Source organism: Coregonus lavaretus (assembly GCF_964263955.1).
Source record: "Coregonus lavaretus genome assembly, chromosome: 24".
Classification (NCBI taxonomy): domain Eukaryota; kingdom Metazoa; phylum Chordata; class Actinopteri; order Salmoniformes; family Salmonidae; genus Coregonus; species Coregonus lavaretus.
The window spans coordinates 6,869,448-7,013,626 of NC_140011.1; the positions used below are offsets into that span (position 1 = coordinate 6,869,448).

Consider the following 144,179-nt stretch of genomic DNA (forward strand, 5'->3'; position numbering starts at 1 on the left):
GGCATTCTCTCAACCAGCTTCATGAGGTAGTCACCTGGAATGCATTTAAATTAACAGGTGTGCCTTGTTAAAAGTTAATTTGTGGAATTTCTTTCCTTCTTAATGCGTTTGAGCCAATCAGTTTGGTTGTGACAAGGTAGGGTTGGTATACAGAAGATAGCCCTATTTGGTAAAAGACCAAGTCCATATTATGGCAAGAACAGCTCAAATAAGCAAAGAGAAATGACAGTCCATCATTACTTTAAGACATGAAGGTCAGTCAATACGGAACATTTCAAGAATTTTGAAAGTTTCTTCAAGGCAGTCGCAAAATCCATCAAGTGCTATGATGAAACTGGCTCTCACAGGAAAGAAAGACCCAGAGTTACCTCTGCTGCAGAGGATAAGTTCATTAGAGTTAACTGCACCTCAGATTGCAGCCCATATAAATGCTTCACAGAGTTCAAGTAACAGACACATCTCAACATCAACTGTTCAGAGGGGACTGTGTGAATCAGGCCTTCATTTTTATTTTACCTTTATTTAACTAGGCAAGTCAGTTAAGAACAAATTCTTATTTACAATGACGGCCTACACCGGCCAAACCCGGACGACGCTGGGCCAATTGTGCGCCGCCCTATGGGACTCCCAATCACGGCCGGTTGTGATACAGCCTGGAATCGAACCAGGGGGTCTGTCGTGACGCCTCAAGCACTGAGATGCAGTGCCTTAGACCGCTGTGCCACTCAGGAATTGCTGCAAAGAAACCACTACTAAAGGACACCAATAATAAGAAGAGACTTGCTTGGGCCAGGAAACACGAGCAATGGACATTAGACCGGTGGAAATCTGTCCTTTGGTCTGATGAGTCCAAATTTGAGATTTTTGGTTCCAACCGCCGTGTCTTTGTGAGACGCAGAGTAGGTGAACGGATGATCTCCGCATGTGTGGTTCCCACAGTGAAGCACGGAGGAGGACGTTTAATGGTGTGGGGGTGCTTTGCTGGTGACACTGTCTGTGATTTATTTAGAATTCAAGGCACTTAACCAGCATGGCTACCACAGCATTCTGCAGTGATACGCAATCCCATCTGGTTTTGGCTTAGTGGGACTATCATTTGTTTTTCAACAGGACATTGACCCAACACACCTCCAGGCTGTGTAAGGGCTATTTTTTACCAAGAAGGAGAGTGATGAGTGCTGCATCAGATGACCTGGCCTCCAAAATTCCCCAACCTCAACGCAATTGGGATGGTTTGGGACGAGTCGGACCGCAGAGTGAATGAAAAGCAGCCAACAGGTGCTCAGCATATGTGGGAACTCCTTCAAGACTGTTAGAAAAGCATTCCTCATGAAGCTGGTTGACAGAATGCCAAGAGTGTGCAAAGCTGTCATCAAGGCAAAGGGTGGCTACTTTGAAGAATATAAAATCTAAAATATTTGTTGGTGTGTCCAAACTTTTGACTATGTGTGTGTGTGTATATATATATACACACAGTACCAGTCAAAAGTTTGGACACACCTTCTCATTCAAGGGTTTTTCTATATTTGTACTATTTTCTACATTGTAGAATAATAGTGAAGACATCAAAACTATGAAATAACACATATGGAATCATGTAGTAACCAAATAAGTGTTAAACAAATGAAGATATGTTATATTTTAGAGTCTTCAAAGTAGCCACCCTTTGCCTTGATGATAGCTTTGCACACTCTTGGCATTCTCTCAACCAGCTTCATCTGGAATGCTTTTCCAACAGTCATGAAGGAGTTCCCACATATGCTGAGGGTCACTGTCCTGTTGAAAAACAAATGATAGTCCCACTAAGCCAAAACCAGACAGGGTGGCGTATCGCTGCAGAATGCTGTGGTAGCCATGCTGGTTAAGTGTGCCTTAAATTCTAAATAAATCACAGACAGTGTCACCAGCAAAGCACCCCCACACCATAACACCTCCTCCTCCATGCTTTACAGTGGGAACTACACATGCGGAGATCATCCGTTCACCCACACCGCGTCCCACAAAGACACGGCGGTTGGAACCAAAAATCTCAAATTTGGACTCCAGACCAAAGGACAAATTTCCACCGGTCTAATGCCCATTGCTCATGTTTCTTGGCCCAAGCAGGCCTCTTCTTATTATTGGTGTCCTTTACTACTGGTTTCTTTGCAGCAATTCGACCATGAAGGCCTGATTCACCGGGACCACCCATACACAAAAAATGTATGCATGCTTTGGATAAAAGCGTCTGCTAAATGGCATATTATTATTATTATTATTATTCACACAGTCCCCTCTGAACAGTTGATGTTGAGATGTGTCTGTGACTAACTTTGTGAAGCATATATTTGGGCTGCAATTTCTGAGGCTGGTAACTCTAATTAACTTATCCTCTGCAGCAGAGGTAACTCTGGGTCTTCCATTCCTGTGGCGGTCCTCATGAGAGCCAGTTTCATCATAGCGCTTGATGGTTTTTGCGACCGCACTTGAAGAAAAAAAAGTTTTTTAAATGTCCCGTATTGACTGACCTTCATGTCTTAAAGTACTGATGGACTGTCGTTTCTCGTTGCTTATTTGAGCTGGTCTTTTACCAACTACGGCTATCTTCTGTATACCCCCCTACCTTGTCACAACACAACTGATTGGCTCAAACGCATTAAGAAGGAAAGAAATTCCACAAATTAACTTTTAACAAGGCACACCTGTTAATTGAAATGCATTCCAGGTGACTACCTCATGAAGTTGGTTGAGAGAATGCCAAGAGTGTGCAAAACTGTCATCAAGGCGAAGGGTGGCTATTTGAAGAATCTCAAATATAAAACATATTTAGATTTGTTTAACACTTTTTTGGTTACTACATAATTCCATATGTGTTATTCAATAGTTGATGTCTTATTATTCTACAATGTAGAACATTGTAAAAATAAAGAAAAACCCTTAAATGAGTAGGTGTGTCCAAACTTTTGACTGGTAGTATATATATATATATATATATATATATATATATATATATATATATATATATATATACATATATACACACACACACAGGTAACTGCCAAAATAAAGGAAACACAAATATAAAGGATTTTTTAATAGGGCGTTGGGTCACCACGAGCCGCCAGAAACGCTTTCATGTGCCTTGGCATAGATTCTACAAGCCTGGAACTCTATTGGAGGGATGTGACACCATTCTTCCACAAGAAATTCCATCATTTGGTGTTTTGTTGATGATGGTGGAAAACGTTGTCTCAAGTGCCGGCCCAGAATCTCCCATAAGTTTTCAATTGGATTGAGATCTGGTGACTGACATACTGACTGACTTTACACCCCCTATGCTCCTTTGACACCCTTCTTTCAAAGTCAATCTCTTCTTCTAACCATGGTAGCCAAAATAATGGGCAACTGGGCATTTTTATACATGACCCTCAGCATGATGGGATGTGAATTACTTAATTAACTCAGGAACCACACGTGTGGAAGAACCTGCTTTCAATATACTTTGTATCCGTCATTTACTCAAGCGTAAAGTTTAGTTTGGCAGTTACCTGTATTTATGACACACAGCAAACACACCTCATACACCTAACCCACTGCTCATGAGGGAGGGAACAAAAGGCAGAAAAAGAAAGACAGAAAACGACTCCAAAGATACAAAAGACTAAAGCATGGTAGAGAGAGAGTGGCTGGGTGTGAGGGAGGGAGGTAGAGAGTGGGTGGGTGAGTGAGTGGGAGAGTGGGTGGGTGGGTGGGTGGGAGGGAGAGAGTGGGTGGGAGAGTGGGAGAGTGGGAGAGTGGGTGGGTGGGTGGGTGGGAGGGAGGGAGGTTGAGAGAGAGTGGCTGGGTGTGAGGGAGGGAGGTAGAGAGTGGGTGGGTGGGTGGGTGGGTGGGTGAGTGGGAGAGTGGGTGGGTGGGAGGGAGGGAGGTAGAGAGCGGGTGGGTGAGTGGGAGAGTGGGAGAGTGGGTGGGTGGGAGGGAGGGAGGGAGGATGTGGAGATGGACATGCCTTATTCATTAGAGGGGAGGGATGATAGCGAGGCAGTGGAGGAGAGGAAGAACACGAGAAGTGCAAAAGGGTAGGATGAGGAAGGGAGTGTGAGGGAGAGGAGCGAAGAAGAAGAGAGGAGAAAAGGTATAAATGTGGAGGAGGAGGTATAGAAGCGAGTGGTGGAGGGAGGAGAGGAAGAGGATACCTTGCTCCACTATCCCAGCGGTAGTTTCAGACACAGTAGTGATTGATGCAGGAGATGTAGACTGTCTACCAACTGATGCAGAGATAGAAATAGAGGAAGACAGAGAGCAAGTGAAAGCAAATAACAGAAAAGGGGAAAGGAGCGAGGGAGGAGAAGAGAGGAGTGTGTTAGTGTGAAGAGGAGGACAGATTGAAGTCACATTAGGTCCAAGGTAAGTCAAGCGTCTCAGAGTAGGAGTGCTGATCTAGGATCAGGTCCCCCCCTGTCCATTCATTATAATCTAAAAGGCAAAACGGATATCAGATCAGCACTCCTACTCTGAGACACTTAATGAATAAGGGCCAAGAGTCGAGTCACAAGTCTCACTCCCCTCTTACCTGGGTCGGCAAACACAGTGTGAGTGCAGAGGAAGTGACAAATGGAAAACATTTCTTATAGGGATAGTTCAACCAAATTACACATAGGTTTCCTTACCCTGTAAACAGTCTATGTACAAGGTATGACAGAAATCCATGCTTTGGTTTACTTTCCCTGGCAGTGGCTGGCACTCCTCTCTTCAAGTCAGAGACTGTTCTCTGACTTGAAGTCTAGAACCAACAGGACCTTGAACAGCTTCTACCCCCAAGCCATAAGACTGCTAAATAGTTAGTTAAATAGTTAACCAAATAGCTACCCAGACTATCTGCATTCAACCTTTTTGCACTAACTTTTTTGACTCATCACATACGTTGCTGCTACTGTTTACTATATGTCACTTTATTCCTAGTTATATGTACATATCTACACTATATGGCAAACAGTATATGAACATCTCATTCCACTCTTCTAGGAAGGCTTTTCACTAGATATTGGAACATTACTGCTGGAACTTGCTTCCATTCAGCCACAAGAGCATTAGTGAAGTCGGGCACTGATGTTGGGCGATTAGGCCTGGCTCGCAGTCGGCGTTCCAATTCATCCCAAAGGTGTTCATTGGGGTTGAGGTCAGGGCTCTGTGCAGGCCGGTCAAGTTCTTCCACACCGATCTCGACAAACGATTTCTGTATGGACCTCGCTTTGTGCATGGGGGCATTGTCATGCTGAAACAGGAAAGGGCCTTGCCACAAAGATGGAAGCAAAGAATCATCTAGAATGTCATTGAATACTATAGCATTAAGATTTCCCTTCACTGGAACTAAGGGGCCTAGACGAAGCATGAAAAACAGCCCCAGACCATTATTCCTCCTCCACCAAACTTTACAGTTGGCACTATGCATTTGGGCAGGTAGCGTTCTCCTGGCATCCGCCAAACCCAGATTCGTTCGTCGGACTGCCAGATTGTGAAGTGTGATTCATCTCTCTAGAGAACGTGTTTACACTGCTCCAGAGTCCAATGGTGGCGAGCCGAATCCACTAATTTGAAGTTGTGTCCACATACCTCAATTACCTCATACCCTTGCACATTGACTCGGTACTGGTACCCTTTTGTATATAGTAGCCAAGTTATCGTTACTCATTGTGTATCTATTATTACGTGTTTTACTTTTCTAATATTTCTCTATTTTCTTTCTCTCTGCATTGTTGGGAAGGGCCGGTAAGTAAGCATTTCACTGTTAGTCCACACCACAAATTTGATTTGTTTCTAAATGCTAACGTTTTATATTTGTGGAACAAATCCCACTCAAGTCATGGGACTGATATTAGCATTTCTCGCACATCATGGTCAAATAATCTATAAGTGACTTTGGTGAGCTTCACAATCAATTTTAGATACTTTCGGATTATTTCGACATAATGCGTAAAACATGCTAATATCCGTTCCATGAGTTGAATTGCATTTGTGCCACAAATGCTAAAATGTTAGCATTTGGAAACAGTGCCTGGGAAACTAAACCAAAACATGGATTGCTGTCATACCTTTTCCATAGACTGCTTACAGGGTAAGGAAACCACTATGTAATTTTGTAATTTGGGTGAACTATCCCTTTAAAGTTTAAACGGCCATAGGTTTTCTGTTAAAGCGAAAATAAACATTCCTAAAATTCCACAATTGCTATTGCGCTCAATTAACTTCTATTTACGACAGTCATAAAGTAGGCTTTCGTGTGAACTTGTCTAATGTCTGTTGTTGGGGGCCTGCGCTGCTGCCAGGATTTGTTTGGGTCTCACGGTGCGTCCCTTTCAGATAGTTAAGAATTGCACCTGTACTACCATTACTGTACTTCAATTCCACCACCTTCTCATTTAACTTCTTAAAGTATTGCCATGTAGGACTTCACTGCTGTCATTTGCCTTTCTCTGTCTTTTTTCCAACTGTTAACGACAATGACGTAGTGGTGGAGAGTCGACTCCAAAATAATAGATTCCCCGACTTCTTGCACATCGACTCCAGGTGTCAACTCCCATTTCTGAGTGACTCATCGACTCCTAAGATTCAGTGTTTTTGGAACGGAGGACACTGATTAGTTGCTGTACTTCCAAGAACACGAACACTTGCATAGCGAGCTAGCGATGGACGGAGAGAGGAGTATAGGCAGGTCGGCCACTAGGCAGACAGATTCAGAACTGTTCAATCGGTAATCAAAAGCTGTACCTTGCAATGGAATGCTGTATCTTGCAATGTCTGGCAACTTCAGTAAAGCAGGAACCATCTTCAATGAATAGGCTAGGATATTCTACACGCAACAGACCAAAGACTGAACACGAACGCGTATCATTAGCAAAGAGAAAAAGTAGGCGAGCCAACGTGAGGGAGAGAGAGGAGGGGGCAGGCAGAAAGAACTGTGCGCATTTGTTTTGGTAATCTGTATCTCGCAATGTCTTGTCTTGCAATGCCTCGCAAATTCACCAAAGTAACCTAAAGTTCGCCTTTTTGGTTTTATTTAAAATGGCACAACTTTCCCCAGGCCTTTATAGCCTATCGTCTAGTTAGGCTATAACACGGCAAAGAACATGTTTGGTGATAACTGCACTGTGATTTAAATTGTGTGGGGAAACATTTAATATTCACTTTAAAGATCCCTATTTCATTTAAACTTTTTAAAGTTTAAAAGTTCACACCCCTAAGTGGAAGAGCAACATGTAATGATCCATGCAGGTTACCATTGTAGTCAAACTTAGTAAATTGGAGGTGAAACTCAATTTGTGATAATGAGAAAGAGAGGGTGTTTGTGTGGGTGTGTGTGTGACTGTAGCATGCATGCATGCATGCGCAGTTTGACGTTTATTGTCATGAATCTTGCCCTGGAGGCAGAACTGAGCGATTTCCGCTAGATTGGCGAGCTACAAAGCAGAAATTGGCTATATTGTAAAGATTCATGAAAACTTAATTTAAGGTTAGGGTTAGGCATTAGGGTTAGCAGTGTGGTTGGGGTTAAGGTTAGGTTTAGAATCAGATTGTATGACTTTGTGGCTGTGCCAGCTAGTCACCACTCTGCAGAGATGCCTCCAGTACACGAGTCATCCCAATAAATGCCAACCTGCTGTGCATGCGTGGAAGTGTTAATGAAGACACACACATTTACCGGAGAAATTCCTCGTCACCAGCATAGCAGTCAGGACTGCTCCCTGTGGACAGAGAGAGGAAGAGGGATGGGGAGAGAGGAAGAGGGATGGGGGGAGAGAGAGAGCGAGACGGGAAGAGAGAGAGGAATAGAGAAATAAAGAGACTGGGTGAGTGGTAGGTTACTAAGTTAGTGAGAAGGCTTTCATATGTTTAAAGTGAAGCTATTCCTGTGGATTATGAGATTATTAAGAGAGAGCAGACCTTGAGTTTCCTCCTGGCGTTGAACTTCTTCAGGCACTCCACTGTCTCCTGTCTGTGCATCATGGACGCCACCGTGGAGCGTTGCTGGAGAGAGATAGAGAGAGAGATAGACAATGTCAAACAGAGAGGAAAAGTGTGTGTGTGTGTGTGTGTGTGTGTGTACTTACGGAGACCCATGGGTGTTTGAGGGCCTCCTGGGCAGTTATCCTCTTGGCAGGGTTAATAGTCAACATCTGGTTAATCAGGTTCTTGGCTTCTGGAGTCACCGAGTCCCACTCTGGAGATGGAAACTACATACACACAAACATACACATACACACACACACACACACACACATATGCAAAAACGCACACACAAACACAGACACACACACAAACACAGACACACACACACACACCCTCCCTTTTGTCAAAGAGATTGATAGACAGAGGTGACAGAGTGTGTGTGTGCTTGTGAGTGTGCGCTTGCATGTGAGTGTGTGTGTGTGTGTGTGTGTGTGTGTATGTAAAACTCACGTCATAGGCTCCTGCTTTGATTTGCTGGTAGAGTTTGTGTTGGTCCTCATCCCAAAATGGAGGATACCCCACTAGCAGGATGTACAGGATCACACCTATACATAAACACACACACACACACACGTTGAGTGGTGAGAGGGGCAGGAGATATTGAAGAGAGAGGGTGAGAGAGAGATGGAGAGAGGGATAAGACAGAGAGATAATAAAGTGATCTGTACTCACCACAGGCCCAAATGTCTACAGGTTTACCATAGGCCTCCTTCCTCAGTACCTCTGGAGATAGGTAGCCTGGGGTACCTGCAAAACCTACACACACACACCGACACGCACAGAGTCATTAAGCTGTATTTTACTTTAGTCGTGTGCTGTGGATGATGTATCACATGATGATTGAGGTAGTCGAACAGAGCAGACCAAATAACGCAACGAAACTGATTCCACTGTATGTCTTTTATTTTGTTGAAAACCGTAACCAAATACCATAATCAACAATGTAATTTTAAACTGAAATACATTTATTTAACTGGAATGGAAAGCTGAACTGGGAAGTCCTGCTGTACAAATGGTAGTTTTTGACAGGTTATTTGCTATTTATATGTAAGCTTAGGCCTACTGTGTTTGTGTATTTCTTTCTTTTTATATTTTGTATTTGCAATGTAAATCATGTTGTCTAACTGACTATGATGCAATAAAGAAAGTATTGTAATTGGATAGATTCTATTTGATCTAACATGACCTATGACATAACAAATGAGGGGGTTCCAGGAGTTCCAGGGGTTCCAGGAGTTCCAGGGGTTCTAGGGGTTCCAGGAGTTCCAGGAGTTCCAGGGGATCCAGGAGTTCTAGGGGTTCCAGGGGATCTAGGGGTTCCAGGAGTTCCAGGGGACTAGGGGTTCCAGGAGTTCTAGGGGTTCTAGGGGTTCTAGGGGTTCCAGGGGTTCCAGGAGTTCCAGGAGTTCCAGGAGATCTAGGGGTTCTAGGGGTTACAGGGGTTCCAGGAGTTCTAGGGGTTCCAGGGGATCCAGGGGTTCCAGGAGATCTAGGGGATCCAGGAGATCTAGGGGTTCCAGGGGTTCCAACACCTGACATTCTATCATCCTCCTGTCATTCTGTTCTCTTGAGCAACCATCGATCAGCAGCTAAAACATAAACTTTACAAGATTTGTAAAGAAAAAAAAGAAGGACTTGCAAACAAACCAACGTGAACACCACAAGAATGTATGCTCCGTCATACATGGCTCCCAGCGGGCCCAGAAACCCCAGGGTCTCCCTGTATGTTGGTGATCTCCACCAAGAGGTCACTAGCGCTGTCTTATTTTACAAGTTCAGGCCTATCGGGGATATACACTCCATCCCAGTGGAGGCTCCTCAGAGGAGGAAGGGGAGGACCATCCTCCTCAGTGAATTTAATAAAAATAAAAATAGTGAAACATAAAGAAAGTTATCCTTTTTAGATAAAACTATACTAAAATATATTCACATCACCAAATAATTAATTAAAACACACTGTTTTGCAATGAAGGTCTACAGTTGCCTCAACAGCACTCTGTAGTGTAGCACAATGGTGTAGCTGGAGGACAGCTAGTTTCCGTCCTCCTCTGGGTACACTGACTTCAATACAAAACCTAGTAGGCTCATGGTTCTCACCCCCTTTCACAGACTTACACAGTAATTATGACAACTTCCGGAGGACGTCCTCCAACCTATCAGAGCTCTTGCAGCATGAACTGACGTTGTCCACCCAATCAAAGGATCAGAGAATTAATCTAATACTGAAAGCATAATCTACAGGTAGCTAGCACTGCAGTACATAAAATGTGGTGAGTAGTTGACTCAAAGAGAGAGAAAGACAATAGATTTGATCAAATTTATTTATTTATAAATGAAGAAGGAGAAGCAAGAGAGAGAGAGAGCTAGCTAGCTATATTTGTAAACGTTTATTCATAGGCTAGGTTGTAGCAACCTCATGATGGGTATAGGGAAAATGAGAGTATCATGTAGTGGCTTAAAGCTATCATCTTAAATGGCACCAACCACAACTGCTCCATCCGGGTCGATCGGAACAAAATAATCCTTTGTTCACTCGTATACGGTTATGTCAAATATGTTATAATTAACCCAACCGATGCTGAGCGTGCCCTGAACACGATCAACTTTATAACCATCCATGGAAGCCCCATCCATGGAAGCCCTACCCACTTAAACAACACAATGTAACTCCAAGTCAATCACACTTCTGTGAAATCAAACTGTCCACTTAGGAAGCAACACTGATTGACAATAGATTTCACATGCTGTTGTGCAAATGGAATAGACAACAGGTGGAAATTATAGGCAATTAGCAAGACACCCCCAATAAAGAAGTGGTTCTGCTGGTGGTGACCACAGACCACTTCTCAGTTCCTATGCTTCCTGGCTGATGTTTTGGTCACTTTTGAATGCTGGCGGTGCTTTCACTCTAGTGGTAGCATGAGACGGAGTCTACAACCCACACAAGTGGCTCAGGTAGTGCAGCTCATCCAGGATGGCACATCAATGCGAGCTGTGGCAAGAAGGTTTGCTGTGTCTGTCAGCGTAGTATCCAGAGCATGGAGGCGCTACCAGGAGACAGGCCAGTACATCAGGAGACGTGGAGGAGGCCGTAGGAGGGCAACAACCCAGCAGCAGGACTGCTACCTCCGCCTTTGCGCAAGGAGGAGCAGGAGGAGCACTACCAGAGCCCTGCAAAATGACCTCCAGCAGGCCACAAATGTGCATGTGTCTGCTCAAATGGTCAGAAACAGACTCCATGAGGGTGGTATGAGGGCCCGACGTCCACAGGTGGGGGTTGTGCTTACAGCCCAACACCGTGCAGGACGTTTGGCATTTGCCAGAGAACACCAAGATTGGCAAATTCGCCACTGGCGCCCTGTGCTCTTCACAGATGAAAGCAGGTTCACACTGAGCACGTGACAGACGTGACAGAGTCTGGAGACGCCGTGGAGAATGTTCTGCTGCCTGCAACATCCTCCAGCATGACCGGTTTGGCGGTGGGTCAGTCATGGTGTGGGGTGGCATTTCTTTGGGGGGCCGCACAGCCCTCCATGTGCTCGCCAGAGGTAGCCTGACTGCCATTAGGCACCGAGATGAGATCCTCAGACCCCTTGTGAGACCATATGCTGGTGCGGTTGGCCCTGGGTTCCTCCTAATGCAAGACAATGCTAGACCTCATGTGGCTGGAGTGTGTCAGCAGTTCCTGCAAGAGGAAGGCATTGATGCTATGGACTGGCCCGCCTGTTCCCCAGACCTGAATCCAATTGAGCACAACTGGGACATCATGTCTCGCTCCATCCACCAACGCCACATTGCACCACAGACTGTCCAGGATGCTTTAGTCCAGGTCTGGGAGGAGATCCCTCAGGAGACCATCCGCCACCTCATCAGGAGCATGCCCAGGCGTTGTAGGGAGGTCATACAGGCACGTGGAGGCCACACACACTACTGAGCCTCATTTTGACTTGTTTTAAGGACATTACATCAAAGTTGGATCAGCCTGTAGTGTGGTTTTCCACTTTAATTTTGAGGGTGACTCCAAATCCAGACCTCCATGGGTTGATAAATTTGATTTCCATTGATAATTTTTGTGTGATTTTGTTGTCAGCACATTCAACTATGTAAAGAAAAAAGTATTTAATAAGATTATTACATTCATTCAGATCTAGGATGTGTTGTTTAAGTGTTCCCTTAATTTTTTTGAGCAGTGTATATAACAACTTTTGGAAAGCTCATATTCTGAGCTAGCCATTAAAAAAGTATGGTCCACAGATCTAATTGAATCTGAACCATGCTTAAACTGAAACAGAATATGGAAAAATATGACCTTGGTATCCCGTTGACCATTGCTATACAGCAATTTTCAAGTCTTGCCATAGATTTTCAAGCCAATTTAATTTTTAAACGGAATGCTCCTAGATAATTTTTGTGTGATTTTGTCGTCAGCACATTCAACTATGTAAAGAAAAAAGTATTTAATAAGATTATTTAATTCATTCAGATCTAGGATGTGTTGTTTAAGTGTTCCCTTAATTTTTTTGAGCAGTGTAGTTTAGTGGAACAACTTTCACCTAAGCAAAACAAAGCATTTACAATGCATTCGGAAAGTATTTAGACCACTTGACTTTTTCCACATTTTGTTACATTACAGCCTTATTCTAACATGGATTTAATTGTTTTTTCCCCTCACCAATCTACACACAATACCTCATAACGACAAAGCAAAAACAGGTTTTTAGAGATTTTAGCAAATGTATTAAAATATATATATTTTCAGGTCTCTCCAGAGATGTTCGATTGGGTTCAAGTCCGGGCTCTGGCTGGGCCACTTAAGGACATTCAGAGACTTGTCCCAAAGCCACTCCTGCATTGTCTTGGCTGTGTGCTTAGGGTCGTTGTCCTGTTGGAAGGTGAACCTTCACCCCAGTCCGAGGTCCTGAGCGCTCTGGAGCAGGTTTTCATCAAGGATCTCTCTGTACTTTGCTCTGTTCATCTTTCCCTCAGTCCTGACCAGACTCCCAGTCCCTGCCGCTGAAAAACATCCCCACAGCATGATGCTGCCACCACCATGCTTCACCGTAGGGATGGTGCCAGGTCTCCTCCAGACGTGATGCTTGGCATTCAGGCAAAAGAGTTCAATCTTAGTTTAATCAGATCAGAGAATCTGGTTTCTCATGGTCAGAGTCCTTTGGGTGTCATTTGGCAAACTCCAAGCAGGCTGTCGTGCCTTTTACTGAGGAATGGTTCCGTCTGGCCACTCTACCATAAAGGCCTGATTGGTGGAGTGCTGCAGAGATGGTTGTCCTTCTGGAAGGTTCTCCCATCTCCACAGAGGAACTCTGAAGCTCTGTCAGTGATCATTGGGATCTTGGTCACCTCCCTGACCAAGGCCCTTCTCCCCCGATTGCTCAGTTTGGCCGGGCGGCCAGCTCTAGGAAGAGTCTTGGTGGTTCCACACTTATTCCATTTAAGAATGATGGAGGCCACTGTGTTCTTGGGGACCTTCAATGCTGCAGATATGTTTCGATACCCTTCCTCAGATCTGTGCCTCTACACAATCCTGTCTCGTAGCTCTACGGACAATTCCTTTGACCTCATGGCTTGGTTTTTCTCTGACATGCACTGTCAACTGAGGGTCCTTATATAGACAGGTGTGTGCCTTTCCAAATCATGTCCAATCAATTGAATTAACCACAGGTGGACTCCAATGAAGTTGTAGAAACATCTTAAGGATGATCAATGGAAAAGGACGCACCTGAGCTCAATTTCGAGTCTCATAGAAAATGGTCTGAATACTTACATTTTTTTTATTTTTAATACATTTGCAAAAAAATCTAAAAACCTTTTTTCGCTTTGTCATTATGGGCTATTGTGTGTAGATTGAGGACGGAAAATGTTTATTTACTCAATTTTAGAATAAGGCTGTAAAGTAAGAACATTTGGAAAAAGTGGAAAAAGTGAAGGGTTCTGAATAGTTTGCGAATGCACTGTATACCTTTAAGATAAGGTTGATGAGCACTCTGGAGCAGGTTTTCATAAAAAATAAATTGAGGTTTAAAATGTGAATATGAAAAAATATTCTAACAAGAGAACAGCTAGTCTCTGGGACACCCACCCACCCAGCCAACCACCCACCCACCCACCCACACACACACACGTTCAAGCATGAATACAATGTGTGTGTGGACGTACCGAACCATGCCTGTTGGTCTCCCTGCACCTCGATGGCCAGTCCAAAGTCAGCCAACTTCACTGCAGCGTTCTTACACTTACTGGCCAGCAGCAAGTTCTCTGGCTACACAGGGGACAGATGGGACATGAAGTCAAACACTTCCCATGGGGTACTGGGCACAGAGATCCTATTAAATATATTCTAATATGTTATTCCATGGTGCTAGGCCTAAAATAATGTAGTAGTAACGCACTTACACATACACACACACAAACATACACAGAGACACACACACAAGCATGCACATACGCGCGCACACACAGATGGTCCCATCGTTAACAGACGTATCAGTTTTTAATTTATTTCATGTATTTGTTTATTTATTAGGAACCAATCTGTCTGTTAACAGCTGTGTTCTGCTACTGTGATTAGCCAGTGCTAACAGTCACACACACACATACACACAAACACACACAGTTAGTGAACCACTGCAGCATGTGGTGATTATTGAGAGTACCGGTAATTGATTTGTGGCATGCAGGGCAGAGGAGGGAAAGAGGAGGGGTGTGTGTGTGTGTGTGTGTGTGTGTGTGTGTGTGTGTATACAGTTGAAGTCGGAAGTTTACATTCACTTAGGTTTGAGTCATTAAAACTCGTTTTTCAACCACGCCACAAATTTCTTGTTAACAAACTATAGGTTTTGGCAAGTCGGTTAGGACATCTACTTTGTGCATGACACAGGTAATTTTTCCAACAATTGTTTACAGACAGATTATTTCACTTATAATGTATACATGTATCACAATTCCAGTGGGTCAGAAGTTTACATACACTAAGCTGACTGTGCCTTTAAACAGCTTGGAAAATTCCAGAAAATGATGTCATGGCTTTAGAAGCTTCTGATAGGCTAATGGACATAATTTGAGTCAATTGGAGGTGTACCTGTGGATGTATTTCAAGGCCTACCTTCAAACTCAGTGCCTCTTTGCTTAACATCAATGGAAAATCAAAAGAAATCAGCCAAATAAATTGTGGAACTCCACAAGTCTGGTTCATCCTTGGGAGCAATTTCCAAACGCCTGAAGGTACCACGTTCATCTGTACAAACAATCGCATGCAAGTATAAACACCATGTGACCACGCAGCTGTCATACCGCTCAGGAAGGAGACGCGTTCTGTCACCTAGAGATGAACGTACTTTGGTGCGAAAAGTGCAAATCAATCCCAGAACAACAGCAAAAGACCTTGTGAAGATACTGGAGGAAACAGGTATAAAATTATCTATATCCACAGTAAAACTAGTCCTATATCGACATAACCTGAAAGGCTGCTCAGCAAGGAAGAAGCCACTGCTCCAAAACCGCCATAAAAAAGCCAGACTTACGGTTTGCAACTGCACATGGGGACAAAGATCGTACTTTTTGGAGAAATGTCCTCTGGCCTGATGAAACAAAAATAGAACTGTTTGGCCATAATGACCATCATTATGTTTGGAGGAAAAAGGGGGTCGCTTGCAAACCGAAGAACACCATCCCAACCGTGAAGCACGGGGTGGCAGCATCATGATGTGGGGGTGCTTTGCTGCAGGAGGGACTGGTGCACTTCGTGAGGAAGGAAAATTATGTGGATATATTGAAGCAACATCTCAAGACATCAGTCAGGAAGTTAAAGCTTGGTCGCAAATGGGTCTTCCTAATGGACAATGACCCCAAGCATACTTCCAAAGTTGTGGCAAAATGGCTTAAGGACAACAAAGTCAAGGTATTGTAGTGGCCATCACAAAGCCCTGCCCTCAATCCTATAGAAATGTGTGGGCAGAACTGAAAAAGCGTGTGCGAGCAAGGAGGCCTACAAACCTGACTCAGTTACACCAACTCTGTCAGAAGGAATTTACCAAAATTCACCCAACTTATTGTGGGAAGCTTATGGAAGGCTACCCGAAGCGTTTGACCCAAGTTAAACAATTTAAAGTCAATGCTACCAAATATTAATTGAGTGTATGTAAACTTCTGACCAACTGGGAATGTGATGAAAGAAATAAAAGCTGAAATAAATAATTCTCTCTGCTTTTATTCTGACATTTCACATTCTTAAAATAAAGTGGTGATCCTAACTGACCAAAGATAGGGACTTTTTACTAGGATTAAATGTCAGGAATTGTGAAAAACTGAGTTTAAATGTATTTGGCTAAGGTGTATGTAAACTTCAGACTTCAACTGTAAAATCTGTACACACAGAGAGATACACACACTGTATCTCTCTGTATCTCTCTTTCCGTCCAGCAGACACCAAGATACACACACACACACGACAAACACAGAGAGACACACACACTCTCACACACAGTTACAGTTTTTCTTTATCGCTTTGGTGCAATTTTCACAAGTACGTGGTAAATGTTTACAACTCCTTGTACAAACCTCAAAACAGATAATCAAAAAGGCAGTTGTTTCAAATTCTAAACTCTAAGGACATCTTGAATTGACTAAGAACAACACACAAATTACTAAAATTGCATTGGCCAATACAGTACTGTAATATGGTAATACATGCATTTATGTAGCAGACACTTTTATCCAAAGTGACAACAACATTTTGGTATGTGACCCCAGTGGGAATAGAACCCACAACTCTGGGGTTGCTAGTGCCATGCGCTTATGAACTGAGCCACTTACAGGACCACTACAATACATAAGTACAATACAATACTGTAAAATACAATACACGATTACAATACAGGTGGAAGATGTATGATTGTCAACCCTCAATCTACACACAAAACCACATAATGACAGAGCAAAAACAGGTTTTTAGAAATAAATGTTTGCAAATGTAGGTATAAGTATTCAGACCCTTTACTCAGTACTTTGTTGAAGCACCTTTGGCAGCGATTATAGCCTCGAGTATGACGCTACAAGCTTGGCACACCTGTATTTGGGGAGTTTCTCCCATTCTTCTCTGCAGATCCTCTCAAGCTCTGTCAGGTTAGATTGGGAGCGTCGCTGCACAGTTATTTTCAGGTCTCTCCAGAGATGTTCGATTAAGTTCAAGTCCGGGCTCTGGCTGGGCCAGTCAAGGACATTCAGAGACTGTTCCCGAAGCCACTCCTGCGTTGTCTTGGCTGTGTGCTTAGGGTCGTTTAGAAGGTGAACCTTCTCCCCAGTCTGAGTTCCTGAGCGCTCTGGAGCAGGTTTTCATCAAGGATCTCTCTGTACTTTGCTCGGTTCAACTTTCCCTCGATCCTGACTAGTCTCCCAGTCCCTGCCGCTGAAAAACATCCCCACAGCATGATGCTGCCACCACCATGCTTCACCGTAGGGATGGTGCCAGGTTTCCTCCAGACGTGAAGCTTGGCATTCAGGGCAAAGAGTTCAATCTTGGTTTCCTCAGAACATCGGGTTCTTGGTCACCTCTCTGACCAAGGCCCTTCTCCCCAGATTGCCCAAACTTCTTCCATTTAAGAATGATGGAGGCCACTGTGTTCTTGAGGACCTTCAATGCTGCAGACATTTTTTGGTACCCTTCCCCAGATCTGTGCCTCGACACAATCCTGTCTCGGAGCTCTACGGAATATTCCTTCGACCTCATGGCTTGGTTTCTGCTCTGACATGCACTGTCAACTGTGGGACCTTATATAGACAGGTGTGTGCCTTTCCAAATCATGTGCAATCAATTTAATTTACCACAGGTGGACTCCAATCAAGTTGTAGAAACATCTCAAGGATGATCAATGGAAACAGGATGCACCTGAGCTCAATTTCGAGTCTCATAGCAAAGGGTCTGAATACCTATGTAAATAAAGTATTTATTTATTTTTAAATGTGCAAACATTTCTAGAAATCTTTTTTCGCTTTGTCATTATGGGGTATTGTGTGTAGATTGATGAGGAAAAAAATGATTTGAATCCATTTTAGAATAAGGCTGTAATGTAACAAAATGTGGAAAAAGTAAAGGGTTCTGAATTCTTTCCGAATGCACTGTATGTCAGGCTTGGATTCGCCATGCCAAAAGGTTTTTTCCCCAGGTGTATGAACAATGAGGATATTTACTGCGATTTCGATGGGAACCTATGTCCAAATGCTCAAGACAGGCTTGATGCAAACTAGTGCTGCTAAACATTGTTTCTTTAATTTATTTCATTTGATTACATTGTGAACGATGTCTTCAGTGATCACACCTTTGATATCACATAGAAATGATGGAAATGTGGTGTTCAGTCAATTTTAATGAGTAGTGCAAGTGTATTGCCTAATGTGAAAACAGTGGAATGTACTGTACTTTACAGTACTGTAGCATACTACAGGGCAATTATTAAACATGTATCTTACATTGTTAAAATATCTAAATTGAGAAGATATCAATATGTTGTGTTTTGATGATTACATTTCACAGTAAACTTATATTTTGGATCAATGGTTGTGTGGTGAAAGATGTCAAAAAACAAAATGAATACACAATGAAAGGTGTTGAATGTAAGACTGGCTGCGTTACTAGTGTTACCAGTTTGGAGTTTTATACAAATCGTTTAAAAATTCACAACATACTTGTGAAAATAGTGCCAAAGTGATTAAAAGAAACAGTAACTCACCTGAGGTCTCTGTGTACCACGCCTGACTGGTGACAGTGTAGCACGGCCTCCAGGATCTGCTGGATGCAGTGACTGTATAACAACACCAGGGGAGTCAGTTAGTCTCTACAGTGTACTGCATCTGATCTGTTTCTGTGTGGTGTATTGCAGTGCTTTTAAATTGTGCAAGACAAATGATGTTCTATTCTATTTTAGTCCCAAAAATGCAAACTCCAAGCTAAATCAAGCGCCCCTCAACTTTCAAGTATTTGAAGGTATTTGACACACGCACACTTGTACAGTGAAAGTGCATTAAAATGTCTATACACCCCCGCTCAAGTCCACCCCTGTGTCTTTCTGTCCTGTGTGATATTCTGTGTTATCACTGGACTACAAAGGAGTGGATGCTCTTAAATATCAGCACACCTAAAACACTCCACATTGACTGGAGAATAGTGTAACCTGTCACAGTGTGTGTGTGTGTGTGTGTGAGAGAGAGAGAGAGAGACGTGACAGTGTGTGTTTGTGTAGGAGAGGCTGTCTAACTTGGTGACTTTCTCAGGCTTATTTATTTAAAAACTGCACAAGTATCAAAGCACAAAATAGAAAATATACTTCACCAAATTATAACAATTATAATTTCAAAAGTGGGTGGACTTACTCCCAGTCTCTTTGACTGAGAAATACTTTCCCTCTAACTCTCTTTTCTCTCTGACTTTCACTATCTTTTGTTACCACGAGCAACATACAACCAGTCTTGGATAGGCAGACAGACGGACAGATAACACATGCATGCGGCAAAAATCTGAACACACACACACTCAGGGTAGGGCAATGTAGCAAATTTCACACACACCATGAAATATGTATGTGCACTTGCAATCTTTTCTCAATTCCTCTACCCCTCATACTCCCTCTATCCTTGCTATTTTCTAACTCACCTCTCCTCACTCTGTCCTCCTTCCCTTTCTCTCTCTCTCTCTCCACCCCCACACAACGCCTCCACTGTCAAATTGATTTAAGTCTCCCTCCTGAGGGGCAAGGCTGTGTGTCTGTCTGTGTGTGTGTCTGTCTGTGTCTGTGTGTGTGCAAGCTGAGAGTAACATTGAACAGGAGAGAGAGAAAGTTAAGAGTAAGAGTAAGAGAAAGAGAGAGAGAGAGAGAGAGAGAGAGAGAGAGAGAGAGAGAGAGAGAGAGAGAGAGAGAGAGAGAGAGAGAGAGAGAGAGAGAGATAGAGAGAGAGAAGAGAGAGAGAAACAGACAGAGGGAAGAGAGAAGAGGGAGAGAGAGAGAGAGAGAGAGAGAGAGAGAGAGAGAGAGAGAGAGAGAGAGAGAGAGAGAGAGAGAGTGAACAGGGACAGAGGGAGAGAGAGAGAGAGAGAGAGAGAGAGAGAGAGAGAGAGAGAGAGAGAGAGAGAGAGAGAGAGAGAGAGAGAGAGCACATGAGAAACAAGCTGATGAATAGATGGAAGAGGGTGAACTGTGTAAAAAGGTGTTTACCTGGCATCTGCTTCACTGTAGTACTCTCTGGCCACAATGTCCTCAAACAGCTCTCCACCTGTCACTCTACAACACAAAGAGACTAGTTTACACACACACGCACACAACCGTACAAAAAAAAAAACGTGGCAATGCAGTTTCACATGTGAAAATCGCATTTTCACATGTGAAATGGCTGTTTTCACATGTTGAGCTTAAATTTCATGCGTTAACACCCTTTTTTCACATGTGCAGAGAATTACATGTTCACCTCACAATTGAATTGCAAGTTCACATTTGAAAAACATGAATATGTGAAAATCACATTTGCAGTTTCACGTGTAATAATTCAAGTGCGTTAAAAATAATTATTTCTGAGCCATCCGCTCCATTATTATTGTAGTCCTCCATGGTGTTGCATTGATATACATGTATACTTCACGCTACCATTAGGGAGAGGCATCTCTCTCTCTCTCTGTTACTACTGCAGACATGCGCCTCTTTTCTTCGTACGTTGGTCCGTGACCGTTGGAAGAAGCCCAGTGAAAAGAACAGAAGCTAGCTCTCTGTGTCTCCTTTTTTTTAAATCCTGTTTTCTGGTTTGTATGCATCGTTATGTTTTTTCAAAATCTATAGATAACATGTTTAACTAAACTGTGTTGAGTTCTCTGTTCATTTTGATGTATATTTTAATTGTTTTGACCGAGTGAAAAACAAGTGAGATTTTTACCTTTTTTTTTTTTTTTTTTTACACACATTTACATGACTGTAGCCAAGCTAAGTAGCTAGCTAGCTGCTCCCTTTTGTATGCAAGTCAATGAGAACAAGATGGCGTTTGGGATGATTTCTTTTGTCTCTTAAAATGGTTTTATTTTTACAAACAATGGCTCCTATTGAGTGTATTTACATGTGTACACATGAATCATGCTAATTATATGTATTTTAGAAGGTTACTTTTTGTGAAATGCGAAACTAATGGTCGAATGCTAATTGCTAACTGCTAGCTAGCTTAGAGCTAGCTTAGTGATAGGTGATAGCTAGCCTTCCATTTCGTCCTAGCTAGCTATTTTTAGCTTCTGTTTTTGTTAGCTGTCCATTGTTTTTTGTTACATTTAATACACAGGCTTAAAAGGGATTTTAACATATTTGAAAATGTGTGAATGTGTTTGCTTTTGGAATGAATGTAAACAGATACTTTTCAACAAAGATATGATTTTGAATTAGGGCTGTCAGAGTTAGTCAGTTAACTCAAGTTAACTCGATTACATTTTGTTTGTTTGACAGCCCTATTTTGAATTGAACAGTCAATAGAACAGAAACTCAGTGTCGGCCCTCTTGGCCCTCTAATGGTCAAGACATTGGCTTCTCCCGTGGGAGACCTGGGTTCTAATCCTGCCGGTTACAAAAGCACACGTTAAACTTAGAATATCACATGTGAAATGTTGGGAAACCACTATCTTGTGTTCATGTGAAAAATGTACTTGAAAGATCCATGTGAAACTTCACATGTGTCTGAAAAACACTTGACATTTTTCACATGTGATTTGTTCATACATGTGTGTTCATACATGTGTCTTAAAACCACATGCTTTTTCTTACATATGTTTTTCCAGCTGATTTTTTTTATTTAATTTTTTGTAAGGACACACACACATATAGTGACATGCACAAATGTACGCAAGCACACACACAACCAAACATGTATGCACACACACACACACACACACCGGAGGGGGATGTCCTCATTAGGGGGAAACCCTCTGCTCTGCAGGAATCTCTCTGGCTGGGTTGCCATGGAGACAGGCTCACTGCGGGGCAGTGTGTGTGTATGTGTGCTTGAGTGTGTGTGTGCAAGGCTGAAGATCGTACTGAGTGTGTGCAAAGGGGGATGGTTACGTAATTGGGGGACATCTCCTTGGAAACGGGGAGAGAAGGACAGAAAAAGAGGAGCGAGAAGAAGAGATGAGGAAGAAGGAAGAGGAGAGGGAGATAAGAAGGAAGGGAAAGAGAACGGAGAGAGGAAAGATAGAAGGAGGAGGGAGGGATCAAATATAGAGAGAGGGATGTGAGCGCTGCCACTCACAGGTCAAACAGAAGGTAGTGGAAGCCCTCCTCTGATATACTGTCATGGAGACGAACTAGAGAGAGAGAGAGAGAGAGAGAGAGAGAGAGAGAGAGAGAGAGAGAGAGAGAGAGAGAGAGAGAGAGAGAGAGAGAGAGTAGGGTGGGTAGGGAGAACCGAGGGAGAGAGAGGAAGGTGAGGGGGGGGGGGGGGGGGGTAGAGAGAGAGAAGAGGAGGGAGAAAAGAGAGATGGGTTGAGAACGTCAGCAGAAAGCATTCTCTATTCTATTCCTGTGCAGCAGCAGACAGAGAGCTACAAAGTACTGACCGATATTGGAGTGTTTGAGCAATCTGCAGATCCTGGCTTCTCGTTCCAGCTTCTGGTGATCTGAGGAGAGAAGATGGAGATATAATCTTGGTACAATCATATCATAATATGATACAATATTATCTTTCATATTATCACAAGAGAAGGATATCAAATGTTTGCTGTAAGTGTATTCAACAGGAGGCGAGCAACATTGTGGAATATGAAGTCCCCATCAATATAAGTATGGGCACACACACACAGTGTTGTGCATACAGTAGATACCCTGAGAGTTGCATTTGCCCCATATTAACTCCCATTACCACAGTCAGATGATGGTGGGATTAATAAGGGATGGAGGGAGAGGGGGAGGAGTAGAACAAAGGAGACGAGAGGAGAGATACAGAATAGAGAGCAATGGAGAGATATTTCAGTTGAAATAAAAAGGAATCTATGTTGACACACACAACCAACTTTTTCCCCAGAGGGAAGTGTTGGTCTTTGTATGTAAATAACCCATACATATCCTAGATGTTAGGTTGTGTCAGAGATCAGGAGATAGAGGAGAGGGACATAGAATGGAAAGTTGCGCAGGCTGGGTTTGAACCCATGCCTCCAGGGGCAAAGTGTGGTCCGGGGGCGGAAGCACTACCACTAGACCAGCACTTAGCACTTCGACACATCTCAACTTAAACTTTTTTTACACAAAAGGTTGAGAAACACAGCTTCTAGCCTGTGTTTTCCCCTCTAGTCCAAGGTGTCCTCCTCCAGGCTCCTGCAGCACAGAGCTCTGCAGTATCTGACCTATTAAAAGTAGAACATTGTTGTACATGGTGGGTGCCAGTGATCTGCTGTGTCTGGTAACACTGTCAGGGAGTCCCACTGCAAACATAGTAATGGGTACTATAGCGCTGTACAATATAGTACAACCCAGCCTTATATCCTGTATAACAGCCAGTTCAGCTCAGCCCAGTTATACCAGAGGTTTGTTCAAGAGGGCGCAATGTTACGTAATGTTTAGAAAGAAATGTGTTATATAGAACATAATATGTACATGCAGATTAGGGAATGTCGTCAGCTCTTTTTATTACATTTGCAACATATCATTTGCAACATATCTGCAACATTGTGAACGTTTCACCTCACTGAATACACATTTTACATTTTAGTCATTTAGCAAACGCTCTTATCCAGAGCGACTTACAGTTAGTGAGTGCATACATTTTGATACTGGCCCCCCCGTGGGAAACGAACCCACAACCCTGGCGTTGCAAGCGCCATGCTCTGCCAACTGAGCTACAGGGGACTACACCCCAGGCTCTATCTATCTCTCTCTCTTCATAAGATATCTCCTATTGGCTAGCAACAGCTGAAAACCAGGTGCATCTAAATAGTTTAAGATGTCTTCCTCTTCTTGCCTCCTCTCCTTCATTTGTCCTCTGCACTGACGTGAAAGCAAATTCAGCTGTCCTGTTCTCTCACGTCAGTTCAGAGGGAGAGGAGATGAGGAGAGCAGGGGAATTTAGACTGTTGACTTGAAAAGCATGCTTGGTGTTGTTCAGTAGCCTCATGTGAGGGATGTGTGTGTGTGTGTGTGTGTATATATCTTACAGGTTTCTCGAGGAAACTGTTCATTGTTCATTTTTGAAATCCTATTATATGTATTATTTACATCCTGAGACTGGCCTCTGGGACTTCCTGTTCCTGTCCAGACAGGAAGCTGTCACCACAGATCATGCTGAGTTATACAGTACTCAGGGCTGAGCAACTATTACAGGGACTGCACACACAAACACGCACGCATGCAGGCATGCACGCACGCACATACACACAGCCTGAACCCTCTCTTTGAGGACATGGAGGGAGCAGCTTTGGATTCGTGACAAAACAGACCAAATCAGAGATGAAGAACTAGATCCCTCAGGCTGGGGGGGCATGCTGTCGTGTGTGTGTCCTCATTTCCTTGTGTCCTCTCCTTGCTTACTCTTTTCCTGTTCTTTCCATCCTCTGATCTAAGAATAGAATATGGAGGACCAGCTCCTTTAGATGTTCAGCTCTTTCAGATCAGTGCAAATGGCAGAGGAGATGAGGGAAGGTAGCAACTGTAGACTATTGAGATGCAGCCTTTGTCTCGAAATGAAGCGCTTCAGTGGTTATCGTGCCATATCTGTTGGCAGTAGAAATGGTTATCCTCTCTCGCCATCTCTCTTCCTTTCTGTCTATATCATGTGCTCTCTCTCTCTCTATATATATATCTATATATCATGTTCTCTCTCTATACAGTGGGGGAAAAAAGTATTTAGTCAGCCACCAATTGTGCAAGTTCTCCCACTTAAAAAGATGAGAGAGGCCTGTAATTTTCATCATAGGTACACGTCAACTATGACAGACAAATTGAGGAAAGAAAATCCAGAAAATCACATTGTAGGATTTTTAATGAATTTATTTGCAAATTATGGTGGAAAATAAGTATTTGGTCACCTACAAACAAGCAAGATTTCTGGCTCTCACAGACCTGTAACTTATTCTTTAAGAGGCTCCTCTGTCCTCCACTTGTTACCTGTATTAATGGCACCTGTTTGAACTTGTTATCAGTATAAAAGACACCTGTCCACAACTTCAAACAGTCACACTCCAAACTCCAATATGGCCAAGACCAAAGAGCTGTCAAAGGACACCAGAAACAAAATTGTAGACCTGCACCAGGCTGGGAAGACTGAATCTGCAATAGGTAAGCAGCTTGGTTTGAAGAAATCAACTGTGGGAGCAATTATTAGGAAATGGAAGACATACAAGACCACTGATAATCTCCCTCGATCTGGGGCTCCACGCAAGATCTCACCCCGTGGGGTCAAAATGATCACAAGAACGGTGAGCAAAAATCCCAGAACCACACGGGGGACCTAGTGAATGACCTGCAGAGAGCTGGGACCAAAGTAACAAAGCCTACCATCAGTAACACACTACGCCGCCAGGGACTCAAATCCTGCAGTGCCAGACGTGTCCCCCTGCTTAAGCCAGTACATGTCAAGGCCCGTCTGAAGTTTGCTAGAGTGCATTTGGATGATCCAGAAGAGGATTGGGAGAATGTCATATGGTCAGATGAAACCAAAATAGAACTTTTTGGTAAAAACTCAACTCGTCGTGTTTGGAGGACAAAGAATGCTGAGTTGCATCCAAAGAACACCATACCTACTGTGAAGCATGGGGGTGGACATCATGCTTTGGGGCTGTTTTTCTGCAAAGGGACCAGGACGACTGATCCGTGTAAAGGAAAGAATGAATGGGGCCATGTATCGTGAGATTTTGAGTGAAAACCTCCTTCCATCAGCAAGAGCATTGAAGATGAAACGTGGCTGGGTCTTTCAGCATGACAATGATCCCAAACACACCGCCCGGGCAACGAAGGAGTGGCTTCGTAAGAAGCATTTCAAGGTCCTGGAGTGGCCTAGCCAGTCTCCAGATCTCAACCCCATAGAAAATCTTTGATGGGAGTTGAAAGTCCGTGTTGCCCAGCGACAGCCCCAAAACATCACTGCTCTAGAGGAGATCTGCATGGAGGAATGGGCCAAAATACCAGCAACAGTGTGTGAAAACCTTGTGAAGACTTACAGAAAACGTTTGACTTGTGTCATTGCCAACAAAGGGTATATAACAAAGTATTGAGAAACTTTTGTTATTGACCAAATACTTATTTTCCACCATAATTTGCAAATAAATTCATTAAAAATCCTACAATGTGATTTTCTAGATTTTTTTTTCTCATTTTGTCTGTCTCATCTTTTTAAGTGGGAGAACTTGCACAATTGGTGGCTGACTAAATACTTTTTTCCCCCACTGTATATATCTCATGTTCTCTCTCTCTATATATATATATATCATGTTCTCTCTCTCTATATATATATATATATATCATTCTCTCTCTCTCTCACTATATATATATATCATGTTCTCTCTCTCTCTCGATATATATATATATATATATATATATATATATATATATCATGTTCTCTCTCTCTATATATATTCTCTCTCTCTCTCTCTCTCTCTCTCATCAAGCATGAGCTAAAATATGCTAATGTTCGCTTGCAGATCTGGGACAGCAGTAGCGCGCACACACACAGAGACACATGCTTGCATGCACATACACACTTAGAGGCAGTGTGAGGAGGAGGAACAATCAGCCAAACGCCTCTGCTTTCTCCTGTTAGCCTCAGCCACTGATGAGCAGACGTACCCATTTTCTCTCTCTCTTTCTCTCCATCCATCCCTCCTTCTCTCTCTCATACACACGTTGCATAAGGATGAGGACTAAGATAACGTTAGAGTTTCTAATTTAACCAGATACCACACAGTTTACCCACTGTGCAGATGGCACTCAGTTGTTGTGTGTGGGAGGGTGTATGTCTCACCTCTGGCTGAGAGCTTTTTGGTATTGATGATTTTGGCAGCGTACTCCTGGCCAGTGCAGAGTTTGACACAGCGGCGCACCACTGAAAACGCTCCCCTGGGAAACAAAGGAAGGTAAAAACAGGTGTTAAGACATCATATAGCACTGGCAGCATCTAAATATTCTAGAGTCAATTCCTTTACTGTCCATTGTCTCATTTCCTTCATTCCCACTGATCTGAAAGAACTGGACAGGTTGAAAGCATATCCTTGTCCACTACCCCTCTACTGCTTTCACCTAGTATCCTGTCATTTCACACCTGCCATTCATGAGTAAAGACATTTCTCCTGTATGGAGTAATTTGAGTGTGACACATGTGACACACCGCACAGCAGCACATCCTGCTTAGGATATATGCAAATGAGAAGACAAGAGAAAACAACAAAACTGTCTTTCAAGGATATCTCTTTGTGTGCTTGTGTGTGTGTGTATGCACATGTGTCTGTGTGTCCATTTTTGTGAGCGAGAGAGCGAGAGTGAGCGAGAGAGTGTGTGTGTACTGTAGCAGTGCTGATATTTTGGGGAGTGCTTGCATAACTAACTCAGCAGGGAAAAACAGCAGTAACCGTCTCTGTCGTTTCTCTGAGCTATATATAGACGTTACACAATAACACACTCTTACCCGTCCACTGTGTCTCACACACTCTCAGGCATACACTAGACCCCACGTCTCTCACACACACACTCGTAGATGCTATGACAGGTGAGGGTGTAAGGGTATCCACTGGGAATGCTCCGAGTCAGAGACAGTAGAGAAAGACAGAGAATGACATGTGAGATACACACAAAAAGATATATTGCACACCCACACATGCTCGCAAGTACACACACACACACACACACACACACACCAAAAAGGGACAAACTGCTGTCCTTACAGGAACTGTAGTGTAATGAAGGTCCTGTTATCTACTGGGCAACTGCTTCTACCACAGCATGGTTATTGTCTCTGGCTTATAACACAGGCCAGAACACACACATACACACACCAGCGACCCTGTGTACTACATGCTGTGCCCTAAAGGTCAAGACCTCTTGGTGGAACTCATAGTAGTAGGCTAAACTTCATGTTAATACATACAGCAAATGTGTGTTTGGTTCCTAATCTCTACAGTTGTGTTTGCATAAAGATGCATTATGATCTAGAAAATATGTTTCTCCTCCTGTTTGAGAATGAGGAGAAAACCTCCCCCTACCCAGCCCCACCCACGCACAGCCTGACATGCCTATCTTGCTGTGGCACATTAACTCTCTCTCTCTCTCTCTCTCAGGAGTTGGTGGCACCTTAATTGGGGAGGACAGGCTCTTGGTAAAGGCTGGAGCAGAATAGGTGGATTGGTATCAAACACATTTTCACATTTACATTTTAGTCATTTAGCAGATGCTCTTATCCACGTTTCCATTTGTTTGATGCCATTCCATTTACTCAGTTCCAGCCATTATTATGAGCCGTCCTCCCCTCAGCAGTCTCCCATTGCTCTAAAGACCCTAATTACAAAACAGCCCATCCCACTCTGCTCTTTGACAGCTCAAATTGTCACACTCTCTCTCTCCAGATCGCTACAGCGTGTCCCCAGTCCCCATCACTGCCGTTACAGACCATGCAGCAAGCGGATCAAATGTAGGCTATATTTTATCTTCACGTTTAAATCGGGTCGTCTCGGGGCTACACCTCAAAGCAGAGCGACAGCGTGCGTTTTGTTTAGAGGGCTGTGTGGCAGCGAACGTGACAGATCATCAGTAGAGATGAGCTCTGACCCCCATTCCGCCGCTCGAACAACCCACACACACACCTGCAGACATGCAACGATGCAAAGCAACCATAGAATAACAGGGTAAGAACGATACAGTGAAGGCTATGTTGTTTCCGCATCCGTGCCATAACGTAAAGCAATAATACAGCAAACCCTACTTTCCGAGTTCTTCATATAGTTGGAAATCGTCCGTAAAACGTGTACAGGTAATCACTGCCATGGTCCGTTTATTCGCGGGGTTGTGCGCCCGAAATAATCCCGTCCTCAAGTGAATTGAAATAGGATGTATCCGTTGAGTAGCCTAGTTATACTATGTAAAAAAATGCCGCGGTGTAATGCGTTTTCTGACCAGAGAGCACTAGGATCTACAGATATGTATTCGAGTGGAGGAGAGGCAGTGGTGCTACTCTCTCGCTCTCCTAAAGTGTGTCGTTCAATCGCCTTTCACGCCGCTACTACACCATCGAGCGCGCTGTAAATACAACACATATTTTTCTTACCACCAGGGGGCATTGCATCTGCTCGATAACACCTGAAGCCACAGCATCAGAGATTCTATAGACTGTACATTTACATTTTATTATAATTTAACAGGCTTTGGCAGTATCACCATCATCATGTGTTGCTGCTGGAACAGGTATAAGCCAGCCTACAGGCTATACAATTGATTGACGTCTTTTTGTTGTTCTAGCCTACCAAAAAAAAAATGGATTATGTTTTAGTGTGTCAAACTTTTAGACTGATACGTAAACTGGTATTTGTACAAATACAAATATGCAAACAAAAGTACATTTTAGTGGTTGCTTTAGGCCTACTTGGATTATGGTATTTTCAGGATGATCAACACCACCTACATCTCCAATTCAAAGCAAGGTCTGGTCCATTGGCAACATCAGTGCTTGAAGTGGGCCGGTGCTCAACGCTGTACCCCACATTTTCTCCTGAAATAACTGGCCCCTCTTATAGAATTGCCTCTGAAGTATGAATACTTTCACCTAAATAAAAAAAGTAGCCTACCGGCACCTATTTCAGTCCACTTGAAGTACTGGGTGAAGTCAAGTACCAGTGTAACTGACCCGGGAAGGAAGATATCTGCATAGTCATAGGCAACTACTGTCTATATTCCTGGCTTGTTCCTCTGCACTGTCACCACTAACAACTGTATTCTTAGGAACAAAGCATCTACACTTCAGATCTGAAAAAGACAGAGAATCCTTTTGAGCTTCAAAGACCTGTCTGCAAGTGATTTCTGTAAGCATCTGACTAGCTCTAGCTATATCAGTTCTGATATTCATCCTTATCTAGCTATTCATCTGATACAGCCATTCTCAAAGGGATATTATACTGCAGGAGAAACAGAAATCTTGTGATAGCGCCCTCCTGTGGCCCTACTGCTGAATCTCAAGTCGACCGCCAGCCTGGCACTCCTGTAGATCTAAAACCGCATAGGTTTTAGTGACACTCCACAGCACACAAACACCAGTGGAGGCTGCGGAGGGGAGGACGGCTCATAATAATGTCTGGAACGGAGCAAATGGAATGGCATCAAACACATAGAAACGATGTGTTTGATACCATTCGACTCATTCCGCTCCAGCCATTACCACAAGCCAGCACTCCCCAATTAAGGTGCCACCAACCTTCTGTGACAAAAACACAGTCTACACACAGAGAGAACACGTCAGTGCATATTTAAAGTTTTAATTTAATTTATTTCAGGCACACAAAAATATTGACACACCTTGGTAAAAGGAAAACGGCAGAGAGGTATTTAGCCCACTAATAAAAGTAATCTACATGTAAAACACCACTGAGACATATCTGGACCTGGAAGTTACCCCTAGACACTGATCTAAGGCCAGTTTTGCATCCTCCACCTCAATGGTGAAGGTTAGGATTTGGGAAGGTACGCTGATCATAGATCTGTGACTGTACAGCTATCTTCCAGGTCTGTTCAGTGGACAGATACATAAACAGGTAAGTTCAGGGTTGTGTTCATTAGGACCCACAACGGAAAACATTAAAAAAAATTTTGCAACAGAAAATGAAAATGAGCTTTCAGGGAGACCAGTTGATACCTCCCAGATTCAGTCTGTTCTTACATATAAGTCAGAACACAGAAACAAAGCTTCCAGAGGGTTTCTCTCCCTCCTATTCAAAGTTTGCACAAAAAAATAAAGAAAATTGTCTTAAAATACCAGCCTGTTTCCACTGAATAAACAGCCAACTCTCCTCAGTCTCAACACCAATTCCCAACATTGTGTGTTTGTGTTCACATCTGTACGGCGCTGGGGGGAATGTCGAACGGTGCTGGGGGGATGTCGAACGGTGCTGGGGGGGATGTCGAACGGCGCTGGGGGGGATTTCGAACAAGGAGGGATCAAACTGTTGTCCTTTAAAGGGAGAGCCCTCAGCATCCCAGCCCTTCTTCAGCATATCATGTACCTTCTACAGAGAGAGAGAGAGATGCAGGGGAGAGAGAAATAGAATGGAATGTCCACATACATACGTACATACAATCTAAATACAAAACTGCACAATTGGGCTTTCAATTTGTCTAACAATAACACTCTTGGGCTCAACATAGTTCAGCACCACAATCCTACACGTCCAGCCCATACACTATACCACTGTTTCTGCTGCACTCATTTAACTGTGGCGCTGCGCCACGGCAAAATCATTGCCATCACTGCCCCAAAAAATGAAACATTAAACAATAGGTATTTTGAGGCACACTTTGAAGATGCTAGAACAGTCCATATTTACTTTCCCTCTGAAAACAAAACAAGTAATGAATAGAAAAACGATTCTACTATGGGGTTGTCTGATTTGTCTACACTGAAAAAAATATAAAACGCAACATGTCAAGTGTTGGTCCCATGAGCTAAAATAAAAGATCCCAGAATTCGTCCATACACACAAAAAGCTTATTTCTCTCAAATTTTGCACACATTTGTTTACATCCCTGTTAGTGAGCATTTCTCCTTTGCCAAAATAATCCATCCACCTAACAGGTGTGGCATATCAAGAAGCAGATTAAACGGCATGATCATTACACAGGTGGACCTTGTGCTGGGGACAATAAATGGCCACTCTAAAATATGCAGTTTTGTCACAACACAATGCCACAGATGTCTCAAGTTTTGAGGGAGTGTGCATTTAGCATGCTGACTGCAGGAATGTCCACCAGAGCTGTTGCCTGATAATGTAATGTTAATTTCTCTACCATAAGCCGTCTCCAATGTCGTTTTAGAGAATTTGGCAGTACGTCCAACCGGCTTCACAACCGCAGACCACATGTATGTCGTCATGAGGGTGAGCAGTTTGCTGATGTCAACATTGTGAACAGAGTGCCCCATGGTGGTGGTGGGGTTATGGTATGGGCAGGCATAAGCTACGGACAACGGACACAATTGCATTTTAGCAATGACAATTTGAATGCACAGAGATACCGTGATGAGATGCTGAGGCCCTTTGTCGTGCCATTCATCCGTCGCCATCACCTCATGTTTCAGCATGATAATGCACAGCCCCATGTCACAAGGATCTGTACACAATTCCTGGAAGCTGAAAATGTCCCAGTTCTTCCATGGCCTGCATTCTCACCAGACATGTCACCCATTGAGCATGTTTGGGATGTTCTGGATTGACGTGTACGACAGCATGTTCCAGTTCCCGCCAATATCCAGCAACTTCGCACAGCCATTGAAGAGGAGTGGGACAACAATCCACAGGCCACTATAAACAGCCTGATCAACTCTATGCGAAGGAGATGTGTCGTGTCGCGCTGCATGAGGCAAATGGTGGTCACACCAGATACTGACTGGTTTTCTGATCCACACCCCTAACTTTTTTTAAAGGTATCTATGACCAAGAGATGCATATCTGTATTCATGTGAAATACATAGATTAGGGCCTAATGAATTTATTTCAATTAAATGATTTCCTTATATGAACTGTAACTCTGTAAAATCTTTGAAATGGTTGCATGTTGCGTTTATATTTTTGTTTAGTATCTTTACCTGAATCGGCTGCTTGTTGTGCGTTCTATGCGAGATAAATATTCCTCTAAGGGCGCATTCAAGTTACGAGTGCCATAGGGAGGGAAACCTGCATTCTGACAAGCAGTCAATGCACACACATTTTTGCAATCGTGGGGAAAACAGCAGTTTTAATGGCCTTTGTTAAAAAGAGGGGGTTCCCAGCTTTCCATTCCTACTTGATCTATTTCTCAACTAAAAAATATGCGCAAACTGCACCATTTTAAGCCTGGAGTTTTTAGGAGCGTCATGGTTAAGCATGTTCTGCAATTCCCTGTGAGTGCGTAGGGGAGAGTGCGGGTAAATTGTATGGTAACTTGTGTTAAAATGCCACCCTACCTAAAAATCATTTTTTTGGAGTGACTTAAATTGTGATGAGACAGATTACATTTTTAGTTGAGCAAGAGTAGTGGCAACCAGGGAAAGTGTTGGGGGAAAAAACTGTGACATGAAGTGGTCGCTGGTTCTAATCCCCGAGCCGACTAGGTGAAAAATCTGTCGATGTGCCCTTAAGCAAGGCACTTAACCCTAATTGCTCCTGTAAGTCGCTCTGGATAAGAGCGTCTGCTAAAATGACTAAAATGTAAATGTAAAATGTTTCTGTGAGAAGTACAGGTAAGGAGCGTGTTACCCCAAGTTACCAAAACTGGTAGGCCTATATTATATTCACTGTGTTTATGCAAGTTTTTTGGGACATAAAATTAAATCAACAGGATGCTAACTAGTTAAAATATTACATTTGGGATCTAGCTAATGATTAGCCCAATAGGGTAAATGCAGATAGCCAACCCCATGCTTCAGCATATTTATTTATAGCCGCTATGCTGCATCAGTTGGGCTACAGGTGATAATGTTTATTGCAAATAGCATAATTGATATGTTAAAATCATTTTAACAATTAATTTTACCAATATGTTATAGGGCTTAATTTTTGGAGGTGGAAATTATATTTTAGATGGTGTCAGCGTCATTTTATTTTCATTCATTTTCGAGTACAATGTCCGTTTTAAAAGGTCACCAGAACTGAGCTTCTCTACATAAAAATTATCTGGGGGGGGGACCCTTCAACCCCCCCCCCCCCACTGGTATATTTTTTTCCAGAGGAAACACTGTCCTATACACATGTACCCCTATACCCTTTTCAAGATCATGAGACTTGGTTCGTTTCTGGATGGTAGTGTATGTGTGTGTGCTTACGTATGTACGCGCGTCCGTGTGTGTGCCCGCTCGTGTGCTCGCTCGTGTGCTCTCACCATCTTGTGGCTCTGGGGCTTGCCCTGTAGTTTCTGGTGGTAGTCGAAGGTGAGTCTGTCCAGCACGGCGTGCTCCTCCTCGTCCACCGTGGCCATGGAGCGCTCCCTGTTGATCTGGTTCACATCAATCTCCTTCTCTCCCTTCAACACCGCACTCCACCACACCTCACCACTCTTAATGAGAGACAACTACAGACAAGAGAGAGAGAGGGAGAGTGTGTGTTAGAGTCTATTCATATTTGTAGGTGTGTGTCCGACTATCGGTGCATGTGCGTGTTAGGGATGGGCACGGTTATTTGAATATCTGAACGGACGCGAGTATTCTTATTTTTTATCAATTAAAAAGCTTTGTCTTAATTAAATTATCATTGTGACATTGTTACATACAAGGATATACCATGATATTTGAAATTCTTAATTTTAATAAAACAACAAACTTTTGAATGTCGCTTGAGCTACTGCTAGGCATTTAGCCCTCCAGTCAGCCCTGACAACAGTATGCTAACTTCCCCTCTTCATATAGCGATTACAGGTGCGCACCTAACGGAGGACATAACACAGATCAATGTATCTTGTATCATTTCTATCATGGCAAACATCAGACTTCTCGTTCACTGTTAGTAAAAGAAAAAGCAGCATGTCCGCTGTTACAGTTATCTAGTCAAGTCACTAAACCTCAAGTCCCTAGTGTTCAAGTCCATGTCCAAGTCCTTTATACTCAAGTCACAAGTCTCTCAGTAGTGCTAAAAGTAGCTGTCCAACCATTTTTAAGCTACATTTCATTAGTGTTGCACATTTGTGTAAGGCTAAGTAGATAATAGAGCTATTTAAAGGTGCAATATGCAGAAATCGCGCCACCATTTCCTGGTTGCTCAAATTCGAATAGTTCGCCTAACTTCAGTTTATGTGACAAAACAAGCAAGTATAGTGTAGAGAATCATATATTATATTTTTTAATTGTTTGAAGCTGGTGTACATAACCGAAAGTAAAAGACGCCAAAAACTAAACTCAAGAATGGGAAGGATAGAAATAGCGCATATAGAACATATCTACCACTTCTTAGACTTGCTTTCAATGAGAATGACAGATCTATAACACAGATTTCTATGCGGATTTGGCCCAAAAAGTCATATATTGCAGCTTTAACATCTGCTGTTGTAGCTAGTATGTTGAATTATGCAAAGGAGAGATCTCCTGACAACAAAGTCACCACAGGCCTAGTCACGGATTTCGCCCAAAAAGTCAAATATTGCAGCTTTAATATCTGCTGTTGTAGCTAGTATGTTGAATTATGCAAAGGAGAGATCTCCTGACAACAAAGTCACCGCTGGCCTAGTCACGAAAATGGTGATTTGAGTCCGATTCAAGTACTAGAACACTCCGCTATTGTACTGCCCTCAGCATTTGAGTCAATGGCAATTATTATTTTTATTTTTAGAATTACGACTATCCGGATATCCCAAAAAATTTAATGATATTATTTGAACAGTGAAATAATTTCAAATGCCCGTTCCTGATGTGTGTGTGTACTCACCACTACACAGTGTCCGGGCTCCAGGTTCCATAGTGAGTTCTCCTTCCATCAGGACCTTCTCTCCTGTTCCCTCCTTCAAACACACACGCACACTGCATGTTCACACACACCTGGACAGAACCACACACGCGCACACACAGAAATGAATAGGCCTATTCAATATAAACTGGGTTGTGCAGGGCTCTACGCTGACCTTTTTTACAAGGAGCACCGGTGCGGCTAAATTGAAAAATGTGGGCGCACACAAAGAAATGTAGGTGCACAATGAAAAATATTTCAGATAGTAAAGCTAGAATCCTTAATTTTTCTAGGCGCACTGGTGCTCCTAAATTAAAATTCCACGTCGCACAGCAAAATATTTGGCCGCATATGTGAGTATAATGGCCGCACTGTAGAGCCCTGTTTGGTTCAATTCAATGCCTATAGGGAGATTCTACCAAATTCTAATTTGTCAAAATGTATTTTGTAGGGCATTTGAGCAAATATGTAAAGCTATAGCATTAATCCTTCACATACATGTTTCAACTCCTGGAGAAATGTTTAACTCAGGAATCACATAAACTGGACACAGGAAATTCATCACAACACTGGCAGGTATGAACGGTTTGAAATATGTAGAAAGAGGAACCATGTGGTCGCCGTGGTTACCTGTCTGCCCTTGACAACGGTCTTGGGGGACGTTGACGCGGACCTCGACGTCAGTGTATTTTTTTTTTTTTTTTAACATTTTTAGTCATTTAGCAGACGCTCTTATCCAGAGCGACTTACAGGAGCAGTTAGGGTTAAGTGCCTTGCTCAAGGGCACATCGACAGATTTTTCACCTAGTCGGCTCGGGGATTAGAACCAGCGACCTTTCGGTTACTGGCACAACGCTCTTAACCACTAAGCTACCTGCAGTGTAGTCCAGAGACCAGCTGTAGGTGTCCCTTACCGCCCCGTTGTAACTGTCTGGACTGGCCTGGTGCACCACCTGACCACTGATAGACAGACACACACACACACACAAATGAATAGGCCTACTCAATACAAAAGGGTTGGGATCGATTCCATGCCAACAGAGAGATTCTACCAAATTCAAAACTGCCAACATCTATTTTGTAGGGCAATTGTGCAAATATGTAAAGCAAGTGTCCCATCTAGAACAGGTTACCACATATTACTTTGTGGACCCTTTCCTAAAGCTTTGAAGAAGCACTGAGAAACAACCAGTCCTATTGGTATGGCCAAGACAAGCAGTGCAATACTAACTCTGTAGAAGCTGATGGTCTAGAGTCTGAGCTGGCTGCTGCCTGGTCTTCCTGTGATGAATGCTGGGCTGCACTGCTGCTCTGGGGCTGTGGATTAGAGATTGAGGCTTGGCTGGAAGAGGTAGGCCTAGTACTAGAGGCTGTGCTGGGCTCTCCAGAACCCGAGGCAGAACTCTCTCTCTGGGCAGCAGGCTCTGTCCTGACTCCCCTGGGCTCCACCGGCTGCTCCAGGTGGCCTGTACCTCTAGCTCCTGCACCATGGGGGGCGCTACCTGGGCCTCCTGTCTCTGCTGCCTATCTCGGTCCTGCTCCACCACACGCTCAAACAGACGGATGGACTGTGCAGAAAACCCGAGACATGATGGGCCAAGTCCATAATCAACCCCTAATCACTTTTTGTGTACTTTAAAAGGGTAGAGTCTGCAAGATGAGGGGCCAATATTCAAACTAGTAAAATGAAATCAAATTTTATTGGTTGCGTACGCATATTTTGCAGATGTTATCGCGGGTGTAGCAAAATGCTTATGTTCCTAGCTCCAACAGTGCAGTAATACCGAACAATACAAAACAATACACGCAAATCCCTAAATTTAAATAAAGGAATGAAGAAACACAGAAATATTAGAATGAGCAATGTCAGTGTCCAGCATATAAACAAGTATTTGATACACTGCCGATTTTGCAGGTTTTCCTACTTACAAAGCATGTAGAGGTCTGTAATTTTTTTTCATTGGTACACTTCAACTGTGAGAGACGGAATCTAAAACAAAAATCCAGAAAATCACATTGTATGATTTTTAAGTAATTAATTTGCATTTTATTGCATGACATAAGTATTTGATCACCTACCAACCAGTAAGAATTCCAGCTCTCACAGACCTGTTAGTTTTGGAGGGAGCTGAAAGTCCATATTGCCCAGCGACAGCCCCGAAACCTGAAGGATCTGGAGAAGGTCTGTATGGAGGAGTGGGCCAAAATCCCTGCTGCAGTGTGTGCAAACCTGGTCAAGACCTACAGGAAACGTATGATCTCTGTAATTGCAAACAAAGGTTTCTGTACCAAATATTAAGTTCTGCTTTTCTGATGTATCAAATACTTATGTCATGCAATAAAATGCAAATTAATTACTTAAAAATCATACAATGTGATTTTCTGTATTTTTGTTTTAGATTCCGTCTCTCACAGTTGAAGTGTACCTATGATAAAAATTACAGACCTCTACATGCTTTGTAAGTTGGAAAACCTGCAAAATCGGCAGTGTATCAAATACTTGTTCTCCCCACTGTATATACAGTACCAGTCAAAAGTTTGGACACACCAACTCATTCAATGGTTCTCTTTATTTTTACTATTTTCTACATTGTAGAATAATAGTGAAGACATCAAAACTATGAAAAAACACATATGGAATCATGTAGTAACCAAAAAAAGTGTTTAACAAATCAAAATATATTTTATATTTGAGATTCTTCAAAGTAGCCACCCTTTGCCTTGATGACAGCTTTGCACACTCTTGGCATTCTCTCAACCAGCTTCACCTGGAATACTTTTCCAACAGTCTTGAAGGAGTTCCCACATATGCTGAGCACTTATTGGCTGCTTTTCCTTCACTCTGCGGTCCAAGTCATCCCAAACCATCTCAATTGGGTTGAGGTCGGGTGATTGTGGAGGCCAGGTCATCTGATGCTGCCTCCATCACTCCTTTTTGGTAAAATAGCCCTTACACAGCCTGGAGGTGTGTTTTGGGTCATTGTCCTGTTGAAAAACAAATGATAGTCTCCCTAAGCACAAACCAGATGGGATGGCGTATCGCTGCAGAATGCTGTGGAGGCCATGCTGGTCAAGTGTGCCTTGAATTCTGAATAAATCATGAGTGTCACCAGCAAAGCACCATCACACCTCCTCCATGCTTCATGGTGGAAACCACACATGCGGATATCATCCGTTCACCTACTCTGCGTCTCACAAAGACACGGCGGTTGGAACCAAAAATCTCATCAGACCAAAGGACAGATTTCCATCTGTCTAATGTCCATTGCTTGTGTTTCTTAGCCCAAGCAAGTCTCTTCTTATTATTGTTGTCCTTTAGTAGTGGTTTCTTTGCAGTAATTCAACCATGAAGGCCTGATTCAAGCAGTCTCCTCTGAACAGTTGATGTTGAGATGTGTCTGTTACTTGAACTCTGTTCAACTCTTTGAAATATTTTGCGTTTTAGCTAACCCTAACCCTTTTCCTAGCCTGCTACGTTAATTCTCCTAACCTGCTGCGAAAATTCTCCTAACCTGCTACGAAAAGTAAAATCGGACAAAATCTGTATCCCTTCTAGCCATGCCCAGGCCAACGGCCCTTCCCACAAACACTTTCGTCAGTCAAAATGGCTGCGTCCTTGAGCTGTCGGAGTGTGACGTTATCGGTGAGAATCATGTTTACATTTAGTCCATACTTTGACAACTGTTTGAGAATATTCTACATATCAACTTTAAAGTATTGTTACATTTTAACTTTGACCCGTTTTTGTGTTTCTGGCTGGCTAGCCAATGATGTAACTAACGTTAGCAGTTAACGTTAGCTAGCTCGCTGTCAATGTTACTTGTCTGTTGCTCAGTGTCTTTGCATTCATGTCTTTGCCTCATAGAACGCGCTTGCCAGAGTCGGCACTTCGATATGCATCAACTCTGGAACACGAACACTTCATGTCACTGCAATATGCTGCAAGGTATGTTTTATTCGAAGACTAACGTTACAGAATTTCCATCCTCCACAATGGACATTACCTAGTTACTCACTTGCTGCTGAGAAGACTGCTTCCAACTTCACATCTGTACTTTTCTTTTGTCATAGAATCGGGCAGCCCGTATCCGAGTGGGGAAAGGAGACCGACCACTGACCTATGAGCAAGCCCTCCATCCCCACCACATAGGCCACCGCAAGGGCTGGCTTTCCCAGCACACTAGTGCGTTTTTAGCTTACCTCTACATCATACACACTGAGCTATCTGACCATATATGTAAAAAGACAACCCCAACCTAATTAGTGAGGATGCTGCCCAAGGGGCTAGCCTTAAACTCATCAGTTATTAATGTAGCTAAATGAACTTGATAATTGTTGTCAAAGTATTCCTAACGTCTCCGTGTCTATTTCTCCCTCCATCCGCTGTCCTTCCCTCTCTTTATCTCCTAGGTAACTTACAGGGAGAGGGAGGAGCATCAGATCGTACAGTAGAGGACGTGTTCGTGCGGCGTTTCCTCTTTGGCACCTTCCATAACTGCCTGGCCAATGAGATTGTGATAAAGCGGCGAGGGAACATGCTGGTGGTGTGTGCCCTGATGCTGCAGAAACTCCCTCCTCAGAAGTTCTACTTCCTTATTGGCTACTCAGAGACGCTGCTCTCCTACTTCTACAAGTGTCCCGTCAAGATGCAGGTCCAGACCTTAGCGGACAAGGCTGTCTACAAGTACCTCTGAGGAGGAACAGGAACTGCGGACAGGAGACTGGTCATATAGGACTTTGTGGAAGGACTTAGACACAATAGTTACGATTGTTAAAGCTACATTCTGGGAACAGAAAAACAACAAAATGGCCACCCCACGGCTTGTTTTGGTATATAGCTGAGGGATGAGGTTAGGAAACTAACCCCTCTCAAATTCATAGATCACGCTCTAGATGCATGGACTGACTCACTGACAGTACATGACATCCACATAATAGTTTTAAACATATTGAGGGGTTTACGTTCTTGTTTGTAATCAATGAATAAAACCTTATATTTTGGATTACAATAGAGTATGTTGGGATAGGCTCATGAGGCTATATAAGTTATATTCTTCAAGAGTCAATGGGTAAGTGTCAAGACTTGAAATGACCATTTACCAGATTCCCAGATCCCAGACTGTAGCTTTAAAGTCATCCTGACTAAAAAACGTAAATATTTGAACTTAAATATTTGAATGTGAAAGCTCTTTTCACATGGAATGCCTTGCATTTATTTACTGTGTGTTAAACAACTGCCTCAGAGCTGGCTGTTCACAGAAGGAAGGAAAACACAGGTTAGCTGACAACGTCACGAAAACTATGCACGTGATTCAATGGGGCAGAAGTCTGTGATTCCGGATGAGCAGATGGCTTGCAACAATGACAATAAGATGCCATGTGGGGAATCGTCGCTGGCTAGTTTTATCTTGTTCTTTATACCATGTCTTGTTTTGACTGATGTCATGCCTATGCTAATATGGCTCAAATCTGCTAGTTAGCTAACCAACAACTGTAACAATGTATTTGAGAGATAAGTTGAGAGATAAGTGCTCATTGTGCAAATGTACTTATGTTTTCAATAAACATTGTAGATGAAATATAGGTCACATGTCAACAATCTAAGCCAACCCAGTCCGTTTTGCCCCATAGTTGCACACGCGTTGGTTTTGTTGCTAAACAACCAACCCGTCTATAGAGACAGGCCGTACCAGACGGTGTTATCATATGTATTCAGTCCGGTGAAACGTTCAGAACATTACAGATAAATGTAATGTATAGAAACGGACATGCTTCTCTGTTCTACATGGCAGACAATCATATCAGTCATTTATATTTTCTATGGTTCAAAACAATACATTTCTTTAAATACAAATTGAGTTAAAGGGCAACTCCATCACTTTTAAACTTCATTTCATTATCTCCAGCACAATACCAATGTGAACATATGTGAAAATTGGCCAAAAAAATATCAAGTTAAGTTCTACCCAATGACATCATTAAAACCAGTGATTTTCAAACACTGAGATTCGCAGTTACGTGGGGAGCAAGAAAATACCCTCTGGGCTAGAAACTCGTTGCAGGTTTTGAAAATCAAATTGTATTTGAAAATCAAATTGTATTGGTCACATGCACCAAATACAACAGGTGTAGACTTTACTGTGAAAAGCTTATTTACGAGCCCTTTCCCAACAATCAGAGTTAAAAAGTATGACAAAAAAATAACAAGACTATATACAAGGAGTACCGGTACTGAGTCAATGTGCAGGGGTACAAGGTAGTTGAGGTAATTATGTACATGTAGGTAGGGGGAAATCGTGACTAGGCATCATGATATAATAAACTGAGTAGCAGCAGTGTACTGTGTGTGAAAGTGTGTGTGTGAGGATATGTAGTCGTATGTTGGAGTGTCAGTGTAGTATGTGTGAGTGCGTTGGTAGAGTCCAGTGAGTGTGCAAAGAGCATGTGCTAGAGAGTCAGTGCAAATAAGGGAAGCCATTTGATGAAATGTTCAGCAGTCTTATGGCTTGGGGATAGAAGCTGTTCAGGAGCCTTTTTGGTCCCAGACTTGGAGCTCTGGTACCGCTTGCTGTGCGATAGCAGAGACAACAGTCTATGACTTTGGTGGCTCAAGTCTTTGACACATTTTAGGGCCTTCCTCTGACACTGCCTGGTATAGAAGTCCTGGATGGCAGGGAGCTCGGCCCCAGTGATGTACTGGGCTGTACGCACTACCCTATGTAGCGTCTTAGAGTCGGATGCCAAGCAGTTGCCATACCAGGCGGTGATGCAGACAGTCAAGATGCTCTCAATGGTGCAGCTGTAGAACGTTTTGAGGATCTGATGGCCCATGCCAAATCTTGTCAGCCTCCTCAGGGGAAAGAGGCGTTGTCGTGCCCTTTTCACGACTGTGTTGATGTGTTTGGACCATGATGGGTCTTCAGTGATGTGGACACCGAGGAACTTGAAGCTCTCGACCCGCTCCACTACATTGAGATGGCGCTGGAGGGAAAAGCAGCCATTTTACGGGCTCCTGACCATTTGTGCTATTTTTTGTGTTTTTTTGCGCTGATCTCAACTTTTCTTGTACTTCAATGAGTTGGAGGCCAATGACATACTGATCATCCCGGACCAGGCCCAAATCCCCAACACTTGAAGAAGAAAGAGGCGGCGGTATATAGACCGGCGTGCGGGATACCTGATGAGACTACGTCGGCGAGTGGATAAACCGCCTCTAACCTCTGTTCTATTGGCGAACGCGCAATCACTGGAGAATAAACTGGACGAGCTCCGTTTGAGACTATCCTATCAACGTAATATGAAGAACTGTAATATCCTACAGTTGAAGTCAGAAGTTTACATACACCTTACCCAAATATGTTTAAACTCAGTTTTTCACAATTCCTGACATTTAATCCTAGTAAATATTCCCTGTCTTACGTCAGTTAGGATCACCACTTTATTTTAAGAATGTGAAATGTCAGAATAATAGTAGAGAGAATGATTTATTTCAGCTTTTATTTATTTCATCACATTCCTAGTGGGTCAGAAGTTTACATACACTCAATTAGTATTTGGTAGCATTGACTTTAAATTGTTTAACTTGGGTCAAACGTTTCGGGTAGCCTTCCACATGCTTCCCACAATAAGTTGGGTGAAATTTGGCCCATTCCTCCTGACAGAGCTGGTGTAACTGAGTCAGGTTTGTAAGTCTCCTTGCACGCACACGCTTTTTCAGACTATTATTAACATTTCAACTAACTATCTACTAAACCTAGCCCTAAACTTCACCCTTAATCTAAACCTTACCCTGACCCTATCTTTTTTTTTTTTTTTGTCATTTAGCAGACGCTCTTATCCAGAGCGACTTACAGGAGCAATTAGGGTTAAGTGCCTTGCTCAAGGGCACATCGACAGATTTTTCACCTAGTCGGCTCGGGGATTAGAACCAGCGACCTTTTGGTTACTGGCACAACGCTCTTACCCACTAAGCTACCTGCCGCCCTGTCCTTAGATAGGGCTTCACCGAAGTCCGTCACCCTCACTCTGCTCAATGAACAGAGATTATTTTTAAACACACAGATAGTTTCCTCCTGCTAAGGCTTAAATGGAATCATTCACCCAACAGACAGCCGTACAACCCAAAAAGGAGACACACAGTTATCAGATTAACTTCAGTTCTTTACCAAATTGATGGGGTCACACACAGATACAAGTGGCGACTGTACTAATGATGTTCAATTTACATGTGAGGTTGTGCAACTATATCAAATTCATATATCAATTTACAATTTAGTCATTTAGCAGACGCTCTTATCCAGAGCGACTTACAGTTAGTGAGTGCATACATTTTCATGCTGGCCCCCCGTGGGAAACAAACCCACAACCCTGGCGTTGCAAGCGCCATGCTCTACCAACTGAGCTACAGGGGACCCCCATATATCAAATGCATCATCTCTGTTCACTCATTATCTCTCTGATTTGGTCCTGCCGTACATACCTACACGTACGCTACAGTCACAAGATGCAGGCCTGCTAATTGTTCCTAGAATCTCTAAGCAAACAGCGGGAGGCAGAGCTATCTCCTATAGAGCTATATTTTTATGGAATGGTCTGCAAATCCATGTAAGAGACGCAGACTCAGTCTCAACCTTTAAGTATTTACTGAAGACTCAACTCTTTAGTAGGTCCTATGATTGAGTGTAGTCTGGCCCAGGGGTGTGAACTACCCTTGCTGTCTTTGCCTTGCCATTCACCTCTCTCCACTGAGATTCTCTGCCTCTGACCCTATTACGGGGGCTGAGTCACTGGCTTGCTAGTGCTCTCCCATGCCGTCCCTAGGAGGGGTGCATCATATCTTGTCAGGCTTTTTCCGCTATACTCGACTTGAGTGGGTTGAGTCAATGATGTTAACTTCCTGTCTGGTCTTGCGCCCCCTCGGGCTCGTGTGGTGGGGGAGATCTTTGTGGGCTACACTCCGCCTTGTCTCAGGGTAGTAAGTTGGTGGTCTGTTGATATCCCTCTGTTGGTGTGAGGGCTGTGCTTTGGCAAAGTGGGTGGGGTTATATACTGCCTGGTTGGCCCTGTCTGGGGGTATCGTCGGACAGGGCCACAATGTCCCCCGACCCCTCCTGTTTCAGTCCCCAGTATCTATGCTGCAATAGTCATTTGCCGGGGGGCTAGTGTCAGTCCGTCCTATCTGGTGTATTTCTCCTGTCTTATCTGGTGTCCTGTGTGATCTTAAGTATGCTCTCTCTAATTCTCCCATCACTCTCTCTCAATCTCTCCCCTCCCAGAAGACCTGAGACCTAGGACCATGCCTCAGGACTACCTGGCCTGACGACTCCTGGCTGTCCACGTCCCCAGTCCACCTTGTCGTGCTGCTGATCCAGTTTCTGCTGTTCTGCCAGTGGCTATGGAACCCTGACCTGTTCACCAGACCTGCTACCTTATCCTGGTCCTGCTGTTTCGACCCTCTCTCTACTGCACCTGCTGTCTCGACCTCTGAATGCTTGGCTATGAAAAGCCAACTGACATTTGCCCCAGAGGTGCTGACCTGTTTCACCCTCTATAACCACTGTGATTATTAGTTGATCCTGCTGGTCATCTATGAGCATTTGAACATCTTGAAGAATGATTTCACCTTAATGGCCATACACTCTTATAATCTCCACCGGCACAGCCAGAAGAGGACTGGCCACCCCTCAGAGCCTGGTTCCTCTCTAGGTTTCTTCCTATGTTCCTGCCTTTATAGGTCGTTTTTCTTTGGGGTTTTAAGCTGGGTTTCTGTATTAGCACTTTGTGACATCTGCTGATGTAAAAAGGGCTTTATAAATACATTTGATTGATTGACATAATTCAAAATTAATAAGAAAAAGCACTCACCTCTTTTGTTACGTGTCCTCCGGTGATGAGAAGCCCACCCTGCTCGCAGTGCCAAATGTGAGGAATTGAAAACCAGTGAAGGTGTGGAGAAATCCTAGATGCAAAATATAAGGCGAACAATGTCTATATTTAAAGGTTTAATAGACAGACATAGACAGACATATGCATATGGGAAGATACTGTAGATATGTTCCTAAGAGGTTCGCAGCCAATCTCTCTCCTTCCAGAGGGGACGGCTGACCTAAATACTCTTGCTTTATCTGTTCGCTGTTTCACCCTTCCGTGCCAGGTGCCAAAGCATTAAATCAAGGTGGCGACCTTGGGGTAAAATAGACTACACATTTGAAACATCTTAATCGCTTAAGGACACCCATGTCCGATTTTATGGCTCAGGGGCCCAGATACCAGTTACGGAGACCTGCTTTCCGTTGACCTCTGGCCTTACAGAGGGTACCTAGAGGCCAAATTCCAATAGGGAATAATCATCAGAAAATAGCATTTTAACAATGCTTATTGATAACTGGAAGAAACAATTTCATAAATGCATCAAGTGCAGCGCCTTATATATGTTTATATCTTCAACATAGGTATCACTAGAAAACCTTCTGTATGATCTCTTATACACTATTTTAGGCCCAGCCTTTGGAACCTTTGCTTTTATGGATATAGCCACTATATTATGATCACTACATCCAATGGGTGTCGATACAGCTTTAGAACTAAGATCTGCAGCATTAGTAAAGATATGATCAATACACTTGGATGATGTAGTTCCTGTACTGTTTGTAAACACTCTGGTAGGTTGATTGATAACCTGACCCAGATTACAGGCATTGATTACAGTAAGCTTCCTCTTGAGTGGACAGCTTGATGAAAACCAGCTACAGTCTATGTTCAGGTCACCTAGAAAATAGACCTCTATGTTATCACACACAATCAAGCATTTCACACATATTATCCAGATACTGACTCTTAGCACTTGGTGTTCTATAGAAGCACCCCAAAAGAAGAGGCTTTAGATGAGGCAGGTGAACCGGCAGCCACAACACCTCAACAACATTAGACATGAGATCCTCTCTAAGCTTTACAGGAATATGGCTCTGAATATATGCAACAACACCTCCTCCATAGGCATTCCTGTCCCTTCTCTAGATCTTATATCCCTGTAGTGCTACTGCTGTATCATCAAATGTATTATCTAACTGAGTCTCAGAGATAACATTCACACACTGGCTATCTGATGTTAGCAAGTTACTGATTTCAATAACCTTATTTCTAAGCCTGCATATATTAATATGGGCTATTATTAGCCCTTTCCTGGGTAGCTTATCGGAGATCGACATAATAAGGAGAACAATTGTATTTATTTATTAAAAACGTTGTTCTGCTAATAGAGTCAGTCAAGCAGGCACTTGTGTGTATAAGTGTGCGGGTGTGATGTTGGGCTGAAACTACTGACCCGGAAGCTTGGCTCTCTCACTGCTCCCAGGCTTTTGGGAGGGATTGTGGACAATAAGCCTGTCGTAGCGGATGTAAACAATGTCCCCACGCTCTCTGGCAGCTTTCATAGCTGGGATAAGTTATTTCCGCCTCTGGTGCACAGCTTCAGAAAAGTCCTTGTAAAGGAAGATGTCCTCTCAAGTGTTCAACATTATCAAGTCAGATTAAAGATTACAACCAGATAAAGAAGTTAAGAAAACTTCCTTACACATTCTGTGTACAACCTGACCATTGCAACCAGTTTTTCACACTAGTTTTTTTATGCATCATCCCATCCCATCAGTATACTTACCGATGCGAGTGATGTCATCGCTGAACACACTTTTGTCCCAGGAGCTGACCTGAGACATCTGTGAACATGAATAGTGGATCTATTATCATGTATCCACTTAGATGATTGTTCCTAACCCCCACTCTCCCCTTAGCTAAAGAGGTGTTGGTTCAAAGGAGTGGTGTAAATAAAATGTAGACACTGTCAACATAGAGCAGGTTTGACTGAATCCCAGCCTTAGGCCCTGAACAGCTTTATCCTGTGACCGTAATCTATTCACTTTTCTTTCTTTGGTAACACTTAACTAGCCTGCAAGTATAATGCAGTTATAATGCATTGTAAGACCTGTCTTCAGCTTAAATGATCCCTTATAGAATGTATTATAATCATCTCATAATGATCCTGAGTAAATAATTTCTCTCCCTCTCCAGGGTATGCTCTCAACATGTAGTTAATACATTCTCAGATCAACACATTCATTTACACCGTCTTCCCTTCTCTTCTTTCCTGTGGCGTGTTTTCCTGGATGCCAAGGGAAGCCTGGCTTCCCCCAAAAATTAACCAATAATTTATCTTTCGTCTCTCTGTGTTTCATAATTTTCCTTCAATTCGCAAGAGGCTGAATGCATCTGACCGGAGAAAGCATCCGAGCGAGCGAAACAGCTCCCCCCTGTCTAAGTATGTGTAGGCCATCTATCTGATGCTGTCTGGTCTAAAAGAGTATGACATTGTTGCCCCCGTAGCATTGAATGGAAGGGAAGCCACAGAGCATTTGGCTTCCCTTGATATTTTTGGGGGATAAATTAGCCAATCAGCGTTGAGCTAAACTGAGTGAGCCCAACTATGAATGGTCCTGGCACACCTAAAAAAACTGTCAAGGGAAGCCAGTTTGGATTTGGCTTCACCCCAATCGCATCACATCAAAAGCACACAACATTTACAGAAACAATTTTAATTGTTGCATCTTGTGTCGTCCTCAGGTGGCTAGCTAGCTAAAATCGTCCCTTTCCGAAATTTGCCACGGATGGAGATAGGTATATTGACTTTTTGATTTTACTTAATTCTCCGTACTACCCAAAGATTTGAACGGCAATTCTGATCTAACTATATATGTATACATTGTGCCCCTGGCCTGAGAGGATGGAAGTTCAATATGTAGCTAGATGTAGTGGGCTAATGTCAACGAGCTGGCGCATTGTTGCCCATGAAAGGAAGTTACGCTAGCTAGCGAGCGAGCAAGAATTTTAGCCAGGTAGCCTAGGACAACAAAAACTAAAAGCGTGTACTGTATGACAGAGTCATGAAAGAGAGGATGTCACTGGCGTTTCTCTACAAGTAGGGTGAGTCAACATGTTTTTTCTACTTGCACACAGACACACACACACACACACACATAAATCAGTCCCATGGACAGCCACACATTTAGCTTACGTTGATTGGACTAAATAGTTTTTGGTATCTTAGTTGTCACTTTATTAGACTAAGCATAGGTGATTGGATAATGTTCTCCTGTTTTCTTAGCGACTTGTGGTAACTCTCAGTGGTTCTAAATCAATAGTTGTTTAGTAGTCCAAAAATGTTGGAATCCTTAACTTGCTTGACCATGCTGTAGGTCATGTAACTGTTTGTTACATGCAATATGCTTTGTGAACTTCACCGGACAGTTGAAGCTACTGCTTCTTTCTCTCCTTTCAAGCTCACCTGTGTTCATCCAGTTTCACAAATGGCGCACAACCAGGTTAGAACCTTCACTCAATCACCATCACAACGTTACAAGTTGAGTCCCTCCTCAGTCCAGATACTATAGGTGGGAAGAGAAGGATCTCGTCAGCAGTCCTACTCTGTTTATGTTCTCCCCAGAATATCAGGCTGGTCCCTGTGTTGTCTCTCCAGTAGCAGCAACTACTGTACTCTCCTCCTCTACCATAGTAGTTGTTACTAACTGCCAACTGTCGCCAACTGTTGCTACTGCCAGAGGCGCTGCAGGATACAGCACTCAGAATAACACATCCTGGTAGGATAGATGAGATGAGGGAAGAAACATTAACAAGGAAGGGAGGGGGAGAGGGAAGGAGGCAGCTGTTTGCTGTGAAGCTGGAGCTACTTTCACCTAATTTCACCCCACACTCTCTGAGACATACCGGTACATGCATGCACACATGCACACACACACTCAAACACACCAGATGCATGCACTCATGCAAGCAAGCAATAGTTTATCCTTTCAAAATTATACATTTTTTATTAGGAAATACTGACATTTTTTATTGGTCAAGTTGACTTTTGAGTTGTTTTATTTCAGAATGTGCCATAAGCTCACTCCACAGCTAGCTGATGGAGCCCTCCAATCGCTACCTTTTGTGTGGTTCAATCGATTTACATGTTGTCAAGGAGAGGGGTCAGGTGTGTTTGCGAAGCAGAGGATCACTGGTTCGGGGCAGTCGGACAGTGGAGGAAGATAAGCTGTTAGCAGCACACTGACCCTCGTTAGTGGTACTGTGACCCGGATCGGCAGTTGTGCTCATCTCAACGGCCGGGGTAGCTTAGAAGGGGTGAGTGTAACGGAGTTAAAAGGATAGTTCACCTAAATTGCACAATTGCATTGGTTTCCTTACCCTGTAAGCAGTCTATGGACAAGGTATGACAGCAATCCATGCTTTGGTTTAGTTTCCCTGGCACCCTTTTCAAAATGCTAACATTTTAGATGATTTGAACATGATGTGCAAAAAATGCTAATATCGGCCCCATGACATTGTCAAGTAGGGCGGTCACGTGTGTTGCGAAGCAGAGGATCACTGGTTCGAGCCCAATAGCGGCAGTCGGACAGTGTAGGATGCAAAGGTGTTAACACACTGACCCCCGTTACATATACTGCACATCAAGAAATTAAAGAAAACAAAATCAATCAAGAAATGTAGCTAATCAAGAATGTTCAGAAATCTGATGGATGGGTTCAAGGATGGTTCAGTTCAATCACTTTGAATGGTGAGCGGTGTAGATTTCTATACTTAAAAAAAAAAATGTGACTGTTATTTTACATGGACAAGTGAGAACTTCCAGAATGACTGTTGGTGTACTGTGTGGCAATGGAACAACTGGAATTAGAATTTCAGTTTACTTCCTGGATTTCCTGAATTAAAATTAAATTCACCCCAATGCTGATGGCTAGGCATGATTCCTAAATTTCACATCCATATATTAACTACATCATTCTACTGCACCCTAGTGGTGTATGTTCCCAATCTAGACAAGAGAGATGACAGTGGTAAAGGAGATGTTGTGGAATATATGGTCTCTGCTGACCAACTTCGGGGCAAATCCATATAAATTCAGTCAATCCAGACATAAACTGACATTCCAATAAAAATAAATGTCTCTGCAGGTATGCCTTAATACTTGATATAACCATGCATAATAAATACGATTTTTTCCCATCCATATGCTGGTAGTTAATGAGTTAGGGTAAGATTTCATACTTATGTTAAACAATCACGGAGATATAACAAAATGTATATATATATATATATATATATATATATATATATATATATATATATATATATATATATATATATATATATATATATATATATATATATATATATATATATATATATATATATAACACAATTCTCTTCAATGCTTTTCTATGGGGAAAATTTGGAATTGGAATTTCACTTCCTGATTCAACATAATTGAAAGGGAATCTACCCCAACCCTGGCTGGAGTAGAGTGACATGAGGAGCTGAGCGGCCAGTCTGCTCCACAGCCACAGGCGAGTAGGAGTCTGGCATCTAGAACACTGCACATTGACATACTTAAAACACAAAAGTGACCGCCAGCTGTAAGCATGTACGCTCCCTGTCCTAAGAAGTTTTTCTCCTACAGAGATCGCTTGAAAGGTTAGCGGACTGCCTTATTTGTTCCTCACAGAAATGGGGAGAGGTGGTAGCAGGAGGCCAGACTGGCCTCCTGAGTGGCGCAGTACTCCTGAGTGGCGCAGTGGTCTAAGGCACTGCATCGCAGTGCTAACTGTGTTACTAGAGATCCTGGTTCGAATCCAGGCTCTGTCGCAGCCGGCCGCGACCGGGAGACTCATGGGCGGCGCACAATTGGCCCAGCGTCGTCCAGGGTAGGGGAGGGAATGGCCGGCCGGGATGTAGCTCAGTTGATAGAGCATGGCGTTTGCAACGCCAGGGTTGTGGGTTCGATTCCCACGGGGGGCCAGTATAAAAAAATATGTATTCACTAACTGTAAGTCGCTCTGGATAAGAGCGTCTGCTAAATGACTAAAATGTAAATGTAAAATGTTGCTAGGTAGGTGCTGACTGACAGGACAGTGTTCATTAGGCACCAAATGGAAAGAAATTGACTAAAACAAGGAGGCTGTTTTCTGGACTTATGTCAATAAGAAATGCTCATTTTCAGTTGCAAAACATTTTATGTTTTCTGTTGCATGCCCTAATGAACACAACCCTGGTGGTTTAGTTAGTCAGCCCCATTTCTACTAATCAGAGCTCAACCATGTGCCTTAAAAGTCACTAAAGTGAAGTTATGCTGACAATAATCTCCCAGAAATGTGGGCCGCTAAGCCAGTAGATGGTAGCAGTGGGGTTTTCTCGTGAAAGCATAATGTTCCACATAGGAATGAAAAGGACTAAGTAAGTAAAATGTTAGCGCTCTCTTCGCCAGGCTGTAATACCTTTTTCACACTTCTGAGCTGAGCCGAACTGAGCAGAACCAAGCTGCACTAGTCATGCATCCAACACATGTTTTTGGAGTCACAAGCTTGATGTAGTCATTGTGTGCTATGAATATGGGACCAAATACTTAACCATTTACTACTTTAATACACATAAGTGAATTTGTCCCAATACTTTTGGTCTCCTAAAATGTGGGGACTATGTACAAAAAGTGCTGTAATTTCTAAACGGTTCACCTGATATGGAGGAAAATACCCTCAAATTAAAGCTGAGAGTCTGCACTTAAACCTCATAGTCATTGTATCATTTCAAATCCAATGTGCTGAGCCAAAACAACCACAACTATGTCACTGTTCCAATACTTTTGGAGCTCACTGAATCTCCATGGGCACAATGCTCAGATAGTTAGCTATGTCTATTCTACACAACACATTTCTAACTCTCTGTTAGACATTTGATTTCACAAAATGCACGAACATGACCGTTATAATGAACTAGATGGATGCATCATGGTGTTCTTTATTTTTGTGAAATTGAACAGCGGATCTTTCCAAAACGTTCTCTTTCTATGACTCTGCAGACTAGCAGTTCAGGAGGTTATCTGATTGCAGCATTGAAATATAAAGCAGCCAATAGCAACTGACCCCGATTGTTTCACCTCATTGTCTTACATTAGATAGCGCAACTCCATCTGCATCGAAGGACTAGTGTTGAGTTGGAGTGGTGCCACCCGTCGGAAGACAATAGGATTGTCCTGTATGGGGTACAGTGTGGTGGGGTGCAGTCCTCGTATGCTCATGAGTCATGACACATCTCCATGTCTTGTAGTGAAACACATTTCCAAGGTGCAGACAGGAGCGGAAAGCACAATGTAGGACTAGTGCATAAAGTGGCTGAGGAGAGATAAAACAGTAACACAGTTTAATTGAACAGTAACACAGTTTAATTGAACAGTAACACAGTTTAATTGAACAGTAACACAGTTTAATTGAACAGTAACACAGTTTAATTGAACAGTAACACAGTTTAATTGAACAGTAACACAGTTTAATTGAACAAGAGTCCAGCAGTAACCCGATTACTAATCCTGTACACACCCTGCCTCACGAAAAGACAGTCACCCATCACTTTGGAGTAGAGTGTGTACAAACAAGAAGTTATTTAGGAATATATCCCTTCAACATACCCATTCATTTCAAATTAGTATATTTGGGGGAATGTGAGGTAAAAATCACTGCAGCAGACTTGACATTGTTGATAGTTCAACGTAAGTGGGGATGGTGTATCAAAGCAATCTGCACACGTGCACGCATGTGCACATACGTGCACAACCACACACGGATGCACCCATGCACACACAGACACACATACATACATACTCGCTCATGCACGCACGCATACACAAACTGTCCATTCGCAATGAAGCTGACAAATTAAACACAGTAAACATCAAACAAGCTTCTAAGGCTGCTCATGCACACACACACACACTGAAATACACTCCCTTAGCGTACAGAGAAACAAAGAATCAACTGGACACAAGGTACAAAAAATTTTTTGGGGGGCAAAAAGCCGTTTTAAAGATGTGCATCTCATTTCAATTTTGTCAACTTCAGAATATGCCAACAACAACAACTAAAACACAGATAAGCAAGTGGTGATCATCCCTACAACCGGAGTCACAGCCAGCCCAGTCCAGTCTATAGGTCGCAGAGGGACCTCTGCCCATCTTGTGGTTGGATGCTCCTGGGTGAAGTACAGATCTAGGATCAGCTTCCCCTCCCCCAATCCTAACCTTAACCATTAGTGGAGAGAATACAAAACTGAACCAAGATCGGCGTCTAGGGGCAACGTCACCCTGCTCCTGGTTGGATCAACACTGTTAAGTGGCTTTTCTATGTACCCTTTCCTAGCTACTCAAATTGCTCGCCACCAATCTTTTAGAAATGGGATAGCTAAAAGCAATATGGTGGCAAGGGTTATCAGTAGGCTATCATAGTGCTTTCATCTGTCCAGCAGTAGAACATGGTAAATAGGAGGGGAGGCCATTTTAAAGTATTAAGATCCCCCGCCACTGCTGGGGGAGTCATTGTGATGTCACTGTGAAGCAACAGAAAAAGAAAAGTGAGTCTATCTGGCTCCATCCCAAATTACACCCTATTTAAAAATGATACCCTATGACAACCCATATAGGGCACTACTATTTACCAGAGCCACACATATAGTGCATAGGGTGCCGGGACGATACTGGCAAAAATGAAAACACGAAGCAGAGCTCTTTGGTCCTTTAAAACTGTATGTAAAATATTGTGTGCTATAGCTTGGAAAATAAATACATTTCACTCTGGATAACATAATGTTTGTTTCCAACATCAGGGCTGTTTTCCTAAATAAGTTAAATCTGCTTTGTGTTTTGTTTCCTTGCCACGATACTAACGAGTATCGCGATACTGGTATCATCCCGGCCCTAATTGTCCATTTGTGTATACTATATAGGGAATATGAATGTCATTTGAGATGAAGCATTGACGTTTATGCATTTCCTATGAGGTCACAGAGGCAGCTGAACCTCCATCATGGGATGTCAGAGTGAAGTTTCTGCACTTCCTGCGAGGTCACAGAGGGAGCTGAGCACTTACAGTTGTTTCAGTGACATCCCTCAGTCAAAAGACGGCTCCAGTTTCAATTGTAAACAGGGCACACAGCGAGGACAGCGATGACACGGAAGCATAGAGAAAGGGTTGTGGACAGACATCCCCTAGTGGCTCCTCCTCCCCGGCCCCCTACCATGTCCAGCAAACAGTAAATAAAACGTGTCTTTGTGCCCCACCGGTGTGTGAGACTGCAGCGTGGAAAAAGAGGAAAAATACCATCCCCTAACACTGGAATTACACATACATCAGCAGACGACAACTTTTCTCTCTAACCTGGAGTCTGTCCTGCTCTACTCACAAACCACTAGTAGTCCAGCATTATGTACAAAGAAAAAAACAAAAACAAAAAACGTCCGATGGTCAGTTAGAGGTCCAATGCAGAGTTCAGCTCTTCTCTTCCTCCTCCTCCTCTTGGTTCTCCATGCAGCCTCCACAGACAGCGCCTCCCTGTGGTTCTGCCTAGGCTCTACCACACCGTGCAGCGGTGACCAGGGTTCATCTGGGAGCCAGTGGGGCACTGGAAGTGCTCTGCAAAGGCTGGCGAGTTGGAGAGGGCGCCGATGACACGGTACTTTGAGGGGCTGTGGGGGTCTGTCATGAATCCCTTGTGGGTACTCTCCGGGGTTCGCACGGAACACCACACCTGAGAGAAGAGAGGGTCCCCCGATAAGCCAGACAATAGCTAGTGTTCTTCTCTCTGTATAATTCATTCATTTGTACTCAGTTTGGTTGCTACTTCTCCTCTCAAACAGTAGTTGTAATAGTCCACTCTTACTACCAACCCCAAAAAAACATTCACCCCTCCTTATTTCATGATGTAGGGCCAGGAATTCATCCTGAGACTAGGAAAAACTTTTACAACCTATGACATGGTCAGGCAAACTCCTCGTCAGTACACTATATATACAAAAGTATGTGGACACTGTTTCAAATTAATGGATTTGGCTATTTCAGCCACACCCGTTACTGACAGGTGTGTACAATTGAGCACACAGCCATGCAATCTCCACAGTGCGACCTCACTAATGACCTCTAATGCCAGAAGAGTGGAGGCTGTTATAGAAGCGAAGGGGGGACCAACTCCATATTAATGCCCATGATTTTGGAATGAGATGTTAGATGAGCAGGTGTCCACATACTTTTGGTCATGTAGTGTATTTGACGTGAACTCTATCAGGATGTGTGTAATGCATTCTGTTGACACTCCCATCACCCACCTGGGCGAATCCCACAAAGAACAGTTGGTCATTGGTCAGGTTGACTGCCGGCAGCCTCTTCTCCTCACCGTTCTCCTGCACCCATGCCTGGTACGCCTGAACACAACAGAAAACCCCATTACTATAGAAACATTAACTACCACTCTGCTGGCCCTGAGGTGAAGTATAGTAATACTATAGTTATAGTATAGTATAATAAGAGTCCTGTGTAGTAACATCTTAGTAACATGTTACATAGCAGTAACTATGTAATTGCTTTAGAATTACATAGCAATGGATTTGGGCAATAACGCTCAAACCCATTACTGTTACAATATGACCGAACTTTACTACAGTACAGAATTACTACAGTGATTACGGAGTTACTACACAGACATGTATGTGAGCAACTAAATGTAATGCGTTAACAAGGAGGGAGACCCACTCACATTATAGGCTGCCGTTAGGCCTCCGTTGTCAGCAATGTTCTCTTCCAGCGTCTGCTTGCCATTTATGTGCTCCCCATTGATGGTATACCCATTGTACTGCTCCACCATGCATTCCGTGTGATTCTTAAATGCGTTCACAGAGGAATTTTGCCACCATGGCCGAAGGTTCCCATCTTTGTCGTATTCCCTGCCTGATAAAGGAATATAAATATATATATATATCATGTACAGTATATGTATACATGCCGATGTGTGTTGGTCTGTGGGTGTTTTGTGAGGATGTGTTCATGAGTTACGTGGAGTGTAAGTTAAAGGTGGACACTAACCCTGGGCACCAAAGGCATGCGTGAGTTCGTGTCCCATCACCACTCCGATCCCCCCGAAGTTCAAGGCTCTGCAGAGAATTCACATGGGGTCAGAAATGCGAGCACACGCGCACACACACTCATATGCACACACTCACTTGGGGTGATCCTTTGCGTAAAAGGGTGCCTGAAGGATTCCAGCTGGGAAGACAATGCCATTATTGGTGGGCATGTAGTAGGCGTTGACTGTGGGAGGGGTCATACTCCATCTATGGGGAGGTGGCGGAAACGTGTGTAAGAGAGCAAACCAGTTGAGGCTCGTGAGAGTATCAAGAGATGGGTATCAAGGTGATGAGCTTGATGCTCCTTTCCAATAAATATCAAAGGTTTTATTCTTGTGACATGATAATCTATGCTTGGCTGCTGTTTGACAAATACAAATAAATCTCCCTCTTTTGTCCATAATAATAATAATAACAATGATCTCATCATGTAGGCTATACGTGCTGCACGTGCCAATCCCAGAGTGTGCACACTCGCTATATAACGCACAAATGTTTGTTAGAAAACCAATCAGTAGTGTTACAAATGCGATGGAAACCCATTTAACTTGTCTTTTTTTATTCGGTATATGGGAATTTAACCGCAAAAGTAATTTTCTGTGCACTACGTCATCTCGCACAGACTTTTATCTGCAACAAATCAATCTGCAACAAACCATCTCTGGTGGGAAAATGCGCATATTGTTCTTATGCAGATTTTAGAATATTCACATTAAAATCTGTTGCTAATTGGATGTAAACCTAGCTACTGACATACAATTCAGTATTGAAAAAGGCGCAAGTTTAAGTCTGACCACTATAATGACACACCAAATGCGTTTGATGGATCCTATGTGTCTTCTTCTAATGAATCTTAAGGGAAAGTCATCCAAAAGTAACAAAGTAATCAAAGTTACGATACTGATTACAATTAGACAGGTAACTAGTAACTAACTTATTACATTTAGAAAGTAACCTACCCAACCCTGGTTAAGATGAAGAAGCAAGTTAATATACAGTTCAAATATGCACTGAGGTATAGTAATGATGTGTGTAGCTGATGAAGACTCACTGGTCCCTGTTGGGTGGCTTGCGGAGATGATCGGCCATCACCCTGGCGGAGAAGTTGTAGAAGTTGAGTGTGTTCTGGAAAAAGTTGTCTTCTGAGACATCATACTGTGGACAGAGACGGATAGACAAACAGAAAGACAGACAGAGAAAGAATGACTCACTGATCTACAGTGCCCTTGTCATTTGAAATGACAAGGGTTCAATCATGACAACTGAACAAAAGGCACCCACTCACCCCGTCATAAACATCATCCAGTTCTTTAGGGTCCAGGATGAAGTCAGGGAATCCAATCATGTTGTAGATGGTGTCCGCCTAAAGATCAGGGGGACAAAGTGGATTAGAGGGCAAGACAGAGGAATGGGGCCGGAAAACCTCCTAGTTCCATTATTTGGAGATCTAGACAAAGAGGGCTCTCTCAATCTATTCAAACCACTGTATTGTAACCTGGAACCCAATAATACTCCCTCCCTCCCTCCCTCCCTCCCTCCCTCCCTCCCTGTCCTCTTACACACTCGCAGGAACGCAGACACACACACACACACACACACACTATACCCTCTGGCACCCATATATAGCCTATCCAGTAGGTGACATCTATGACCTTGTCTTTGACTGCCTTCCGCGTCTGTTTGTCCATCCACTTGATGTTATCCAGAGCGTCTTTGAACGCAGTACGGATCTCATTGATCATCCCCTCTGCCTGATAGTGGGGTGAGAGATATAAATGAAATGTAAGAAGGAAGAAAGATGGAATAGATACTTCTTCTACAATTACACTCTGACATGTAACGAAATACCCACGGCAATCCGAACCAGCCCATCCATCAAATTCAAAAACATAAGGAAAGGATGACAGAAACTTGTAACCACTAAAATATGAACAATTATGTGTGACAGTCTAACCCCCTTGCCAGTCCTCCCACTGTGCATCTCTGCTTCCATGTCTCCCTCTTCTATTTGCCCCTCTTTTCTCTACCCAATAACAATCTCTCCATTTAATATTCCAGTTTTTCTCTCCTTTATCCCTCTGTTTCTCCCGCTCCTCTACAGGACAGGGAACTATAACTAAATTAGTATTTCATTAATTGTAAACATTTGTAAGAAATTAGCATAAGCGATCAGCATTATTAGTGTTACAATTCATAAGCATTTATAACATTGTACAAAGCATCTATAGGCATTCATAAACATTGATAAGAATTTAAAATAGCTTACTCGTGAAAATTATAATAAAGTGTTAGCAAATAGGGTTATTTTATGATGGCTTTGTTTACAGTGAGACCACATGACCTTTTATTACACATGGTAACCACTAGGGAGCAGTCATGCATCGTTCACGTGGTAATAAACCCCACCACAGGCTTGAATAGACATCAATGCAGTTGTGTGCCTATCAAACTCACAATCTTTTTGCTGTGTTTATCAAACGTCGCTTTAACAAAGAGCGCTCCCAGGGCGAAGCCGAGCGTGTCATCTGTGTTATCAATGCAGGTCTGCCATCGAGGTGTGCGGGACTGAAAACACACACAGAGACAGACAGACAAGTCTCTCACCAGCTGTTTACTCTTATCGTTTTGTTTGTGAAAAGTTTGTGTACTGCAAGTGTGTTGAGGAAGCACACATTAATTGCTAAGAGCCCAAACAGTCTCGCATACAAATTGCAAGGCCTGGTTTCCCGGACACAGATTAAGCCTTGTCTAGTACTAAAAAGCATGCTCAACAGAAATCTCAATTGAAATGGCTCTTTAGTCCAGGACTAGGCTTAATCTGTGTCCGGGAAACCGGCCCTAACCAGGTATGTCACAAAGCAGGATTAATCAATGACATAAGTAAGAATATGCCAGCGTCCCAAATGACACGCTATTCCCTAGTGCACTACTTTTAACCAGAGCTCTAACGGCCCTAGTCAAAGGTAGTGCACTACATAGGGATTAGGGTGCCATTTAGGATTGAACCTAAAACACACCTTCTTGGTTCCATACAGGCTCTCTAGCAGCTTGTCCTGGGCGTTCTCAAAGCGCTGGTCCAGACTGGACACACCCTTCTGCACCAGGTTCCAGATCATGTAGTTGTTGAGCAGGCTGAGAGACGGGGAGAGACAGGAGAGATAGAAGGGGAGAGGCGAGGAGGAAGAGGAAACAGGAGGACAAGTGGGTGACAAGAATAAGCAAACAAACAACGACAGCCAACGTCCTGTTGGTTAGGGCAATCCAATGACTGTTTTCCCGCTGGGCAAAACTGGTTGCAAGGAGGTCATTATGACATTTGTCATGACATTATGGTCAGGTCAAGTATTCACACCCCTTGACCTTCTAAAAAATGTTGTTACAAAATGGGATTAAAATTGCTTTGTCATTTTTGGTCAACAATCTACACAAAATACTCTGTCGAAGTGGAAGAAAAATTATTTGTGTAGAGTACAGTGCATTCGGAAAGTATTCAGACCCCTTGACTTTTTCCACTTTGTTACGTTACGGCCTTATTCTAAAATTGATTAAATTGACCCCCCCCCCCCTCCTCCCCCTCCCTCCCTCATCAATCTACACACAATACCCCATAATGACAAAAACATCCCCACAGCATGATGCTGCCACCACCATGCTTCAGCGTAAAGATGGTGCCAGGTTTCCTCCAGACTTGACTCTTGGCATTCAGGCCAAAGAGTTCAATCTTGGTTTCATCAGACCAGAGAATCTTGTTTCTCATGGTTTGAGTCCTTTAGGTGCCTTTTGGGAAACTCCAAGAGGGCTGTCATGTGCCTTTTACTGAGGAGTGGCTTCCATCTGGCCACTCTACCATAAAGGCCTGATTGGTGGAGCGCTGCAGAGATTGTTGTCCTTCTGGAAGGTTCTCCCATTTCCACAGAGGAACTCTGGAGCTCTGTCAGAGTGACCATCTGGTTATTGGTCACCTCCCTGACCAAGGCCCTTCTCCCCCGATTGCTCAGTTTGGCTGGGCGGCCAGCTCTAGGAAGAGTCTTGGTGGTTCCAAACTTCTTCCATTTAAGAATGATGGAGGACACTGTGTTCTTGGGGACCTTCAATGCTGCAGAAATTTTTTGGTACCCTTCCCCAGATCTGTGCTTCGACACAATTCTGTCTCTGAGCTCTACGGACAATTCCTTCGATCTCATGACTTCGTTTTTGCTTTGACATGCACTGTCAACAGTGGGACCTTATATAGACAGTTGTGTGCCTTTCCAAATCATGTCCAAATCAATAGAATTTACCACCATTGGATTCCAATCCAGTTGTAGAAACATGTCAAGAATGATCAATGGAAACAGGATGCACCTGAGCTCAATTTCGAGTCTTATAGCAGGGTCTGAATACTTATGTAAATAAGGTATTTTTGTTTTTAATACATTAGCAAAAATGTCTAAAAACCTGTTTTTGCTTTGTCTTTATTGGGTATTGTGTGTAGATGTATAAGAATTTTAGAATAAGGCTATAACATAACAAAATATGGAAAAAGGGAAGGGGTCTGAATACTTTCCGAATGCACTGTACAGTTGAGCAGAGGCATTGTTTTTTATTTTCACACATGGGGATTTTTTTTCTGGCATGGTCAGGAAAATATGTGCCTTTTATAAACACAATTCAAGCAATTCTACCTCATTAACATGATAGAAGACATTATAATCTTTTTTAATACCACACAAATGACTGGCTACTCTGACAGTGACAAACAGAGCAATAAAAACGACCTGGTCTTGCATGCAAACAATAGCACAGGCCAATGGAGACACAGATTGCACAATATGAGGAACACACACACACACACTAAATGGCTCGTCGAACATCTCATTCCAAGATTATGGGCATTAATATGCTGTTGGTCCCCCCTTTGCTGCTATAACAGCCTGCACTCTTCTGGGAAGGATTTCCACTAGATGCTGGAACATTGCAGCGGGGACTTGCTTACATTCAGCCACAAAAGCATTAGTGAGGTCGGGCACTGATGTTGGATGATTAGGCCTGGCTCGCAGTCAGCGTTCCAATTCATCCAAAAGATGTTCGATAGGGTTGAGGTCAGGGCTCTGTGCAGGCCAGTCAAGTTCTTCCACACAGATCTCGACAAACCCTTTCTGTATTTCCATTTGACGAACTGACTTGTTGGAAAGGTGGCATCCTATGACAGTGCCGCGTTGAAAGTCGGGTGTGGCTGAAATAGCCGAATCCACATACTTTTGAAAGATGTTATTTATGTCTGTTCAGACAAGAGTAATATAATTTTTTGAAAAATAATGATATGTTTTTGATGAAATTATTTTTACTTATCAGGGGGTGCTGCAGCACCTCCAGCATCCCTACTTCCTGCAGCTATGGAGGAGCCTGGAGTACTTCATGACCACGTGACCCGTTACGGCGCCTTTGGCTGTAGGGGGATAAGAAAGACCAGGTGGGGTTCCGTCCAGGTCCTTACCTGCGATCGGTCTTGTTGATCAGGTCAGACACCTGCTGCAGGAACTCCTTGGCATAGAGCACCACGGGCTCCGTGTCGTTCAGGTCCAGAGGGGACAGGACCGATGACAGGTAGTCCAGCCAGTCCACCGCCGGAGCCAGCAGCTGAGGGCGAGAGAGGTTAAAGGTCAGAGGTCACCCTTGTGAAAAGGACAGTTTTCAGACATTTTCAGAATCCATGTCAAAAGGAGTCTGTGTCCCACATATCTTCATGATTTCACACACAAAATTGTGTCTATCGACCCAATTAATGAGGCATATTGTTGGATCCGCACAACACATTGCATTAGACACATAGAATTAGGAATTAGAATACGAGAATGGACATTAACCTTATGGTATAAAGGTCAGCCATTTTGGTAAGGCAGTTGGTCAACCATGGTTTGCCAGTGCTGTGATAGGATATTGTTTAAAACAATGAATTTGAAGATTATCTGCACTGTATGTTTGTTAGCTAGCAAGCCAGCCAGTTTTAGATACATTATTCCATTAATTTATCTAATTAACTACCAATATGCCAATATTCCAGTCAAACAATGCAGTCAATCTATACATTTATGGCCTGTTTACATTTATTTTAGAGGCTATTTATACCGAAAATTGTATACATGCATAAACTATACTTCTAATTATACGACAATATTTTAGGTTGACATTAATTCTATTAAACATTTATATATCACATGCCTAACTTTAATTTTCCTGCATAAGTAAAAGCAGGAAATGCATCAGCTACACTAAAAAGTAAAAGGTTCCTGGAGGATCCTTTAGGGGTTCTTCAAATTGAAACGGTGGGGGAACCCCTATAAGTTCTTTGAAGAACCCTTTTAATGTATTCTCAAAGAATCTTTTGAAGAACATTTTGGGGTTAATTTTTGAACTACCCCCCCCCCCCCCTTCCCTATTATTATTAGTAATATGCTTAACAATAACACAATATTTTAGTTCTCAGTGTTTATTATGATTTTAGTGGCAAAGCAGAATAAAAAAATCCAAATATGAGGTAAACTCCCAGCAGAGCCCCAAGTCCAATGTGTATTTCCTCTGGCGTGTTGATGTTAATGTATTGATGTTCTCCATATCCATAGCCATAATGATTTTGCAGTGCATGGTGATCGAACAGGTTTCCTGTTATATTCATCAGAGGTCTAGGGAGGGTGAAGTCTGTGAATCCAAAAAATAGTAATTATACAGATAATTTACAAAACATGCATACGACAGTATTCAAACCTTGGTTTTTGTGGTGAATGTTAATGGAAAAAAAGTTTGATAATGGTTTTCATACAGATACCTTGTCCATAATGTAGAGGCCTACACATTAACATGCCAGAGGATATATCCATTGGACTTGGGGCTCTGCTGGGAGTTGACCTCATTTTGGATTTTTTTATTCTGCTTTGCCACTAAAATCATAATAAACACTGAGAACTAAAATAGTGTTATTGTTGTTATGCATATTATTATTAACATTAATAATTATAATAATAATAATAATAATAATAATAATAATAATAATAATAATAATAATAATAATAGGGGAGGGGGGGGGGTAGTTCAAACATGTACTCCAAAAGGTTATTTGAGGATCCATTAAAAGGGGTTCTTTGAAGAACCCCTTTTAAATGGTTCTTCAAATAACTTATATGGGTTCCCCCACAGTTTTTGGTATTTGGTATTTTATTAGGATCTCCATTAGCTGTTGCAAAAGCAGCGGCTACTCTTCCTGGGGTCCACACAAAACATGAAACATGACATAATACAGAACATTAGTAGACAAGCACAGCTCAAGGACAGAACTTTCAATTTGAAGAACCCCTAAAGGATACTCCAGGAACCTTTTGTTTTCAGAGTGTAGATTTAAATAATCAGTTTGCCCCATTCAATACTACGCTCTGTACGAATAAGAAGGTAATGAAATCAATCGATACTCAAATGGTCTCTTAAATGTTTTTATTATTATTATCTGAAATGTTTAAGTGTTTTTCCTGGTGGTTAAGGCGGGGGACAGGAAAGCAACAATTTAAGAATTACCCTAATAATAATAAATATTTCTACAAATAATAAAAAATAAAAAGGTTCCAAACCTGTTCTATTCATTCTAGTTATATGTGTTGCTGCTGCATTGCAGAGGGCAGTGCCAAGACAACTGAAGACTTGTTTGCTATAACACCTTGCTTGTTTCAGAAAGGAGCAACAAAGTTTCATCACGTAGTTAACGGTCCATGTTATGGCAGAAACGGACTCAACTGCATGGACGCCCGGCCGTTCCGTCTTTAGTCAGTATATTTTTTTTAAATAATGGTTATGATGGTTATTTTATTTTAATGACGGTCTTCATCCATAACCATTGGTTACACGGGTAAGGAAACGTATTTGATTTTGTAATTTGGGTGAACTATCCCTTTAACATTGAGTCGGGGGAATCTTCAAACTTTTTTCACCTAATAGCAGGAACAGCACCATCTAGTGGTCAGAATCTGGTAATAGCAGGATGGGACATAAACCTAACAACTTCAATTACAAATTCCCCTGTGGAAAAAATTATCACCAAATTCACTGGGAATGCATTACATAGGATGAAGAAACAATACTCCGAGCCGCAGCTCCATACTACTTGTCAGACACAGAACTGATACTACTGTATATACTCGTTGTTGGGATGGGATTGGTGTGAGGTATGGGAGGTCCGTGGGTGGTTTTTGGCCATTCCTTTGGATTCCTCATGTTTGGTCCAAATCAGATGTTAGGTACTATATTTATTGAATATTATATTAATCCTATAAATTAAAATGGATGCAATCAGTTAGCTTAATTTCTCAGAGATCAAATGATACTGAACACAAATATAAATGCAACATGTAAAGTGTTGGTCCCATGTTTCATGAGCTGAAATAAAAGATCCCAGAAATTTCCCATATGCACAAAAAGCTTAATTTCTCTCAAATTTGGCGACAAATACATCCCTGTTAATGAGCATTTCTCCTTTGCCAAGATAATCCATCCACCTGACAGGTGTGGCATATCAAGAAGCTGATTAAAACAGCATGATCATTACACAGATGCACCTTGTGCTGGGGGAGAATAAAAGGCCACTCTAAAATGTGCAGTTTTGTCACACAACACAATGCCACAGATGTCTCAAGTTGAGGCAGCGTGCAATTGGCATGCTGACAGCAAGAACGTCCACCAGAGCTGTTGCCAGAGAATTTAATGTTCATTTCTCTACCATAAGCCGCCTCCAACGTCATTTTAGAGAATTTGCTAGTATGTCCAAATGGCCTCACAACCACAAACCATGTGTAACCACGTAAGTCCAGGACCTCCACATCCGGCTTCTTCACCTGCGGGATCGTCTGAGACCAACCACCCAGACAGCTGATGAAACTGTGGGTTTGCACAACCAAATCATTTCTGCACAAACTGTCTCAGGGAAGCTCATCTGCGTGCTCGTCGTCTTGACCTGATTGTAGTTTGGCGTTGTAACCGACTTCAGTGGGCGAATGCTCACCTTCAATGGCCACTGGCACACTGGAGAAGTGTGCTCTTCACGGATGAATCCCAGTTTCAACTGTACCGGGCAGATGGCAGTCGTGGTTTGCGGATGTCAACGTTGTGAACAGAGTGCCCCATGGTGGGGGTGGGGTTATGGTATGGGTAGGCATAAGCTACGGACAACGAATACAATTGCATTTTATCGATGACAATTTGAATGCACAGATACCGTGACGAGATCCTGAGGCCCATTGTCATGCCATTCATCACCTCATGTTTCAGCATGATAACGCACAGCCCCATGTTGCAAGGATCTGTACACAATCCCTGGAAGCTGAAAATGTCAGAGTTCTTCCATGGCCTGCATACTCACCAGACATGTCACTCATTAGCATGTTTGGAATGCTCTGGATCGACAGCGTGTTCCAGTTCCCGCCAATATCCAGCAACTTCACACAGCCATTGAAGAGGAGTGGGACAACATTCCACAGGCCACAATCAACAGCCTAATCAACTCTATGCGAAGGAGATGTATGCGGCATGCGCTGCATGAGGCAAATGGTGGTCACACCAGATACTGACTTGTGTTCTGATCCACGCCCCTACCTTTTAAAAAATGTATCTGTGACCAACAGATGCATGTGAAATGCATAAGATTAGGGCCAAATTAATTGATTTCAATTGACTGATTTCCTTATATGAACTGTAACTGAGTAAAATCTTTGAAATTGTTGCTTGTTGCGTTTATACTTTTGTTCAGTGTATATTTCAACAAAGTAATTTTGCAGAAGTGCTAATCTTATCCGTTTCTAACAACAGAAATGATTTCAGAACATTCTGAGATGGTGGGTGTCGAAATCCTCTTTCTTGTTTTTTTTAGGTGGAACAACCCATAAAAATGCCAGTGGTATACACAATCTACCCATTACCACCCATTTCAATGATTCAAACCATCCTACAAATGCTGACTTTCAATTGCTTCAACACCATATCAACGGCCTGTCCATTTGTTGACAGAAGATCCTACTTTTCCTCCTACCCTTCACCATCTCTGTGCAGTTCTGCTGCAGCTGTGGAGATAGAAAGGCCCAGCAACAGCTCTTGGCAAGACCAGGAGAGCGTTCATAAACAAAGAAGAGGACTGCAGGATAGTTTTAGTCCTCAGAGGAGGAATAAAACACAGACAAAGGTGTGAAGAGGCTCAGGGTGAGTTGGTGGGGGATGGGCTGTGTGGAAAACCCATGCATGTTTTGACACTGTAATGGAGACAGGAGGAAAGGTGAGAACAGACTAATTGATTAAGAGTAAACCCAGAGGTTTTCCAGCCTGATCTGATGGCATGTGGTTCTGATCCACTCAAAAGCCACCTCACATAAAATCCACTTCACTTTATGTACCTCCTCTCTCTCCCACTCTCGTGGTCCTCTGTAGCTCAATTGGTAGAGCATGGCGCTTGTAACGCCAGGGTAGTGGGTTCGATCCCCGGGACCACCCATGCGTAAAAATGTGTTCGCACATGACTAAGTCGCTTTGGATAAAAGCGTCTGCTAAATGGCATATTATTATTTATTATTATTTAACCCCCACCCGACAGATGCACACACACCTGCAGCTCGGTGATGGTGATCTTGTGGTAGACCTTCTTCTTGTCGCAGTGTTTGTCCTGCGATACGGTGATGTTGGCAAGCGCCGTCTCAAAGTCCAGGATCTGCTGCATCTGGCTCTGTGTGGAGTTCTTATCCCCTCCCAACAGCAGGCCCAGCTGCACCATGTAGTCCAGATACGCCTTAAAATGTGTGGGAGGGGATATAATCAAAGTTTTTCTCATAATAGTAAAAACAAGTGTCATTAAATCAGCCACAGACTGGTTCATAATAATGGACTATTCCACCCTGACAGAGTTTGTGTGCATCGTTTCACGCGATATGATTGCCAACGTGATCAATCTAATATATGTTAATTTGTTACAGTACCTCATTTTGACAGCCATGGGTAGGTAAATACCCCACCCTTACTGGCCCCCACCCACCCCTCTAGCCACCTGAACTTTACTCACCTTTTCATTGGCTGTGTTGTGGTCATAGTCCTGCGGGGGGAGGAACAACCCTGATTGGTCCACCTGGCCGAAGCACATCAATAGGTGAGCAAACACACTAATCATAAGGGAGAAGGAATTGCAGTGTGCAGAGTCCATTCACTTTCATATTTGGCACCTGCAACTAGCCGGTGCCCCCGCACATTGACTCTGCACCGGTACCCCCCTGTATATATAGCCTCCCTACTGTTATTTTATTTTACTTCTGCTCTTTTTTTCTCAACACTTTTTTTGTTGTTATTTTATTTTTACTTTTTTTGTTAAAAATAAATGCACTGTTGGTTAAGGGCTGTAAGTAAGCATTTCACTGTAATGTCTGCACCTGTTGTATTCGGCGCATGTGACCAATACAATTTGATTTGATTTGATTTGCAAAAGCCATTGGATATTTATTCTCAAACAAATGAATACCGAACTCAGGAAAGAACCACAGGGGAACCATACCACCTTATTAAAAAAATACTCCTGCACATACCTCTGAATTGCTGATTTGGTTGACGTTATGGTCAATATATGGTTTTGTTCTTACATAAGGAACTGGCTCATGTAAAGTGTTACCAGACTGTTATTCCCAGCACCACACAGTGACACGGTGTGTTGTGCAAGTGTGCGTGCGTGCGTCTGTCTGTCGCTGTGCACTATTGCGTAGGCATACAACAAAATGTGAAAAAAGTCAAGGGGTGTGAATACTTTCTGAAGGCACTGTATTATTTCATTCCAAGTCATCATCTCATCTCTATAGAGCTGCTGCCTATGCTGTCTGACAAATTCACTATTTTAGTAGATCTTCAAAGCAAATAAGGCATACTTTTATGAATGCTGAATGCCAACTATCAATCACTTACAGTGCCTTCAGAAAGTATTCATACCCCTTGATTTATTCCACAATGTGTGTTACAAAGTGGGATTACAATTTATTTAATTGTCATTTTTTGTCAACGATCTACATAAAACACTCTGTCGAAGTGAAAGAAAAATTAGAACGTATGAAAAATAAAACACGAATATATCTTGATTAGATAAGTATTCAACCCCCCCGAGTCAATACTTTGTAGAAGCACCATTGGCAGCGATTACAGCTGTGAGTCTTTCTGGGTAAGTCTCTAAGATCTTTCCACACCTGGATTGTGCAACATTTGCCCATTATTCTTTTCAAAATTCTTCAAGCTCGGTCAAATTTTGTTGTTGATCATTGCTAGACAAACATTTAAATCTTGCCATAGATTTTCAAGTAGATTTACGTCAAAACTGTAACTCGGCCACTCAGGAACATTCAATGTCTTCTTGGTAAGCAACTCCAGTGTAGAGTTGGCCTTGTGTTTCAGCTTGTCCTGCTGAAAGGTGAATTCATCTCCCAGTGTCTAGTGGAAAGCAGACTGAACACAGGTTTTCCTCTAGGATTTTGCCTGTGCTTAGCTCCATTCCGTTTCTTTTTCATCCTGAAAACCTCCCCAGTCCTTAACGATTACAAGCAAATCCATAACATGATGTAGCCACCACTACGCTTGAAAATATGGAGAGTGGTATTCAGTAATGTCTTGTATTGGATTTGCCCCAAACATAACACTTTGTATTCAAGACAAAAAGTGAATTGCCTTGCCAAATGTTTTGAAGCATTATGTTAGTGCGGAAACAGGATGCATGTTTTGGAATATTTGTATTATGTACAGGCTTCCTTCTTTTCACTCTGTCAATTAGGTTAGTATTGTGGAGTAACTACAATGTTGTTGACCCATCTTCAGTTTTCTCCTATCACAACCATTAAACTCTATAACTGTTCTATAAAATCACCATTGGCCAAATCCCTGAGCGGTTTCCTTCCTCTCCGGCAACTGTGTTAGGAAGCACACCTGTATCTTTGTAGTGACTGAGTGTATTGATACACAATCCAAAGCCTAATTAATAACTTCACCATGCTCAAATGGATATTCAATGTCTGCTTTTTAAATGTTGTTACCCATCTACCAATAGGTGCCCTTCTTTGTGAGGCATTGGAAAACCTCCCTGGTCTTTGTGGTTGAATCTGTGATTTAAATTCACTGCTCAACTGAGGGACGTTACAGATTATTATTTGAGATGAGTCCATGCAATTTATGTGACTTGTTAAGCAAATGTTAGTTAAGAAAACATATTTAGGCTTGCCATAACAAAGGGGTTAATACTTATTGACTCAAGATAGTTCAGCTTTACATTTTTTATTGTGTGTAGGCCAGTGACAAAAAAAATCTACATTTAATCCATTTTATATTCAGGCTGTAACAACAAAATGTGGAAAAAGTCAATGAGTGTGAATACTTTCTGAAGGCACTGTAGCTCATGGATTTTCAGGTAGAGAGACCTCGCAAAGCAACTGCTCTTTATCCCTCTCAATCGTACATTCTCTCTTCTCTCCGTCTCCGGACAATTAGGTGCGCAATGGATTATGGTCATTGTAGTTAATTACCACATTTCCTGCACTAAACTATGTAGAATATTGGGTGTTGGAAACTACAACTTCCTACTACATCGCAGAGTTCGGGCTTGACCTGATTTATCTGTAGAGAAACTAGTGAGAAAATGCGCATTTAGCTCACAGAAAAAAGGAACAAAATGGAATTCTAATTATTGAACAGATGTTGGTCAATTAGTTGTTTAAAAAATGAAAAATAACCAAAATGTTGGTTAATCGCTCAGCACTAGCGTTGGGCCACCACGAGCCGCCAGAACAATGTGCCTTTGCATAGATTCTACAGGTGTCTGGAACTCTATTGGAGGGATGCAACACCATTCTTCCAAGAGAAATTCCATAATTTTGTGTTTTGTCGATGGTGGTGGAGAACGCTGTCTCAGGCACCGCTCAGGAATCTCCCATAAGTGTTCAATTGGGTTGAGATCTGGTGACACACACACCCTTTAAACCCCCTATGCTCCTTTGAGACCCCTTTTTCAAAGTCACTGAGATCTCTTCTTCTAGCTATGGTAGCCATAATAATGAGCAACTGGGCATTTTTATACATGACCCTAAACATGATAGGATGTTTAAATTGCTTAATTAACTCAGGAACCACACCTGTGTGGAAGTACCTGCTTTCAAAATACTTTGCATCCCTCATTTACTCAAGTGTTTCCTTTATTTTGGCAGTTACCTGTATATTGGCACACTTCACTTCTTGTTACAGACCAAGGGTAACAAAGTCAACCTTGAAGTTTGCCAAGTTGACCTGTTAAACAAATGCGATTGGATGGTGGCTCTACTGTTTAAGATCTCCGATAGGTTGATTAGTTATTTTGTTATCGGACATACAAATGACTCGTGGTAGCCAGGCGGCTAATTGTGCCAGGTTTGCCTATGAGAAAAGCTAGTAGCTAGCCACTTTAGACCAAAGGTCTAAACCTTCGGTTTAAGCACAAGTTTTAAGTATGGACCCACACTGTATAGCCTTCAAAACATGTGCCATACCCCGCGGGCCCGGAGAGAAAATCAAGTACACCTACTGGTGGTCATTTGGATAGCTCAGAAAACCGTGTCTGCAGCTTCCTCAAGCGTACAGCAAAGCTGATACTGTGAGATTTCTAAACTTTTAAAACCATGACTAGAGAGATAATATCAACGAATACAGCAAAGAGCAGCTGTTTTTATGAGTGAGTAAATGTTTTCGTTTTTATTCAGCTCTGTCAACACTTAATTCAACACTTTTGTAAGCCATACAATGCGCTTCTCCCTACTTTCACTCGCGCTTCAACAAGCACTGCAGCTGCAATGAATGGGTAGCAAAGTGTATCGAAAGGCTTGCATTGTTATTGTTAGTGGCTTGTGCCTATTTTAATATGAAGGAATAATTCACTTTCTTTGGTCATAGGAGTAAAAACATGAATTTGTGCATGTGGCAGAAATAATGCGGTGGGACTTGAGTTTCACGATCAGCTGGAAGACGTTGTCCCTTTTCAGTCACTGTCAGTCTCAGCGGAGGGAGGGAGAGAGGAGGGATGGTGAGAGGCGGACCCTCTGCTGCTCTCTCCCTCCCTCTGCTGAAACTGACCATCAGATGCAGGCACCATCAGTCCAGTAAAATATAACAACTGATCTATTACCAGCGTGATCACAAACCTTAAGTTTTGAAATATAATTTTAAAATGGTCTGAGAAGAACAACATTGACAGGGCAATTCAAGCATAGCCAGTGATAATGTATTGGGCCTATAGCCTACTGCACAAACCTCATTGCTACAGAACTATTTTTGATAGGTTATTGTTGCATAGGCTTACGTTTTTTAGGTCATGTTTAAAACAAATCTGAGCAGTAGATCTCGACTTGCATTTTGACTCAGAAAGTGATCTTGATTTAGTCACCGGCTTCATCAATAAGTGCATCGACGACGTTGTCCCAACAGTGACCGTGCATACATATCCCAACCAGAAGCCATGGATTACAGGCAACATCCGCACCGAGCTAAAGGCTAGAGCTGCCGCTGTCAAGGAGCGGGACACCAATCCGAAACACTTATAAGAAATCCTGCTATGCCCTCAGACGAACCATCAAACAGGCAAAGCATCAATACAGGACTAAGATTGAATCCTACTACACCGGCTCTTACGCTTGTCGGATGTGGCAGGGCTTGCAAACTATTACGGACTACAAAGGGAAACCCAGCCGCGAGCTGCCCAGTGACGCGAGCCTACCAGATGAGCTAAATGCCTTTTATGCACGCTTCGAGGCAAGCAACAATGAAACATGCATGAAAGCATCAGCTGTTCTGGACGACTGTGTGATCACTCTCTCCGTAGCCGATGTGAGCAAGACCTTTAAAAACAGGTCAACATTCACAAGGCCGTGGGGCCAGACGGATTACCAGGACGTGTACTCAGAGCATTCGCAGACCAACTGGCAAGTGTCTTCACTGACATTTTCAACCTCTCCCTGACAGAGTCTGTAATACCTACATGTTTCAAGCAGACCACCATAGTCCCTGTGCCCAAGAACGCGAAGGCAACCTGCCTAAATTACTACCGCCCCGTAGCACTCACGTCGGTAGCCATGAAGTGATTTGAAAGGCTGGTCATGACTCACATCAACACCATCATCCCGGAAACCCTAGACCCACTCCAATTTGCATACCACCCCAACAGATCCACAGATGACGCAATCACAATCGCACGCAACACTGCCCTTTCCCACCTGGACAAAAGGAACACCTATGTGAGAATGCTGTTCATTGACTACAGCTCAGCGTTCAACACCATAGTGCCCACAAAGCTCATCACTAAGCTAAGGACCCTGGGACTAAACACCTCCCTCTGCAACTGGATCCTGGACTTCCTGACGGGCCGCCCCCCAGGTGGTAAGGGTAGGCAACAACACATCTACCACGCTAATCCTCAACACTGGGGCCCCTCAGGGGTGCATGCTTAATCTCCTCCTGTATTCCCTGTTCACCCACGACTGCGTGGCCAAGCATGACTCCAACACCATCATTAAGTTTGCTGACGACACAACAGTGGTAGGCCTGATCACAGACAACGATGAGACAACCTATAGGGAGGAGGTCAGAGACCTGGCAGTGTGGTGGCACGACAACAACCTCTCCCTCAATGTGAGCAAGACAAAAGAGCTGATTGTGGACTACAGGAAAAGGTGGGCCGAACAGGCCCCCATTAACATCGACGGGGCTGTAGTAGAGCGGGTCGAGAGTTTCAAGTTCCTTGGTGTCCACATCATCAACAAACTATCATGGTCCAAACACACCAAGACAGTCGTGAAGAGGGCACGACAACACCTTTTCCCCCTCAGGAGACTGAAAAGACTTGGCATGGGTCCCGAGATCCTCAAAAAGTTATATAGCTGCACCATCGAGAGCATCCTGACCGGTTGCATCACCGCCTGGTATGGCAACTGCTTGGCATCTGACCGTAAGGCGCTACAGAGGGTAGTGTGTACGGCCCAGTACATCACTGGGGCCAAGCTTCCTGCCATCCAGGACCTATATACTAGGCGGTGTCAGAGGAAGGCCCAAAAAATTGTCCAAGACTCCAGTCACCCAAGTTATAGACTGTTCTCTCTGCTACCGCACAGCAAGCAGTACCGGAGCGCCAAGTCTACGTCCAAAAGGCTCCTTAACAGCTTCTACCCCTAAGCCATAAGACTGCAGAACAATTAATCAAATGGCCACCTGGAATATTTACATTGACACCCCCCCACCCCCTTGTTTTTACAGTGTTGCTACTCACTGTTTATTATCTATGCGTAGTCACTTTACCCCAACCTACATGTACAAATTACCTCGACTATCCTGTACCCCCGCACATTGACTCGGTACCGGTACCCACTGTATATAGCCTTGTTATTGTTATTTTATTGTGTTACTTTTTCTTTTCTTTTTTACTTTAGTTTATTTAGTTAATAATTTCTTAACTATTTCTTGAACTGCATTGTTGGTTAAGGGCTTGTAAGTAAGCATTTCACAGTAAGGTCTACACCTGTTGTATTCGGCGCATGTGACAAATAAAATTTGATTTGATTTTAAAAGGTTGGTGACCACTGCAATAAAGGAATGAATGACTGATCTTTTGCATGTTGTCACTCACAAACTTTATGTTCTTAAAGGTATAGACTCAGCGATATGACGTAGATGCAGAAAGTAAACAGCCTATTGGGTCAATTTCCGCAACAACTAAGAGCATTGAAGCGCGAGTCTCAACTTCTCCGCTGTTTTGGTCCTGTGACTACCACACTGTAACAGTGTGAAGCAAACCCGTGTTGTTGTATTACTTGAGGCACAGAGGAATTCGCTTTTTGTATTTTACTGGACTGATGGTGCCTGCATCTGATGGTCAATTTCAGCAGAGGGCGGGAGAGAGCAGCAGAGGGTCCGCCTCTCACCATCCCTCCGCTGAGACTAGGGCTGTGGGGGTGTCATACCAAAAATTCAGCCAGTGATTGTCAAGCAAATAACTGCCGGTCTCACAGTAATTGACCATTAATGAACAAACACATTTAGCATCTCCTGGCTTCCACGCATAGCCTACAAGCCACTGATGCAGACCTTTGGAACACCTCCATTTTAAAGTCTCATAACATCATGTAATATAGCCTACACATAACAATACATTTTAGACAGGTCTAAAGAAACATGATATGAAGAAAATGTAGTCTATTTGAGAAGAACAGAATAGCATACTTTGAGTTGTCCTTATGTTAGGTCCTGATCTGGCTATGCCAAATGGCTGTGGGCTACACTAGTTCATTTAGCAGACAAGATTTGCTTAGAATTCGTGGCATTATTTTATATTATTTTATAGTATGAAGAATACAATTGAACATAGCTGAAAAAAATCGAAAGGATATTTTCTCCGAATGAGTCGAGGGAGTGCGCACATGCGGCTATTCTGTGTTGAGCGGTTAACAAAGAAACAGGTACTCCTATATGCTTAATTTAGAGTTATTAATGTAACTTTAGTTGTGATTCAAACATTGGGCTATATGTTTTGATTTTTAATACATTCTAAGGCTGCATGATCCGACTAATGATGATTTGAAGAAAGTCGCATGAAAGGCATGAGCTCTGCTTTATTTTTACGCAGGCTGTACACACTTCATCAGTCTCTCATTCACAATTTGACAAGCACTTGATAATGCCTTGAATTTCCTGGCGGCATCCCCTTTGTGTGGCTGTAATGCCCCCTAAGCAAATCCATGCCTTTTGCGGCCAGTGGCCATTGTGCCCTTGGGCTGAATGTAATAATTCCCTTCTCCTGGCTGGGTGTTCCGAAGCACCTCTCACTCACATGGCTCTCCATCACGTGATAGGGTCTTTCTCACAGGCTACAAGTGAAGACCAAAAATATCGGGGACGCAACTGCGCACGTCCTTATCCAATTTCGAGGTGCATATTGAAGATATTGGAAGAACTGTCCACATTTACTTTTCGTCAGCCAACAAGATGAGTAGGCCTAACAAACAGCAAAAGCACTAGCGTATGTCAATCTACTATCCCCCATGGTACAAAAGTTGATCTATTCTATTCTGTGTGAGAAATAAATATTCCAAACTTAGTCTGGGACAGTTGTGGGATGCGATAGATCCCAAATTAATACAACCACTAGCATCAAAAACCTTTTTTAAGTAATGAGGCTGACGCAACAGATCAGAACGTTTAGCTGAAAATGTTGATAAACTATTAGGCTATTTCTTCACATTATAAGTGCAGCAATGCGCACACGACAGTAGGCTAAGCGCAATGTTCCATTAGCAGGAAAACACACAAATGCGATTATGCATGTAATGCTTTTATTATAAAGGTGCATTTTTATGGTGAAAATTATCTTCCCCAAACTTGAAACTCACACGCTGCGTATGTATGCCAGTTAGGCTCTACACCCGTTGTAAAGTGGATTAATGTGCTTCATTTTAAGAAGGTATTTGGCCACTTTAGTTGTAATACAAACCTTATCAAAACATATAGGCCTATGGGCTAGGCTACATGAGGTGTGCGACTATGATTTGAAAAAAAGGCATGTTTCTTGCCTTAAGCTGGGCATCATTCATAAGTGATAGGCTAGTATTGTCACCCATCAGACTATTCTTGATTTAATCTTTACATATACTAAATTATATATGTTTGAAATTCGTTTTGATTTAGAATGGATCATTATCATGCACCTGTCTCTAAACAGGGGCAGGGGAAAAATATACATGTCATCTATGCACTTAAATAGCAAATGGAGGACGCTATTCACATGGTTAATTTTCATGCCAGCCAGGTAGGCTATACTCCTGTTGTAAAGAGAAGCAATGTGCTTAATATTAGGAAAGTTGAGAAATAAATATAGTAGGCCTAGTCTATAGAAAGCTGATGGGATCCTCTTTTTAATAGAGGCCATCACTCTTTTTTCTCACGTAATTGCATAGCCGATAGAAATGTTGCGCAACATGAGCTCTCGTGAAGGGTTTGATTCGATTTTCGATTACATTTGCATTGATGTCAGAGTGATTAAAAGGACAATAGAGTGCTGAGTACCTGGCAGTTAGCAAGTTTGGTAGGCTACTAATGACCATCAACAGCATCAGAGCTTGGAGAAGCCTAATTGCCTTGACTAAACGGTCACCTGGAATTTGACTGCCATCATGACTCATGACTGCCGGTGTGTCGGTAATACGGTTACCTTAACAGCCCTGCGTCTGTGTGCATGCATGCCTGTGTGTTTGTGTATGTGTGCTAGCATATTTATTTTCATTTTAAATAGACCCAAAACCAGAGCAGCTGACCTGGATGACGTTGCTATTGGAGTTCTTGGGGTCCACACTGACTCTGACTGCGAAGAAGGGCTGGGCGCGGTAGGTGCCCGACACAGTCTTCAGCACCTCCATGAAGTTGTCCTTCTCCCAGGGCCCAGTGATGCTCCAGCCCCCTGTCTGAACACACACACACACCAAACAGAGGGACGAGAAGTTCAGAGGCACAGATAAATGAATTATTGTTTTGGATGGTATATGATAAAGTTGCCCCTAGACGCTGATCTTTGGTCAGTTTTACATTTTCCCCCACTAAGGTGAGGGGAACTGATTCCTAGATCTGTACCAGTGGAGGCTGGTGGGAGGAGACATAGGAGGACAGGCTCATTGTAATGGCTGGAATAGAATAAATGGAACGGTATCAAACACAAACTTATGGGAACTATATGTTTGACTCCATTCCATTTATCCCATTTCAGCTATTTCAAATGAGCCCGTCCTCCTATATCTCCTCCCACCAGCTTTCACCTGGATTTACCTGGTCAGTCTGTCATGGAAAGAGCAGGAGTTCCTAATGTTTTGTACATTCAGTGCAGGTGGTTGTCATGGTTCACAGGTAGAATATTGTAATGTACCAAGATGACAGCTCATCTTGCCTCAGCGAGGACACTGGGCTGTGCATACTCATAGTCTGAGAAGCTATCTCAGTGGCGTGATTACAGCACAGTGTAGATTATTTTCATTTACCAATACGGGAGGTTCATCTTGCCTCAGCGAAGACACCAGGCGGTGAGTAATATGAAAAATAACCCTACTCATCATTCTGAGAAGCATCTTAGCAGAGTGCAATTATGGCAGTGTTGTTTGTGTAGAATATTTCCATTTGCCAAGACGGCAGGTTCACCAGGCAGTGAGTAACATGGGAAATAAGCCTACTGCCACATTCTGCGAAGCTATTTCAGTAAGGTGTGCCTGCTATAGCCTACACATAGTTTAATCTACATGTTACACAAACAGTGTTTCTCATAGCCGCCGCGGGAAGTAGTTTGGGGCTGGGAGCTGGGTGTTTTTATGGTGCAAATATGGGGTTTCTCAAAATGCTTCCTACCGTGCTCCGAGCACGCAAATTGGAGCACGGGACGGTAGGAGTATGAGTCCAAATCAAAGTATGCGAAACGGAGCACGGAGGGCACTTCTCGAATGCGTACTCTGTTAGTACATATTGTGAAGCATGAGTCGATGTACGCTTCCACCGAAAGTATGCACAGAAATATGACTCAACCACGTAAAAAATTAAGCAACATTTCTTGAAATCAATGACAGGCATTATTTGAGCTGAAGCGAGAGAAAATACACTCCGACTTCGGAATGAAATGTTGCCTATTCACATCTCATATGTTGCCCGGCTACAATATTTTGTTGACACGTTGATAAATGCATGCTGTGTAAAATTTTGGCATGTGTACCTGCCTACAATACCCACTGTAGTGCGCGTAAATCACTAGCCCATAGTAAGTCAATAGGGCTAACTGGCTAGCTAGCCAGATAGCCACGAAGAATTTACATCTACCCATTCGTTTTAGGTCATTTTTGCCTGAAACTGTCTGGTTAGCTACATTATTTCCATTCACATATAGCTAGCTGATACTTATGAAGTAAAATGTTTGCTTTGTGTATATCTTGTTTTCGTCTCAATTGCCATTGTTCTGGATGGAAGAAGGTTCAGTGAATGGGTAAGTCCATAGTAAGTCAAATCAGGCTAACTAGCTAGCTAGCTAGCCATGATAAATTGGTAGCTAGCTACCGATGGAAAATTTACATCTACCTTGCATAACATTAGTTTTAAGTGATTTTTGTCTCTTTATTTAGCTGGCTAGCTAGATTATTACGATTCATATATACCTAGCTGATAATTATGAAGTAAAACGTTTGCTTTGTGTATATCTTGTTTCAGTCTGGAAGAAGGTTCAGTAAATGGGGAGGTGCACCATGAGGCGCAGTGGTCTAAGGCTCTGCATCGCAGTTCTAGCTGTGCCACTAGAGATCCTGGTTCGAATCCAGGCTCTGTCGTAGCCGGCCGCGACCGGGAGACCCATGGGGCGGCGCACAATTGGCCCAGCGTCGTCCAGGGTAGGGGAGGGAATGGCCGGCAGGGATGTAGCTCAGTTGGTAGAGCATGGCGTTTGCAATGCCAGGGTTGTGGGTTCGTTTCCCATGGGGGGCCAGTATGAAAAAAATAAAATGTATGCACTCACTAACTGTAAGTCGCTCTGGATAAGAGCGTCTGCTAAATGACTAAAATGTAAATGTAATACAGTAGGGGGAGTGAGAGTGCTTCTCAAATGTAATGTTTTATGTGTTCTCCACACTCTCGTCCTCACAAGAACGTACTCAAGAGAACGTCCTCAGAGAAAACACTAGGAGCATGAGAGTGTGGAGCACGATAGTATGCATATTGAGAAACACCCACAGTGTCAAACAGATGACATTGCTGAATTATCTTTAAGCTCTTAAAATGGCACTCTTCTGCATAAGGTTTATTGTCAGGCAGCGGTTCTGCGGTTTTGGGGATTGGTACAGCATACTTGCTCACTGCCTGCAATTATTATTATTATCTTAACATGATGCATGCTCTGGCGGTGCCTAACACCAAGACACCATACTGCATGTATTGTAATCTTTCGAATAAATGGTTAAACGAATACATGGTGTTTCCTGTCTGAACTATGCTAGCTAGCTACCATTGAACGGTTTTTCTGATAACCTCATTATCTGAAGTGTAAAGGTTAGGTAGTTAGTGGCTAGCTACTGTACTTGAAATATAGCTAGCTTGCTAGCTACCTGGCTAGCCAATTGAACTGGAACGACCTAGCTGTATTTTTTTATTTTATTTAACCTTTATTTAACTAGGCAAGTCAGTTAAGAACAAATTATTATTTGCAATGGCTGTCTACCAAAATGCCTCCTGTGGGGATGGGGGATAAAAAAAATATAGGACATACCACACATCATGACAAGACACCACAACACTACATAAGGAGAGACCTAAGACAACATAGCATGGCAGCAACACATGACAACACAGCATGGTAGCAACACAACATGACAACAACATGGTAGCAACACAACATGGCAGCAGCACAAAACATGGTACTAACATTATTGGGCACAGACAACAGCACAAAGGGCAAGAAGGTAGAGACAACAATACATCACGCGAAATAGCCACAACTGTCAGTAAGAGTGTCCATGATTGAGTCTTTGAATGAAGAGATGGAGATAAAACTGTCCAGTTTGAGTGTTTTTGCAGCTCGTACCAGTCGCTAGCTGCAGCGAACTGAATAGAGGAGCGGCCCAGGGACGTGTGTGCTTTGGGGACCTTTAACAGAATGTGACTGACAGAATGGGTGTTGTATGTGGAGGATGAGGGCTGCAGTAGGTACCTCAGATAGTGGGGAGTGAGGCCTAAGAGGGATTTATCAATAAGCATCATCTAGTGGGTCTTGCGACGGGTATTCAGAGATGACCAGTTTACAGAGGAGTATAGAGTGCAGTGATGTGTCCTATGAGGCTCATTGGTGGCAAATCTGATGGCCGAATGGTAAAGAACATCTAGCCGCTCGAAAGCACCCTTACCTGCCCATCTATAAATTACGTCTCCGTAATCTAGCATGGGTAGGATGGTCATCTGAATCAGGGTTAGTTTGGCAGCTGGGGTGAAAGAGGAGCGATTACGATTGAGGAAACCAAGTCTAGATTTAACCTTAGCCTGCAGCTTTGATATGTGCTGAGAGAAGGACAGTGTACCGTCTAGCCATACTTGTATGAGGTGACTACCTCAAGCTCTAAACCCTCAGAGGTAGTAATCACACCAGTGGGGAGAGGGGCATTCTTCTTACCAAACCACATGACCTTTGTTTTGGAGGTGTTCAGAACAAGGTTAAGGGCAGAGAAAGCTTGTTGGACACTCAGAAAGCTTTGTTGTAGAGCGTTTAACACAAAATCCAGGGAGGGACCAGCTGAGTATAAGACTGTATCATCTGCATATAAATGGATGAGAGCTTCCTACTGCCTGAGCTATGTTGTTGATGTAAATTGAGAAGAGCGTGGGGCCTAGGATCGAGCTTTGGGGTACTCCCTTGGTGACAGGCAGTGGATGAGACAGCAGATGTTCTGACTTTATACACTGCACTCTTTGAGAGAGGTAGTTAGCAAACCAGGCAAAAGACCCCTCAGAGACACCTATACTCCTTAGCCGGCCCACAAGAATGGAATGGTCTACCGTATCAAAAGCTTTGGCCAAGTTAATAAAAATAGCAGCACAACATTGCTTAGAATCAAGGGCAATGGTGACATCATTTAGGACCTTTATGGTTTTAGTGACACATCCATAACCTGAGCGGAAACCAGATTGCATACCAGAGAGAATACTATAGACATCAAGAAAGCCAGTTAGTTGATTATTGACAAGTTTTCCCAACACTTTTGATAAACAGGGCAAAATAGAAATTGGCCTATAACAGTTAGGATGTGCTTGATCTCTCCTTTAAATAAAGGACGCACCGTGGCTGCCGTCCAAGCAATGGGAACCTCCCCAGAGAAGAAAGAGGTTAAAAAGGTCAGAGATAGGCATGGCGATGATAGGGGCAGCAACCTTAAAGAAGAAAGGGTGTAAACCATCTGACCCAGATGGATTTTTGGGGTCAAGTTTAAGGAGCTCCTTTAGGACCTCGGACTCAGTGACCGCCTGCATGGAGAAACTTTATAGCGGGGCAGGGAAAAAAGAGGGAGGAGCATCGGGGCTAGTCGCATTAGAAGGGGTGGGAGATGAGGAAATGTTGGACGGGCAAGGAGGCATGGCTGAGTCAAATAGGAATCCTGACTTAATGAAGTGGTGATTAAAGAGCTCAGCCATGTGCTCCTTGTCAGTAACAACCACATCATCAACATTAAGGGACATGGGCAGCTGTGAGGAGGAGGGTTTATTCTCCAGGTCTTTAACCATTTTCCAGAACTTCTTGGGGTTAGACCCACAGAGAGAGAACTGCTCCTTAAAGTAACTAATTTTGACCTTCCAGAAAGCCTGAGTGCACTTGTTTCTCATTTGCCTGAACGAGAGCCAGTCAGCCTGAGTATGCGTGTGCCGAGCTGAACCTGTTTTTAATTATAATTTTCTTTATGGGGGCGTGTTTATTAACAATACCCCTGAAAATATCAAAAAGAAGGTCCAAGGGTCTTCGACAGAGGGGAACAAGCTGATTCTATACCAATTTACAAAGGCCAGGTCATGAAGGAAGGCTTGCTCATTAAAGTTTTTTTAGCAAGCGTCTATGACAAATCAGGACAGGTCGTTTCACTGAGCAGCCATAACGAACACAGGCTGTAAAACAGTGATCCCTAAGGTCATTACAGAAAACACCAGACTGATACCGATCAGTATTATTTGTGAGGATAACGTCAAGGAGAGTAGCCTTTTCTGGGTGTTTGGAGTCATACCTTGTGGGATTGGTAATAATCTGAGAGATTTAGGGAGTCCCATTGCTTTAGGACTTGTCAGGTGGTTTAAGCATGTCCCAGTTTAGGTCACATAGCAGGACAATTTCAGACTTAATGTAAGGGGCCAGGAGAGCGCTTAGGGCATTTAGGGTACAAGCCGGTGCTGATGGTGGACGATAACACCCAGTCAACAAAGAGCTATTTGAAAGTTGAATGCTTAAAACCAGCAAATCAAATTGTTTGGGGACAGACTTGGTGAAGACAACAGAGCACTGAAGGTGTTCCTTGGTAAAGACTGCCACTCTACCACCTTTGGAAGATCTGTCTTGCCGAAAAAGGTTTTAACCAGAAAGGTTAACATCAGTGTTCAAAACACTCTTTCTTAACCACGTCTCAGTAATTACCAACACATCTGGATTGGAGCTGTGAACCCACACTTTCAATTGATCCATTTTAGGTAATAAGCTTCTAGTGTTAACATGCAGAAAACCCAGGCTTTTAAGAGAGCAGAAATCAGTGAAGCAGATATCAGAGCACAAGTCAGAATTGGGGCTAGAAACAGTAGATGGGCCAGGGTGTACATGCACATTTCCAGATATCATCAGCTGTAATGTTTACAAGTATCCCCACTATCAGGCTACTAGATGACCAATATAACAGTTGGCCCTAAAGCTTTTTGTAGGGAGCCAAGGAAAGCAACTCTTGCCTGTATCAGTGATGGACACCAGCTAGAATGTGGACCAATCATTTTATAGAACTGTAGCGAGCTACTAAAACAATAGCCCAACTTCTTGCACATTGTTTTGATGAGCCGGTTAGAGTAAGGCTATCACTTAGTCAAATCATACTCTGTACCAAATGCATTGCCTAGCAATAAACATTTTACAATGTATACATATGTAATTCTACTGAATGTTCCTTATTATTTACTTAGTATTATCAAACTTCATCCAGATATTACACTGTTGATGTGTTTTGAGTACAACATTACTAGTTAGCTTGTATTCTCCGAACAATAACACCAGTATTCCTGTACCAGAATGTGTATACTGTAACATACAGTAGGTTATAGCCAAGAGAGGAGGAATGTGTGACTTGTTAGAGCACAGACATGGTTATTATTTCAGCGGTACTTATGGAGGACCCCTCAAACAAATTGTAACATTGGAAATCCTCAGTAGTCAATGACCCTGAACGCAGACTATAATGAACATGTGGGTCTTTCTGTACATTGCAATTGTTTTCCATTCCATTGTTTGCTCAGCTTGTAATTGTAGTTGGTTATGTAAACATTACCAGCACAGGCATTGTATGAAAAAAACAGAACAAAACATGGACCCATTCTGTGATTCTTTTTAGAAATGTTGATTTAATCCACATCCTCCCTATGGCAATATTGCCGCTTGCTCAGCCTCTGTTTTTGGTCTGCACCACACAGAACGGAGTCCTCATTCCTGTAAGACACATGAAACGCATACAGTGCATTCGGAAAGTATTCAGACCCCATTACTTTTTCCACATTTTGTTACGTTAGTCTTATTTTAAAATTGATGAAATTGTATTTTTTTCCTCATCAATCTACACACAATACCCCATAATGACAAAGCAAAAACAGGCTTAGATTTTTTTGCACATGTATTAAAAATAAAAAAACACATTTACATAAGTATTCAGACCCTTTACTCAGTACTTTGTTGAAGCACCTTTGGCAGCGATTACAGCCTTGAGTCTTCTTTGGTATGACGCTACAAGGTTGGCACACCTGTATTTGACGACTTTCTCCCATTCTTCTCTGCAGATTCTCTCACGCTCTGTCAGGTTGGATGGGGAGTGTCGCTGCACAGCTAATTTCAGGTCTCTCCAGAGATGTTCGATCGGGTTCAAGTCAGAGCGCTGGCTGGGCCACTCAAGGACATTCAGAGACTTGTCCCGAAGCCACTCCTGCATTGTCTTGGCTGTGTGCTTAGGGCCGTTGTCCTGTTGGAAGGTGAACTTTCGCCCCAATCTGAGGTCCTGAGCACTCTGGAGAAGGTTTTAATCAAGGATCTCTACTTTACTCCGTTCATCTTTCCCTCGATCCTGACTAGTCTCCCAGTCCCTGCCGCTGAAAACCATCCCCACAGCATGAGGCTGCACCACCATGCTTCGCCGTAGGGATGGTGCCAGGTTTCCTCCAGATGTGACGCTTGGCATTCAGGCCAAAGAGTTCAATCTTGGTTTCACCAGACCAGAGAATCTTGTTTCTCATGGTCTTAGAGTCTTTACGTGTATTTTGGAAACTCCAAGCGGGCTGTCATGTGCCTTTTACTGAGGAGTGGCTTCCGTCTGGCCACTCTACCAGAAAGGCCTGATTGGTGGAGTGCTGCAGAGATGGTTGTCCTTCTGGAAGGTTCTCCCATCTCCACAGAGGAACTCTGGACCTCTGTTAGTGACCATCGGGTGCTTGGTCACCTCCCTGACCAAGGTCCTTCTCCGACGATTGCTCAGTTTGGCCGGGCGGCCAGCTCTAGAAAGAGTCTTGGTGGTTCCAAACTTCTATATTTAAGAATGATGAGGCTACTGTCTTCTTGGGGACCTTCAATGCTGCAGACATTTTTTGGTACCCTTCCCCAGATCTGTGCCTCGACACAATCCTGTCTCTGAGCGCTAAGGACAATTCCTTCGACCTCATGGCTTAGTTTTTGCTCTGACATGCACTGTCAACTGTGGGACCTTATATAGACAAGTGTGTGCCTTTCCAAATCATGTCCAATCAATTGAATTTACCACAGGTGGACTCCAATCAAGTTGTAAAAACATCAAGGATGATCAATGGAAACAGGATGCACCTGAGCTAAATTTCGAGGCTCATAGCAAAGGGTCTGAATACTTATGTAAATAAGCTCTTTGTTTGTTTTTTTATTCTAAAAACCTGTTTTCGCTTTGTCATTATGGGGTATTGTGTGTAGATTGATGAGGAAATATTTGTATTTAATCCATTTTAGAATAAGGCTGTAACGTAACAAAATGTGGAAAAAGTCAAGGGGTCTGAATACTTCCTGAAAGCACTGTTGAATTGTCATTATGTCTGTCATGGATCCGGTCCAAACATTACCATTTTGCTGTACCCAGTTTAGCCCAGAGAACTGACATCCTTTACTCTACTTCACATAGGTGAAGGAGGGATTTTAGGGGGATGGACAACATGGATGGTTGAAACTGGGATCAATTTAGGATCTTATTAGAATTTTGGGGGGAGAGAAAATATATTTCTCCGTTTTCTGGGCTTGGGTGAGTTGTGTGTTTTACAGTGATACCTTTAAATTAAAACATCAACATGTATTGATCACATCTTTACTAATGCTGCAGAAATCTGCTTTAAAGCAGTATCCAAATCCTTCGGATCTAGTGATCACAATATAGTAGCCTTATCTAGAAAAACCAACATCCTAAAGGCTGGGCCTAATATACGTTTTTTTTTTTTTTAGTGATTCCTATGTTGATGATGTAAATAATATTTGCTGGTGTGTGGTGTGTAATGACGAGCAACCAGACGCTGCACTTGACACATTTATGAAATTGCTTATTCCAGTTACTAATAAGAATGTATTAAGAAAATGACTGTAAAAACTGTTAAATCCCCGTGGATTGATGAGGAATTGAACAATTATATGGTTGAGAGGGATGAGGCAAAAGGAATGGCAAATAAGTCTGGCTGCACAACCGATTGGCAAACATACTGCAAATTGAGAAATCATGTGACTAAACTGAATAAAAAGAAGAAACTGTACTATAAAACAAAGATAAATGATATAAGGAATGATAGTAGAAAGCTGTGGAGCACCTTAAATTAATTTTTGGGCAAAAAGGCAAACTCTGCTTTTTTTCCATTGGCAAGATTAGCAAATTTAGGCATTACATGAGAGGTAAGATGGCGGACTGAACACAGCGGTGCAGATCACCTCAAGATAAAAAAGTAATATTCAATATCTGCAAGTTAGACTACATATTAGCACTTCACATAGTCGTGGGTAACAACCTTCAATCTGGATAACAACACAAAACAAATCATAAGGCTAGAGAAATGTATCAACAAATATTACGAAAACAAGCAACACCCAAACATGACAGAGAGTAAACAAGGAGAACCAATCTCCAAAAGAAAACTGGGCTCCTCGACGAACACAGATGATTTATGCTTTCACCAGCGGGAATGGTAAGGGTGGAACCGATCTGTTAAAATCGATAAATGACAAACGGGGAATACTTGAATTAGTCAGTAAAGATATAAAAAGGAGTTAAAGGCCAGCCTCGAAATGAGTGATGAAAAAGCTGTGACAATGGAGAAAGAAACAAACAAGCTAAAAGGGACAGTCAATACTATTGAAACAGACATTAATGAACTTAAAAAGGAGAACATCTTTGAGAGAAGCCTTACTTGACATTCAGACTAGATCTATGAGAGAAAATATGGTACGTACTGGTATCCAAGGAAAAGAAGGCGAAGTTCCTGAAATGGTGGTGAAGGAATTATTTCTTACAGTGCTTCAGATCCCACGCGAAGCTGTCGACAAAATCCAACTCGAACTTGTACACCGTTTCGGACCTTGAGGACAGAGCTATGAGTGCCCAAACGTTGCCAAATTTGCTTTTTTTAAAGAAAAAAATAATGGTTCAAAGCCTGGGTAAAAGACTCGCTGGCACGAAAATGGGCATGAATGATCAGTTCCCAAAGGAAATTGCAGAACGGCGCAAAGTTCTGTACCCAATCTTCAAGGAGAATAGATTAAAAGGGAAACGTGTAGCTCTCGTAGTCAATAAACTGTATATTGATAACCAAATGTTCAGAGACACCGACTACTCCATGGCTATTCTAAATATTACAAAGTTCCCATAGAGGAGTCGAATAATGGAACACCCAATACTAGCCATGGTAGGGATTGTAATACAAAAAATATATAGAAAAGTGATCAAATCCAACAATTGTTAAAGAAATAAACTTCAACTACACTATACCATTCTAGATAGGAAATGTTGGAAAATAATTAGTATTAGACTTTGTATTTAAAATATTTTATAAATTGATAAGACCACATTAGAAGAAAGGATAATTAGCTAAATAATCCATCTTCAGATATAAGGAACTGGAACAAAAAAGTACTCAACATGGTAGAGATAAAACACAGCAAACAGAGGACATAGAAGGCACAGTATGTGGGTATGTGCGGATGTATTGTGATGGAAGGTTTTTGTGTTTGGAAAGGTGTGGAGTTAAGGGAATGAAAAAGGAAAACAGTTGCAAATCCTAGAGCCCATGTGTGTTTGTGAGTAGTGGTTGTGAGAGAGAGCTTTCAATTTTGTGCATTTTAAAATAAATTATAAATATAGTTTATTTATTTATTGTCCTATCGTGATGGAGCGGTCCCCAACCCTATGCCCTAGACACCCACCTGAGCAACCAATACACTAAGGAGAAATCCTTATCTGTTTTATGGGCCTACTGTCAGTAGCCTATACGCAGCCAAATCAGAAAGATGAATGCAGTCAGAGACATTTACATTTACGTCATTTAGCAGACGCTCTTATCCAGAGCGACTTACAAATTGGTGCATTCACCTTATAGCCAGTGGGATAACCCCTTTACAATATGTTATTTTTTTATATATATATATATATTTTGGGGTGTGGGGTGGGGTAAGGGGTGTAGAAGGATTACTTTATCCTATCCCTGGTATTCCTTAAAGAGGTGGGGTTTCAAGTGTCTCCGGAAGGTGGTGAGTGACTCCGCTGTCCTGGTGTCGTGAGGGAGATTGTTCCACCATTGGGGTGCCAGAGCAGCGAACAGTTTTGACTGGGCTGAGCGGGAACTGTGCTTCCGCAGAGGTAGGGGGGCCAGCAGGCCAGAGGTGGATGAACGCAATGCCCTCGTTTGGGTGTAGGGACTGATCAGAGCCTGAAGGTACGGAGGTGCCGTTCCCCTCACAGCTCTATAGGCAAGCACCATGGTCTTGTAGCAGATGCAAGCTTCAACTGGAAGCCAGTGGAGTGTGCGGAGGAGCGGGGTGACGTGAAAGAACTTGGGAAGGTTGAACACCAGACGGGCCGCGGCATTCTGGATGAGTTGTAGGGGTTTAATGGCACAGGCAGGGAGCCCAGCCAACAGCGAGTTGCAGTAATCCAGACGGGAGATGACAAGTGCCTGGATTAGGACCTGTGCCGCTTCCTGTGTAAGGCAGGGTCGTACTCTCCGAATGTTGTAGAGCATGAACCTACAGGATCGGGTCACCGCCTTGATGTTAGAGACCTACTAAAGCAGTACCACCCCCTCAAGATTCTGAGCCTGCCTGGCAGGGTTGGTGCTACAAAGCCAAAGCCCCCTGATGGGAGAGCGTAATATACAAGGAAATTCTCAAAGCTGCTAATGAGAACCTTGACGAGCTTGTACCTAGCCGGTGGGGATTCCAGTGGGGTGCCCCCACCCAGGTAGTGGCAGTGCTGGCAACACTAGCTGCAGTAACCCATGGGGAGGGGGTCACACTCGGACAATCAGAGAGGGGGCATATTATTGTGGCCCTGATGGCACAAAATAATCAAAGGTCTGACTACACAAAGATACACAACGGTGGACCAGAGTGTGTGTGTTTCAGGGGAAAGGGGTGTATCTGAGCTCCATCACTTAGGACTTGACAATGGTTAATCAAAATCTCCCAGATTTTTTGCTCAATTTTGCATGCCTTCTCAAACAGCTGCAACTGTATATGCATTCGTAAACCAAGTCCTTTCTTGAGTTGGGCTCAGGGATGGAACAACTGTTGAGCATCTCAGGGATGGAACAACTGTTGAGCATCTGAGCTTATGGTTGTTTGAGGGGGAAAGGGGTTGTGTGTGTGTATGAGTATGTGTATGTATCCCACATCTGTTGCTAGGGGTTAATGATGTTAGGGACAATATAGGATGAATCACAATAATTGTTTGCCAAAATAATAATTGCTTGCCAAAAATGAAATTTTTGTAATGGCAATCCTGGTTATAGGTAACAATCCTTTGCATGAACTGCCAACCATATTACGCATTTTATTTTTTAATTATGGAAATTAAGATACGCAGGATTTTTTATATGTTTTTTAATAGCTACATATAAATGCAAATCGAGGTGAGGGCAATGGAAATGCTTTTGGCGGTTGATCTGCTTCTGTTCTGTGGGAGGCACTGTGTGCTCTTTTTGAACGATGGGTCCCGGTCTCTCGGGCCCTGGGATCCGGGGGGATGAGGGTGGTCTGCCGGTCACTGGAATGGGGAGGGGTTTTAGCGGGTGGAGTAGTGGGGAACAATTGGAGGTTTAATAAGTAGCAATGCAAATATCATGGTACAGCTACCGTTGAAGTCGGAAGTTTACATACACCTTAGCCAAATACATTTAAACTTTGTTTTTCACAATTCCTGACATTTAATCCTAATAAAAATTCCCTGTCTTAGGTCAGTTAGGATCACTACTTTATTTTAAGAATGTGAAATGTCAGAATAATAGTAGAGAGAATGATTTATTTCAGCTTTTATTTCTTTCATCACATTCCCAGTGGGTCAGAAGTTTACATACACTCAATTAGTATTTGGTAGCATTGACTTTAAATGGTTTAACTTGGGTCAAACGTTTGGGGTAGCCTTCCACAAGCTTCCCACAATAAGATGGGTGAATTTTGGCCCATTCCTCCTGACAGAGCTGGTGTAACTGAGTCAGGTTTGTAGGCCTCCTTGCTCGCACACGCTTTTTCAGTTCTGCCCACAAATTTTCTGTAGGATTGAGGTCAGGGCTTTGTGACGGCCACTCCAATACCTTGACTTTGTTATCCTTAAGCCATTTTGCCACAGCTTTGGAAGTATGCTGGGGGTCATTGTCCATTTGGAAATCCCATTTGCGACCAAGCTTTAACTTCCTGACTGATGACTTGAGATGTTGCTTCAATATATCCACATAATATTCCTTCCTCATGATGTCATCTATTTTGTGAAGCGCACCAGTCCCTCCTGCAGCAAAGCACCCCCACAGCATGATGCTGCCACCCCCGTGCTTCACGGTTGGGGTGGTGTTCTTCGGCTTGCAAGTAACCCCCTTTTTCCTCCAAACATAACGATGGTCATTATGGCCAAATGGGACCCATCTCGTCCAAAAAGTTGACTCAAGTTTGCCAAAAAGCACCTGGATGATCATCACTCTTGGAAGAACGTTCTATGGACAGATGATTCAAAAGTATAACTTTTTGGATGACATGGTTCCAGTAATGCCTGGCGAAAACCAAACTCTGCATTCCACAGTAAGAACATCATACCAAAGGTCAAGCATGGTGGTGGTGGTGTGATGGTTTGGGGATGCTTTGCTGCCTCAGGACCTGGACGACTTGCCTTAATAGAAGGAACCATGAATTCTGCTCTGTATCAGAGAATTCTACAGGAGAATGTCAGACCATCCGTCTGTGAGCTGAAGCTGAAGCGCAGCTGGGTCATGCAGCAAGACAATGATCCAAAACACACAATCAAGTCTACATGAAAATTGCTAAAAAGCAACAAATTGGAAGTTTTGGAATGGCCTAGTCAAAGGCCAGACCTAATCCCAATTGAGATGTTGTGGCAGAACTTGAAACGAGCAGTTCATGCTGGAAAACCCACACATCACTGAGTTAAAGCAGTTCTGCATGGAAGAGTAGGCCAAAATTCCTCCACAGCGACGTGAGAGACTGATCAACAACTACAGGAAGCATTTGGTTAGAGTCATTGCAGCTAAAGGTGGCACAACCAGTTATTGAGTGTAAGTTACTTTTTCACACAGGGGAATTGGGTGTTGCATAACTTTGTTTATGAAATAAATGAAATAAATATGTAATTGTTGTGTTATTTGTTCACTTATGTTCCCTTTATCTAATATTAGGTTTTGGTTGAAGATCTGATAACATTCAGTATCACAAATATGCTAAAGTAGAGAAAATTAGAAAGGGGGCAAATACTTTTTCATAGCACTGTATATACACTGCTCAAAAAAAATAAGGGAACACTAAAATAACACATCCTAGATCTGAATGAATGAAATAATCTTAGTAAATAATTTTTTCTTTACATAGTTGAATTTGCTGACAACAAAATCACACAAAAAGTATCAATGTAAATCAAATGTATCAACCCATGGAGGTCTGGATTTGGAGTCACACTCAAAATGAAAGTGGAAAACCACACTACAGGCTGATCCAACTTTGATGTAATGTCCTTAAAACAAGTGAAAATGAGGCTCAGTAGTGTGTGTGGCCTCCATGTGCCTGTATGACCTCCCTACAACGCCTGGGCATGCTCCTGATGAGGTGGCGGATGGTCTCCTGAGGGATCTCCTCCCAGACCTGGACTAAAGCATCCGCCAACTCCTGGACAGTCTGTGGTGCAATGTGGCATTGGTGGATGGAGCGAGACATGATGTCCCAGATGTGCTCAATTGGATTCAGGTCTGGGGAACGGGCGGGCCAGTCAATAGCATCAATGCCTTCCTCTTGCAGGAACTGCTGACACTCCAGCCACATGAGGTCTAGCATTGTCTTGCATTAGGAGGAACCCAGGACCAACCGCACCAGCATATGGTCTCACAAGGGGTCTGAGGATCTCATCTCAGTACCTAATGGCAGTCAGGCTACCTCTGGCGAGCACATGGAGGGCTGTGTGGCCCCCCAAAGAAATGCCACCCACACCATGACTGACCCACCGCCAAACCGGTCATGCTGGAGGATGTTGCTGGCAGCAGAACGTTCTCCAAGGCGTCTCCAGACTCTGTCACGTGCTCAGTGTGAACCTGCTTTCATCTGTGAAGAGCACAGGGCGCCAGTGGCGAATTTGCCAATCTTGGTGTTCTCTGGCAAATGCCAAACGTCCTGCACGGTGTTGGGCTGTAAGCACAACCCCCACCTGTGGACGTCGGGCCCTCATACCACCCTCATGGAGTCTGTTACTGACCGTTTGAGCAGACACATGCACATTTGTGGCCTGCTGGAGGTCATTTTGCAGGGCTCTGGCAGTGCTCCTCCTGCTCTTCCTTGCACAAAGGCGGAGGTAGCGGTCCTGCTGCTGGGTTGTTGCCCTCCTACAGCCTCCTCCACGTCTCCTGATGTACTAGCCTGTCTCCTGGTAGCGCCTCCATGCTCTGGACACTACGCTGACAGACACAGCAAACCTTCTTGCCACAGCTTGCATTGATGTGCCATCCTGGATGAGCTGCACTACCTGAGCCACTTGTGTGGGTTGTAGACTCCGTCTCATGCTACCACTAGAGTGAAAGCACCGCCAGCATTCAAAAGTGACCAAAACATCAGCCAGGAAGCATAGGAACTGAGAAGTGGTCTGTGGTCACCACCTGCAGAACCACTCCTTTATTGGGGGTGTCTTGCTAATTGCCTATAATTTCCACCTGTTGTCTATTCCATTTGCACAACAGCATGTGAAATGTATTGTCAATCAGTGTTGCTTCCTAAGTGGACAGTTTGATTTCACAGAAGTGTGATTGACTTGGAGTTACATTGTGTTGTTTAAGTGTTCCCTTAATTTTTTTGAGCAGTGTATATTACTCTTACAGAATTCACGTGGGCAAGGATATTGGAAATTTAATCAAAGCCTATTGGATGATAACTTTTTTCCGACATAACATAGGTACAACAGATCCCCTTATTGTCTGGGGCACTTTTTAAATGTGCCTTTAGAGACCATACTATTCAGTACTAATCTCTTAAACAAAAGCAATTTTGGGTCAGAAGAGTCCATATTAACAAAGGAAATGGAAGGTCTAACAGTACAGATAGATAGCAATTAAAACTGTACCATAGATGCTCAGAATAAGTTAGAAGAAAAACAAAAAGAAATGGAGGAACTTATTCAAGAAAGATCAAGTGTAATATATTATAAAAATAAAGCGAACAGGATAGAATATGGGGAAAACGCACCACATTCTTTTTAAATCTTCAACATAGAAATGCTACCAAAAAGAATTTACTGAAACTTGTTACAAATGACGGAGTCACCCATGATTCACCAAACAATATTTTGAAAGACTTAAAGTACTTTAAGCATATGTTTTCATTTCAGTCTCCTCCATCTCCACTAACCGAAGCTAATTGTATGGATTTTTTTCTATGAATAATATAAAATTAACAGCTGTACAGAAAGACTCATGTGAAGGTCAAATTACAGAGGAGGAACTTCTTAATGCAATTAAAGCCTTTAAGTCTGGGAAAAATCCAGGGCTGGATGGCATAACTTTTTTGATATACTCAGAGGACCATTACTAGCATTTTTAACCACTCTTACAGTGCCTTGCAAAAGTATTTATCCCCCTTGGTGTTTTTCCTATTTTGTTGCATTACAACCTGTAATTTAAATGGATTTACACAAAATAGTCCAAATTAAGGAAGTGAAATGAAAAAAATAACTTGTTTCAAGAAATTCTAAAAAATTAATAACGGAAAAGTGGTGCGTGCATATGTATTCACCCCCTTTGCTATGAAGCCCCTAAATAAGATCTGGTGCAACCAACTACCTTCAGAAGTCACATAATTAGTTAAATAAAGTCCACCTGTGTCACACTCTGGCTCCGGGACTGTGTAATTAGAGCCAGAGTGTATTTCATTTGGTGGTGTTGGGTATGGGTGTGTTTCATTTGTTTGTGTTTTGTGGTGATTGGTCTGGTGACTCCCAATCGGAGGTAACGAGTGTCAGCTGTCGGCTCGTTATCTCTGATTGGGAGCCATATTTATTCTGTGTGTTTTCACCTTGTGTTTGTGTGTTTTTGTTCCTTTATGTTCCTGTTGTTCCTGTGTTCCAGTGTTCCGTGTTTTTGTCACTGAGGACGTTACGATCGTGTTTTGTTTCATTTTTCGTGTGTGCGCTTTATTAAAATAAAGTATGTACGCTTATCACGCTGCGCCTTGGTCCGCTCATTTTGAAGACGATCGTGACAGAAAAACCCACCATCAAAGGACCAAGCGGCGTGTCAAGCGGCAACAGTATCCACCTGTCAAGGATTCATGGACATGGGAGGAGATATTGGATGGAAAGGGTCCTTGGGCACAACCGGGAGAATATCGCCGCCCTCGTGAAGAGCTGGAGGCAGCCAAAGCCGAGAGGAGGTGGTATGAGGAGGCAGCACGGAGGCGAGGCTGGAAGCCCGTGGACGAGAGGCAACCCCAAGAAATTTTTTTGGGGGGGCACATGGCTTGGGCAGCTGGGCAGCAGGAGGCTGCCACAGGTAGACGTGGAGAGAAGGCTATCGGAGTACGGGAGCCATTGGCGAGTAGAGGGAGGGAAGTTGTTGTGGCACGGCGTGAGAGACTGAGGTGTGTTACCAGTCCGGTCCGGCCCGTTCCTGAGCCCCGGTTAAGGCCAGTGGTGTGTGTTCCCAGTACGGACCGGCCTGTTGTTACTCCACGCATCAAGCCCACGGTGTGCGTCGCCAGCCCAGCCCGGCCTGTTCCTGCGCCACGTAGGAAACCTACGGTGTGCGTCGCCAGCCCAGCCCGGCCGGTTCCTGTGCCACGTTCGAAGCCAACGGTATGCGTCGCCAGCCCGGCCCGGCCTGTTCCTGCCACTCGCACCAAACCAGGGGTGCGAGTCGCCAGCCTGGTCCAGCCCGTTCCTGCTATTCGCACCAAGCCTCCTGTGTGTCCCCAGAGTCCTGTGCGTCCTGTTGCTGCTCCCCGCACTAGCCCTGAGATGCGTGTCCTCAGCCAGGGACCACCAGTTCCGGCACCACGTACTAGGCCGTATGTGCGTCCCCAGGGTCCAGCATGCCCTGTTGCTACTCCCCGCACTAGCCCTGAGATGCGTGTCCTCAGCCCGGGACCACCAGTTCCGGCACCACGCACTAGGCCGTATGTGCGTCCCCAGGGTCCAGCATGCCCTGTTGCTTCTCCCCGCACTAGCCCTGAGATGCGTGTCCTCAGCCCGGTACCTCCAGTTCCGGCACCACGCACCAGGCCTACGGTGCGCCTCAGACGGCCAGAGTCTGCCGTCTGCCCAACGGGGCCTGAACTGCCCGTCTGCCCAAAGCCTGCAAAGCCGCCCGTCTGCCATGAGCCATCAGAGCCGTCCGCCAGACCGGAGCCGCTAGAGCCTTCCGCCAGACAGGATCAGCCAGAGCCTTCCGCCAGACAGGATCAGCCAGAGCCTTCTGCCAGACAGGATCAGCCAGAGCCTTCTGCCAGACAGGATCAGCCAGAGCCTTCTGCCAGACAGGATCAGCCAGAGCCTTCTGCCAGACAGGATCAGCCAGAGCCTTCCGCCAGACAGGATCAGCCAGAGCCTTCCGCCAGACAGGATCAGCCAGAGCCTTCAGCCAGCCATGAGCAGCCAGATCCGTCAGCCAGCCATGAGCAGCCAGATCCGTCAGCCAGCCATGAGCAGCCAGATCCGTCAGCCAGCCATGAGCAGCCAGATCCGTCAGCCAGCCATGAGCAGCCAGATCCGTCAGCTAGCCATGAGCAGCCAGATCCGTCAGCCAGCCATGAGCAGCCAGATCCGTCAGCCAGCCATGAGCAGCCAGATCCGTCAGCCAGCCATGAGCAGCCAGATCCGTCAGCCAGCCATGAGCAGCCAGACCCGTCAGCCAGCCATGAGCAGCCAGATCCGTCAGCCAGCCATGAGCAGCCAGATCCGTCAGCCAGCCATGAGCAGCCAGATCCGTCAGCTAGCCATGAGCAGCCAGATCCGTCAGCCAGCCATGAGCCGTCCAGCCGGGATCCGCCAGAGCCGTCCAGCCGGGATCCGCCAGAGCCGTCCAGCCGGGATCCGCCAGAGCCGTCCAGCCGGGATCCGCCAGAGCCGTCCAGCCGGGATACGCCAGAGCCGTCCAGCCGGGATTCGCCAGAGCCGTCCAGCCGGGATCCGCCAGAGCCGTCCAGCCGGGATCCGCCAGAGCCGTCCAGCCGGGATCCGCCAGAGCCGTCCAGCCGGGATCCGCCAGAGCCGTCCAGCCGGGATCCGTCAGAGCCGTCCAGCCGGGATCCGCCAGAGCCGTCCAGCCGGGATCCGCCAGAGCCGTCCAGCCAGGATCCGCCAGCCAGCCAGGATCCGCCAGAGCCAGCCAGCCAGGATCCGCCATTTAGTCCGGTGCTGCCCCTTAGCTCGGTGCTGATCCTGGTGCTGCCCCTTATCCTGGTGCTGCCACTTATCCTGGTGCTGCCCCTTAGTCCGGTGCTGCCCCTTAGTCCGGTGCTGCCCCTTAGTCCGGTGCTGCCCCTTAGTTTGGTGCTGCCTCTTGGTCCGGTGCTGCCCCTTAATCCAGTGGGGTTAAGTGGTAGGGTGGTCAGTAGGAGGAGGCTACTTAAGTGGGTAGTGACTATGGTGGGGTGGGGACCACGACCAGTGCCAGAGCCGCCTCCGTGGAGTAACACCCACCCAGCCCTCCCCATTTTTTGGGTTAGGCGCGGTCGGAGTCCGCGCCTTTGGGGGGGGGGTACTGTCACACTCTGGCTCCGGGACTGTGTAATTAGAGCCAGAGTGTATTTCATTTGGTGGTGTTGGGTATGGGTGTGTTTCATTTGTTTGTGTTTTGTGGTGATTGGTCTGGTGACTCCCAATCGGAGGTAACGAGTGTCAGCTGTCGGCTCGTTATCTCTGATTGGGAGCCATATTTATTCTGTGTGTTTTCACCTTGTGTTTGTGGGTTTTTGTTCCTTTATGTTCCTGTTGTTCCTGTGTTCCAGTGTTCCGTGTTTTTGTCACTGAGGACGTTACGATCGTGTTTTGTTTCATTTTTCGTGTGTGCGCTTTATTAAAATAAAGTATGTACGCTTATCACGCTGCGCCTTGGTCCGCTCATTTTGAAGACGATCGTGACAACCTGTGTGCAATCTAAGTGTCACATGATCTCAGTATATATACACACACAACTGTTCTGAAAGTGTGCAACACCACTAAGCAAGGGGCACCACCAAGCAAGCGGCACCATGAAGACCAAGGAGCTCTCCAAACAGGTCAGGGACAAAGTTGTGGAGAAGTACAGATCAGGGTTGGGTTATAAAGAAATATCAGAAACTTTGAACATCCCACGGAGCACCATTAAATCCATTATTAAAAAAACAGAAAGAATATGGCACCACAACAAACCTGCCAAGAGAAGGCTGCCCACCAAACCTCATGGACCAGGCAAGGAGCGCATTAATCAGAGAGGCAACAAAGAGACCAAAGATAACCCTGAAGGAGCTGCAAAGCTCCACAGCGGAGACTGGAGTATCTGTCCATAGGACTACTTTAAGCCGTACACTCCACAGAGCTGGGCTTTACGGAAGAGTGGCCAGAAAAAAGCCATTGCTTAAAGAAAAAAATAAGCAAACACGTTTGGTGTTCACCAAAAAGCATGTGGGAGACTCCCCAAACATATGGAAGAAGGTACTCTGGTCAGATGAGACTAAAATTGAGCTTTTTGGCCATCAAGGAAAACACTATGTCTGGCGCAAACCCAACACCCCTCATGACCCCGAGAACACCATCCCCACACTGAAGCATGGTGGTGGCAGCATCATGCTGTGGGGATGCTTTTCATCGGCAGGGACTGAGAACCTGGTCAGAATTGAAGGAATGATGGATGGCGCTAAATACAGGGAAATTCTTGAGGGAAACCCGTTTCAGTCTTCCAGAGATTTGAGACTGGGACAGAGGTTCACCTTCCAGCAGGACAATGACCCTAAGCATACTGCTAAAGCAACACTTGAGTGGTTTAAGGGGAAACATTGAAATGTATTGGAATGGCCTAGTCAAAGCTCAGACCTCAATCCAATTGAAAATCTGTGGTATGACTTAAAGATTGCTGTACACCAGCAGAACACATCCAACGTGAAGGAGCTGGAGCAGTTTTGCCTTGAAGAATGTGCAAAATTCCCAGTGGCTAGATGTGCCAAGCTTATAGAGACATACCCCAAGAGACTTGCAGCTGTAATTACTGCAAAAGGTGGCTCTACAAAGTATTGACTTTGGGGGGGTGAATAGTTATGCACGCTCAATTAGAATTTTTTTTGTCTTATTTCTTGTTTGTTTCACAATAAAAAATATTTTGCATCTTCAAAGTGGTAGACATGTTGTGTAAATCAAATGATACAAACCCCCCAAAAAATCAATTTTAATTCCAGGTTGTAAGGCAACAAAATAGGAAAAATGCCAAGGGGGGTGAACACTTTCGCAAGCCACTGTATATCAATGGTAGATTATCAGACACTCAACAAGGTCTGATTTCATTATTACTGAAACAGGATTCAAGTGGTAAATATAAAAGATCCAGCCCATTAAAAAAATTGGAGGCCTCTTACACTTCAGTGTTGTGATACAAAATGTCTAGCAAAATGCATAGAATTAAAAAGTGTCGTCGGATATTATTCATCCTAATCAGACAGGTTTTTTACATGGACGATACTTTGGAGATAATATAAGACAAGTACTGGAAACAATAGAACACTATGAAAAATATGGGAAACCAGGCCTGTTATTCACATCTGACTTTGAAAAGGCTTTTGATAAAGTATGACTGGAGTTTATATGTAAATGCCTGGAATATTTCAATTTAGGAGAATCTCTTACAAAATGGGTTAAATTTATGAAGAGTAACCCTAGGTGTAAAATAGTTAATAATCGCTACTTCTCAGAAAGCTTTAAACTGTCAAGAGGAGTAAAACAAGGTTGTCCACTATCTATTTATTATTGCCATCGAAATGTTAGCTGTTAAAATCAGATACAACAATAATATCAAGGGCTTAGAAATCCAGGGCTTAAAAACAAAAGGTGTCATTGTACGCTGATGATTCATGTTGTTTTCTTTTAAATCCACAATTTGGATCCCTCCACAGCCTCAGAGGATCTACATACTTTTTCTAACCTCTCTGGATTACAACCAAATTATGATAAGTGTACTATTACGTATTGGATAACTACAAAATACAACTTTTACATTACCGTGTAGTTTACCAATAAAATGGTCTGACGGTGATGTGGACATACTCGGTATACATATCCCGAAAGAAAGACATTCTCACTCCAATACATTTTTATAGAACGTTAGCAAAAATAGATAAGATCTTGCTACCATGGAAAGGAAAATACCTGTCTATTTGTGGAAAAATCACCCTGATTAACTCTTTAGTCATATCCCAGTTTACCTATTTGCTTATGGTCTAGCCTACACCTAGCGACCTGTTTTTTAAATTATATGAGCAAAAGATATTCCATTTTATTTGGAATTGCAAGACAAAATTAAAAGGGTCTATTTATATAATGAATATGAATTCGGAGGGCAGAAATTATTAAATATTAAAGCATTAGACCTCTCACTAAAGGCGTCAGTCATACAAACGTTACTTAAATCCGAACTGGTTCTCTAGCAAATTAGTAAGAATGTCTCACCCCATGTTCAAGAACGGCCTTTCCCCCCTTTATTCAGATTACAACCTCTCATTTTCTGATATTTTAAAATGAAATCTCCAAAATATCGCTATTTTTAAAACAAGCCATAGAAAGTTGGTGCAATTTCAGTTTAATCCACCAGAAAATACAGAACAAATAATACAACAAATATTGTGGTTAAACTCAAATATACTACGGTAATTGATTAAAAAAAATGTTTAATCTTTGTAAATTATATCATAAATAGGACTGGTGGAGCTGTGTCACACATGAAGCTAACAAAAATATATGGAAATGTATGCTCTACCCAAAATTACAACCAACTAATTGCAGCATTACTGCAAAAATGGAAGAGGAAAGTGGAAGAGGGAAAAAGTAAGGAACTGGTCTGTCGGCCCTGCATTAAAGACCAAACTTGGTTAAAGAACATTGTGATAAATAAAAAAAGTATACCAGTTTCATTTAAGGACCAAAAAATTGACAGCTGTGCCATATAGACTGCAAAATAGTTGGGAAGAGATTTGATGTACCGATTCCATGGCACATGGTTTATGAACTGATACGCAAAACGACGCTGGATTCAAAACTGTATATATATACACTTCCAGTCAAAAGTTTGGACACACATACTCATTCAAGGTTTTCTTTACTTTTACATTGTAGAATAATAGTGAAGACATCAAACCTATGAAATAACACATATGGAATAATGTAGTAACCAAAAAAGTGTTAAACAAATCAAAATATATTTTATATTTGAGATTCTTCAAATAGCCACCCTTTGCCTTGATGACAGCTTTGCACACTCTTGGCATTCTCTCAATCAGCTTCATGAGGTAGTCACCTGGAATGCATTTCAATGCAATTCAACAGGTGTGCCTTGTTAAAAGTTCATTTGTGGAATTTCTTTCCTTCTTAATGTGTTTGAGCCAATCAGTTGTGTTGTGACAAGGTAAGGGGGGTATACAGAAGATAGCCCTATTTGGTAAAAGACCAAGTCCATATTATGGCAAGAACAGCACAAATAAGCAAAGAGAAATGACAGTCCATCATTACTTTAAGACATGAAGGTCAGTCAATACGGAAAATGTCAAGAACTTTAAAAGTTTCTTCAAGTGCAGTCACAAAAACCATCAAGCGCTATGATGAAACTGGCTCTCATGAGGACTGCCACAGGAATGGAAGACCCAGAGTTAACTCTGCTGCAGAGGATAAGTTCATTAGAGTTACCAGCCTCAGAAATTGCAGCCCAAATAAATGCTTCACAGAGTTTAAGTAACTGACACATCTCAACATCAACTGTTCAGAGGAGACTGTGTGAATCAGGCCTTCATGGTCGAATTGCTGCAAAGGAACGACTACTAAAGAACACCAATAAGAAGAGTAGACCTGCTTGGGCCAAGAAACACGAGCAATGGACATTAGACTGGTGGAAATGTGTACTTTGGTCTGTAGTCCAAATTGGAGATTTTTGGTTCCAACCGCTGTGTCTTTGTGAGACGTGGTGTGGGTGAACGGATGATCTCTGCATGTGTATTTCCCACCATAAAGTATGGAGGAGGTGGTGTTATGTTGTGGGGGTGCTTTGATGGTGACACTGATTTATTTAGAATTTAAGGCACAGTTAACCAGCATGGCTACCACAGCATTATTCAGCAATACGCCATCCCATCTGGTTTGGGCTCAGTGGGACTATCATTTGTTTTTTTAACAGGACAATGACCCAACACACCTCCAGGCTGTGTAAGGGCTATTTTACCAAGTGCTGCATCAGATGACCTGGCCTCCACAATCCCCCGACCTCAACCCAATTGAGATGGTTTGGGATGAGTCGGATGGCAGAGTGAAGGAAAAGCAGCCAACAAGTGCTCAGCATATGTGGGAACTCCTTCAAGACTGTTGGAAAAGCATTCCAGGTGAAGCTGGTTGAGAGAATGCCAAGAGTGTGCAAAGCTGTCATCAAGGCAAACGGTGGCTACTTTGAAGAATCTCAAATATAAAATATATTTTGTTTAACACTTTTTTTGGTTACTACATGATTCCATATGTGTTATTTCATAGTTTTGATGTCTTCACTATTATTCTACAATGTAAAAAATTGTAAAAATAAAGAAAAAGCCTTGAAATGAGTAGGTGTGTCCAAACTTTTGACTGGTAGTGTATATATTTAGCAAAAAATATATATGGGGGATTGAAAATGATGCAGACAATTACATTGATGGAAGGTACAATCTATCTGCAATATTAAAGCAGATCTATCCTCTTTAAAAAATAATGATTATATACATTAAATACATTTGCCATGACAGCAACAAATGCAGACACTACACATCCAAGTATAACTGACCATTCTGAAAGACAAGCATTGTAATTTTGAATTCCGAAACGTGATTGTGGAAGAGGTGAAAAAAGTATTGTTGTCTATCAACAATGACAAGCCACCTGGGTCTGACAACTTGGATGGAAAATTACTGAGGATAATAGCGGACAATATTGCCACTCCTATTTGTCCGTGTAGCTCAGTTGGTAGAGCATGGCGCTTGCAACACCAGGGTTGTGGGTTCGATTCCCACGGGGGGCCAGTATGAAGAAAAAATATATACAGTGGGGGAAAAAAGTATTTAGTCAGCCACCAATTGTGCAAGTTCTCCCACTTAAAAAGATGAGAGAGGCCTGTAATTTTCATCATAGGTACACGTCAACTATGACAGACAAAATGAGAAAAAAAACTCCAGAAAATCACATTGTAGGATTTTTTATGAATTTATTTGCAAATTATGGTGGAAAATAAGTATTTGGTCAATAACAAAAGTTTCTCAATACTTTGTTATATACCCTTTGTTGGCAATGACACAGGTCAAACATTTTCTGTAAATCTTCACAAGGTTTTCACACACTGTTGCTGGTATTTTGGCCCATTCCTCCATGCAGATCTCCTCTAGAGCAGTGATGTTTTGGGGCTGTCGCTGGGCAACACGGACTTTCAACTCCCTCCAAAGATTTTCTATGGGGTTGAGATCTGGAGACTGGCTAGGCCACTCCAGGACCTTGAAATGCTTCTTACGAAGCCACTCCTTCGTTGCCCGGGCGGTGTGTTTGGGATCATTGTCATGCTGAAAGACCCAGCCACGTTTCATCTTCAATGCCCTTGCTGATGGAAGGAGGTTTTCACTCAAAATCTCACGATACATGGCCCCATTCATTCTTTCCTTTACACGGATCAGTCGTCCTGGTCCCTTTGCAGAAAAACAGCCCCAAAGCATGTTTCCACCCCCATGCTTCACAGTAGGTATGGTGTTCTTTGGATGCAACTCAGCATTCTTTGTCCTCCAAACACAACGAGTTGAGTTTTTACCAAAAAGTTATTTTGGTTTCATCTGACATTCTCCCAATCCTCTTCTGGATCATCCAAATGCACTCTAGCAAACTTCAGACGGGCCTGGACATGTACTGGCTTAAGCAGGGGGACACGTCTGGCACTGCAGGATTTGAGTCCCTGGCGGCGTAGTGTGTTACTGATGGTAGGCTTTGTTACTTTGGTCCCAGCTCTCTGCAGGTCATTCACTAGGTCCCCCCGTGTGGTTCTGGGATTTTTGCTCACCGTTCTTGTGATCATTTTGACCCCACGGGGTGAGATCTTGTGTGGAGCCCCAGATCGAGGGAGATTATCAGTGGTCTTGTATGTCTTCCATTTCCTAATAATTGCTCCCACAGTTGATTTCTTCAAACCAAGCTGCTTACCTATTGCAGATTCAGTCATCCCAGCCTGGTGCAGGTCTACAATTTTGTTTCTGGTGTCCTTTGACAGCTCTTTGGTCTTGGCCATAGTGGATTTTGGAGTGTGACTGTTTGAGGTTGTGGACAGGTGTCTTTTATACTGATAACAAGTTCAAACAGGTGCCATTAATACAGGTAACGAGTGGAGGACAGAGGAGCCTCTTAAAGAAGAAGTTACAGGTCTGTGAGAGCCAGAAATCTTGCTTGTTTGTAGGTGACCAAATACTTATTTTCCACCATAATTTGCAAATAAATTCATAAAAAAATCCTACAATGTGATGTTCTGAATTTTTTTTTCTCAATTTGTCTGTCATAGTTGACGTGTACCTATGATGAAAATTACAGGCCTCTCTCATCTTTTTAAGTGGGAGAACTTGCACAATTGGTGGCTGACTAAATACTTTTTTCCCCCACTGTATGTATGCACTCACTAACTGTAAGTCGCTCTGGATAAGAGCGTATGCTAAATGACTAAAATGTAAATATCTTCAATCTAAGCCTACAAGAAGTGTGTGCCCTCAGGACTGGAGGGAAGCAAAAGTCATTCCTCTACCCAAGAATAGTAAAGCCCCCTTTACTTTCTCAAATAGCCGACCAATCAGCCTGTCACCAACCCGTAGTAAACTTTTGGAAAAAATGGTGTTTGACCAGATACAACGCTATTTCACAGTAAACAAATAAATCAACAGATTTTCAGCACGCTTACAGGGAAGGACATTCAACATGCATTTACACAAATGAATGATGATTGTCCGAGAAAAATTTATGATAAAAAGATTGTGGTAGCTTTTTTGTTAGACATTATCAATCATAGTCTGCTGCTGGAAAATGTATGTACACCCCCTGCTATATTGTGGATAAAGAGTTATCTGCCTAACAGAACAGAGGGTTTTCTTTAATGGAAGCCTCTCCAACATAATCCAGGTAGAATCTGGAATTTCCCAGGGCAGCTGTCTAGGCCCCTTACTTTTTTCAATCTTTACTAATGACATGCCACTTGAGTAGGATTGCAAAGGGAGGGTATATTACTGGAAACTTTCTACGTTTACCAGTAAACTACCAGAAATGTTATAACCTTCAAGTTTTGCAGGGGATTTTATCAGATGACATCATGCCATTTTTGACGAGCCTGTACTAAGTAATAGGTAGATTAAAGGTTTCAGTTTCTTTATTTTTTTCCTGTTCTTTTTTCAAACACTTTTATTAAAAGAGAAAGGACAGTATAGAAGGGAAGTGACAAGAGGGTTTGTGACAAAGTAGGAGTGGATCCTAGATTCAAACCCATGCGGTCACAAGCATAATGTGTTAATGACATTGAATCCTTCAAAGCTATATGAGGTTGTGTCCCAATAATATCTAATTTCTCCTGACGTGTGTACTCGTTCATTACATTTACATTTACGTCATTTAGCAGACGCTCTTATCCAGAGCGACTTACAGTTAGTGAATACATATTATTATTTTTTATACTGGCCCCCCGTGGGAATCGAACCCACAACCCTGGTGTTGCAAACGCCATGCTCTATCTGAGCTACATCCCTGCCGGCCATTCCCTCCCCTACCCTGGACGACGCTGGGCCAATTGTGCGCCGCCCCATGGGTCTCCCGGTCGCGGCCGGCTGCGACAGAGCCTGGATTCGAACCAGGATCTCTAGTGGCACAGTTAGCACTGCGATGCAGTGCCTTAGACCACTGCGCCACTCCACAAACTTAAAAGCAATGGATTGGTGTTGGCATGGCATAGAGGGAGTTTCTATATACTATTTCCTTTCAAATCCGTAAAAGGGTACACACTTTGGCAGAAAGCGGAGATTATTAGGACGTAACCTGTGTGTGTGCGCGCATTTGCATGCATGTGCGTGTGTGAAGGGGGCGGGGTCTGAAGCAAAGCTGACCTTTGTGATGAGGTTAATAAGGGGCGTGGCTCCCAGCTCCTCGATGTGCTGCTTGTTGAGACAGGACAGGTAGTAGAACTGGGTCTTCCTCTCCGCCTCGCTGCTGGAGTTGAATGTGCCGTTTTCTGAAGGAGGAGAGAAAAGAGGGGTAGGGATGAGGAGGAAGAGATGGATAATGTGATTGTGTGAGGCGGAAACAAGAATAACTGTAATTTCCTTCTACAGTTGAAGTCGGAAGTTTACATACACTTAGGTTGGAGTCATTAAAACTCGTTTTTCAACCACTCCACAAATTTCTTGTTAACAAACTATAGTTTTGGCAAGTCTGTTAGGACATCTACTTTGTGCATGACGCAAGTAATTTTTCCAACAAATATTTACAGACAGATTATTTCACTTATAATTCACTGTATCACAATTCCAGTGGGTCAGAAGTTTACATACACTAAGTTGACTGTGCCTTTAAACAGCTTGGAAAATTCCAGAAAATGATGTCATGGCTTTAGAAGCTTCTGGTAGGCTAATTGACATCATTTGAGTCAATTGTAGGTGTACCTGTGGATGTATTTCAAGGCCTACCTTCAAACTCAGTGCTGCTTGACATCATGAGAAAATCAAAAGAAATCAGCCAAGACCTCAGAAAAACACAAGTCTGGTTCATCCTTGGCAGCATCATGCTGTGGGGGTGTTTTGCTGCAGGAGGGACTGGTGCACTTCACAAAATAGATGGCATCATGAGGAAGAAAAATTATGTGGATATATTGAAGCAACATCTCAAGACATCAGTCAGGAAGTTAAAGCTTGGTCGCAAATGGGTCTTCCAAATGGACAATGACCCCCAGCATACTTCCAAAGTTGTGGCAAAATGGCTTAAGGACAACAAAGTCAAGGTATCGGAGTGGCCATCACAAAGCCCTGACCTCAATCCTATAGAAAATGTGTGGGCAGAACTGAAAAAGCATGTGCGAGCAAGGAGGCCTACAAACCTGACTCAGTTACACCAGCTCTGTCAGGAGGAATGGGCCAAAATTCACCCATTTTATTGTGGGAAGCTTGTGGAAGGCTACCCAAAACGTTTGACCCAAGTTAAACCATTTAAAGGCAATGCTACCAAATACTAATTGAGTGTATGTAAACTTCTGACCCACTGGGAATGTGATGAAAGAAATAAAAGCTGAAATAAAATCATTCTTTCTACTATTATTACATTTCACATTCTTAAAATAAAGTTGTGATCCTAACTGACCAAAGACAATGAATTTTTACTAGGATGAAATGTCAGGAATTGTGAAAAACTGAGTTTAAATGTATTTTGGCTAATGTGTCTGTAAACGTCAGACTACATGACATGAGATCTGGACAGGTTTGAAGCAAATAACAGTACGTCATGGACGGTTGACCTGCGGCTGAACCATGGCTGACTGTTCTGACAGTTGGGAGCTGTGGGATTGGACTGTGACCGCTGTGGGACGGTTGGGACACACACACACACCTTGGGGCCAAGACAAAAGCACCTTGTGGGGGCAGGTTCCCTATCATCTCAGACTAGGGTTGAATATTTTCCCGGTATTTTACAAAATGTTTCACTTTTCTCCCGGGTAACCCGGAATTTCCCGCCAAAACCGTAAGCATCATTCAAAAGCATATAAAGCATATACTGTAAATAGGCCTATGTCTGGATTTCATTAGGAGCTTTGACCGAAAATCCAAGACTGATGCTACCTGAGCCTGATGAGCCATACATAAAAAATATATTTTGTAATCCCAAGCCCAGAAGAGTGGAGGCTGTTATAGCAGCAAAGGGGGGGCCAACTCCATATGAATGCCCATGATTTTGGAATGAGATGTTCGACAAGAATGTTGCAAAGAAAAATCCATATCAGACTGGCCAATAAAAATAAAAGATTAAGATGGGCAGTCTGAGATATGGCTTTTTCTTTAAAATTCTGCCTAGAAGGTCAGCATCCCGGAGTCGCCTCTTCACAGTTGACGTTGAGACTGGTGTTTTGCGGTTACGATTGAATTACGCTGCCAGTTGAGGACCTGTGACGCGTCTGTTTCTCAAACTAGACACTAATGTATTTGTCCTCTTGCTCAGTTGTGCACCAGGGCCTCCCACTCCTCTTTCTATTCTGGTTAGAGCCAGTTTGCGCTGTTCTGTGAAGGGAGTAGTACACAGTGTTGTACGAGATCTTCAGTTTCTTGGCAATTTCTCGCATGGAATAGCGTTTCTAGGCCAGAAACAGGGTTTGAGAAAACACGTGCTTAAGTTTAATCTTGCTAAATAATTTAAAACAGATCTACTTTCGTATCAAATGGTTTGTCTGTGCATGTAGGTACAAAAGAGAGGCCCTTAGATAAGACAGTCTTGTGCGTCAGTGAGCTCTTTTTTGGAGAGGTTAATTACTGTGTCCTGCTGTAGCTCCGTGTCCACGGCCTGTGTTCCTGATCCCCTCTTTGACCACTTGTCTCTCCTACTTCATTGATTTTCTTTCATGGAGCCTTGTTGTACTGCTTTCGGGCAAAAAAAAACACAGTCTGTGTGTGATGGTAGCTGGAGTCGCTGTCTGTAGGGAATTCGGACTCAGTGGATGCCTCTGAGAGACCGAAAAGATTTGGCATGGGTCCCCAGATCCTCAAAAAGTTATACAGCTGCACCATCAAGAGCATCCTGACCGGTTGCATCACCGCCTGTATGGCAACTGCTTGGCATCCGACCGTAAGGCGCTACAGATGGTAGTGCATACAGCCCAGTACATCACTGGGGCCAAGCTTCCTGCCATCCAGGACCTATACATTTACATTTACATTTTAGTCATTTAGCAGACGCTCTTATCCAGAGCGACTTACAGTGGTTACTAGGTGGTGTCAGATGAAGGCCCCAAAAATGGTCAAATACTCCAGTCACCAAAGTCATAGACCATTCTCTCTGCTACCACACGGCAAGCGGTACCGGAGCGCCAAGTCTAGGTCCAAAAGGCTCAACAGCTTCTACCCCCAAGCCATAAGACTGCTGAACAATTAATCACAATGGCCACCCGGACTATTTGCATTGACACCACCCACCCCCTTTGTTTTTACACTGCTGCTACTCGCTGTTTCTGATCTATGCATAGTCACTTTTCCTCTACCTACATGTACAAATTACCTCGACTAACCTGTACATAGCCTCATTACTGTTATTTTATTGTGTTACTTTTTGTTGTTGTTGACTTTAGTATATTTAGTAAATATTTTCTTAACTCTATTTTCTTAACTAAATTGTTGGTTAAGGGCTTGTAAGTAAGCATTTCACGTTAAGGTCTACATGTGCTGTATTCGCCGCATGTGACAAATAAAATGTGATGTGTATGCTTGCTTGTGTGTGTGTGTGTGTGTCTGTCTGTGTACATGTCTTTGGTTCCAACTCACCCAGCAGGTGTTTGAGGAGAGCCTGGTTCTGGTTCCAGACGCTGTTGAAGGTACTCCAACGAGAGCGTCCATCGGGGAGAGGGTTCTTGCGGACCCAGCCCCCACAGGCGTACTGGTAGAAGTCCTGGCAGGGGTCAGCGCTGCGGTCCAGGGCCTCCTCGATCTTATTGGCCACCGTGATACAGGCCTTGGTCAGACACAGGCTTTGTGCTGGGTCTTGTGTGAAGGTAGAAAAACAGCATTCTGTAACGCTCTACTTAAAGCCTGCAGATATAATGCTTAATGTGGTTATAATGCCATGTCACAAGACTTTTGTATGATCTCATACTATCTTTATAATTATTCATAATGACAGTGCTTAACACCAGCCAGTTGAAATGTTGATACATAGACATCACATATAATCAGCGCTCATACATGCTTACGACCAGTGTGTGCGTAACCACAGGCCTCTCACCTTTGTTGTAGCGCCTAGAGCCTAGAGTGACGGCACATCCGCACAAGGCGAGGACAGAAACAAGCAGCACGCCAGCCAGCACCATCTCCATCCTCCTGCCCAGGGGATTGAGAAGATAGATGCCGCCCTTCTGGAAGCCAACCTGTGGAAACACATGAGTCAGACAAAAAATAGAGGATGGGATGACATCACAAATGCCACAGAAACAGTCAAGAGGGCCTCCATTCGTGCAGAGGTGGATTTCTAACATTCCTGGCACGTCACATATACAGGTCTCCCCATCGGAGACCAGGGTTCAATCCCTGCATCCACTCTTCCCACTGTTTCTCCCTGGCCAGTATCCCCTTCTGAAATATATACAGGTATACAGTGCCTTCAGAAAGTATTCACACCCCTCTACTTTTTACACATTTTGTTGTGTTACAGCCTGAAAAACAGTTACAGAGTTGAATGACTGTGATAGGAGAAAACTGAGGATGGATCAACAACATTGTAATTACTCCACAAAAGAAGGAAGCCTGTACAGAACACAAATATTCCACAACATGCATCCTGTTTGCAACAAAGCAATTTGCGTTTTGTCCTCAATACAAAGTGTTATGTTTGGGGCAAATCCAATACAACACATTACTGAGTACCACTCTCCATATTTTCAAGCATAGTGGTGGCTGCATCATGTTATCGGTATGCTTGTAATCGTTAAGGACTGGGGAGTTTTTCAGGATAAAAAAAAGAAACGGAATGGAGCTAAGCACAGGCAAAATCCTAGACGAAAACATGGTTCAGTCTGCTTTCCACGAGACACTGGGAGATGAATTCACCTTTCAGCAGGACAATAACCTAAAACACAAGGCCAGATCTGCACTGGAGTTTCTTTCCAAGCTGACAGTGAATGTTCCTCAGTGGAAGAGTTCCAGTTTTGACTTAAATCTACTTGAAAATCTATGGCAAGACTTGGTTGTCAACAACCAATTTGACAGAGCTTGAAGAATTTTGAAAATAATAAAATGGGCAAATGTTGCACATTCCATGTGTGGAAAGCTCTTATTTTTTTATTGCACCTTTATTCAACCAGGTAAGCCAGTTGAGAACAAGTTCTCATTTACAACTGCAACCTGGCCAAGATAAAGCAAAGCAGTGCGATAAAAAACAACACAGAGTTACATATGGGGTAAAACAAAACATAAAGTCAAAAATACAACAGAAAATATATATACAGTGTGTGCAAATGTAGCACGTTATGGAGGTAAGGCAATAAATAGGCTATAGTGCAAAATAGTTACAATTAGTATTAACACTGGAATGATAGATGTGCAAGAGATGATGTGCAAATAGAGATACTGGGGTGCAAATGAGCAAAATAAATAACAATATGGGGATGAGGTAGTTGGGTGGGCTAATTTCAGTTGGGCTGTGTACAGGTGCAGTGATCGGTAAGGTGCTCTGACAACTGATGCTTAAAGTTAGTGAGGGAGATAAGAGTCTCCAGCTTCAGAGATCTTTGCAATTCGTTCCAGTCATTGGCAGCAGAGAACTGGAAGGAATGGCGGCCAAAGGAGGTGTTCGCTTTGGGGATGACCAGTGAGATATACCTGCTGGAGCGCATACTACGGGTGGGTGTTGCTATGGTGACCAATGAGCTAAGATAAGGCGGGGATTTGCCTAGCAGTGATTTATAGATGGCCTGGAGCCAGTGGGTTTGGCGACGAATATGTAGTGTGGTCCTCTGTAGCTCAGCTGGTAGAGCACGGCGCTTGTAACGCCAAGGTAGTGGGTTCGATCCCCGGGACCACCCATACACAAAAAAAAATATGCACGCATGACTGTAAGTCGCTTTGGATAAAAGCGTCTGCTAAATGGCATATTATTATTATTATTATTTAGTGAGGACCAGCCAACAAGAGCGTACAGGTCACAGTGGTGGGTAGTATATGAGGCTTTGGTGACAAAACGGATGGCACTGTGATAGACTACATCCAATTTGCTGAGTAGAGTGTTGGAGGCCATTTTGTAAATGACATCGCCGAAGTCAAGGATCGGTAGGATAGTCAGTTTTACGAGGGCATGTTTGGCAGCATGAGTGAAGGAGGCTTTTTTGCGAAATAGGAAGCCGATTCTAGATTTAACTTTGGATTGGAGATTCTTAATGTGAGTCTGGAAGGAGAGTTTACAGTCTAACCAGACACCTAGGTATTTGTAGTTGTCCACATACTCTAGGTCAGACCCGTCGAGAGTAGTGATTCTAGTCGGGTGGGCGGGTGCCAGCAGTGTTCGATTGAAGAGCATGCATTTAGTTTTACTAGTGTTTAAGAGCAGTTGGAGGCTACTGAAGGAGTGTTGTATGGCATTGAAGCGCGTTTGGAGGTTTGTTAACACAGTGTCCAATGAAGGAACAGATGTATACAAAATGGTGTCGTCTGCATAGAGGTGGATCTGAGAGTCACCAGCAGCAAGAGCGACATCATTGATATACACAGAGAAAAGAGTCGGCCCAAGAATTGAACCCTGTGGCACCCCCATAGAGACTGCCATAGGTCCAGACAACAGGCCCTCCGATTTGACACATTGAACTCTATCTGAGAAGTAGTTGGTGAACCAGGCGAGGCAGTCATTAGAGAAACCAAGGCTATTTAGTCTGCCAATAAGAATGCGGTGGTTGACAGAGTCGAAAGCCTTGGCCAGGTCGATGAAGACGGCTGCACAGTACTGTCTATTATCGATCACAGTTATAATATCGTTTAGGACCTTGAGCGTGGCTGAGGTGCACCCATGACCAGCTCGGAAACCGGATTGCATAGCGGAGAAGGTACGGTGGGATTCGAAATGGTCGGTGATCTGTTTGTTAACTTGGCTTTCAAAAACTTTTGAAAGGCAGGGCAGGATGGATATAGGTCTGTAACAGTTTGGATCTAGAGTGTCACCCCCTTTGAAGAGGGGGATGACCGCGGCAGCTTTCCAATCTCTGGGGATCTCAGACGTTACGAAAGAGAGGTTGAACAGGCTAGTAATAGGGGTTGCGACAATTTCGGCGGCTAGTTTTAGAAAGTTACCCAGAAGAGACTCACAGCTGTAATCGCTGCTAAAGGTGCTTCTACAAAGTCTTGACTTAGGGGTGTCAATGAGATATTTCTGTAATTAATTTTCAATAAATTTGCAAAGATGTCTAAAAACATGTTTTCACTTTGTCATTATGGGGTATTGTGTGTAGATGGGTGAGACAAAAATAAAAAATTAAATTTGAATTCAGGCTGTAACACAACAAAATGTGGAATAAGTCAAGGGATATGAAGAGTATATACAGCTCTGGAAAAAATTAAGAGACCACTGCAAAAATACGTTTCTCTGGTTTGACTATTTATAGGTATGTGTTTGGGTGAAATTAACATTTTTGTTTTATTCTATAAACTACTGACAACATTTCTCCCAAATTCCAAATAAAAATATTGTCATTTAGAGCATTTATTTGCAGAAAATGACAACTGGTCAAAATAACAAAAAAGATGCAGTGTTGTCAGACCTCGAATAATGCAAAGAAAATAAGTTCATGTTCATTTTTAAACAACACAATACTAATGTTTTAACTAAGGAAGAGTTCAGAAATCAATATTTGGTGGAATAACCCTGATTTTCAATCACAGCTTTCATGTGTCTTGGCATGCTCTCCACCAGTCTTTCACATTGATGTTGGGTGACTTTATGCCACTGCTGGCGCAAAAATTCAAGCAGCTCGGCTTTGTTTGATGGCTTGTGACCATCCATCTTCCTCTTGATCACATTCCAGAAGTTTAAACTGTAACTCAGTAAAACCGTTGAAATTGTTGCGTTTATGTCTTTGTTCAGAGTTAGCTGGCCAGTGCTAATGCAAAACTGGGTTCTTGGTTCGAAATTAACTTTACAGTGACATTTGATTCATTAGAAAGTCACTCGGAAAGAGGAATGGGGACTTCTAAAAAAAAAAGTGTATGTGTGTATACACTTCCAGTCAAAAGTTAAAACACCTACTCATTCAAGGGTTTTTCTTTATTTTTGCTATTTTCTACATTGTAGAATAATAGTGAAGACATCAAAACTATGAAATAACACATATGGAATAATGTAGTAACCAATAAAATGTTAAACAAATCAAAATATATTTTATATTTGAGATTCTTCAAATAGCCACCCTTTGCCTTGATGACAGCTTTGCACACTCTTGGCATTCTCTTAACCAGCTTCATGAGGTAGTCACCTGGAATGAATTTCAATTAACAGGTGTGCCTTGTTAAAAGTTCATTTGTGGAATTTCTTTCCTTCTTAATGTGTTTGAGCCAATCCAGTTGTGTTGTGAAAAGGTAGTGGGGTATACAGAAGATAGCCCTATTTGGTAAAAGACCAAGTCCATATTATGGCAAGAACAGCACAAATAAGCAAAGAGAAACGACAGTCCATCATTACTTTAAGACATGAAGGTCAGTCAATACGGAAAATGTCAAGAACTTTAAAAGTTTCTTCAAGTGCAGACGCAAAAACCATAAAGTGCTATGATGAAACTAGCACTCATGAGGACCGCAACAGAAAAGGAAGACCCAGAGTAACCTCTGCTGCAGAGGATAAGTTCATTAGAGTTTCCAGCCTCATAAATTGCAGCACAAATAAATGCTTCACAGAGTTCAAGTAACAGACACATCTCAACATCAACTGTTCAGAGGGACTGTGTGAATCAGGCCTTCATGGTCGAATTGCTGCAAAGAAACCACTACTAAAGGACACCAATAAGAAGAGACTTGCTTGGGCCAAGAAACACAAGCAATGGACATTAGAGCGGTGGGAATGTATCCTTTGGTCTGGAGTCCAAATTTGAGATTTTTGGTTTCAACCGCCGTGTCTTTGTGAGACGCGGTGTGGTTGAACGGATGATCTCCGCATGTGTATTTCCCACCATAAAGCATGGAGGAGGAGGTGTTATGGTGTGGGGGTGCTTTGCTGGTGACACTGTGATTTATTTAGAATTCAAGGCACACTTAACCAGCATGGCTACCACAGCATTCTGCAGCGATACGCCATCCCATCTGGTTTGGGCTTACTGGGACTATCATTTGTTTTGTGTAAGGGCTATTTTACCAAGAAGGAGAGTGATGGAGTGCTGCATCAGATGACCTGGCATCCACAATCCCCCAACCTCAACCAAATTGAGATGGTTTGGGATGAGTCGGACCGCAGAGTGAAGGAAAAGCAGCCAACAAGTGCTCAGCATATGTGGGAACTCCTTCAAGACTGTTGGAAAAGCATTCCAGGTGAATCTGGTTGAGAGAATGCCAAGAGTGTGCAAAGCTGTCATCAAGGCAAATGGTGGCTATTTGAAGAATCTCAAATATATTTTGACACTTTTTTGGTTACTACATGATTCCATATGTGTAATTTCATAGTTTTGATGTCTTCACTATTATTCTACAATGTGGAAGAAAAAAATATATATATAAACCCTTGAATGAGTAGGTGTTCTAAAACTTTTGACCGGGTAGTGTGTGTGAATATATATATATATATATATATATATATACATACACACACACACACACATATATACACACACACACTTTTTTATAAGACCCCATTCCTCTTATAAATATACCATGAGACATCCATGTCTTCATTAGTGGAAAAGATAAACGGTTGAGATTGATATCATTTAAAAGCTTACAAACAGGGTTGTCAAACTATTTTATATAATTTCTGGGGAAATGTTTTCATTAGTATTTATTTTGGTCATTTTATAACCATCTAAAAACACTTATTTTTTTCAAATTCTCATATGTTGTAGCATAGACCCTATATTACATAACCTAAGGTTTTTGTGTTGTGCCTGCCATCTGTTGAGACAAAATGCTCTTGAATACAGGGGGGGGGGGGGGGGGGGGGTGTAATGTTTTGGCTGATAAATGTACTAAAATGGGAATCAAATTGAAATGTCTACTTTCAAATGACACCACAAACATGGTTGGAGGTCCACACATCAGAGAATGTTGACTTGAATGGGAATATCTGTTGTTTTAAATTATACTGTCAATCCTCAATAGGAAAACTATTCTATTGAAATAATAGAAATATAGATAATAGAATATACATGACCATTTAAGTTGACATTCGACCGCGGGTGGACCAGTGGTCATCTTTGTGGTAGTAATTAGAAGTAATTTAAATGTAAGTTTTAATGGTGTAACAGCTCAATTGCAATTGTCTGAAGGGATATGTCCTTTCTATGAATTATATTTATATGATTGCAATGACACCCAAAGTATGTTGTCTCAACCGATGACTGGCACAACACAAAAACCTCAGATAATGTGAAATAGGGTCTAAGCTACAACATATTTGCCTGCCTACCTAGACTCCTTGCTCCGGCCAAACGCTACGGCCACGGACGTTATGGTCTTCTCCACAATGAGGGGATTAGATTAATATGGCCCGGGCGCCTGCCTAGGTATGCATGTTTTGCGGTGGGTGAAAGTTGATGGCATTCATTTTGGAACCGGGCTGCCTCCCGGGCGTGAGCCAGGTGCCCTGTTCAAAGCCCACGGTGAAGTCGGCGCAAACAAAAGTGACGTAATTAAGCGCGAGGAGTAATGAGTAGGATTCTGTGTTTCCACATGCAAAAGTGATTGCTTTTGATAAAAACGCTTCATCTGCCTTCCCAATGAAATGTAGTTTGAAAATTCAAACACATTTTCTGGATGAAGCATCATGCTGCCTTGTTGACAATATCACCAAGCAGCGCAGTTTACTGTATGATTTGAGAAGGGCGCTCCTCCCTCACCACTTTTGCCCATTCATGTCATGGTGCCCCCGGTGCTCAGCATAATCGAATCCACCCAATGAGTGTGGATCTGAGTACCTCCCCGACCATTCACCAAATGCGAACACATTCGGGCCGTCTGGTTGGTCCAGAAATCGATGGGTTGGGCCAGACCCAGAACACATGTGAGTAAAGCAGCAGTTTGAAAATTCGTAATTTTCTTTGATACTCTGATTGGCTAGAGATTATCCAATCGATGATGACTTTTGTAGAACATCCCTTGTGCCCCTTCTCACCACAAACAACTTCAATGATGACGGTCTCAGACTAAAGTATGAGGTTTTCAAAGGGAGAGCTCGAGCAAAGGACGCCCAGGTAGCGAAGAAGGTTTATTGCTCATATTTTATCGAAAGCACTATGAATAAGTGTAGAAAGGGAGAGTAGGAAGGTAAATGGAGTCCCTTGAGAAAGCAAGAAACAGATGTATGTCAGAAGTGCAGTATTATCATAAGGAAACGTATACCTGGATGACGGAGGAGGAATGGAGCGAAAAAGAGAGGCAGAGGAGGTCTAAGAGAGAGAGGGAGGAAGACTGAGCTTGAGTCTGTTAAAAATGGGAGAAGGTTTGTTAAAGAAGAATGGTAGGAGATGTAAGCAAAGTGAGCTGAAGACAGGAGGAGAAATGGAAGTGAATGAGGGTGTAGTATCGGAGGTGGAAGGTGTGGTGAAGTACTCTGAGGCCGAGGATTGCACAGAGGGTCAGGATGAAGATGAGTCCGTGACAGTAGGAGTGACGTTTTTGGAAAAAGTGGAGACTTGCCTTTTGGCTGATCCATTTGTGGTTTCAAGATGGGTGGAAAGAGCATTGGGTAAAGTGGAATCTGTGAGGGTAACCAGAAGTGGTCTAGTGATAATTGTTTGTGTTTCTGTTGGTTAGAGGGAGAAGGCGCTCAGATTTAGACAAATGGGGGAAAGAATGGTGAATTGTTTCGCTCTCAAGAAAAGGGCGCCATTGAAAGGAGTGATTACTGGGGTAGCAGTAAATGTAAAAGTTGACCAACTGAAGGGGAAGATTCCCGGTGTTTGTGATGCTCGTCGTTTGGTGCGACACAAACAGGGGGTCGAGAGTGGGGAAACAGAGGAGTCATAGTCTGTTCTTTTGAGTTTTGAAGTTGAGTCTTTGCCTGATAAAGTGAAGTTAGGGTATATAAGTTATCCTGTACGAGCTTATGTGCCGAATACATTACGATGTTACAGGTGTCAAACTTATGGGCATGTGGCAGCAGTGTGTAGGAGGGAGGTTGCAAGGTGTGAGAAGTGTGCAGAAGGGCATGAGACAAAGGAATGTGTACCATTGGGGAAAGTAGTGGTATGTGCTAATTGTAGGGGTGCCCATGGGGCTGGGGATCAGAAATGTCCTGTGTGAGAGAGGCAGGTTGAGGTTTCCATGGTAAGAGTAGTGAAGAAGTTGGGTGCGGTGAGGAGGAGAAGGTGGGTGCGGTCTGCCGGGAGAGGTTGTGTTTTCTCTAGCAGGAGGTAAGCTTGGCTTCTTATATGGTGTTGAGTAAAGCTTAAACCATGTATTTAGTTTGTAGGTAGGTATTGTAGTTAGGTATTGTAGGTAGTTTACTTAGGTAGTTATTGTAGGTTATTGTAGGTAATTGTTGTAGGTAAGGATTGTATTCGGCGGAGCCCGGCGAAGCACGAGGCTAGCTAACCCACTACCTGGACCAACAAAGCTAGCTAGCTAGCGGGTAGCTACTGGTAACTTTTAGCAACTGTGGATAGTTGTTTCCAATGTTATTTCACGCTTAAGAATACCTGTAATTAAGCCAGCTAGCTACCTACCATTCAGCTGTTTTTCTAACCTCATTATCCGAGGCATTAACGTTAGGTAGTTAGTAGCTACTGTACTTAATTACAGCTACTGATTGCAGAAGACCACAGCTACAGCTACTGATGTCTTCCTGTCTGCCACCCAGACAGCTGGCGTCGGATAAGTTTGGCTTTATACATAGCTTGGGCTTTGTCGAGTAAGGCTTAAACTATGTATTTAGATTGTAGTTAGGTATTATAGGTAGGCATCGTGGGCTGTATATTATTAGGTATTATAGGTAGGCATCGTGGGCTGTTGTGGGTAGTTATTGTAGGTTAGCATTGTAGTCGGCGGTGCCGGGTGTAGCACGAAGCTAGCTAGCTAGCTAACTCACCTCCTGGACTAGCTGGCGAGTAGCTATTAGCAACGGTAGCAACTAAATACAATATCCTTTTAGCCAGCCACATTTGTTCGCAGCGCCGCCGTTTTTCAAACAAAGTCAACACAGCAGCCATTGCTAGCTAGCCAACACGACCAGCTAGCTGTACTGTAGCAGCTAAATACAATATATTTGTGCTAGCTAGCCAACGTTTAATTATTGCTGCGTGATGAAAGGAACTAGACACAGACACAAATTATCTGTTTAGTGTGTTAACACACTATTGGTAGTTTGTTGTAACCAAGTATTGGTGCTAAACTGTGTGTTATTGGATGCTAGCATGCTAGTTAGCTATAGCGTCATAGTTAGCTAGCTGAATAAAGTAAGTTGAGTCTATTCCTTGAAACATTGAACCGCTGTAGTTCACAACAATTCTAATTTCTAAAGTGGAAGTTGGGAGAGTTTTATTCGGGTGGTTCAGTGAAACAATTATAGTTTCTGATGTGAAGTTGGGAGAGTTATATTTGGGAGTTTTGGTTTTTACTCTCTCCTTTCCCAGATGTTTAGTTCATTTCATTCCGATCTCCTCTGCATTATTGTAGCCATTTGCTACAGCCTGTAAACTATGCCTCTGCCTATCCCTGTTCTCTCCTCTCCGCACAGGCTACACAAACGCCTCACACCGCGTGGCTGCTGCCTCTCTAACCTGGTGGTCCCTGCACGCACCCCACACCTGGAGTTCCAGGTCTCAGGCAGCCTCTGGAACTGCCGTTCTGCTGCCAACAAGGCTGACTTCATCCCAGCCTATGCTACCCTCCAGTCCCTCGACTTCCTGGCGCTGACGGAAACATGGATTACCACTGAAAACACTGCTACTCCTACTGCTCTCTCCTCGTCTGACCATGTGTTCTCGCATACCCCGAGAGCATCTGGTCAGAGGGGTGGTGGCACAGGAATCCTCATCTCTCCCAAGTGGACATTCTCAATTTTTCCCCTAACCCATCTGTCTATCTCCTCATTTGAATTCCATGCTGTCACAGTCACTAGCCCATTTAAGCTTAATATCCTTGTCATCTATCGCCCTCCAGGTTCCCTTGGAGAGTTCATCAATGAGCTTGACGCCTTGATAAGTTCCTTTCCTGAGGATGGCTCACCCCTCACAGTTTTGGGGGATTTCAACCTCCCTACGTCTACATTTGACTCATTTCTCTCTGCCTCCTTCTTTCCACTCCTCTCCTCTTTTGACCTCACCCTCTCACCGTCCCCCCCTACTCACAAGGCAGGCAATACGCTTGACCTCATCTTTACTAGATGCTGCTCTTCTACTAATCTCACTGCAACTCCCCTCCATGTCTCCGACCACTACTTTGTATCCTTTTCTCTCTCGCTCTCCTCCAACACTACTCACTCTGCCCCTACACAGATGGTAATGCGCCGCCGCAACCTTCGCTCTCTCTCTCCCACTACTCTCTCCTCTTCCATCCTATCATCTCTTCCCTCTGCTCAATCCTTCTCCCTCCAATCTCCTGATTCTGCCTCCTCAACCCTCCTCTCCTCCCTTTCTGCATCCTTTGACTCTCTGTGTCCCCTATCCTCCCGGCCGGCTCGGTCCTCCCCTCCAGCTCCGTGGCTTGATGACTCATTGCGAGCTCACAGAACAGAGCTCCGGGCAGCGGAGCGGAAATGGAAGAAAACTAAACTCCCTGCCGACCTGGCATCTTTTCACTCCCTCCTCTCTACATTTTCTTCATCTGTTTCTGCTGCTAAGGCCACTTTCTACCACTCTAAATTCCAAGCATCTGCCTCTAACCCTAGGAAGCTCTTTGCCACATTCTCCTCCCTGCTGAATCCTCCCCCCCCCCCCCCCCCCCCCACCTCCTCTCTCTCTGTGGATGACTTTGTCAACCACTTTGAAAAGAAGGTTGACGACATCCGATCCTCGTTTGTTAAGTCTAATGACACTGCTGGTCCTGCTCACACTGCCCTACCCTATGCTTTGACTTCTTTCTCCCTTCGCTCTCCAGATAAAATCTTGCGACTTGTGACTGCAGGCCGCCCAACAACCTGCCCGCTTGACCCCATCCCCTCCTCTCTTCTCCAGACCATCTCCGGTGACCTTCTCCCCTACCTCACCTCGCTGATCAACTCATCCTTGACCGCTGGCTATGTCCCTTCCGTCTTCAAGAGAGCGAGAGTTGCACCCCTTCTCAAAAAACCAACACTCGATCCCACTGATGTCAACAACTACAGACCAGTATCCCTTTTTTCTTTTCTTTCCAAAACTATTGAGCGTGCCGTCTTTAGCCAACTCTCTTGCTATCTCTCTCAGAATGACCTTCTTGATCCAAACCAGTCAGGTTTCAGGACTGGTCATTCAACTGAGACTGCTCTTCTCTGTGTCACGGAGGCTCTCCGCACTGCTAAAGCTAACTCTCTCTCCTCTTGTCCTTCTAGACCTGTCTGCTGCCTTTGATACTGTGAACCATCAGATCCTCCTCTCCACCCTCTCCGAGCTGGGCATCTCCGGCGCGGCTCACTCCTGGATCGCGTCCTACCTGACCGGTCGCTCCTACCAAGTGGCGTGGCGAGAAGCTGTCTCCGCACCACGTGCTCTCACCACTGGCGTCCCCCAGGGCTCAGTTATAGGCCCTCTCCTATTCTCCCTATACACCAAGTCACTTGGCTCTGTCATATCCTCACATGGCCTCTCCTATCATTGCTACGCTGACGATACACAACTAATCTTCTCCTTTCCCCCTTCTGATAACCAGGTGGCGAATTGCATCTCTGCATGTCTGGCAGACATATCAGTATGGATGACGGATCACCACCTCAAGCTGAACCTCGGCAAGACGGAGCTGCTCTTCCTCCCGGGGAAGGACTGCCCGTTCCATGATCTCGCCATCACGGTTGACAACTCCGTTGTGTCCTCCTCCCAGAGTGCGAAGAGCCTTGGCGTGACCCTGGACAACACCCTGTCGTTCTCCGCTAACATCAAGGCGGTGACCCGATCCTGCAGGTTCATGCTCTACAACATTCGGAGAGTACGACCCTGCCTTACACAGGAAGCGGCACAGGTCCTAATCCAGGCACTTGTCATCTCCCGTCTGGATTACTGCAACTCGCTGTTGGCTGGGCTCCCTGCCTGTGCCATTAAACCCCTACAACTCATCCAGAATGCCGCAGCCCGTCTGGTGTTCAACCTTCCCAAGTTCTCTCACGTCACCCCGCTCCTCCGCACACTCCACTGGCTTCCAGTTGAAGCTCGCATCTGTTACAAGACCATGGTGCTTGCCTATAGAGCTGTGAGGGGAACGGCACCTCCGTACCTTCAGGCTCTGATCAGTCCCTACACCCAAACGAGGGCATTGCGTTCATCCACCTCTGGCCTGCTGGCTCCCCTTCCTCTGCGGAAGCATAGTTCCCGCTCAGCCCAGTCAAAACTGTTCGCTGCTCTGGCACCCCAATGGTGGAACAAGCTCCCTCACGACGCCAGGACAGCGGAGTCACTCACCACCTTCCGGAGACATTTGAAACCCCACCTCTTTAAGGAATACCTGGGATAGGATAAAGTAATCCTTCTACCCCCCCCCCCCCCCCCCCCTAAAAAAAAAAAAAAAAAAAAAGATTGTAAAGTGGTTATCCCACTGGCTATAGGGTGAATGCACCTATTTGTAAGTCGCTCTGGATAAGAGCGTCTGCTAAATGACGTAAATGTAAATGTCATATGCTGAGGCAGTGAAGAAAGCAGAGGAAGATGAGTCAAGGGGGAGGAGTGGTGAGAGTAGTAGAGATGTACCAATGCAGAGGGATAGGACAAGTGATATATGTTTCAGTAAGATTGGATTTTTAGCATTTATAGCAATGGTTATTAATTGTACTGCAGGGATGGAATGTAAATCTAAGAAAATTGAGGTTGTGGTGGCTGCTGCAGAGAGTTATTTGGGTGTGCGAGACTTGACATCAGAAGAGTTACAGGGAGTGTTAAGTGGTGATGTTCCATCATCTCAGGTTGAGGGCATGAGGTAGGAATGAATATATTTAAATAGTGGAGTGGTGTTAATTATTAATAATCATTTTGAATTTGTGAGTGTAGTGTTAGATGGTAGGGTATTAATTTTTAATTGTATTTTTCAAGCAAAATATAAGGGAGTTGTACACCAGTCTAGTAGGTAGCGGTAATGCAACAAATTGGATGCCAACCGCCCTTAAACCTCATCAACGAAGACTAAAGTATGTCGTGAACTACAGAGCAGCAGAATAATTTAGTGTGAGTCATCAGGCTAACATATGCTAATATGAAACAAGTCTGAATTTACACGTTTTTAAATAATTGACCTTAAAGGTTTAAAAAATACAATTTATTAAAACACTTTTTTTTTTAAAGAAATAATAAAATAGTTTGACACTAAGCGTTTCAATTATATCAAACTCAACAGTATATTTTCTAGTGATGAAGACATGGATGTCTCATGGTATGGTATGCAAAATGGGTCAACTTTGAGCACCTTTATCTCTTGAATGTTTTGGCATTCAGGTCCAAAAATAAATATTCTGAGCGAATCCAATAAAACTTGTTTTACTCGGGTTCCGAACCGAACCATATAGGCTACCTACCGGCGCTCTAAAAAGTCGGGTAAACAATACTTTCCTGTTGATATTTTGTCTCAAATTACAAGCAGCTGAAGGACAAACCTAACAGACAACCCGTAAACTTAAATGTCATTTTATTTAACATTCTGGCTTGTAAGGAACATTTACACGATTTTGCAGGCATAAGTTTCAAGCTGTAGCCTATATCAATGAATTGTGTATTACCGCCTGATTCATCAGACTACTACACACAGTGCTTTTCCGCAGACATATAGAACATTTTCCCGCAAACATATAGAATAATGTCCTCTCTACTCTATCGAACACTTCAAACTACGTTCTCAATTCCCCACATGCGCCAAGTACAAACATTTCCATTTCTACAAACTCCATTACTGCCGTTGCATTAAATGTAGGAGTACACCATTCGTTTGTGCTGTTAGCGGCAACACGGACTCAATTACTATTTCATTTCACTTTATAGAAGAGTGTCTTCTTCTGCGAATTTCATTCATTGTAATACCAGTTTGTTTGAGAGCTCCGTCGGTGTCGTGCGCGCAGTGTTGCTTCCGCGTGCACCCGCCACACGTATCTATAGGCTATTCAGGGATTCTGTGGGGTTCGAGGTACTGCACTTTAAGATATAAATGTGCAAGGTTTTCTCTCTGCCTCATGGGAAAATGTGTAGAATTGAAGGATATTAGTTTTAAAGCTGCAACAACAAAACATCTCTCTGCCCCATGACAAAATGTGTAGAATGACAGTATGAAAAAATAAATAATGTATGCACTCACTAACTGTAAGTCGCTCTGGATAAGAGCGTCTGCTAAATGACTAAAATGTAAATGTAAATGTACAGGAAATTAGCTTGAATACAGCAACATTTTCTCTCCAATGCCACAGTGCAAATGGATTGAAACGTGGAGAGAATAATCTGGTTTCCCTTGCAAAACATTTAGATACGGTTGACTATGGTCTTCACTAAGGAATGCACCCCAGTCTTCAGACGCATTCACACAAATGGAGATGTCCGTTGAATATGAATTACATTTGTCAAAAATATCTAGAGATAACCACTAAGAGACAAAGCCTGTACGTATAATGACCATTAACTAGGAACAGTCTAATAGCATAGCTAACTAGCTAGCTAGCCATCCAGCTTGATTTATTCGACATTTTGTTGTGTTACAGCCTGAATTCAAAATGGATTAAAATGATTTTTTTCCTCACCCATCTACACACAATATGCCATAATGACAAAGTCAAAACATATTTGTAGAATCTTTAGCAAATTGATTGAAAATGAAATACATACATTTTTACGTAAGTAAATGAGAGGTTGTGGTATACATTTAAAAAAAAGTTTGCATGCGCTACAGACGGCTATATCGGTCCACTAATACAGGACTAGTAAGGCCCAGTGCACTACTTTTGTGAGAGAAAAAACATTTCTTACATTTTAAATGTATTTTTTTTATGTCTATATTTTTTATTCCGATTTTTCTGGGGGTTCTCCAGCACCCTCAGCAACCCTACTTCCCGTGGCTATGCCTTCCTGTGTGGTGTCTAGTATACAACAGGAGTTCCTTGATCCTGGTGCAGAATACACAGGGTTTCTCCCTTCTCATATTGACTGATACCATTCAATTCAATAATAATAAAATACAATACAAGTAAAAGTTGTCTAGTAATGTTTATGCCAAGTGCCAGGTCTCTCTCCATTTACAGACATCAGTATCAAGCCCTTCTGTCAGTCTGGACTCCATCACATCATCTTGCAAGTCTCCAAGTGCTGGCTCCATAGATGCATCTGTGAACACATACACAGTCACTGGTCTATAACCAATGGCTGTTAGGATAGGTGATATCTGACAAACAAACATACAGTATACTATGTTGATGTATGAACAGATCAGACTAAACCTACTTAATTCTGGTCTCTCCATCGACAACCGTTGGTGAGCAGGCAAGAGGTGAGGCTGGAGGTGAGGTCTTTGCCAGCGCCCCATTGATGGGCATGGCAGCGTAGATCAGCTCCTGGCCCCTCATCGAAGAAACTGGTCGGTCACACACTTGGAGCACTGATTACATTATCAATGGTGGTTATGATTAGCATGGTGGAACCAACCTGATCGCTGCATTCACCTTTCTATTTAACTTCAGATATCATGATAAGTGATGTGAAATTGAATGGTATACAGTGGCTTGCAAAAGTATTCACCCCCCTTGGCATTTTTCCTATTTTGTTGCCTTACAACATGCCTATCACTTTGAAGATGCAACGTTTTTTTTGTGTGAAACAAACAATAAATAATTACAGCTGCAAGTCTCTTGTGGTATGTCTCTATAAGCACATCTAGCCACTGGGATTTTTGCCCATTCTTTAAGGCAAAACTGCTCCAGCTCCTTCAAGGTGGAAACATTATGCTTTGGGGGTGTTTTTCTGCTAAGGGGACAGGACAACTTCACCGCATCAAAGGGACGATGGACGGGGCCATGTACCGTCAAATCTTGGGTGAGAACCTCCTTCCCTCAGCCAGGGCATTGAAAATGGGTCATGGATGGGTATTCCGGCATGACAATGACCCAAAACACACGGCCAAGGCAACAAAGGAGTGGCTCAAGAAGAAGCATATTAAGGTCCTGGAGTGGCCTAGCCAGTCTCCAGACCTTTAATCCCATAGAAAATCTGTGGAGGGAGCTGAAGGTTCGAGTTGCCAAACGTCAGCCTTGAAACCTTAATGACTTTGAGAAGATCTGCAAAGAGGAGTGAGACAAAATCCCTCCTGAGATGTGTGCAAACCTGGTGGCCAACTACAAGAAACGTCTGACCTCTGTGATTGCCAACAAGGGTTTTGCCACTAAGTACTAAGTCATGTTTTGCAGAGGGGTCAAATACTTATTTCCCTAATTAAAATGCAAATCAATTTATAACATGTTTTTAGACATTTTTGCAAATATATTGAAAAAGAAATACAGAAATATCTCATTTACATAAGTATTCACACCCTTGAGTCAATACTTTGTAGAAGCACCGTTGGCAGCAATTACAGCTGGGAGTCTTTCTGGGTACATCTTTAAGAGCATTCCATTTGCCCATTATTCTTTTCAAAATTCTTCAAGCTCTGTCAAATTTGCTGTTGATCATTGCTAGACAACCATTTTCAGGTCTTGCCATAGATTTTCAAGTAGATTCAAGTCAAAACTGTAACTCGTCCACATTCACAGTCTTCTTGATAAGCAACTCCAGTGTAGATTTGGCCTTGTGTTTTAGGTTATTGTCTTGCTGAAAGATGAACTCATCTCCCAGTGTCTGGGATGCACTCCTTCTTCTTCGTCTTCTTCTTTGGTATAATGGCGTTCGCAACAATTATATGGGCATTCCGCCACCTACTGTACAGGTGAATAATAAGGATCCAAAAAGGAAAAAATGTAGGGTAAAAAATGTATAAAAAATTCCATACAAACTATCAGTAATAAAATGTTAATTAAACTAAATCAGCCTGCTTTACTGTTTTAATCAGGTCCCTACACAGGCTCAGAAAGATCCTGTGATGTCAGGACATTTCCGGGCGACAGTAGTCCTTGCAGTGCTTCTTTCGTTAAGTCTTGGAGGCCCAAAAACGTCTCGGCTGCAGATATAATGGTCCTCTGTAGCTCAGCTGGTAGAGCACGGCACTTGTAACGCCAAGGTAGTGGGTTCGATCCCCGGGACCACCCATACACAAAAAAAATGTATGCACGCATGACTGTAAGTCGCTTTGGATAAAAGCGTCTGCTAAAAGGCATATTATATTATAATGATGTCCATTTTCTTGGACTTCTTGGACACTTGTTCAGTAAAATGAATAACTGTGGCTATAAATGCTACAAAATCCACCTTCTTCACAATAAATGTATCTAGATCTCTTGATTGACGTATAACATTGGCAACTGGTTGTTGCCAAGGAAGTGAGTTTGTGTTTATACACGATCTCCCGCCCTACCTACCGTCAACCAATCATGTCAATGCGGAGCTATACGGAGCCATCCGGCAATGCGGTACGGAGCTAAATTTTGTCTCTACATGCCTCCGGAGGCTCCTCAATTGCGTACCACCCTCCATACGGAGCCTCCGGCCACATTTCTGGATCAAGCAAAAATGTGCTTTAAACGTTAAGGGGTGGGAAATGAGATGGCGGAAGCAGAAGTGTCGTTTGAAGCTGAAAGCACGTCGAGTGTGTTAGCGAGAAAGGTGAGTGGACAACAGTGAAGTCCAAGAATGGAACAAAAAGGGCTACAATAGTTTTTTGGATAAGGATGTTTATTTGGGAAACCCTTTTGAAGTCACGAGGAGTTGGGAAAAGTGGATGCATTCAAAGTAACCAGGTGTGGTATGGTGTTGATATCGTGTGTATCTAAAGAGGAAAAGGAGCGTGCATTGTGGCTCGCGGAATTATCGACGCATGAAGTGAACAGTTTTGATTTTCGGAGCAGGGCACCGGTAAAAGGTGTTATCGCTGGCGTCCCGTTGGACATTGATAATCAATAACTTAGGCTAAAAATTCCAGGAGTAGTTCATGCACATCGCTTGACCAGTATGGAGAATGGGAAAAAGGAGCTAAGTTGACCTGTATTATCAATGTTTGATGAGTATTTACCACCCTATGTAAAGTTGGGATATATAAGATACACGGTAAGAGCGTTTGTACAAAACCCGATACAATGCAAGAAGTGTAAAAAGTTTGGCCATGTGTCAAGTGTTTGCAGATGGAAGGAATATGTTATTGAAGAGTCTGTGAATGTAAAATGTTGCAACTGTGGTGGGGATCAGATTTCCGAATTCCCTGAGTGTTGAAAGAGGTTGAGGTGTCAAGGATCAGGGCTGTACAGCAAATCTCCTATGTGGAGGAGGTGAAGTGTGTTGAAGGGGCAAGAGGCCACAGTTCTGTAACTGTTTTAAAGTCACCATTGGCCTCATGGTGAAATCTCTGAGTGGTTTCCTTTCTCTCCGGCAACTGAGTTAGGAAGGAAGTCTGAATCTTTGTAGTGACTGGATGTATTAATACAACATCCAAAGTATAATTCATAACTTAACCATGCTCAAAGGGATATTAAATGTCAGTTTATTTTTTATTTTTTTATATCTACCAATGTGTGTCCTTCTTTGCGAGGCATTGGAAAACCTACCTGGTCTTTCTGGTTGAATCTGTGATTGAAATTCACTGCTCGATTGAGGGACCTTACAGATAATTCTATGTGTGGGGTATAGAGATGAGGTAGTCATTTGAAACATATTTAGGCTTGCCATAACAAAGGGGTTGAATACTTATTGACTCAAGACATTTCAGCTTGGAATTTGAAATTAATTTGTTACATTTTTAAAAATAAACATAATTTAACTTTGACATTATTCCGCATACTAGCTAGGGTCCTTCGACAGGACATGCAAAGCATAGAACTTTGGCTGTGGAGGCATGGTCAATCCGTATAGGGCCCGTGATCCTTTGAATGCGTTGGGGGTGATAAAACAACAGAGCCCCATTCAAAGAATGGAAGCGAAGTGGGTGGAGGGGCGATTTGCACATGGAGCTTGGCAAAAGGGGGCATGATTTGTTGACATAATTGTAATATAAAACCCAACCTTGACGCACTGAGGTTCAATATTCCGTTTTGAACAAGACTGACTTTATTACCAAAATGATCCCTATTTGCACTTTGTAGTAAATTGTGAAACTAGAATAAATGTTTCTGACGCATTTCATTATCTCCGGCACAATACCAGTGTCCACATGTGTGAAAACTGCGCATTTCTACTTTTGTAGAAAATATATATAAAGTTCAAAAGTACTACCAGATGAGATCATCAAAACTTTAAACATTTTAAAAAGAGTGATTTTCAAACACAATGAGATTCGCGGTGGGGATCAAGAAAATACCCTCCCTCTGGCTAGAAACCCGTTGCAGGTTTTGAAAATCACTGATTTCTTACTTTTAATCCTACCCTGTCATATCACACACATCTCAACATCAACTGTTCAGTGGGGAATGTGTGAATCAGGCCTTCATGGTCGAATTCCTGCAAAGAAACCACTACTAAAGGACACCAATAATAAGAAGAGACCTGCTTGGGCAAAAAAACACGAGCAATGGACATTAGACCGGTGGAAATTTGTCCTTTGGTCTGTAGTCCAAATTTGAGATTTTTGGTTCAAACCGCCGTGTCTTTGTGAGACGCGGTGTGAGTGAACGGATGATCTACGCATGTGTAGTTCCCACCGTAAAGCATGGAGGAGGTGTTATGGTGTGTGTGTGCTTTGCTGGTGACACTGTGATTTATTTAGAATTCAAGGCACACTTAACCAGCATGGCTACCACAGCATTCTGCAGCGATATGCCATCCCGTCTGGTTTGGGCTTACTGGGACTATCATTTGTTTTTCAACAGGACAATGACCCAACACACCTCCAGGCTGTGTAAGGGCTATTTTAGCAAGAAGGAGAGTGATGGAGTGCTGCATCAGATGACCTGGCCTCCACAATCCCCCGACCTCAACCCAATTGAGATGGTTTGGGATGAGTCGGACGGCAGAGTGAAGGAAAAGCAGCCAACAAGTGCTCAGCATATGTGGGAACTCCTTCAAGACTGTTGGAAAAGCATTCCAGGTGAAGCTGGTTGAGAGAATGCCAAGAGTGTACAAAGCTGTCATCAAGGCAAAGGGTGGCTATTTGAAGAATCTCAAATATAAAATACATTTTGATTTGTTTAACATTTTTCTGGTACTACATGATTCCATATGTGTTATTTCATAGTTTTAATGTCTTCACTATTATTCTACAATGTAAAATAAACGTTTGACTGGTACTGTACATACAGTATATATATATCTATAGTATCTACCTTCTCAGACTGCTGAACTACCAAAAATAAATATGACACAAATTACCCAAGATACAAACCCGGCTGATATACAAGTGAATATTCTGTTATTTTGAAAACAACAATTAGCACAGGGGTCACATAACTGAAATCTCCTTACTCTTTGCAACCCTGCCTAATATCTATAACATCTATAATGTCTAATGTTCACACAACCACCACCTCTTCCTACGGGATTTTAAAGGTTTATTGGAAACAAACAGGGTAATTTGTCATATTTAACCTGTGTGTGTGTGTGTGTGTGTGTGTGTGTGTGTGTGTGTGTGTGTGTGTGTGTGTGTGTGTGAGGTGTCTGTGAGTGTATGCGTGCGTGTGTCCACAGGCATTCCAGCACCTCTTCCTAACAGCCTAATTAACCTCTAAATGCCGGTTTAACTTCAAAGGCAACGTCACTGCTCACACCTCTGTTACACCCCTCTCTCTCACACACACACACACACATAAACACCTCACCTCAGACTTGTTTGTGTGTGTGTGTGTGTGTGTGTGTGTGTGTGTGTGTGTGTGTGTGTGTGTGTGTGTGTGTGTGTGAGAGAGAGAGAGAGATCTTCTGCAAAGATTCTGTCAGACGTGGGCCCTGACAGTAAATCTCAGTGAAACAAAAATAAAAGTGTTCCAAAAAAGGTCAATTTGCCAGGACCACAAATACAAATTCCATCTAGACACCGTTGCCCTAGAGCACAAAAAACTATACATACCTCGGCCTTAACATCAGCGCCACAGGTAACTTCCACAAAGCTGTGAACGATCTGAGAGACAAGGCAAGAAGGGCCTTCTATGCCATCAAAAGGAACATACAATTCGACATACCAATTAGGATCTGGCTAAAAATACTTGAATCAGTTATAGAACCCATTGCACTTTATGGTTGTGAGGTCTGGGGTCCGCTCACCAACCAAGAATTCACGAAATGGGACAAACACCAAATTGAGACTGCATGCAGAATTCTGCAAAAATATCCCCAGTGTATAACGGAAAACACCAAATAATGCATGCAGAGCAGAATTAGGCCGATACCCGCTAATGATCAAAATCCAGAAAAGAGCCGTTAAATTCTATAACCACTTAAAAGGATGTGATTCCCAAACCTTCCATAACAAATCCATCAGCTACAGAGAGATGAACTTGGAGAATAGTCCCTAAGCAAGCTGGTCCTGGGGCTCTGTTCACAAACACAAACAGACCCCACAGAGCCCCAGGACAACAACACAATTAGACCCAACCATATCATGAGAAAACTTAAAAGAGAATGACTTGACACATTGGAAAGAATTAACAGAAAAACAGCGCAAACTAGAATGCTATTTGGCCCTAAACAGAGAGTACACAGTGGCAGAATACCTGACCACTGTGACTGACCCAAATTTAAGGAAAGCTTTGACTATGTACAGACTCAGTGAGCATAGCCTTGCTATTGAGAAAGGCTGCCGTAGGCAGACCTGGCTCTCAAGAGAAGACAGGCTATGTGCACACTGCCCACAAAATGAGGTGGAAACTGAGCTGCACTTCCTAACCTCCTGCCAAATGTAGGACCATATTAGAGACATATTTCACTCAGACCCACAAAGAATTCGAAAACAAATCAAATTTTGATAAACTCCCTCATCTACTGGGTGAAATACCACAGTGTGCCATCACAGCAGCAATATTTGTGACCTGTTGCCACAAGAAAAGGGCAACCAGTGAAGAACAAACATCATTGTCAATACAACCCATATTTATGTTTATTTATTTTCCCATTTATAACTTTACCTGTTTGCACATTGTTACAACACTGTATATAGACATAATATGACAGTTTGGAACTTCTGATTTTAATGTTTACTGTTAATATTTATTGTTTATTTCACATTTGTTTACTATCCACTTCACTTGCTTTGGCAATGTTAACATACGTTTCCCATGCCAATAAAGCCCTTAAATTGAAATTGAAATTGAAATTGAATTGCGAGAGCGAGAGACCACCAGTTTTCTACCACGACGCCTGCTCCCCATTGGCACGTCACCTGTTCCCACGCCAGTGACACCACATGTGTGAAACAAAAGTTAATGACTGGGAGGGAGGGGAACACAGCAACAACACCTTCTTGTTCTGAGGGGAGCAGCGGTGACTGGAGGTCTATGGGACTGGGTCGTGTTCATCAGGGCATACTGTAGCAAAACCTAGAATTCTTTCCTTTTGTTGCCTACTGAACACATGCCTCCTGGTGGGTGCGTTCGTGCATCCATGTACTTGTGCGTGTGTATGTAAGAGAAAGTGTATGTGGCTCCAATGCCTCACCTCTGCAGATACGGTAAAGGAGACTGCCTGTCAATTCAATTTCAATTCAATTTCAATTTCAATTCAATTCAATTTAAGGGCTTTATTGGCATGGGAAACGTGTGTTAACATTGCCAAAGCAAGTGAAGTAGATAGTAAACAAAAGTGAAATAAACAATAAATATTAACAGTCTCTGGGGCCAGACTGGAGGCCTACCTACTGTAGATAATAATGGTTTCATGAGGGGGGATTTCACGACCAAAGGCTTGCTCCCCCACCCTACTTCTCTTCCTCCTTCTCCTCCCCTCCTCTCCTTCTCCATTCGATCATGAGAAACACGGTGCCTGCTTATCCTACACGACCAGTTCATCAAAGCCCCAGGAGGCTTTGAAGGATCTGATAGGGATCACTAAGAACAAGGAAAAGAGGTCTGATTGACTGACTGACTGACTGACTGACTGACTGACTGACTGTCTGACTGTCTGACTGTTATAGACCAGACGGGGTGGGACACAAGTGGACAACAGGAGCCACACAGTTTAGTAATCATTACATCACAGACAAACTAACATTAACAAACAGGGCATGACTGACAGATTCACTGATGTAAAACTTCAATCAGAGGGTTTAAATCAGCAGTGTATCCTTTCTTCATCTGATTGGTCTGTTTGGTCTGTACATATATTGAAATAAAAAGCACCGCTGTATGTGTGATATTTTGACATCTGTTACAGTATTTTCTCCATCCCCATTTCCAAGCTGGGCTGATGTACCAATGCTGCCAGTGAGACCGCTTCAGGTCCTCTGACTCCCCTAGATCCCCACTGGGCACAGATCTCGGATCAGCTTAACCTCCCCAAATCCTAACCATAACCATTTGGGGGTGGAAATGCTAAACTGGTCTTAGATCAGCTAAGTGGCATGTATTCATGGATGCCAAGGGAAGCCAGGCTTCCCCCCAAAAAAGAAAAAATGATAAAATAATGTATCTTTGGTCTCTCTCTGTTTTCATGATTTTCTGTCAATTCGCAAGTGGCTGAATCTCACCGGAGGAATCATCCGAGCAAGGAAACAGCGTGTCTCAGTATGTGTAGCCCATTTATCTGATGCTGTCTGGAACAAAAGAGTATAAAATGTTGCCTTCGTAGCATTTGATTGATTGATGCCAGCAAGCGTTTGGCTTCCCTTTGATAAAACAATTATAAAAGGATTAGCCAATCAGCATTGAGCTGAGGGTTGTCCTGGTGCAACAAAACGCCCCCCAAGAGAGGCCAGTTTGGATTTGGCTTCACACCAATCAAATCACTTCCTAAGCAAAACGTCATTTTCAGAAAAACGTGTCTGTTTCTGGTGTGCTTGTGTTGATGTCCTGCAGTAGCTAGCTTGCTAAATCGGCCCTTTCCTAAACCATGGATGGAGATGGGGATTTGGACTTGTGGTTTCGACTTACATTTCTGTAAAGGCCAATGATTATGACGGCGATTCTGATATAACCATAATATAATATGTTGTGGCGCTGGCCTGAGAGGTTTGAAGTTCAATATGTAGCCTAGTAGGCTCATGATAACTAGCTAGCTAACTTAACTGGTTCATTGTTGCCCATGCGAGGAAGTTAGACTAGAAAGCTTTTTAGCTAGGTAGCTTATGACAACAAAAACTAAAAGTGTACTGTATGACAGAGCCATAGACGTTTTGCCACCATGAAAGAGTGGAGAATGGCATTGGCGTTCAACTAGTCTACAAGTAGAGTGAGTCAACATTTTTTGTTTTACTTGCGCACGCACACACACACACACACAGACAGAAATCAGTACCATGGACAACCACGTTTTTGGTATCTTTAAGTTTGTTTTCAGTGTATTAAACTAAGCATATATAGCCTTGTTGATTTGATGATGTTTAAATGTTTAAGTTGAAATGGTGCTGTAGTAGCGGAGGTAGTGCTCCTGTTGTCTTTGTGCTGACTTGCAGTAACTCTGTAGTTCTAAATCAGCAGTTGTTTAGTGAACTGTTGAAAACATTACCTTGCTTGACCGTGCTGCAGGTGATATCATTGTTTGTTACATGCAATATTTGCTTTGTGGACTTCACCAGACAGATGTTGCGCTCCGGTTTTGTGATGAAACAAACGTATGTTTAGTTGAATTTATTCCACCTCTGTGTGACTATTGTCTTTTTGTTGTCATGGCCTTCTTGTACATCACGGTGGCGTATGAACGAATGGGTTATAGAGCAAACAATGCAATTATCACAACATAGGCTGTAATATAGCTGTTTTACTAGACTGGCTTGGATTCCTCAGTGATTTTACCCACACACCGCTACTGGATCAGTGACTAGGAAGGGCAACTTCTGTTTGTGTGTGTTTGTGTGTGTGTGTGCATGCGTGTGTGTGTGTGTCGTCCACAGCTGTGGGTGTGTGTGTATGTGTGTGTGTCCTGAGGGGGGCGCGGGCAGTGTTTGTGTCCATAACAGAGTAGCAATCAGGGCCATTAGAGTTGAAAGGCTGTGAATGGAGCCAATCAAAGAGGGGCACGGCTGGAGACCGTCAGCCCACAGACAGACTGGCCTGGCCTGGGGCCTCTGGGATGACTGACACCTCGTCTCCTCTCCATGGATCACTCACACACACAAAGACACACACACAAACTATGTGAGCTAATACAGTTGAAGACACACACACACATACAGGAGAGTGTTGGTCGATTTCATTTTGTCAAGAGTGAAGACAAAGGGGTAAATCTCAAATCGGGAGGTGAATTTGACATGAAGGTACAACAGGGCTCAACAGACATACACACAAACTAACACACATTGTAGTAGGGTTTGACCCAGTTGGAAACAGTGTGGTTCATAAATAACTGTAATGGCAGAGCAAACAAACTATGTGAGCTAGCTAATACAGTTGAAGACACACTACGAAAGACCAATCAGTGACTAAACTAACAGAGTCCTAATGGAATGGGCCTTAAACAAGGCAAACAGGCAAAAAACAAACAATCATGAGAACCAGGAAGTTGCCTTAACAGTGTATTTATGAGTGTGTTGAGTGGTGTTGGATTGACTAACTCAATGCAATGTGCTATCATCATATACCAGGTTGTTATGACTCTGGAGGTAGGGCGTCGTCATAAATAAAATGTCATAATCTGTTCTGTAGATTAGAATGTTCGAGAGCTTCTAAGACCTAATTCTAAAGTTCGATCTTACACAGACAGCAGTGGTTCCCAATAGCACCCTCCCTCCATACTCTGTACAAGGACTGTATGAATAAAATAGTAATTCAATAAATGAAGTAAATAAAATGAAGTACATTAAGATTAGAAGTAGTAGTGCAGAGAGTCATTTCCTCAAAGTGATCTGCCATCCACACACACACGCTGAGGAATTTACACACAGACTCATTGATTATAGTCATGACTTCAAAGGATCCTGATATTTGTGTTTACTTTCTCCTTCCATATATCCATCCCTATCTCTCCCTCAGTCTCTCCCAGAGCGGGATGGATATCAGTCTAGCCCACCTATCTGTCTCCCCTCTCTCATCCAGATCAGTGATAGTGGGCTGGGTGCTGTGCTTTGATGTCAGCCTGTTGAGCGAGAAAGAAAGGGGGAGAGAGGTAGAGGGAGAAAGACTGCACCCGGCCTCACCCTACTAGAATCTGAAATCAAATGTCTACTATTTGCTGATGATCTGGTCCTTTTGTCACCAACCAAGGAGGGCCTACAGAAGCACCTAGAAGAAAGGGGCAACCAGTGAAGAACAAACACCATTGTAAATACAACCCATATTTATGTTTATTTATTTTCACATTTGTACTTTAACTATTTGCACATTGTTACAACACGGTATATAGACATAATATGACATTTGAAATGTCTTTATTCTTTTGGAACTTCTGAATGTAATGTTTACTTTTTATTTTTATTTTTTATTTCACCTTTATTTAACCAGGTAAGCCAGTTGAGAACAGGTTCTCATTTACAACTGCGACCTGGCCAAGATAAAGCAAAGCAGTGCAAGAAAAACAACACAGAGTTACATATGGGGTAAAAAACATAAAGTCAAAAATACAACAGAAAATATATATACAGAGTGTGCAAATGTAGCAAGTTATGGAGGTAAGGCAATAAATAGGCTATAGTGCAGAATAATTACAATAGTATTAACACTGGAATGCTAGATGTGCAAGAGATTATGTGCAAATAGAGATACTGGGGTGCAAAAGAGCAAAATAAATAACAATATATGGATGAGGTAGTTGGGTGGGCTAATTTCAGATGGGCTGTGTACAGGTGCAGTGATCGGTAAGGTGCTCTGACAACTGATGCTTAAAGTTATTGAGGGAGATAAGAGTCTCCAGCTTCAGAGATTTTTGCAATTCGTTCCAGTCATTGGCAGCAGAGAACTGGAATGAATGGCGGCCAAAGGAGGTGTTGGCTTTGGGAATGACCAGTGAGATATACCTGCTGGAGCGCAGACTACGGGTGGGTGCTGCTATGGTGACCAATGAGCTAAGATAAGGCGGGGATTTGCCTAGCAGTGATTTGTAGATGGCCTGGAGCCAGTGGGTTTGACGACGAACATGTAGTGAGGACCAGCCAACAAGAGCGTACAGGTCACAGTGGTGGGTAGTGTATGGGGCTTTGGAGACAAAACGGATGGCACTGTGATAGACTACATCCAATTTGCTGAGTAGAGTGTTGGAGGCTATTTTGTAAATGACATCGCCGAAGTCAAGGATCGGTAGGATAGTCAGTTTTACGAGGGCATGTTTGGCAGCATGAGTGAAGGAGGCTTTGTTGCGAAATAGGAAGCCGATTCTAGATTTAACTTTGGATTGGAGATTCTTTATGTGAGTCTGGAAGTTGAGTTTACAGTCTAACCAGACACCTAGGTATTTGTAGTTGTCCACATACTCTAGGTCAGACCCGTCGAGAGTGGTGATTCTAGTCGAGTGGGCGGGTGCCAGCAGCGTTCGATTGAAAAGCATGCATTTAGTTTTACTAGTATTTAAGAGCAGTTGGAGGCTACTGAAGGATTGTTGTATGGCATTGAAGCTCGTTTGGAGGTTTGTTAACACAGTGTCCAATGAAGGGCCAGATGTATACAAAATGGTGTCGTCTGCGTAGAGGTGGATCTGAGAGTCACCAGCAGCAAGAGCGACATCATTGATATACACGGAGAAAAGTGTCGGCCCAAGAATTGAACCCTGTGGCACCCCCATAGAGACTGCCATAGGGCCAGACAACAGGCCCTCCGATTTGACACACTGAACTCTATCTGAGAAGTAGTTGGTGAACCAGGCGAGGCAGTCATTTGAGAAACCAAGGCTATTTAGTCTGCCAATAAGAATGCGGTGGTTGACAGAGTCGAAAGCCTTGGCCAGGTCGATGAAGACGGCTGCACAGTACTGTCTATTATCAATCGTGGTTATAATATCGTTTAGGACCTTGAGCGTGGCTGAAGTGCACCCGTGACCAGCTCGGAAACCGGATTGCATAGCGGAGAAGGTACGGTGGTATTCGAAATGGTCGGTGATCTGTTTGTTAACTTGGCTTTCAAATACTTTCGAAAGGCAGGGCAGGATGGATATAGGTCTGTAGCAGTTTGGATCTAGAGTGTCACCCCCTTTGAAGAGGGGGATGACCGCGGCAGCTTTCCAATCTCTGGGGATCTCAGACGTTATGAAAGAGAGATGAACAGACTAGTAATAGGGGTTGCGACAATTTCGGCGGCTAGTTTTAGAAAGAAAGGGTCCAGATTGTCTAGCCCAGCTGATTTGTAGGGGTCCAGATTTTGCAGCGCTTTCAAAACATCAGCTGTCTGAATTTGTGTGAAGGAGAAGCGGGGGGGGCATGGGCAAGTTGCAGCAGAGGGTGCAGAGTTGGTGGCCGGGTTAGTGGTAGCCAGATGGAAAGCATGGCCAGCTGTAGCAAAATGCTTGTTGAAATTCTCGATTATTGTAGATTTATCAGTGGTGATAGTGTTTCCTAGCCTCAGTGCAGTGGGCAGCTGGGAGGAATATTTATTGCTTATTTCACTTTTGTTTACTATCTACTTCACTTGCTTTGGCAATGTTAACATACGTTTCCCATGCCAATAAAGCCCTTAAATTGAAATTGAAATTGAAATTGAAAGAGAGGGAAAAGAGAGAGACAGGAGTCAGGAGAGGTACTGCAGGAGACAGCACGGCCATCTCCCATACCGCTGCCATACAGATGTCATCAAAGACCCTGATTGCAACACTCTGTGTGTGTGTGTGTGTGTGTGTGTGTGTGTGTGTGTGTGTGTGTGTGTGTGTGTGTGTGTGTGTGTGTGTGTGTGTGTGTGTGTGTGTGTGTGTGTGTGTGTGTGTGTGTGTGTGTGTGTGTGTGTGTGTGTGTGTGTGTGTGTGTGTGTGTGTGTGTGTGTGCGCGTGCGTGCGTGCGTGCGTGTGTAGCCATGTCAATCAAGCTATCAATCATGTCAATCAAGCTCCCTAGACTGCAAATATAATCCTCCTACATATTTTTTTCTACAATACAATATTGAACAGTGTTGAACTGAACATAATACATTCTAGAATCTACAGTATCTAATGTCCTTTATGTCAGGGGATCCCAAGCTTTATCCTATAAAGACCCCCTACAAAGCCCTCCGTCCGAGGAACCACACTGTCACGCCCTGACTCAGGGGACGCTTAAATGTTGAGTCAGGGTGTGTATGTTCTATGGTGGGTATTTCTATGTTGGTGTTCTATTATGTGTATTTCTATGTTGGCCGGTGTGGTTCCCAATCAGAGGCAGCTGTAGCTCGTTGTCTCTGATTGGGGACCATACTTAGGCAGCCTATTGGCACTAGTGGGTTGTGGGATCTTGTTCCGTGTGAGGTATGTTGTTTGTCTACCTTGGACTTCACGTTGCCTTTCATTTGTTGTTTTGTCGGTTGTTTATTCATATAAATAAACATGTATGCATATCACGCTGCGCCTTGGTCTGACCCGTCGATGAACGAACGCGACAGAAGATCCCACCAAACGAGGACCAAGCAGCGTGCCCAGGAAGAGCGAATTGCCATGTCACAGGTGGGCAAATGGTGGTCATGGGAGGAGATATTTGCGGGGAAAGCGATCGTGACACACACACACATTAATATATATATATTTTTGACCAAAGAGTGACTATAGACACATATTACTTGCATTAATAAAGACTATTTTTGTACAGCAATGCAGCTCCTACACTATATATAAAAAAAGTATGTGGCCACCCCTGTGCCCAAGAAAGCAAAGGTAACCTGCCTAAATGACTACCACCCCATAGCACTCATGTCTGTTGCCATGAAGTGCTTTGAAAGGCTGGTCATGAATCACATCAACACCATCATCCCGGAAACCCTAGACCCACTCCAATTCGCATGCCGCCCCAACAGATCCACAGATGACGCAATCTCAATCGCACTCCACACTGCCATTTCCCACCTGGACAAAAGGAACACCTATGTGAGAATGCTGTTCATTGACTACAGCTCAGCTCAGCGTTCAACACCATAGTGCCTACAAAGCTCATCACTAAGCTAAGGACACTGGGACTAAACATCTCCCTCTGCAACTGGATCCTGTACTTCCTGACGGGCCGCCCCCAGGTGGTAAGGGTAGGCAACAACACATCTGCCACGCTGATCCTCAACACGGGGGTCCCTCAGGGGTGCGTGCTTATTCCCCTCCTGAACTCCCTGTTCACCCACGACTGAGTGGCCAACCATGACTCCAATACCATCATTAAGTTTGCTGACGACACAACAGTTGTAGGCCTGATCACCGACAATGATTAGACAGCCTATAGGGAGGAGGTCAGAGACCTGGCAGTGTGGTGCCAGGACAGCAACCTCTCCCTCAATGTGAGCAAGACAAAGGAGCTGATCGTGGACTACAGGGAAAGGAGGGCCGAACAGGCCCCCATTAACATCGACAGGGCTGTAGTGGAGCGGGTCGAGAGTTTCAAGTTCCTTGGTGTCCACATCCCCAACAAACTATCATGGTCCAAACACACCAAGACAGTCGTGAAGAGGGCACGACAACACCTTTTCCCCCTCAGGAGACTGAAAAGATTTGGCATGGATCCCCAGATCCTCAGAAAGTTCTACAGCTGCGCCATCGAGAGCATCCTGACCGGTTAAATCACCGCCTGATATGGCAACTGCTCTGCATCCGACCGTAAGGCGATACAGAGGGCAGTGCGTACGGCCCAGTACATCACTGGGGCCAAGCTTCCTGCCATCCAGGACCTATATACTAGGCAGTGTCAGAGGAAGGCCCAAAAAATTGTCAAAGACTCCAGTCAAGCGATACCAGAGCGTCAAGTCTAGGTCCAAAAGGCTCCTTAACAGCTTCTACCCCAAGCCATAAGACTGCTGAACAATTAATCAAATGGCCACCTGGACTATTTACATTGACCCCCCCCCTTTGTTTTTACACTGCTGCTACTCACTGTTTATTATCTATGCATAGTCACTTCACCCCTACCTACATGTACATATTACCTCGACTAACCTGTACCCCCGCACATTGACTCGGTACCGGTAACCCCTGTATATAGCCTCGTTATTGTTATTTTATTGTGTTACTTTTCATTTTATTTTTTACTTTAGTTTAGTCAGTAAATATTTTCTTAACTCTATTTCTTGAACTGCGTTGTTGGTTAAGGGCTTGTAAGTAAGCATTGCACAGTAAGGTCTACACCTGTTGTATTCGGCGCATGTGACAAATAAAATGTTATTTGATTTGAATTAGTGTATTCGGCTATTTCAGCCACACTCGTTGCTGACAGGTGTATACAATTCAGTGGTGGAAAAAGTACTCAAATGTCATACTTGAGTAAAAGTAAAAATGGCTCAAGTAAAAGTCGCACCCAGTAAAATACTACTTGAGTAAAAGTCTAAAAGTATTTGGTTTTAAATATACTTAAGTATCAAAAGTAAATGGAATTGCTAAAATATACTTAAGTATCAAAAGGAAAAGTATTAATCATTTAAAATTCCTTATATTAAGCAAACCAGACGGCACAAATGTTTTCTTCATTTTTTATTTACGGATAGCCAGGGGCACACTCCATCACTGACATTAATTTACAAACAAAGCATTTGTGTTTAGTGAGTCCGCCAGATCAGAGGCAGTAGGGATGACCAGGGATGTTTTCTTGATGAGTGCATGAATTGGTGTCAGGGAAAATGTATGGAGTAAAAAGTACATTATTTTCTTTAGGAATGTAGTGAAGTAAATGTAAAAGTTGTAAAAAATACAAATAGTAAAGTAAAGTACAACTACCCCAAAAAACGACTTAACCTCTTAAGGATCTAACCCTTTTTTTTTTTGCCTAAAACGACATACCCAAATCTAACTGCCTGTAGCTCAGGACCTGAAGCAGGGATATCCATATTCTTGATACCATTTGAAAGGAAACACTTTGAAGTTTGTGGAAATGTGAAATTAATGTAGGAGAATATAAGACATTAGATCTGGTAAAAGATAATATAAACAAAAAAACATGCATTTTTGTTTTTTGTTCCGTCATCTTTGAAATGCAAGAGAAAGGCCACAATATAATATTGCAATTTAGGCGAAATTTAGATTTTGGCCACTAGATGGCAGCAGTGTGTTTGCAAAGTTTCAGATTGATCCAGTGAAGCGTTGCAATACTGGACTATTTTGTATAAAGTCTGCCCAAATGTGCCGAATTGGTCAATTGATACATTTCCAAGTACATAACTATAGAGAACATACAAAAATGATATGGTAATACAAAATGTAAATTTACACAATCCCAGGAATGTCATACATGATGGATGATTTGCTTATACACTAACTTTCATTTTTACTTAAGTACTTTACACCACTGATAAAATTGAGCACACAGCCATGCAATCTCTGTAGACAAACATTGGCAGTAGAATGGCCTTACTGAAGAGCTCAGTGACTTTCAACGTGGCACCGTCATAGGATGCCACCTTTCCAACAAGTCAGTTTGTCAAATTTTTGCCCTGCTAGAGCTGCCCCGTCAACTGTAAGTGCTGTTATTGTGAAGTGGAAACGTCACAAATAAACGGCTCAGCAGCGAAGTAGTAGGCCACACAAGCTCACAAAACTGGACCACCGAATGCTGAAGCACGTTAAAATCATCTGTCCTCAGTTGCAAAACTCACTGCCGAGTTCCAAATTGCATCTGGAAGCAACGTCAGCAAAATAACTGTTCATCAGGAGCGTCATGAAATGGGTGTCCATGGCCGAGCAGCCGCACACAAACCTAAAATCACCATGTGCAATGCCAAGTGTCGGCTGGAATTGTGTAAAGCTCACCGCCATTGGACTCTGGAGCAGTGGAAACGCATTCTCTGTAGTGATGAATCCCGCTTCACCATCTGGCAGTCCGATGGACAAATCTGGGTTTGACGGATGCCAGGAGAATGCTACCTATCCCAATGCATAGTGCCAACTGTAAAGTTTGGTGGAGGAGGAATAATTTCCTGGGGCTGTTTTTCATGCTTCGGGCTAGGCCCCTTAGTTCCAGTGAAGGGAAATCTTAATGCTACAGCATACAATGACATTCTAGACGATTCTGTGCTTCCAACTTTGTGGAAACAGTTTGGGAAAGGCCCTTTCCTGTTTCAGCGATGTGGAAGAACTTGACTGGCCTGCACAGAGCCCTGACCTCAACCCCATCGAACACCTTTGGATTGAATTGGAACGCCAACTCCGAGCCAGGCCTAATCGACCCAAGATCAGTGCCTGACCTCACTAATGCTGAATGGAAGCAAGTCCCCGCAGCAATGTTCCAACATCTAGTGGAAAGCCTTCCAGAAGAGTGGAGACTGTTATAGCAGCAAAGGGGGGACCAACTCCATATTATTGCCCATGATTTTGGAATGAGATGTTCGACAGCAGGTGTCCACATACTTTTGTTCGTGTGTTGTATGTGGTGCACTAGTTTATAGTGGCCTGGGCTGCCTATGGATAGGCCTTCTGGCCATCTATCCATTTAAATCAGTCAAATATCTGATACCATTTAATTAAAAAACGATGTATTTAAAATGTAAGAACCAGTAGAGAGTCTACTATATATTACAAACCTATTTCCAAACAGTATTAGGTTACTGTACAAAAAAAACACTTTCTGCCAGGCAGGGAGCAAACTTGGCCAAATGCGCACTGTGCAGTGTAGATGGGTTTGGAGACAGGAGCGGTGACGCGCTGCTGTGGATTCCTGCTTCAGCTGGCACCTCGTGCTTCAGCTTGGTTTCTGCCAGCCTCATTCAACCCATTGTCTCTCTTTCAATGTTACAATAAGGATCAGGGGATCAAGTCAATCGGTCGCCTTTATGGCCGATAACAGACTAAACGGCCCTGTCTTTTCTGAAAGACCAAAGCTGTGAAGTAGGCTAGCCTATCTCCTCTACTGCGTCTCGGAAGACAGGGGCGAGGGAGGGAGTGGGTGGCATGTGGATAATATGCAGAGTGAGATAGTGAGTGATACATTGTTTTAGGGATTAATCGGCTCAATCACAAACCGACCCATTGATAAGATAATGACGGGCTGTTATTCGGACCCGGTGGGTGGAATGGATCCGGGGGCTGCTGCGCGCTCTATCTCTCCACTTCTCCGCCGCCAGACGGCTGTCTCTGTGCGCCATGGCGCTCGGTGTTGTCTTGCTAATAGGTCATTAACGGAGACTGGTCACTTCAGAGGGCGGCGGCTCTTTGATACTCACAACCCGAATGACAGGGAAGTCTCGAGGCGACCGTCTTCAGAGACAGAAATCGCGTTCAGTAGCTTCTCACAACTCCATGATGGGACACTATTAAATGTGAAATAGTTTCTATAATGTAAAACAGTGATGTGGTTGATTGAAGGCCAGTTTTATAATTCAATGCTTTTAGCGATACGACCGTTCAATAGCCTAATATTTGTGACTGAAATTTACATTTTAACACTTGGCCAATAGAAAGCCTATATCGTAGGCCAAGGGGATCAACACATTTTGCGCAAACAAATCAACAAAAACCCAATCAACAGAGCTGTCAGTCCTCTCATAAGTAGAGACAGATCCAATGAGACTGATAATT

The 144,179-nt window shown here is 43.2% G+C and overlaps 1 protein-coding gene and 3 pseudogenes across 4 annotated transcripts in view; 1 reads left to right on the forward strand and 3 right to left on the reverse strand.

Annotated features, from left to right (window-relative positions):
* The window catches only part of LOC311099580 (calcium/calmodulin-dependent protein kinase type II subunit beta-like), a 51,008-nt pseudogene extending 22,032 nt beyond the window's left edge, over positions 1-28,976 (reverse strand). The window contains exons 1-13 of the transcript XR_014615708.1: positions 28,915-28,976; positions 26,965-27,059; positions 22,574-22,633; positions 22,267-22,321; positions 20,205-20,270; positions 18,726-18,797; positions 14,158-14,260; positions 8,656-8,739; positions 8,434-8,528; positions 8,085-8,207; positions 7,918-8,001; positions 7,676-7,718; positions 4,173-4,244 (exon numbers count right to left, since the gene is read on the reverse strand). The product of XR_014615708.1 is annotated as a calcium/calmodulin-dependent protein kinase type II subunit beta-like (transcript). The remainder of the gene's footprint in view (positions 1-4,172; positions 4,245-7,675; positions 7,719-7,917; positions 8,002-8,084; positions 8,208-8,433; positions 8,529-8,655; positions 8,740-14,157; positions 14,261-18,725; positions 18,798-20,204; positions 20,271-22,266; positions 22,322-22,573; positions 22,634-26,964; positions 27,060-28,914) is intronic.
* A 1,168-nt stretch (positions 28,977-30,144) lies between these two features.
* On the reverse strand, positions 30,145-37,092 carry LOC311099378 (nudC domain-containing protein 3-like; annotated as a pseudogene). Its single transcript has 7 exons — positions 36,967-37,092; positions 36,484-36,555; positions 36,233-36,287; positions 35,585-35,626; positions 34,050-34,238; positions 31,033-31,204; positions 30,145-30,191 (listed from the first exon to the last, which is right to left on the reverse strand). The product of its transcript is annotated as a nudC domain-containing protein 3-like (transcript).
* A 2,104-nt stretch (positions 37,093-39,196) lies between these two features.
* LOC311099325 (small ribosomal subunit protein uS3m-like) lies at positions 39,197-41,178 on the forward strand. Its single transcript, XM_084140047.1, has 4 exons — positions 39,197-39,245; positions 39,468-39,548; positions 39,674-39,785; positions 40,013-41,178. The coding sequence occupies exons 1-4, from the start codon at positions 39,207-39,209 to the stop codon at positions 40,294-40,296; spliced, it is 516 nt and encodes a 171-aa protein (XP_083996173.1). The 5' UTR covers positions 39,197-39,206; the 3' UTR covers positions 40,297-41,178.
* A 13,882-nt stretch (positions 41,179-55,060) lies between these two features.
* Positions 55,061-109,424, reverse strand: LOC311099656 (endothelin-converting enzyme 2-like; annotated as a pseudogene). Its single transcript has 17 exons — positions 109,340-109,424; positions 108,883-109,098; positions 105,472-105,596; positions 76,949-77,095; positions 67,669-67,731; positions 67,219-67,398; positions 62,083-62,225; positions 59,624-59,738; positions 59,061-59,171; positions 58,259-58,357; positions 57,892-57,969; positions 57,658-57,761; positions 56,703-56,813; positions 56,562-56,633; positions 56,240-56,426; positions 55,812-55,907; positions 55,061-55,237 (listed from the first exon to the last, which is right to left on the reverse strand). The product of its transcript is annotated as an endothelin-converting enzyme 2-like (transcript).
* Positions 109,425-144,179: the final 34,755 nt, after the last annotated feature.

Bases quoted from the DNA above. Each gene is read 5' to 3' on its own strand.
- LOC311099325 (XM_084140047.1), top strand. From the start codon at position 39,207: ATGGCTGCGTCCTTGAGCTGTCGGAGTGTGACGTTATCG. The intron at 39,246-39,467 runs GTGAGAATCATG...TTTGCCTCATAG, and splicing joins GTCGGAGTGTGACGTTATCG to AACGCGCTTGCCAGAGTCGG. The intron at 39,549-39,673 runs GTATGTTTTATT...CTTTTGTCATAG, and splicing joins TCACTGCAATATGCTGCAAG to AATCGGGCAGCCCGTATCCG.